The sequence below is a fragment of the Eleutherodactylus coqui genome, chromosome 2, assembly GCF_035609145.1.
Source record: "Eleutherodactylus coqui strain aEleCoq1 chromosome 2, aEleCoq1.hap1, whole genome shotgun sequence".
Lineage (NCBI taxonomy): Eukaryota > Metazoa > Chordata > Amphibia > Anura > Eleutherodactylidae > Eleutherodactylus > Eleutherodactylus coqui.
The window spans coordinates 264,111,273-264,233,168 of NC_089838.1; the positions used below are offsets into that span (position 1 = coordinate 264,111,273).

The 121,896-nt window shown below is 44.1% G+C and overlaps 1 protein-coding gene across 2 annotated transcripts; it reads left to right on the top strand.

Annotated features, from left to right (window-relative positions):
* Positions 1–15,150: 15,150 nt before the first annotated feature.
* Positions 15,151–121,629, top strand: SMAD3 (SMAD family member 3). Of its 2 annotated transcripts, none has more exons than XM_066592927.1 (9): positions 15,151–15,546; positions 97,832–98,025; positions 100,235–100,369; positions 102,227–102,298; positions 102,496–102,546; positions 113,109–113,321; positions 116,715–116,852; positions 117,364–117,508; positions 119,770–121,629. In XM_066592927.1, the coding sequence occupies exons 1-9, from the start codon at positions 15,341–15,343 to the stop codon at positions 119,891–119,893; spliced, it is 1,278 nt and encodes a 425-aa protein (XP_066449024.1). In that variant the 5' UTR covers positions 15,151–15,340; the 3' UTR covers positions 119,894–121,629. The 2 variants fall into 2 exon arrangements, with proteins under 2 accessions (XP_066449024.1, XP_066449026.1); XM_066592929.1 differs by lacking the exon at positions 15,151–15,546 and adding an exon at positions 37,575–37,657.
* The last annotated feature ends 267 nt before the right edge of the window (positions 121,630–121,896 follow it).

Below are 121,896 nucleotides of genomic sequence, written 5' to 3' on the forward strand. Positions count from 1 at the left end.
CCCATTATTTAAGTTTGTACTTCCTAGTACAACCTGTATGATGGGAGTTGTCAGATCACAAACAAGAATGCTACTATCCATTATCAGTTGTAGCAACCCGGGGATTAATTCGCTCACATCAAGGTAGATGCCAATGGGTTAAACTCCAAATTCTGATTTATTTTCACAATTCTCAGCAATATCAGCTTGTTTCAGCACAGCTCTTCAGCAAATAAACTTAAATGTCCTTTTGTTTCATATAGTTCAATATATAGTCCATCTGTGTTTCTCACCCACTCTCCAGGGCAGCTTCACACAGTTGTCTTCAGGACTCACTCTGCTTTCCCTCAGGACCAGAGGCGTAACTATAGAGGGTGCAGGGATGCGGTTGCACCCAGGCCCAGGAGCCTTAGGGGGCCCATAACGCCTCTCTTCTCCATATAGGGAGCCCAGTACTATGAATAAAGCATTATAGTTGGGGGCCCTGTTACAGGTTTTGCATTGGGGCCCAGAAGCTTCAAGTTATGTCTCTGTGCAGCATGGTTTAGGTATGGGTACGGGTACAGATACAGATACGGGGGGGGGGGCAGCTCACGTTTTGCATCAGGGCCCCTAAGCCTTTAGTTACGCCCCTTCTCAGGACGGTTTCACTCCATCCTTCCTGAGGCACACGAACAGTTTCTCCAGCGTCCAGGTCTCTCTCCAGACCTCTTGCGTACATGTCTCCCCCTGGATCTGTCTTGGGCTCTCACAGCCCAGGTCCCTCTTACTGGACCTGTCTCTGGCTTGCAGCCCACTTCACCCCTGACTGCAACAGGAACAAACACCTTTATCCTCCTTACTGACCACATCTGTGGGTGTTTTCCCCTTGTCTCAGGCACCAGACTGCCTGTCTGTTGCCCCCTACAGGCCACTCTCTGCAGTGCACCCCTACACAGTCTATAGACCATACAGTGTTTACAATACTGATCAGAGACAGAATTAACAATGACATTGTGTCTCAAACATGACATTATCTCTAATTAGCATTGTGGGTTTCTTCTCCCTCCAGTCCAAACTGACATGACAGCTTCTCTCGGACACAATTTGTCTATTCAGAGGTTATCACATAGTAACCATAATGCCCCCCCATAGTAAAATAATAAATGTATTCACCTCCCTCACAGTTCCACAGCACTTTCTGGCCTCTTCTGGCAAACATCTTACGAAACTACGCAGGCGAAGATGACAGCATTGTACCACTTGCGTCACAATGAAGGCGTCAGGTGACAGAGCTATGAGCCAAGCATGATGAAGGGATCATGCTGGACACTAGAAGAAGGAGCAGCCAAGACACATGGGAGACCGTCCAAGACGGCAGGACCCTGGTTCAAAAAAAGAGAAATGTCCCACCAGATCCAGGACGATTGGCAGGCCTAATATATATTTTGTTGAATATATGTTCCCAACAATAGACCACATGTTATATAGTTCAAAACGCCGCGGTAATCACGGAAAAAAAGTCTGTGTGAGAGTGGCCTAAAGCTCATCGAGGTTTAAAGGGCTTGCCCGGCTTTAAAAGGAACCTGTCACGTCCTCCATGCTATTCTCACAGGGGGCAGCATAGAGTAGTGACAGACATGCTGATTTCAGCAGCCTGTCACTTATAGGATAATGTGTAGTGCTTTTTAAAAAAAAAAAAAAAAATTCTAGAACGCTACAGAATGTCCAGTTATTGAATACAGCAGAATAAAACCATTTTCATAACAGAAATTGCTTACACATTACAACAGGTAGTTTTAATCATAGCTAAGATGTCCATTTTTAGCACATTCATATTACAAAGTCTCAGCACTTTTGCTGCCGACTTAAATAAACCTAATTTACAGAAGCCAGGGGATGTGTGAAATAGGACCAGGATTGGGTGCCCCATTTTCATTTTATTTTGGGGATCTTCCCTGGATGAAACCATAGACTTCTATAGCTGAAACATGGTCTACCTAAAAATTCTTTCCAGCTAAAAATGCCAAAAGCAGATAGAAAGTTGCTGAAATGGAGTCAGACCTATGGTTGTATCGGATCTGAATGGGTCCTAAGAAGTTTAGTATTCAGAGATCAAAAATAATCAAAGATTCTGCATGCAAGAACAGGGGTCATTGGATTCAAAGACACAGAGAACAATATTGCATCAGGAAGTACTTATACTGCATCCAATATGATGGAAACAATTTGTCGGGAAATATAATTGTCCTGTGATATAAAGTGGAAAGGGTTTATTTTGAATCTGTAGAGCATGGGATTCACTTTTAAGATGTAACAGTGAAGATGATTCCTCTTCAGTACTACCAGACGAATACTGACAAAGCAAACAAGTTACAAAGCATTCTCTGTGACTCATGTATTCTAGTACTGACTCATAGGCTCCCAGGCAGAAGCTGCAAGGACATCATTTATTAGACAGGTTTAACAATAATAACTAGTGAAAAATAACAGAAGAGCTCGTCAGACAGTTACAGATTTGTAGCTGGAACCACTACAGAAAAAATAAAAGTTTGTATCAAGGATACCTTATCTTTTCTGTGAGCTTTATCACTAAGAGGGGCTCTACTTAGGGAATGGGGATTCAGTGATTTGACCACATTTTTACTTATCGCTCCTAGTTATGACCACATTTTTGCATGTGGCAATTATTTGTTATTACAGTTGAAACCAAATTCTATAGCTAACGGGGTGTGGAGAAAAGTCAACATGGTGCATGTAAAAAGGGAAGGTGCAACCCTGTGCTCCCCCTTAGGCTGGTCTCCTAGGACCGGGTTTGAATTGGGGAATCCGCGATCGTCACCCGTGCGGACTATCCGCGGTATTCTGTATTCATTCGAAAAATAGAACATTCCCATGTCTACTCACATGAGTGGACAGCGATTATGATTTCCGCTCGCAGAAATAAAATCGCAGCATGTTCCATTTTCGTGTGGATTCCGCACGGACAGCTTCCATTGGACTGGTAGGAAGCTCTTGCAACAGACTGATGCTCAGCCTTCTGGCTCTTAAAGGTTACTGGGCTCACCGGTCACACTTATCGGACCTGGAGGCATGACAGTCTCTTTAGAGGTTTCTGCTATTGGCTCCATGGTGACCAGGAACTGGAGGACAAAATTGTGCCCACAAGGCTTTCCAAAGCCTCGCCCCTGCTGCTGTGGGTTTAAAGAAGGGATGCATGACATTGCAAAAAGATAGGAAAGTTTCAATCAAAAAGAATATTGGCGCTCTCCTACATTAAGCTGATTAATTAAATGGTGCTGCCAATGACCGGGCACCAAAGTCCTTTTTTTTCTGCAGGATTGGTATAGTGCTGGTATCATATCAACTTCTAACCTTGTCTCTACCTGAATACGGATGGAACCCACTTCTCTTCTGCGCCACACTGTAAACTGCTTCCTTTATCTCAGGATAGACTCATAGATTGGTAGAGTTGGAAGGGACCTCCAGTGTCATCAGATCCAACCCCCTGCTCAATGCAGGATCTAAGGATGTCATGGTTTGGCAACACGAGAACAGCCCTCCCGCCTAAAGCACTATCTGACTACCCCAGCCCCTCCCAATCTAAGAGGAAACATTGTCCTATTAAAACAGTTTACAGTGAAAACTGACCAAGACTACCATCAAAATAAATAACATCTATTCACCATCATGTAGAGTCACTTTTATTAAAATTAGGAGTAATGTGTTGGCATCATGAACAGGATAAGCCTAGAAATGTCAGAAACGTCCAGCAGCATGGCTACCTTACCACCAGTACTCATCCCAATGGGAGTCGCATTAATGAGCGTTCAAAACTTTGATGGAACAACAATGTCTATGAGGGACTAGGTAGAGTGTTTAAGGACGGCTGCCAAATTATATCAGATTCCTCCTAGCCATCAAGCTGGTCTATCTGTGAATCTATTGGAGGCAGACATGAGAAAAGCTGTATTGGTCTCCCCACATGAACAACAGAGGACTATAGAAGAAATCATCAACGGCATGGAAACCTTGTACAGCAACACGACACCTACTATGGATTTAAGAAAGAAACGTTATAGTCGTGGTCAAAAAGAAAGCAACACTGTAGGGATGCAGGATTTATGGGGTTGACTCAAGAAGAAAGACAGAAAAAGTTGCACTGCAGTTCCCAATACAGATAGATTATAGTAGGATCAGTTCATTTTTGGCACACGCAATCATATATTAAAAAGGACATTAAAGGATATGACAAGAGAAAATGACCATATTACCCATGACATGATGATGTAATTAAAGAGATCATCGAATTTCAACGAAATAACGAGGGAAATGCCAACATATCTACCCAAATATTAAACAGAGAAACAAACACCTTAGCATACTCAGGAAACTTCAATAATTAAATGCTTGACTTCACTAGAGTTCTCCAAGAGTTGCTCGGAGAATCACTCCAAGAAATATAGGACAAAATAGGACATCTGCAAACCGTAAGACCAGTTTTTGGCAATAGACGGCAAAGGGCTTACTCCAAGAGTCCTATGAACAGGTGTTGGAGATGCGATCGACCAGGACATTTTGCTAGAGCGGGCAAAGCAGTTCAGCCAGACCAGAAAAACAAGCTTCTGCAGTCTGTTGATTACTACACAAGATTGGAGGTCATATTTGTACAGAGAAAACTACAGCTCAAACTCGAGATTACTTTGACTCTCCACATCTCAACAACTATGTGATGCTAATATATTAAACCTGTTCTAATTGTGTTCTACATAAAATCACTGAACAAATTCAACCCCCACATGTAATTCAAATTGGAGAATCTTTTGAGCTAATGACTATTGACTTTTTTACTGTACACAGAATTGACTCTGGCCATAAACATGCCATGGTCTGTGTGGATCACTCAAAATTTGTTATAGTAGTTCCTACCATTAAGCAAACAGCAAAAACTACAGCACAGCATCTCTGGGTTAGAGTCACCAGGCCCTATGGATTTCCTTGATGGATACTTTCCTATCAAGGTCCAAACTTTGACTCACAATTGGTACAAGAACTATGTATATATCACAGAATTCTAAAATCACACACCCCTCCCTATCAACTCCAGGGAAACGGACTTTGTGAAAAATTTAATTGAACCATGTTGAATCTTATCAGTACATTGGGTGAAGAGAATCATGATAGTAGGCCTGACCATGTACAAAATGTAGTGTAGGCCTATACTTCCTAAAAATAGGGGAAGAATTATAAGGGGTGGTTATATTTATTAACCCCGTGTTCAATACATAATGTCACAGTTGTTTCATTAATTGTTATTGCACTGTTCTTACTAAGTCATGTTACTTAATAGCAGAGGAAGAAGAAGAGAAAGACGGGAGAAAGATAAAAAGACCTAGCACCAGTGACTGTCCCGGCAGACCATAAGACTATTAACATTTATTCTGCTCCCCTTTGAGGAGAAAACTGAATTGTTTATGTGAAAAAGATTTCACCCCGTTGTATGTACCTATACTGAACTATATATATATATACCAGTGGTGGTGGACCTATGGCACGCGTCGTCGTCGGCCACTTACCACGTTAGTGAATACTGGCAGGGGCCGTGGCTCCCATGCCGGCATTCACTTAGCAGCACTGCTATCTGCGCTGATCCAGGCGCACACTGTGACGTCAGCGTGCTAGCCGGGATCCTCCTCCCCCGACGTCTCCTACTTGGTTGCGTGAGAGTAGGGAGGGAAGGCATCCGGCAGCACACTGACGTCAGTGTGCACCTGCGATCAGCGCTGCTGGAGGGTGCGCCAGGCAGAGGAGGAGTGGAGCTTCCACAAGGAGGAGGGGGTAAGTATGTGGGTCTCGGGGAGGAATGGGGGGCCGCTGTGGGATGTCACTACTACACTGGGGCAGCTGTGGGATGTCACTATTACACTGAGGGGCTGCTGTGGGGTGTCACTATTACTACTTGGGGGCCGCTGTGGGGTGTCACTGTTACTACTAGGGGCTGCTGTGGGGTGTCACTGTTACTACTGGGAGCCGCTGTGGGGTGTTACTCTTAATACTGGGAGCTGCTGTGAGGTGTCACTATTATTACTAGGGGCTGCTGTGAGGTGTCACTATTATTACTGGGGACCGCTGTGGGGTGTCACTATTATTACTGGTGGCCACTGTGGTCTGTCACTATTATTACTGGGCCCACTGTGGGGTGTCAATGTGATACTGGAGGCTGCTGTGGAGTGTCATTGTGATGTTGGGGGCCATTGTGGGGGGGGTCACTGTGATACTGGGGGCAGCAGTCAGGGGTCACTGTGATACTGGGGGTCACTGTGGGGGGTTGCTGTAATAATGGGGGCCGCTGTGGTGGGGTCACTATGATACTGAGGACCTCTGTGGAGTGTCTCTCTGATACTAGGGGCCGCTGTGGGATGTCACTATTATCGGTGGGGCCACTGTGGGGAGGGGTCACTGTTATCGCTGTGGCCACTGGCGGTCACTAATATTGCTGGGGCTGCTGGGGGGGGGTCACTATTATTACTTCCCCCCCCCCCCCCCCCCCCGGAGATTCGGCTGCGGCTCCTGCTCCAGGGCGGCGGCTCCCGCTGCGCAGATCTGCCGCGGGACTTTGCATGTGAAAGCAGCCTAACAAAACATAATAATACAAAAGCAAAACATTGTGAAATATTAAACTCCTGGTATATACTGGCTTCACCCACTTGTATGTGTAATACTCCAGAAAGTGTAGCACAGTTTACTAAATGTTTCAAGTAACTTCTTAATTAGGGCTCCTGCACACTTGCGTTTTTCTTGCGCATTTTTTTCACGCAATATTGCTGCTTTTTAAAATGCGATTGCCATGCTCTAATGTTAAAAAAGCATCGCAAGTTGGTGCTTTGCAATTTTTGTGCGATGCGTTTTTAACTATAGAAAGTCCCATTGACAATCACGTGAAAAAAACGCAGCGATATCGCATGATAGAAAACGGGCAACAAAAATGCAAGTGGGTATTCACCCTAAGAAGAACTTGCACCAATTACATCCCAACACTTCAGTCAATCCCAATTTTGAGCAAAATGGCTGCATGACATCCCATTACACTACGGCTACTACGGCCATGCAGAGCCCATTAATGCTTACAAATAATTTTCAGTTAATGTGGCCAGATTCAACAGGGATCAATTTATGCTTACATATAATACTCAATACCCCTATGCATTCCTCAATAAACACATACAGTCCCCAAATGGTGCCCCCATAAAAGTAATCCCAACCATTAACACATAGCATCAGATGCGTCTGACAGCCATTCATCTGTTATAGTGCAATGCAGTCAACACGCATGTCTGAGAATGAACATGTATGTCCAGGGAATGGTCCATATTGCTGGCTGAGCAGCATCAGTGCCGTATCTGCAATTCCATACAGTCTACTGTTCATGTAAGCAGCCATTTTAGTCTGGATAAGGGCTGACTGTAGCGTCCTGCAGTATGATTAATGAAAAAAGTTTGGTACGGTGTTAGCCAGTAGAGCAAAATCTGATTGCTCTCAGTGAGAGAAACCAAGTAATCTTGTAGACATGATACCTTAATGGCTAACAAAAATACATGATGTTAATGTAAGCTTTCAGACTTTTACTCTCAGTCCCCCAACACTAATTCAGGGACCATAAAACCTTCACTCCCTTACCAGTGACTATTTTTTTAATTGCAAATTATTTACATCCATGTCTGTGCCTTGTCATAAGTATGTATATATATGCATGCCTCTTCGAATCCATTTCATTATGCCTTGATGAAGCATTGAAAGCTCGCTATAACATCATGTATTTTTGTTAGCCATTAAAAGGTATCATATCTACAAGATTACGTGGTTTCTCTTACAGACAGATTCAGAATACAAATCTGCCACAATAGTCAGTGCTTTATCTCACAGACCGCAGAAACATTTCTATATCTATCTGGGAATAATATTGGCTGATTTTTGCCCGTAAACTTTAGTTTCACAAGTTTTGTACTTTGAAAAGACCTGCAAATATTTCTCATAGCCAGTCACACTTTCTAAGAATTTAATGACACTATATTGGTGATTCACTATTGTGCTTGGATTTGGATCAGTGCACCATGACTAAGAGTACTAGTGGTATAAGCAGATCTTTTATAAGGAAGGGGAGGGAGGGAACACCTATGTAATGCAAATAACTGTAGAGCCTCCAGATCCCGTGTGCATATGCCAACTGTGCAGAATCACATATAGCAGGCAGAAGCTGTGTTTAAGGGGTTGCAAACTGGACAATAGGCCATGGGTCCCTTTCCTAAGCATCTCCCAAGGAATAGACCCCCAAGATCATCTTCTTGGTAGGTGATAAATGTTCAATCAGTGGTAGTCTGATCACTGAGATTATGTATGTTTTAGGCCAAAATGTCCCTTTAACACTTTAATTATTCAAGTATTGTATAGCATTACATTTTAGAAGCTAAATGGTAGTTCTATTAGCTACTGAATGGCAATATTATGTGGGAAGAATATAACAGTGGTATGTGGTCGCCATATGCAAGCATTCAAATACTGCATAAGGGCTTATTCAGATGACCGTATATCGGCTGGGTTTTCACGCCCAGCCGATATACGGTGTCCCTCTGTACAGGGGGAGGACGCTGGAAGAGTCGGGAGCAGTGCACTGAGCTCCTGCCCCCTCTCCGCCCCTCGCCCCTATTTGCAATGGGAGAGGGCGGGATGGGGAACTTAGCTCCGCCCCCTCCCATTGCAAATAGTGGCGAGGGGCAGAGAGGGGTCGGGAGCTCAGAGCACTGCTCCCGGCTCTTCCAGCCTCCTTGCCCTGCAGAGAGGACACCGTATATCGGCCAGGCATGAAAGCCCGGCCGATATATGGTCGTCTGAAGCCGCCCTAAAGGAATTATTTTAGCACTGTATACTGGTATTATTGGGCCACGGAATGGCAGTATTGTGTGAATATTGGATGGAAGCATTATTATTATTGTTATTATTACATGTTGGCTATTTTCAGTAAAACTGACCCTGTCTGAACCCAATTTATATATATAACTCGTATGTAGTAAAGTTTCAAAAACAGATGATCAATCGCAAGTAGTCTCTCACAGACCAAACACAAGCTTTCTTTGCATATGGTCGTGCCCATCTGAGGACCCGCTGCTTCCCGGCATGTCTATTTTAGTAAATACTTGTATTCCCAATAAAATAATAATTCTGCATAATTTTTCCCTAGACCTCTGCATTGTGCCATTCCTCTGCTAGGCCTCCTAGAAAAATCTAAATAAATTGATATGTAATTGTTATTACATGCAGAATGCAAGCATTCACTACAATAGACATGTCAGGAGCGGTGACAGGTCCTCTTTAAGATGGTGATAAACTTTTTAAATGAATTATATATGCCATTAGTCTGAATGGTGGTGTTTCAAATACCGAGAACACTACTGATGCCTAACTGTGTTCCCCAGGTGCTGACAAGGGGTATTCCAGTGATTCAAAGCGAAAGTTACATGCTTCATAAAGTGATAACATATAATTGTGCAATATAGTGTTAGAACTTGTTTTACAAAGCAGCAGAGCTCTTCCTTTACTTGTGGTCCCTCCAGCTTAGCTCTCTATTGGTATCCAATGGCCACGTTCTGTACGCTCCGCTGTCTTACTGGTCAGGCACGCTCAGTGCCTTCATGTTCTGTAAGGGCGACACAGTTTGTACAATTATGATTGCTCACTTGTCGTACCGGCTGTGGGGCATTCTGGGAGATGTAGTTGTTGTACTTCCTAGCGATCGTTTTAAATAATGATGTGGAAGCCTAAAGCTGGTTGGAAAGCAGTTGTAGCATAGATTGGCAAAAAGGTACTGAAGTTCAGTTTGATGATTTAGATAGACGTTTGGAAAAGTTAGGGAAATTTTGAAACACAGTTTCACTAGCATTTGGTAAGAAATGGTGCTGTTTTGGAAAAACAATAATAAATGTTCTTGTAAACTTGAACATCCCAGTCATTATCTATATTGTAGGAAAACTTTACAGGCTATGGACACCTTTGAGTTATTTGTTTATTACATTGCCTGCATTATGGACTTAAAAAAAATGTTTGTAATTGTAATTTCTCAAGTGTATTCACACAGGAAAAGAAATGTCACACAAGATACAGGACGATAAAACAACCCCCCCCCCCCCCCCCCCCCCCCCCCGCCTAACTCCGGAGGAAGGGCAGAGACAGTGTGGTGCAGAGTGTAAGCTCTCGCCTACGACCTGGAGGTTGCAAGTTCGATTCCCACATGAATCAGGTAGCCGGCTCAAGGTTGACTCAGCCTTCCATCCTTCCGAGGTAGGTAAAATAAGAACCCAGCTTGGTGGGGGGTAATAAGTAATAATTACCTGAAAGCGCTGCGGAATAAGTTGGCGCTATACAAATACCAAGATTTGATTTTTTTTGACAGTTAAAAAAGAATAAAATCAACAAATCGCCAGACCCAGATGAAATAAACCCGAGGGTCCTAACGGAACTAAGTGACATGCTAGACAGACCGCTATTTCTTATATTTAGGGACAATATTGAGACCGGGGTTGTACCATTGGATTGGCATATTGCCAATGTGGTTCCAATATAGAAGAGAAGAGAACCTGGTAACTACAGGCTGGTAAGTCTTACTTCAATAATTGGAAAAATATTCAAGGGGTTTCGGAGAGATGCCATCCTAGAATACCTCAAGGAGAACAATGGCATAACTCCTCATCAGCATGGGTTCATGAGGGGTTGATAATGTCAGACCAATTACATCAGCTTCTACAATGAAGTAAGTTCTAGGCTGGACCTGGGAGATTCTATTGATCTCGTATATCTGGATTTTTCTAAAGCATTTGACACCATGCTGCATAATAGGTGAAACCCAGAGAGGCTATCAAAATTGGGATTATTCACTCTGGAAAAAAGACGGTTAAGGGGCGACCAAATAACTCTGTATAAATACATGAGGGGACAATACAAGGATCTCTGCCTTGATCTGTTTATACTCAGGACTGCAACTGTAACAAGAGGGCATCCTCTACGGTTAGAGGAAAGAAGGTCCCATCACCAACACAGAAGGGGGTTCTTTACTGTAAGAGCAGTGAGACTGTGGAACTCTCTGCCTGAGGACGTGGTGATGGCAAAATCAAGAGGGAAGTAAATGTCTTTCTAGAATGCTCTGATATTACAGTATATAGACATTAAATAACCAGCAGGGTTGTTGATCCGGGTCTTGGTTCAGGTAGGAACTTTCCAAACTTTGATCCAGGGATTATTCTAACTGCCATTATAGAGCGGGCAAATTGGCTTCTGCCTCATTGTAATTTTTTTCCATCTTCTGGATAAACAAGGGGGGTGGGGTGGAAACAGGCTGAACTATATGGACTTTGTCTCCTTTCGGCCTAACATACTATGTCACTATGTTTTCTATTTTAAAAATGTACACAGGCGCAGCGCTCTACATTGTATAGTGACACTGTTCATTATCTTTCCCCTTGACTATAAAGGAGTTGAAGAATGCAACAAGCAAGTGAGTCATATCATCAAATACCTCAGTATGTGTCCTGTGATTGTTTCCACTATGCAAGACAAGATGCCAGTCACATAGGGATTGGGGCCATCCGGAGACTGATGTGTGTAGTAATATCACTCACCAATCACTAATTTCCTTACTGTGGAAACAGCAAAAACTCTTATTGTCGCCCTTAGGGCTCATATCCATGGGCAGAGGGTGCTGATGCCTCCATTCTGTGCCAGTCACTACACTGATGGCTCCACCCTGTGCCAGTCACTACACTGATGCCTCCACCCTGTGCCAGGCACTACACTGATGGCTCCACCCTGTGCCAGTCACTACGCTAGTTGCCCATCAAATATAGAATACAACTTGAAGGGAATCACCTATTTTTAGTCCTATGAGCTAAGTTTATGAACTGCAAGTAGGTGACCTGCTGTGTCTGGGGATGTGTGATACTTACCTTCCCCATCGTTTCCCCGGTGTCAGCCCTGGAAGCCGCTGCACAATGCCTTCAACTGTGGCTTCCAGCACTGACACCTGGGGAATGATGGGGAGGTAAGTATAACACTTACATCTCTGGACACAGCAGGTCACCTACTTTTAGCCCATAAGCTTTAAAGTCACCACTCTCATCCATAAAGCCCTCCACAATGCTGCACCCCTCTATATCTCCGCCCTCATCTCTGTCTACCGCCTTACCTGGGGTTCTCAACTCTGCTAATGAGTTTAGATTAAACTAGCTGATATACCTGACTTCGCCCGAGTTAATTTGGTACTGGTGTTTATCTGGTGTTCACACGGAAAATCTCATGAAGTCGTGGTTATTTTAGAGATACCGAGGAAAAAAATATGTTCACCATTTTGCATGGTTCTTTGCGCTACCCAGGAAACACCACATGGAGGTAACCATGCGACATTTCCTTTATATAAAATGACATCGGGACGTGAGAGAATTAGATTACATACATAAAATTTAGACGCTAATTCTTTTGCGCTTAGAATTGAATAATCAAATTGGGACCCATTAGCTTTCCATAATCAATGCTTGTACCAAATTTAAAGTTTCTATGACATCGGGAAGTGAGAGAATTAGATTCTGTATGTAAAATTTGGACGCTAATTATTTTGCGCTTAGAATTGAATAATCGAGTTGGGACCCATTAGCTTTTCCTATTTATGACATAATCAATGCTCGTGCCAAATTTCAAATTTCTATGACATCGGGAAGTGAGAGAATTAAGATTACGTACGTAAACTTTGGACGCTAGTTCTTTTGCCCTAGAATTGAATAATCAAGTTGGGACCCCTTTACTTTTCCTATTTATGACATATTCAATGCTCGTACCAAATTTCAAGTTTCTATGACATCGGGAAGTGAGAGAATTAGATTCTGTACGTAATATTTGGCCGCTAATTCTTTTGCACTAGATTTGAATAATCAAGTTGGGACCCATTACCTTTTCCTATTTATGACATAATCAATGCCCGTGCCAAATTTTAAATTTCTATGACATCGGGAAGTGAGAAAATTAGATTCTGTACGTAAAATTTGGATGCTAGTTCTTTTTCCCTAGAATTGAATAATCGAGTTGGGACCCCTTTACTTTTCCTATTTTGGACATAATCTATGTTTGTGCCAAATTTCATGTTTCTATGACATCGGGAAGTTGGAGAATTAGTGGTGAGTCAGTCAGTGAAGGCTTTCGTCTTTATATATATAGATTTCTCTCTAATCCAGACCTCCCACTCCTGAGATTTTTCCCGAGCTGCACCAGTTCTCTGGAACGTGCTATCCCAGACAATCAGCTTAATTCTTAACATCCGCATCCACAGCTTTAAGCAAGCCCTAGAAACACATCTTTTTAGGGAGGCCTACTGTATTCCCTAGCATAAACTCTTCTCCATCTAACCCGCTTCAACACTCCACCTTGCAAACATGAGCCCCTTCTTCCTACTGTGTCCCCCACATACCGCACTGCACCTCTTATGTGTTTATTCACAAACATGGCTGGTGATCGACTCACACAGCTGTATGTATATATGTATAGTATCCTATGTGGGTATTATTGTATCTGGACGCCACCAGGAAGTACTGGTGGAGACAAGAGTAACGGCTGGATGATGCCCTTCAACTTAATTGGCTGCAGATAAGGCTCCCCTGCAGGTCCTGGCAGGCCATTATAATTGTCATGTCCTGCCTGCCATCACAGATAGAAGCTCCTCGCTGCTGCAATCAGTGTCCCAGGCTTACCACGTGATGACTTTCGTGATGGATGCTGCTTTTTCTTGGCCAGCCCTTGCTGCTGCTCGTGATCCCTGCTGCAGTCCTGCCTTCCGGACCCTCTCCAGGGCTCCCCGACATACCTGCTGCTGCTCCTATTTCTTACCCGGTGGCTCTACTTTACCGCCTTCACTCCTTCTAGCTGCCCCACTGTCGGCAGTCCGGATCCTGATGACAGACAGCAGAGATAGCCAGCGGTCGGCACATCTGACTTCTCGTAGCGTCTGTGCGGCTGGTGGCGCAATGTGAGAAGAGAGCCAAGAGAGCCGCTGCTCCCCACATGTCAGCGCAGCTGAGCGCCAGTGGGGCATGCACACTACTGAGACCAGCTGCATTGGGGAAGGACAGTATTGGGAGCTGCAGCAGGGTGTATGCCTAGTATTTCGGCCGCACACACTGCTGTGACCCGCTCCATGGGGGAAGACAGTATTGCAAGCGCCGCTATTATTGTATCTTGAGCCGCTACTTCCAGGACCTTGCGGCATTCACCCAGTCCGGACCTAGGCGTGTGACAGGGGCCTTCCTGCATGGAGGCCCTGTCAAACCCCCAGCTTCTGGTGGCATCAAGATGCAATAATACCTCCTATGTGTACACCCCCTTATAGTCTATAGGCTCTTGCAAGCAGGACCCTCACCTCCATTGTTCAAGATGAGCACTGGTTTATTACTGGGCATTATGACCTATTTTCTGTATGTTTTCCCCAATTTGTAAAGCGCTGCAGAATATGTTGGTGCTATATAAACAAAGATTATTATTATATAATATACCCCACAAGAGGTGCCCCTGGGTCTGCAGCGACGGAAACACCCCACAACTATTCCGGACCGGGAGACCTTCACCGTCACTTTCGGGGGCTTACGGCAGGGTCATAGATGTGTGACATGGCTCGACTTTTATAACCTGCGGCTCCAATGCAAAACTTCTAACATAATCTATAAGGTGCCCCTTTGAGGAGCAGCGCCCAAGGGTGACTACCATAGTGTCACCCCTTGTAACCATAGCTACAGAGATTATGTCATTACAAGCTTATTTACAGTGTGATACGCTTAATCCTCACATTTATTATTACACTTGGTGTACAGTGAGCAGGGCACCATATAGGAACCACCACATAAAGCTGCTGGGAGAAGAGGAAAGCAATGAAGCAAATGAGCCCCGCAACAAGCAGCTTCTCCCACGCAAGAGAAAGTGACCAGCCGCGTCACCAGGCGCATTAATCTGGCCGGCCTTGTCAATCATGCGGTGCCCCGCCCCTCCCCTAGTCCGTAGCCTCTGGCCTATATGCACTGCACAGAACGTGACTCCGATGAGGGGCGGAGCTACAGGGGTGTTTGCGGGACAAGGTGGGCGTAACCGGTGCCAGGGGCGGAGGAATACCCTGAGAAAGGAGGGGTGGTGACGCGGCTCAGACGGAGGGGGATGAAAAGTTGGACTAGAAGAGAATTGTAGGCAGAGAGAGGGGAGAAGTAAGGGATGAGCGGCAGGTAGAGGAGGGACAGGACACCAGTGGCACACCAGCTCCCTGCGCTGCCCACTTTTCCTACATCTCTTCCTCTACAGGGGGGCTGCCATGTCCTCCATCCTGCCCTTCACTCCCCCAATTGTTAAGAGGCTGCTGGGCTGGAAGAAGGGAGAGCAGAATGGCCAGGAGGAGAAGTGGTGCGAGAAGGCGGTGAAGAGCCTGGTGAAGAAGCTGAAGAAGACGGGGCAGCTGGACGAGCTGGAGAAAGCCCTGGCAACCCAGAGCATCAGCACCAAGTGCATCACCATCCCCAGGTGAGGTGCCAACTCCTCTCTGCTGGACAGAATGCCAACATTGTGTGCCCTAGAGTGGGCATGATTATGTAATGCCAGTGCAGAGAGCGGGCCCTGACTACAAACTGCACCCCAAGTCAGATGGCTAAGCGGGCATAGATATAGGGGGCACCTGTCATTACTTATTGGGGCATTTCTTCACTGGTTGCTTCTTGTATTCATCACTAGGCGGGCACCATATAACGGGGCGGATTTACTAATCCTGCCTACTATTTAGATGAGCCACTCAGAAAATGTGTCAAGTTGATCACAATGGTGCATGCTGTGATAAGAGTGCATCTTGGTAGACACTTTTCAAAAAAACGTATTATTTTGCGTCAAGAAAAGTGATGCACCCAATTAAAGGAATATTCTGAGCTTTTACTACTGCTGGCCTACCTTCAGGATAGGTCATCAGTAGTGGATTGGTGGGGGTCCGACCCTCCGGATCCCCACCTGTCAGCTGTCATTGGTGCGCAGAAGTGTAATGGCCGGCTTCACCCCATTAAAATTTAATGGGGGCGATTGTTCCTATTACTCTGTGATGGGAGGCATAGCTCCCATTGATTTCAATGGGGATGACGCAGGCTGTTATACTTCGGATCCCAACCACCGTCGCTGACGTCCGTCCCCTGTGGCCCTGACAGTAGGCTGGAGCGTCAGCGTTGATCCTGAGCTCACCAACCCACTATTGATGACGGATCATGAGGATAGGTCATCAATAGTAAATGTTCGGAATACTCCATGAAATACATTTGGCACATTGTAAGACTCTGAAAAATCACGCCGCGTTTTTTTAGACACTTTTGGAAAGAGTCCAAAAAGTTGCGCATTTTGAATGTGGCCTAGTGTGTCTGGAGAACACAAGACTCTGATACGCGTGTTGTATAGTAGCCCCATATTGGTAAAAGGCGGCCATGCTCTAAAACCTTCTTCATCTCTTTTCCCCAGAAATAAAGAAGTAGATAGACGTCCTGGAGTTGTCCTCTTGTCTTAGAGGGTTTTTCACAGCTGTGGCAGGGATTCCGTTTTTTCCTGCGTTGTTCAACGAGTAGGAAAGGGGAATCCCTGCGGCTGAACGGTTCCGTCTCTGAATGGAATTGAACAGTGCTGGACGCACCCCATTGACTATAATAGGGTCTGCCCGCTTTCCGCTCAGCTGTCCGGCTTTTGGACGGAAGAAAAAGTGCTCCATGCAAGGGGGGGTATAAAAATCACACCCCCGGACTCTGCAGCCCCTCTCTGATGAGCCCATAACTTTAGTTATGGGCTCATAGGACGTGATGGGTTACCTTTAAAGGGCCACACTTGGAAAACACACCCAGTACTAAGCAGGGGAGGAGTAGGAAGTGCTGTAGCAGTGCGTCGCTCCCATTAATTTCAATGGGCGTAAAACCGTCCGTCCGCACTTCCTCTCCTGTCCACATATGACCATAGCTGGCCGAATGATCAGCTGATGGAGCCGATCACCATCCATCAACTACTGATGACCTATGAGAATAGGTCATCAGTCAAAAAATGGGCAGACAACCCCTTTAATTTCTACTATATCAGTGCTGAGCTAAGCCTAGAGACTAGGAAAGCTGGGTGACTACCGCCAGTTTGTAATTGCGTCACGGTGCATTTTATAAGAGAGTACTGGGCGGCATGGCACTGACTGCCGCCTATAATACAGTGACTAGGCCTCCAAAATGCAGAGTGTTAGAAAGTCCCTGGTTGCTTTATGGAAATGTATACACATAGATAATATTGTAACATTTTATTTTGTTTGTCTACAATGTATATATCTGATTACAAATATTTGCATCTTCTGTCATAATTGTATCGAAGCGCCTTTTAGATAATAGAATGCAAGTAAATAAGACTCCTTCTCTCGTCTCTAATGTTCTAACGTAGTGAAAGCATCCATCACTATGATAACATGTCATGAAGGTAGCACATGGCATTTAATTATACTGTATGCCACTTATCAACCTATAAGAAGCTTCAAAGGGGGCAGTTCCCTTCCTACAAAACCGAACATGCTTAATGAAGTTGCCTTAGATTGTATACTTCGCATAGAGTAAACAGGCAGGCGTTAATAGATGAAGTACTGCCTGTCTACATGGGCCAACAGTTGCTTGGTTTTTAGTTGAGCTCCAACAAGTGAGCAATTCTCGGTCACTCTCCCTGTCGACTCCCATGTTTACATGGGAGAACAGTTTCCCGTAATTGCTCTTTTGACTGATTATTCAATTGGTCTTTCCGAGTGACCGGTTCCCTTCAAAGCCAGCGGGGCCGGCTGCGTAGGTTTTGCACCCATGACTCCGCTATCACCGCTTTCCCTTTCTTCATACTCGCCCACATTTCCCCATAAGACTCTTCTCACCTCGTCTCTCAGCGCTGTGTATCTGTGAAGTGGGCAGTCCCCATCACTTACTCTCAATGGGTGACATCAAACGGTCAATCAAGACCGGGAGCAGTGGCAAACGCCCATTTGACAGGTTCACAGCGCCAGGTTTTCGGATCTAAGAAGACCCCGTCCAGGAGAACAGCGGGCAAGTAAAAAAGTGGCCATAGTCAGGGAGCCGTGGCTGAAAGCTATGTACCAACCCTACTGAGATCAGGATAAAGGGTGCCGCACAGAAATTTGGAAGTTGTCAGATGTTTCCCCAACTCTTGGCATTCCTCGCCCCCCCCCCCATATATATATATATATATATATATATATATATATATATATATATATATATATATATATATATATATATCTATAATATATATATTCCTGTTTTGTGGGTACAGGAAAGCAGTGGTATTTATGTAATAGTGCAAAACGTTTGAGCTCATTTGGAGCTTCTGCAGATCTGAATCAGTATTAGTATACATCATTGTTACTGCCATCATACACCATGTTAATTCATTATTGATTGCAGTTTTCAGCGCTATTTGTGTGAGATGGCATGTCATCTGCATGTTACAGACATGTCCCAGGCAAACAGGGCATGTGAGTACATGCATGGGGACGGGCAGGGGGGCAGGCCGGGCGCACTGCTGAGAATAGTACAGCGGTAAAGCTGGATTTTAGCCATTCTTCACTGAAGGTATAATCCAATTGAAGGAATTTCTTGTCTCTAAATACACAAACCCCCAGCAGTTATGTCATCTGTTTTACATAGCATTCATTTATCTAGGGCACAAATCATCTAATACGTATGCCATCTGAACAGTAATGGGCAGGAAACGGGCACAAATCCTAAATAAAATGCCACACTTTATCTATTTTTCAAGATGTTTCCTGAGCGTGTTAGTGAATACTCAGATTGGGTAAATATGACCGTATTGCAGATTTGCATTTTCAGCATTTCCTGAGCCTAGAAAGATAGAACCCAACATTATAGTATTATTAAAGGGCTTGTATGAGAGTTAAAGAAATAAACTGGCAGCAGGAAATGTTGTAAAACTACCATTATTCTTCTGTCATATGGATTATGCCAAGATTGAAAGTTATCACTTTTTCGAGTATGATATCCATGTTCAGCGCTCCGCTATCTCCAGCAGTGCCACTGCCATAAACGGAGCAGTTATTACTTGACATACCGGACCCTGTTCTCGGGATCCATGGGGGTCCCAGCGGTCAGATGGGAAGTAAGTTGCAGCCAGGGAACTCTGGTAGTGGCTTATCACCCGGGGAACAGGACTGGGCTTTACAATTATTCTTTCTGTCGACATCATCTGTTGCACATCAGAAAGTTATCTGGCCCTGCCGCGATTGACTAGTTCGGATGTCTAGGGGACCCTTAGTCTGTATGGACTCCTTAAAGGAGTTGTGGGCCAAGTTATACACTTATACACTCTATCTACGGGATACGGAATAACGGTTTGGTGTCCAACTGCTGGGAACCCCACTAGCCCAAGAATTTCCCGCATGAAGGAAGTGGCGGATACCTGTGTGTCGCAGCTCCATTAATTAGAATTAGAATGCCAGACATTGCCAAGCGCTAGTACTTGGCAATTTCTGGCTCTCCCATTGAAATGAATGAAGCGCCGGCACTCATGTGCGATCATCACTCCATGGATGCGGGAACCTTTGGAATCACTATTCTCGGGATTGGGGAGATTCTAGGGGTAGGACCACAATCCATCACAAAGCAAACCCTGTCCTGTGGATAGAGGATAGCTATAAGTTAACATTAGCCCTTTACGTTAGACTTCATCAACCATACTGTTATCCATCAGTGCATCAGCTTTAGAGGTGTTTTGTTGCACTACTTTTGAAATTTGTGACAGTATTAGTTGACTGCAACTTTGGTGCAACTAAAATGCTCATAAACCGTCAACGATTGTTCGTCCAACAGTGTTTTCCGCCGGTCTCCCTGTACACAGTTAAGGATCATCCATTGAAAATCAGTGTCCCCATTCCTGCTTTTCCTCGACAACCTGATGGGAAGGTTGAACCATCCCCGTACATATTAGAGTCGTTCGGCTCAGCTGTTATTGGCGAGTTCAGACTACTAAACTCTAAAGTGTATGGGAGCCATAAGACTTTGATCATATCTGTGTCAGAGGCTCATTTGGGAGCCTTTATCTCAGATGTCTCATACTTCCACGCACCCCAAAGCAACCCCATTATAAGTCAGTGGGGTCTGTCATGTGTGGCTTATGTCTGTTTTTAACCAAAACCACGATGGAGATAAGGACAGAGCATAACAGTAAATTAGCTATAATTGTTAAGTTTCCAGGTCACAGGTTGGCCATTACCTCAGTTTACTCATTAGATGTTACAGGCCCCTCAGAGCTTTTTATTGGCCCTGCTAAGACTAGGTCCACATCTGCATTAATGAATTATTGTTTTTTTTTCTTGTTCCTAAACTAATACATGGAATGACGGGACTGGAATACCCAGAGAGGCTATCCAAATTGGGACTATTTACTCTAGAAAAAAGAAGGTTAAGAGGCGACCAAATAACTATGTATAAATACATGAGGGGACAACACAAGGATCTCTCCCACGATCTGTTTATACCCAGGACTACAATGGTAACAAGAGGGCATCCGCTACGATTAGAGGAAAGTAGGTTTCATCACCAACATAGAAAGGGGTTCTTTACTGTAAGAGCAGTTAGACTGTGGAACTCTCTGCCTGAGGACGTAGTGATGGCAAAATCCTTAGAGGAGTTTAAAAGGGGACTTGATGTCTTTCTGGAGAGGAAGGATATTATAGGTTATAAATCTAAGGTTATTTGTTAATCCGGGTATACAGGCAGGTAGGAACTATTAGGGGTTGATCCAGGGAATAGTCTGACTGCCATTAGGGAGTCGGGAAGGAATTTTTTCCCAAATGGGCTAATTGGCTTCTGCTCTTGGGGTTTTTTGCCTTCCTCTGGATCAACAAAACAGGAGGCTAGACAGGCTGAACTAGATGGACATTGTCTTCATTCAGCCTTACGAACTATGTTACTATGTTTTATAGGAACAGTAAACCAGAAATGACTTCAAACTGGATCCATCATATGATGGGCACTGACTCCCTACAGACCCCATTGACTTACATTGGGGTCCATTGGATTCCATCATGGTGACCGTTATTTTACTGGAAAAATAGTACTCATGATGGAATCTATGATTGAGCCTCCAACACAGATGTGAACCTAGCCTGGCAGCCGTTTCATGTCTGAACCCTAGTAGGGGTAGAGGTGCTCCTAGACAGTTGTGTGAAATATTCAATTTGCTTCTCCTAAAGAGTAACAGAAGATCAGAAGTGTTGCGTGACTCGGATCGCCCAAGTCACGTCGGGCTGTGACGTTGTGCTTCTAACCTATACTTAAACCGGATTCACACAATTAAATGGAATTGAGTCTGTTGACTGTCCAAAGCCATCTTCAATCATTGGGCATCACAGTGTCCTGACTTGACCCGACATGTCCTCTAATGCATGCAATCAACCAGTCTGTAGAGTGTTGATGTAGATGCCCAACTGCCAGGCTTTTTATCTATCTTCTTGTCTGTACTTCTGGCATCAATACGTACAGATCTGTCATAATGAAGGTAACTTCTGCTATTGATAAAGTGCTACCCAATCTACACGTGTTTACACCTAGAAGTTGGCACTGCCCTTCCACACGCTGTATCTTTGGCACCGGCTGTGTAATTATCTATTTACTCTCTGCACATTCACCGGATATTGTATTTCACGGTATCTGTCACTGTCTCATTCAGAGTACATTCCTATGTTTGTTTATACACACTAGTCGTGTGGAGTTAGCGGTGTGTAGCAGGGAGCGACCGTGGTGATAGACACAGGGGTGAGCTGTGCCGGATGTGGTAAGTCATACCTATGTAGGCGGCAAATTATGACACAGTTACTGGATAAGCCTCCTCTGCTAAAATGTATTGGTAAACATCCGCTTTTCCCTCATTCCTGGTGCAGCGATTGACTGCCATGTTCATCTGATCTACTGGATCCCTTCAGATTATCATGAAATGGGAGTGATCAGTTGGGAACTATAAAGATTTTATAATGTGACATGTGGACTGAGATATACTTGAACATTGCTAAGTAAAATGCAGTATTTAATCACTTACCTTTCTAACACAGTAGTCTTAATTTCTTAAGGGTGGGTTCACATCGGCATCGGAACCTCCAGCTGGGGGTTCCGTCGCAAATGTGGCTGCAAATGCTGGAAGAAAAAGCTTTGCATTCCAAAACCAGATGGAAAGTTGGTGGACTCCCATTATAGGCACTGGGGTCCACCTGGCGCTGTTTGGTTCTGCCCAGAGTCGGAGCCGTGTGGCCGCGTGGATTCCCTTTTCCAGCTCCCCAAATGGAGCAGGAAAGCGCAATCCCCAGCGCAAGTGTGAAACCACCCTAGCACTGTAGAATATATGCTCTGACCAGCCAAGACATTGAAACCACTGAAGTGACTAATATTCATTGTCTTGTGACAATGGTGCCTATCAAGGTTTGGGATATGTTAGGCAGCAAGTCAGCAGTCAGTTCTTGAATTTGGTATGCTATAAGCAAGAAAAGTGGGCAAGTGTAAGGACTGGTGTTGAGCGAACCGAGCAAGTCGAACCTTGCTAAGAGTTTGGTTCACGGATAATCTGAATGTGGTGGCTTCTTCTGTGGCTCAGTGGTTAGCAGTCCTAGGATCAAATCTGACAATATTGGCATGGAGCTTGTATGCTCTCCTTGTGTTTTCATAATGATCACCATTATTTATGTAGCACATGCATATTACACAGCACTTGATAGTTTGGGTCCCCATTGGGGGCTCACATTCTCTATTCACCTATTCTTTTGTTTTCTGGAGTGTGGGAGGAGACCTACACAAACTCCAGGTAGATGTTGCTCTTGCTCAGATTTAAACCTAGGACCCAGTGTTGCTAGCCAAAAGTACTAACCACTGAGCCAGCACTCCTCTTCCTCCTTCTTCTTTTTGGCCTGATTCAAACTGAACCAAAGTTTTTTCCAAACTAACTGAACTTTTCAAAAGTTCGCTTATTTCTAGTAAGGTTCTGAGCGGCTTTGATAAGAGCCAAATTGTGATTGCTAAATAACTGGGTTGGAGCATTTAAAATGGTAGGTCTTGTGGGGGGTTCCTGGTATAAGTGGTCACTACCTACCAAAAGTGGTCCAAGTAAGGGCAACAAGTAAACAGACAACCGGGTCATAGATGCCAAAAACTCATTGATGCACATGGAGAGCAAAGACTAACGTGTCTTGTGCAATCCTGCTTAAGAGCTAATGTAGCACAATTTGCTGGAACAGTTAGAGGTTTTCCAGTATCAGAACTTCTAGCTTGATGTGTTTGGGTTTGTGTAGCCACAGACCAGTCAGTGCCAATGCTGACCCATCCACTACTGAAGGTGCCTACAGTGGGTACATGAGCATCAGAACTGGGTCATGGAGCAATGGAAGAAGGTGTCTGTTGAATCCCACTTTCTTCTACATCATGTGGACTACCTGGATGTGTGTGTTGCTCACCTGGGGAAGAGATGACAACAGGATGCACTATAGGAAGAAGACAAGCCGTTTGAGGCAGTGTGATGCTCTGGGCAATGTTCTGCTGGGAAACTTTTTTGGTTGTTTGATACGTACCATTTATCTAAATGTTGTTGTAGACTAAGTAGGCATGGAATTGTTGTGTATACATTAAGGTGGAAAGCTTTAGTGGCACATAAGCAAGGGCCCTGTATGTGCATGAACCGTGTGGGAGTGTCACTTGGACTCACTTGTGTATTTTAAAGGGGCTCATCCAGCTTTAATAAAGGATGCAATTATTTTGTTCCCAGCCCTTGGAGTTGAAAGTTTTTATTCTAGAACAAGTACACCGCTTCATCGATATGGATCAATGTAGATAAATGCTTGAGGTCTTAAAGGGATTTTCTGGACACTTTAATTGTGAACTATGGTCTGTTAGCTGGTTTGGATGTTTTTATGCTATGCTAATAAACTCCATGACCTGGAACTGTTTCTCCTTTGATATTTGGTTCTATGCCTAAGCTGGCAGCAACCCATGAAGGAGTTGATTTACAATGGTTGAGGAAATACAGCATTATGTATTTTTGTGTTTTTTGGGCATTTACTATTGAAGACCAATCCTCCAAGGATTGGCCATCAGTAGTTGATCGGTGGGGGTCCATTGCTCGGGAACTTCACTGATTATCTGATACTCCTGCCATCTGTCAGTGCAGCCAAGTTGGCCATCCGCATTGGGGTCAAAGTAAAAGGTGTAATAGAAGGCATCGCTTCTATTCATTCCAATGGGAGCGATTCCTTGTATTTCACTTCCATCTCCAACTGCAATGAGGAATCAGAAGTCTAATAAGAGGCATCACTGACATTAATTTTGATGGGAGCAAAGCCTTCTATTTCACTTTCGACTCTGACCCCAATGTGCCTGCACTGACAGCAAGCCGGAGGATCCTAGGCGGTGACCCAACCTGAGGATAGGTCTTCAACAGTAAATGCCCAGAAAATCCCTTTAAGGGCCAGTTATTGGTCCTGAACGTTCCTCATTCACACGACAATCATGGTTGCCTAAAGGGACCAACGATCAGCTGATGAAAATGCTCCCTGATCGGACTGTGGGAACAGGCAGATGTACAGCCAACCTATGGGGACAAACAGTAGTAGCGATCATTCTTTCCCATAAGCCAATTCTTGGCTCATGTATAGGCAAATGAAACTGGCACCAATGTCCATTCCTATCAATAGGCTCGTTGTATCGGGTGAGAACTCTGCTCGCCTAAAAGGACCTTCACCCGAGTCAGTGCCACTTTCTAGGACCTTCACCCGAGTCAGCACTTTCTAGGTACAGTAATATAGGTCCTGTCACATTACCTTCTGGTCCTGCGGGCATATTGTTAATTTCTACAGTTATCAGCCTACCTGTAACATGTATGTCAACACATTCACGAGTACTAAAGATTCTGTAATAACATATTTGTGGTCATCCTGTGGCCAGACTCCCCGGCTTCTAACTATAGGAACTTTCTCTAGCAATAAGTGTAATAAAGCTTTACTTAATGTTACCCACATATCGCTCAACACAATAGCTGGGTATGCTTGCGTCTGTTCCCCCCAGCGAGCGAGCAGCGGCTGCATAGATTTCTCTGCCTCCTGAGGATTTGGCATAAGAAGTTGGAGGGCTGTACTTTTCAATGTTTAAATTCAGTGTAATTGCAGTCTTGTTAAACCCCCCATCCTGTTGTATCAGGTTGCAATATAAGAGCCCCGTTTCAATTAATGATAACCATCTGTACATGTGGATTTCTGTATATGCAGATGTTATTCTCACTACGAAACCTTCCCAGTGCAGAGGGGGCGAGGAGCCGCCGTGTATATGTGTTCCCTTTTATTGCCTCCCGCAGCTGCACTTCTACGCTCCGAAAACAAATTTTCAACTCTTAAATGTAGAATAGAGAGAGCAAATGCGGATGCTTTTTGCAAATGAAAACATAAGAGTTTTCATTTAATGATCATCAGTCCCTGTGCAAAGGGTTAATGGGGCAGCGTTTAGATGTAAATGTACAGATTGGTTTGGTTTAGTTCCAGAATTGCAAATAAAAACAGTTTTCCTCTGCTAGAAAGGAAGTTACTTGCTTACTAAATTCGCTTAGGGTTAACGCTTGGTTCGCTCTCTGGGCCTGTGACCTTCAGAAAATTAGTTTCTCATTGAAATTAGATTGTAAGCTCTGTGAGAAAATAACCCAGTGAAATATCCGTCAGTCCTTGTGTGTATAGCACTTTCATGGCTCTATACAATTCTGACTCGTACAGAAACATCATGCAGAGCTTCCAGACATCTTTGGGGCGCTACTGTACCTCTGTATGCCTGAGTTCATATGTCCAATAGGGTTCCATACTATATCTCATGTGTTCAGGGGGTAGTAAACGTTCATTAAGGGGGTTCTCCTGTTGTATACTAGTGATGGTGTAGCCTTAGGGTAGGCCGTCAATATTTGATTGGCTAGGGTCTGCCGCCCAGGATCCTCGCTGGCCAGCTGTTCATCTGGTCGATAGTGTGTAACCTTGTGTAATAGTAGATTGGCTAAGGTCTCACTGGTCACTTGTTCACCTTGCCGGTCAGCTGTTCATCTGGCCAATAGTGTAGCCTTAGGGTAGGCCATTAATAGTAGATTGGCTAGGGTTTCACTGGTCAACTGTTCACCTTGCCGGTCAGCTGTTCATCTGGCCAATGGTGTATCCTTAGGGTAGGCCATTAATAGTAGATTGCCTAGGGTCTGCCGCCCAGAATCCTCGACGGTCAGCTGTTCATCTGGCCGATGGTGTAGCCTTGGGGTAGGCCATTAATAGTAGATTGGCTAGGGTTTCACTGGTCAGCTGTTCACCTTGCCGGTCAGCTGTTCATCTGGCCAATGGTGTATCCTTAGGGTAGGCCATTAATAGTAGATTAGCTAGGGTCTGTCACCCAGGATCCTCGCCAGTCAACTGTTCATCTGGTCGATGGCGTATCCTCAGGGTAGGCCATTAATAGTAGATTGGCTAGGGTCTCACCGGTCACCTGTTCACCTCACTGGTCAGCTGTTCATGTGGTCGATGCGTGCTTATACTGAACCAATATCTGCAAGAAGCAGATGGCTATGTTCCCATTGCAGTGATCAGGCTTAGTATTTGCCATGCAGTTGCCTTGGAAATGAGCAGGATCTTTGTGTGTAATACCAAGCGTGGCCACTGCAGTGGGAATGGAGCTGTCTGCTGTTAGCTTCCTACAGAAATCGTTTCAGTGCATGGACCCAGAGAATAGCTGATCAGTGGGGATCCCGGGTGGCAGACTCCTCGACTTATTGATGGCTTTCCTCTAAAAGATAGGTCATCCGTAGTTTATAAGTGGGCAACACCTTTTAATTAACTTTTGCTTTTTACAGTATAACTGAATCTTGATACCACTGCTAACATAATTGTCAAAATGAACTGAGCAATAAAACCTTGGAGGGTGACCATAGAAATTGGTTAGCTAGGCTATATAGACATTGGTAGGTCCTGTTGAAATCTGAACGATTCGCTGCAATGTGCTGCTGATGCGTTGGAGGCGGTTGTACCTTTTTAATGGAGTCCTACAACTATATGGGGAGATTTTCTTTGTGGTCCTGGTTTGTTGTAGGTGATTGGGAAATTTGATAATACATTCCCCTGGGCCAGGGACTGGCATGTTTTTGGGTCTACATATGGGCAGCCAAGTATGCTTGTGTGTAGTAAGTAACGACTACCTGCAGTAAAAGGAGAGAGCGTGCATGCATCCATTGTCGTTACAGAGGCTGTCAGCTACTTTTAGCTCTGTAAGCTAAGCTTATGGGCTGAAGGTATTGACTCGCTGAGTCTGGGGATGTAAGTTTCATACTCCCCTTCCCGTCGTTCTCCTGGTGTCTGCGTTGAAAGCTGCTCAATATATTCAGTGGCGACTTTCAGCGCTCACACGGGGGCAATGACGGGGAAGGGGACTATAAAACTTTAAAGGGATTTCCCAGTAGTGAAACTTATACTCTATCAATAGGGGGGACAATGGTCTGACCTGAAGGGGGAGGGGCTGACCACTGAGAATACCACTAGTCAGGAAAATAGAGGTTCCTTCTACCTTCAAATGAATATAGTGGAGGTTGAGTATATGCTCTGCCGCTCCATTTATCCGCCGGAGTTAGCTTAGTGCTTGGATTCTGCTTTCTCTGGCCATCCCATTGAAGTAAATGAAGCGACAGTATGTGTGCTTGGCCACCGCTAGAGATGAGCGAGCAGGCTCGTTTAAGGCTGATGCTAGATCGAGCATCGGTCTTGTCAAGTAACTGATTACTAGACCGAGCACCATGCGGGGGTGCAGAGAGGGAGAGACAGAAGTCTCTCTCACTCCCCCCCCCCCCCCCCCACATGGTGCTTGGTTGAGTAATCAGTCACTCGACAACACCGATGCTCTCTCGATCATCAGCCTTACTTAAACGAGCGTTCTGGCTCATCTCTAGCCACCTCCACCCTGTTCTTTTAGGGGTCCATGTGACCAAATTCTCGAAACTGCTGTGTGTTCCAGTGGTCAAACACCCTGTTCCATGGATTAGGGATATCATGCAATAATGGGAAACTCCCGTGAGTATGCTGCAGATTTCAAACCTTCAATTAAAGGGGTGAAGCCTACCGCAGATCCGTGTTAAAGTCCTCCACCATTTGGTGTGGATTTTGACTCAAATTTTGTGCATATTTTTCTACTGTAGAAAATCTGCCCCAAACCTGCTACATTGGAACGTACACTTTAAGGGAATATTCACATGCAAAAGATTTGTTTTAACTCTCATTCATCTCTATTCAGATAAATGGATGGATTTTTCATTTGCAAACATTTTAGCAACAAATCTGCCAAGTTGTGAACTGATTTTGTTGAGGGAACTTGTCACATTGAACGTGCAATCTGAACTGCAGGCATGATGTTATAGGGCAGGAGGAGCCGAGCAGATTGATATATAGTTTTATGGGGAAAGATTCAGTATAACTTGTAATTTATTCATGTATATCTCTGCTCATTCTGAACTGAACAGTCCAATGGGCGGAGCTATCAGTGATTGACAGCAGCTGGCAACCACTGATAGGACCACCCATTGGACTCTTCAGCTCAGAATGAGCAGAGTTATAAATGAATCTTTCCCCATAAAACTATATATCAATCTGCTCATCTCCTCCTGCCCTATAACATCATGCCTGCAGCTTGGACAGCATGTTGGAGCCGACAGATTGGACCCACCGCACCTGAAGAAACAAAGATGGCTGCACCCCTTCTCTGACTACCTGATGCACATTGTACATTAGTATGCATTGGTAGTCTAGGACACTACATGCTGCTCTGACTGGCCAGCATTGCTCATGTGGTCAGCACTGGTTAATCAAAGCAGGTGTAGTGTCTTAGACTAATGATGCATATTACTGCACAGTGTGCATCAGGTAGTCAGAGAAGCTGGTGCGGCCATCTTTGTTTCTCCAGGCATCGAGGATTGCTGTAAAGAGCGCCTTCATTGGCAACTGCCTTCTGCCAGAGTGAAGCTTTGTAGGAGATGCAATCTGGGAGAATAGGCTCCATGGGTTTTCGTTGTCGTTCGATAGATTGGCAACCTGAAAACTCACATTCCTACCTGCGCCTCGCAGCATTACATAACAGGCTATGTTCACACGTGGTATAAATGCTGTGGATTTTCTGCAGCGTACGAGTAAGGCTGAATGCACAAGGGTGGATTTGCATTGCAGAATCCAGAGTGAGCGTCCGTATTCTGCAGCAAATGCCTGCAATAAGCATGTAATGTAAAAATGGGTATTCATGCCCATGAGTGGAAATCAATTGCGATTTTTCTTTTCGCTGGGGAAATTTGCAGCATGCTCTATTTTGAGCCGGATTGAAGTCAATGGAAGCCAACCGACCCACGGCCCTTCCGCAATCATCATTGCGGGAAGGCTGCGGGATTTGTGTTATTGCCTAGTGACGGCGCGGCATTATCTGTACTGTGCATATGCATCAACTGGCACATCTGTAGCACAGATAACAAGAATCGGAACAGATACGTGATGTCACTGTCGGGCACTAGGTCAGATCCCGCATGCAGTATCCGATCCGCTCATGTGCATTCGGCCTTAGGGGGATGAGATTTCAGGAAACTAGAGCTACACTATAAGTTGGGGTCTGGAAAAAGCAGAGCAGACTTTAGGACTTTGAGCACACCAGAATTCTGAGACTTTTTAGAGCCCAGACAATAAAAACGGCATATGTATCAATAAACAATAATCCAAAAAGTTAGGTGCTAGTGATGGATTTTCAGGCACGTTGGATTTATCCAGCCCTGTTTTTTTCCCCCATAAGTGTAATATTTCCAAATGCACTTTCTTGGGGGAACGACAGGGGGCTTTAAATGCTTATTCCATATAGTGATGCACCCCAAATAAAAGAGCTGGCTTGTGGTTGGTTTGAGTTTCCCCAACAGAAGCTTCTTTCCATTGCTCAGGCAATAAATAGTTTTCCTCTTTAACCGCAAACCATGTGACTTTGGAATCCGTGCTCAGGGAGTGGTGCATACACAGCTACTTCTGTGTACACTCAGCCCATTCCTCTCCCATCGAAATACTCACCGGAGACTCTCTGTAGGAAGCGCTGGTCTATTTAGAGCCATTTATGTCCAGGCAACTTGGGGCGCTGCGACTCGCAGCTTTTAAATCTCACAAGTCAGAGACCGGGCAAAACTTTTTATGCTGAATGATATCCGGAAAATAAAGTGTAACTTGAGCCACACATGCATCCATGTGTCACCCTCCGTGATGGGGGCGAAAATGGGGCACCGTAGAAATGAATGTAAGAGGCATTTCCTGGGACGCCAACTGTCAGCTCCTACGTTTATTTGTAGATGCGGGTGGTTAGAAGTAGTTGCAGTGATACATCACACATATTAAGGCGGCGTACAGTATTTCGAGGAAGTCACCGCGGAGATAAACAATTAAAGCAACAGTTGTCTGCAGCGTGCCAACTTATGTTGATGCAGGTTCCCCGCTCCGCTGCTGCTTTGGATATGACGTGTTAGCTGAATGCGTGCCAGCTACAACATTTATAGTAGTGAATGAATATTGTATACTCTCAGGTGCATTCATACAGTGTCGGGGCTGCAGAACAGTTTGCATTCATCACCAACCAAAACCATCGTGGTTAGAATGTGATGATTGCCAAGTTTAACAACTTTCCAATACTGCACCAAATTGATCACAGCCTTGGAAAACCCTTTTTGATCTTTTTTTTTTTTTTTAAAGCACCCAAATCTGCTCTAAGAGTCACAATAAATAACCAGTTTCACTAAAAATAAGACCTACCCCAAAAAATAAGCCCTAGCATGATTTTTTTTTCTCAAGATTTTTCAGGAATTTTGAAGAATAAGCCCTACTCCAAAATTGAGCCCTAGTCAGAGTTAATTTAAAAAAAAGACAATATAAATAGTGTCCAGGCAGCTATACATGTAAAAAACTAAAATCGTTTGGAGCAAAAATTTATATAAGACACTGTCTTATTTTCGGGGAAACCTGTTACCATAAATTTAAGTGCCTTTTTTAAAATCTCTTGCCTTCTCTCGCTGTTTTTGCCTTAAGCTGTTTTTGTTCACAGGCGTCACTTTTGCTTGCGTGCGCTACGCTTCTGCTATTCCCTGCTTTCCTACTAGTACCATCATCCGTAATACTGGCGTCACAGGCAGCACTAGTTCCATGCACCGCACAGTATCCAGTGTTTTGTCCGTGTCCAATGAAGGCTTTGCATACGTGCTTTCACTGCAAGCTGATTGGGCCAAGGCCACGGGCGGGAGCAGAAGTTGGAGGCATCAGTGCTAAGAATGTGACTTCAGTGGAAGTTGGAAAATGCCAATGTTGGCGCACCGCATGGAGGTTTTATATCTCACAAGTAATAGGCTGGACAAAACTTCTTCATGCTTAAATGATATCCGGAAAATGAACTGTAACTTGAGCCGCTCATGCATCAAAATGTCACACTCCCTAAAGGGGACAAAAATGGTATACCATAGAAATGAATGTAAAAGGAGATAAGTGAAAAAGGCCCCAGAAAAACCCCTTTTAACCCTTTGCAATCCAATTTTGGATTCAGGGTTTCCTAGGGGTTTTTCGCTTTCTGCCATTATACAATGGCGCCATCTGCTGGCTAGAGCCAGTACTGCGGTATGGGACATGCTGGAGAGGCCCCCCGACAACAGAGCGGCCAGTAATATAATATACAGTAAGAATACCCTGCTGGACGTCTTCCGACATCGGAGCTGTACAGCCTTCAATCAGAATGTCTGAAGACGTCAGACAGTGGATTGGAAAGGGTTAAAGGTTTGTTCAGGATTAGAAATACACTGCTAATTTCTTGCAGTAACAGCGCCACATTTATCTCCAGGTTGTGTGTGGTATTGCCGCACAGTTTCTTTCTGTGGACCAGAACTGCAATACCTGACACAACCCGTTGACACGAGTGGTGCTGTTTTAGAAGAAAGTAGTCATGTTTGTATAATCGGTAACTTTTATTGAGGATGAATATGACACGACACTGCAGGATCGGGGGAACGGGCGAGTATGAAAAGAGGCTCTCCTGACTTTACCTCCTCGAAACCATAGGCACCATAACTTAGTTTATAGTGTTTATAGTCAATGACAGGTTCCCTTTAACCGAAGTGAAATGCTGATGTAGATGGAGTGAGTCAACGTGATGCTCTCTGGTGTTTACAGCCACTTGTAGATTTCCTCATGCTACTACAGGGCGAAACCTTCTTTGCTATAATTCTCACTTGTTTTTATGCTGACACTTTATAACTCTGATGTCATTTCGACCAGCTCTCCTAAAAAGCATGAAATGGAAAAGTATAGTAGAAAGTCATGTGACCATTAAACGTTATAAGAACACACTGTGTTGCAAAATTAGTGGCACTAAGTCACATCAACACTCTTTCTACCAATTGTTGCATGACAATCGCACCCCACTATAGAGTGGTATCCCTTTAACGGATGAACGCTGTTAAAAAGCTCACAATGCATCTTTTAAATGAATGCCAGTAGCAGATTCCATACAAATACGGGAAATGGTACAATACCTCTGCAATGCCGCCTATTGGATGGCAGCATTCCTTCAAATCAATGCTTGACCCTTTATACAGGTCCGTAGAGCAATGATTGGGAATTGAGAACCAAGCCAGAATCCATACCCCTTGCCCCTCATTAGGAGGATCCTGGCTTGGCTAGTGAGAGGCCTATGACGTGGGTCAGGAGGGGTAGCATCACTCCTTAAGGCTTGCTTCTTAATTCCCAATCCTTGCTCTACAGACCTGTATAAAGAGTTAAGCATTGATTTGAAGGAATGCTGCCATCCAATAGGCGGTGCTGCAGAGCTATTGTTCCATCTTCCTTATTTGCATATTTCCTAGAGGAGCATGAATGGCCTTATAAGTCCCCTCACTCGCCTTCTTGGTGCTCTCCGTAAGGAGTGATGATACCACTCCCGATCCAGATTCCATACAGTGATATCCATCTCACTATAATACATTTACGGGCCTGGTCACGTCTTGTTGTTGGCTCTGTCCGGTGATCCTGCCAGGTTCCGTTCTGCGGTTCCGTTTTTGGCATCTTAAACTTATACCCTTTCTGTCATTCCGGCACAAATGAACAGAAACCTGCCGAAACGGAGATCTACTGATGCCGATTCAGCATTTTTCTATAATGCCCTAGATACGTTTCATCCAGGGGTTCCTTTTTCAGGATTTTAAACCTGCACTATGACGGAACCCCCTGGATGTAGCTAATAATGAGATGTGAACAGGCTTTAATGGATCTATTTATTCATTTTTTTAAATTCTGCATTTGGATGGAATGGCACCATTTGCTGTTGTAATCCATAAAACGGAAAAAATGTATTTCTGACAGATATCTGCCAAAGAGAAGCGTTTGGGGGCCCATGAATCCGTTTGATGTACGCGTTGGAAGCCTTGAATAGGACAGAGCTCGCTCTACCATTCCAGGACCCTGCACGATGTACAAAGCTGTGCTAGTCCCGAACAGAGCGGCTCTGTTGGGCTATAGTTGATCTGACACCGATGAGCTCTCCTGATGATAGGTCATTAGAATCGTTCCGGTAAACCCCTGATATCCATGTGACGATGCACACACAGGGCTAGTATTGATGGAAGGCCTCTGAAAACCAAAGTAGCGTCCTGCCTGCAGCAAGAATGATGGTTTCTCTTCATTCTTGTGGCTGTGGAAGAACAGTGGTGGTTAAACATTTTTTCCTTTCTTTCCTCTCTTGTTTTTTTCTTTCCTTCTCTTCTTTCCTCTAAAATAGAAAAGAAACCACATAGTAATTAATAGTTTCCTAAGGTTTTGTGTCTACAGGATCTATGTAGATTAACCCATCTCCATGGTAACAGACTGCAGACAAACACTGTAGTCTGATGCTGCAGTCATACTCTCTTCTCCCTGACCCCCACTTCTTAGTAATACATAGGTGAGCAAGAAGTGACTATGGCTACAGGATTAGACTGCACAGACAATAGGAAATCTTTAATTGAGACTATTTGCAAATTTGTTTCATTTTTTTTAATGTACTGGAGCAATAAAAAAAAATAGTTCTTAAAAACAATATGGGCTTTAAGGGAAATGCATTACCTGTTTTGTTAATGTAATTTATTTATTTTTTACAAATTAAAACCAAATAGTGAAACATTATTCCATTTTTCTATTGTTTTTATTTTCTGACTGTGCAATTTTTTAAAAATTCTACTGCCAGTACATGACTAAGGGGGCGGCCATCTTGCCTGATTTGCAGTTAGCAGCATTTAGAGAGATGGGCCGTAGACGCAATATATAAGAGTGGGGCCATTGACTGTTATGGGAGACTGTTGTAGGCATGTTCTGTAACATGTGCAGACGTCATTGTGCAGGGAGGGGGAGGAGGTGAGTTGTGATGATCACCTATTGTGAATGGTGGATCCTGTGTTGTTTATAAAGAGGTGTCGCCTTTGATTATAGTCCTGCCTGTGATGATAATGAGATGACTGCTGAAAAGTTTTCTCTACAGAATAGGAAATATCAGACCGTTATTAGGCTTAGTGGCCAGTGTGAAAAGTGCAGGATTTTTTGAAATCTAGATTAAAAATTAAGAAAAGAAAGCACACAAAATTCTTTAAATCTGTTTAGCATACAAACTTGATTTATACAATTAGTACTTTTGATTTAGACCTGATTTTGCCTAAATAAAAATGCATACAAAATAGAGCATTGTGAACTATGCTGCATGTGATATTGGTGATAAAAAGTATTTGTTAGATAAGTAAATGCTACTAAATCTTTTTTTCTTTACTGCTGTCATGGCAATCACTTGATTGCTATGGGTCCTGCCTCTGAAGATAAAGATATAGCGCTGCGGAATAAGTTGGCGCTATACAAATAAAGATTATTATTATTATTATTATTATATAGCATACAGCCATGCATTTCCCCTGTAGCAGCCCCTGTAGGAGAAATGTAGTATTGCAATGGGCCCATTCCGAAGGTCAAATGATTGTGTAATCTATGCCGGTCTGTGTAATCTAGGCCCCGTCTGCTTGAGTTCCTTCTTAACAGACCCTTATGCAAGAGGGTCTGGCCTTAAAGGCAAACCCGTGAGCGCTATTGAAGGGATGTTGTCTGTTAACCAGAACCCCTTTAAACGGATGTTCTGGTTGCTGCTTAGAAATGTTATCTTTTTGTATGAAGAAAAGTTGTACAAGTTTGCAATATAGCTTCTGTATTCATTTTTCATGACTATCAAGATCTTTCATTCAGTAGGAACTCTCATTCTTTACTTGCAGGGTTTAAAAAGCTGCCTTGGCCATGTGATGGACACAGCGGTGCATGGCTTCCTGCAGTTACTGTACAGATATCGGGAGCCATGTGCTATGTGTCTATCACATGACCAGGACAGATCTCTATTCCCTGGAAGCGAACAATGAAAGTTCATACTTAATGACAACTAGTTGAGATCTTGAAAACCTTAAAGAAAATAATGCAAAAAATATATTAGAAAATTCTATAACTTTTTGACTATACAAAAAAAAAGCGTGTGTTTGCAGAAACCCGAATACTCTTTTAACCTAAGCATGTTTTTGGGTGAAGCTGGAATACGTAGAGGAAGTCAAGGTCAACAACGAGCAAATCGAAGTGGTTAATGGTTTTGTATTCCTTGGGTCCTTCATCTATCATAGTGGCAGCTCGACAGATGAGATAAAGCACGGGGGCGTACGGCCATTGTGAGCATGGACCCAATATGGAAGTTCAAGGATGTCTCATTTACCATCAAATTAAGGTTAATCACAGCCATTCCTGATTGCGCCATATGGCTGTGAGATGTAGACATTGAGGATCGCAGACAGAAGAATTGACACTTTTGAGCTATGGTGTTGGTGAAAACACAGCTGGACAGCTAGGGTCACCAACAAAGCTCTCCTGGACCGTATCAAGCCAGACATGTCCCTGGAAGGCAAGATCACGGGACGGAGACTGACTTACTTTGGACCAGTGATAAGGGAGAATTCACTGGAAAAAGAGATACTACAGTCAAACCTCTAATTTAGTTGGTAATCCGTCTGAAAGCAATCGGCTAAACTTGAAACCATTGAAACTTGAGGCAATTATTTCCATAGGAATCAATGTAAATCCAATTAATTCGTTTTTGTACAGCGTTTAACTATGCTTTTTCAGCGCAGCGCTAAACGCTGTACAACGCTCCCATTCATTTAAATGGGGTTGCTCACACAAGCGTTTTCGGCCCTGCGTCGCCCATTGAAATGAATGGGCACGGTTTCAGTGCTACCTAAAATGCGGCACAACTTGGTACTGTGTGTTTGGCAGCACTAAACGCCCTAGCTACACTGCCTGAGAGGGGGAAAAAAATCAATATACTCACATAGCAGATGCCATTGGTGTCCCGGGGGTACGGGCTTGTCATTTATTGTCAAAAATCAATATACTCGCCTAGCAGGTGCTGTTGGTGTCCCGGAGGCTTGTTAAGTTGGCAGAGCATCTTGCTAGTGACGGGGATTGAAATCCCCTGTATCCAGCAAGAGATAACTCTGATTGGCTGAGTCGGCTGAGTGACAGCCCACTCAGCCAATCACAGCCAGTGCTGGATGCTCCAATCACAGCCATTTATCTATGAATGACTGTGATTGGAGCAATCCATGAATGTCTGTGAAGCCACACGGGCCGGTGGCGAAACTGGAAGCAAGCGACAAAAGAAGAGGCAAGATCCTGCACTGAAGAATCGTCGAAACTGGAAACCGGAGAAAGACAAGGGCAACGACTGTAGAGGTATTACTGTACTTGGAATAGTCAGTGGTAAAAAGAAACAGGCAAGACTAAGGGCATGTTGGCAGGACACCATCAAGAAGGACACGGGAATGGACATCAGGCAACTGAAAGCAGCCATAGAGAAGCACGAAGAAAACTGTCCTTCAGAGTATCCAAGAGCCTGACATAGCTGAACGGATAAACTTATGGAATTGAATAGTTAATACATATAAACTCCATGTAGATGATACTGTGGGTGAACCCAAACCCAGGACCCTCGTGCAGCCACCGAGTCACCCAGCTGAAATATCACATATTTGACAAGCCGGGCATCTAGAATTGACATTTTTGACAAAAGAAGACAACTGGAGGATATACTTTTACCGGACGTTCTCTTATTTTATACTCTCTAGTGGAATATTTGTTCTTTTTAAAGGGTTACTGCTCCTAATTCCAGAAAAGCACAATCAATACATTTGTTCCTTGCAATCCATCCCAATCCTTCTGGGTTGAGTAAGATTAGGTGGCGAGCAGACAGCAGCAGGGTGAGAGCTCCAGGCATTAATACAATTAGTCTGAGGAGGCGGCTGCTTACAGTAATAGGCGGCACTTGCAGGTATCACATTGCTGCAGACCGTTTATTCAATCTCCACTCAAGAACAGCGGGGATCTCACTGTTCCAGCTTAACCCTTTGCGTCCTTCAAAAAGTTTCCATGCACAAAAGAAGGGCTTCTCCTTTATTGGATATGTGGCAGCTCTTTCTGGCAGTATTCCAGGTGTTGTATAACCGGTTTCTGATACGCTTCAGCCTTTCTTTATGAAATATAGGCTGTGGAAATTGTGGAGGATATGTTGTACTCTCTCATTAGACTTGCTTTTGTTTGTAAATATAGGTAGAATTTTTTAATATTTTTTTTTTTTTCATTTTTAGTTAATGGGAAGGATACTAGACGAGAACAATATTATCTGCTGGATGTAATGATATACAATTCTTTATTGTGATGTTGTACATTGTATTATGGGGTGTTTAGTGCATCTATTGCTTATTATTCACATGGTGCTGGGAAAGCATTGCAAGAACACAAGTAAAGTTTTAGTATTAGTATTTTGGGAATTTTCTGGCTGGGTTCACACAGAACGTTTTTTTTTTTTTTTACTTCTCTTGGCTCTTGTCGCCAGTGGTGTATTATATCACATGCCACAGCAGCCAGGTGTGTAGTGTTAGGGCCAATTCAGAAGGCCAATTTTTCTGACCACGTGCTGTTTGCGTATTTCACGGACAGCACTCGAACCCATTAGAGCCAATTAGGCAATTCATGTGAGTTTTTTTTTTCACATCTGCGTGAAAAAACTCTCAGCTTGCCCGATTCACGGACCAAAATCGTACACGCAATGTCCACTACCTGCAGTATCGGATAGCCGCAGACTGATGTGTGTTCTGTCCGACACAAGTTGCACCCAAGAATCTTGCGCAGTCAGCCTAAGGGCTCATGCAAACGACTGTGTTTTTTTTACCGGGTGCGTTGCACGGACACGTTATATACGGTGAATGGAGTTAACGAAAGTCAACAGACCTTCATTGATCCATGCACATTGGCGTGTGGCAACTGCGTATCCAAAGAAGTAAATCGCAGCATGCTGTATTTCTCTGCTTACCACGCAGCGTGAGCCCTATACACTTGTATGGGCTGCATATGATACGCTGTCCATACTCAATACATTGTACATGGGCAGCGTTTCCATAGCAACCCTGCTATAAACAAAGAATAAAAAAAAATTACACCGTGCATGTCCGTGTGTGTGTGATTCGCAAGCATGGGCAATGTAATTTCATTTCATTTCATTTTTTTTAATGTGCAAGTGATTCGCGGGCATGCGCAGTGCCATATGCAACCCTATGCTGTCTCTGCCGACTCTCTGGCAACAGACATATGGCTGCTGAATGTGTAAAACGCTGCAGGAAGACCCACAGTGTTTTACGCATACAGCTGTGGGCGAAAGCCCTTAGGCCTCATGTCCACGGGTAAAAGAAGAATTAAAATCCGCAGCGGATCACCCGCATGCGGATCCGCGCCCCATTGGAATGCATTGACCACCCGCGGGTAGATAAATACCCGCGGATGGTCAATAAAAGTGAATTTAAAAAATTCTGGAGCATGAAAAAAAAATCGCATGCTCCATTTAGGTGCGGATCTCCCGAGGGGACGGCTCCCGCAGGCTTCTATTGAAGCCTATGGAAGCCGTCCGGATCTGCAGGAGACCCGCGCCTGAATTAAATTCACCTGCTTCGGTCGATGCAGATCTTCCTTCCTTCGCGGCAGGATCTTCTTTCTTCGGCCCGGCGGATGTGCCCGGCGCATGCGCGCGGCACGCAGCCGGCGTGCCGCGCACATCCGCCGGGCCGAAGAAAGAAGATCCGGACACGAAGAAGGGAAGACCTGCACGGCCCGCAGCAGGTGAGTTTATTCTTATTTTCAGCCCTCATGTCCGCGGGGCTGGAGGGACCCGCTGCGGATTCTCCATGGAGAATCCGCAGTGGGCCTGATTTTCCCCGTGGACATGAGGCCTTAATCAATGGAAAGTTACGGAATTCCTGTTTACATAGTAGAGTTTTTTTTCCCCCCTGTGCAGTTTATTAGAGCATGCCTTATTTAATGTAGCTTGCTAGTTGTGTTTTGTGGGCCATCTTTAGAACTGCGGTGTAAATGGCATAGGGGGCTCAAGTGTATACAAAAAAAAAAGTTGGAAAACCCCCTTTAAGGCCTGTGAAATCATGGTGCGTCCTTGGATATATAGTAGTGAAGAGGAGCGCCGAGCTGCACAAGCGGAGAGAATGAGACAACGGAGCCTCCACATTGGTTTGCCTTGGGTATTCTGTGCATTCAAAATAGCTGATGCCTTTGCATTATAACTATTATTTCCACCGAATTACTTTCCTGAGCATGAATATAATATAAATATTGTAGTCGTCGTCCTGGGACAGGCTTTCTAGTAACCTTCTCATAGGTATCTGCATTGTGCTGTTCCTTTGTTATTTCGCCTGAATGGTTCTGAATAGATTAGTAACACCCAGTTGCCATTCTCCTTGTGAGGGTGTGTGCCTGGACAATGTCACACTGTGGGAATTCCCTGCAACTGGTAACACCCAGATGTCAATTTATTCATAACTTTCTAGGAGGAATAATGGAAGGATGGCACCACAGAGCGAGTTCTAAGAAAAGATTCCTTGCACCACATTTACGACCTCTTTTAGACACTTTTTAGCCACTTTTGGGGCAGCATTTGAAAGTGGGCATGGCTAAACTAGAAAAAGACTGTGGCCTAAAAACAACATCATGCGCCCAAATTTCAGGGTTAAAACTGGTGTAAAGTAAGCCAACTAATTGGTGGTATAGAAGGTAGACCAAAATGGTTAAAGGTACACAGGATGACTATGGGCCAAGGAATTCAAGCAATAGTTGTTTAGTGTTAACACGGCCATCAACAGCGTGATGAGCAGTAAGTCGTTTTATTACACTTTGCCCCCCCCCCCCCCCCAAATAGTTGGTGGTTGATTAAAAGGCGATTGGTTTAAAATAGATCTTCTCTTTGAATGATCTCTTGGTGAACAGTCCTCCCCCTGTGTGAAAGCAGATGAACAATTTGTTCGTACCCTTCCACAACTTTTCTAAGCAACTGTTTGAAGGATAGTTGCTCCATGCAGAGGTGCCTCAAGGATACATACATTAGATTTATTATTTAGTGTGAGTCACTGATTAAATTTGGCATACTTTAAGGCTGTCTAAGTTTACACTGTCTGACTGGTAGATGACAGGATTAGTAAATCTGCCCCATTGTTTCTGTAGTACTAGAAAATGATTGGCTATGATGACCGATTTAAATTAAGGCTATTGATCAAAACAGTTTGTTCATTCTTCTCAACTTCGCAAAGCATTGGCCTCCTTTATCAAAACTGTCTACCAGGAAAACTGTCTTTGTTGCAAATGGCAACCAATCAGAGCTTGGCCTTTATTTTTCTAGAGCAGTTTGGTTGCAACAAAGACAGTTTTACTATAAGATAGTTTTAATAAATGAGGCCCAAAGCTTCAAGTCAGAAAAAAAAAGTTGCCTGTATTATAGGAAATATTTTTGTTCTTTCCTGTTCAAGCAAAAACTATACTCAAAACATAAACTTTATGGCTCAGTGATTGGGTATTATTGTTGGGTATTATTGTATCTTCCATACTTCCGGTGGTGACAAGATACAATAATACCAGTGATTGTTTTTGTCATGAAGTATATGTGCATCTCATTCAGGAAAAGTATTTATTTAAAGGTGTTTTTAAGCTTTCTTCACACCTCCGTTCAGAGGTTTCATCTGAGCTACCTTTCATAAATGCCAAAAAAAACTCAGCCACCATGATGGATGGAATCCATTATAGCCAGTGGACAGACTAGGGTAGATAAAAGAAAGGAGTGGAGCTATCCCAGTGGAAGGTGAACATTGTAAAAAGATCTGTGATGGAGGGATATTCCTTAGACATGGGATCAAAGGCCAAGTCTATATGTGAAGTGCAGCCAACCCAGCTACGTCTAACCCAATACGGGTGAATGTGTCCATAATAGAACCAACAACGTAGATGAAAAACTGGGATTAAAGCACAAACCGGTAATAAATATGCGGATATGGAGAGGTTATCTAAACTTCTCTAATCTTTTTTAGTATAACCAGCTTATAAACCGCGTTTTGAGGCAATAAAATACCCCTTCCTCAGTTACGTTGGGAACACACGACAGATATGGCTTACCAAATCTGGATGTATATTGTAGAAGAAACCACAATACATGTCCAGACTCTGCAAGCCATATCTGTTGTGTGTTCCCAGCGTAAAATAAGGAAGCTGTATTTTATTGCCTCGAAAAGCATTTTAGAAGCTGGTTATACTGAAAAAAAAACAGAAGTTGAGCTGATAACCCCTCCATATCCGCATGTTTCTTGCGTTGCTCCTTAATCCCATTATTTTTATCCACATTGTCAGTTCTTTTATAGCCAGTGGATTCTGTTGAGCGCCGTTGGGGTATGCCATTTGACCCATCCAGTGTGTCATGAACTGATCCATCATTCCTTTTACTGTGTGCAGGTGACCTGAGAGCCTTTACCCAGATGACATCCCAGTTTGTCTGAATATTTACCTTTTGTGGGCAGCATGCATACAAGCATCATCCATTGTTTCGATCCTTGACTCATCAGAGAAGCACGCTGTTTCTCAATCTTCAGAGCTCCAATTCTTAAAGACCTTTCACATAGGACATAGATATCCTCACCAAAATCAGCAGGTCTAAATGCGGATTTTGATGCAGATTTGAGCCATTTTCAATTCCACATCACAATTCACATGTTCGACATGCTAATTTTGGTGCAGAATTTTCCTCCCAATGGTAAATTCCACTGCCTATTCCGTCCCATGTGAAAGGTCCTTTAAAATGCTTGGCAGAACTAAGGTGTTTAGCCTTCATTTGTGAAGTCAAAAACTGCTTCTCCCTTGATCAGTGAAGCTTGGCAACCAGCATTGTACGGCCTCCTCCTCCTCTCAGTCCTACGGCTTAACTTGACACCACTTTGTTCCATTTGCAGCTTCAAAGATTTGGAGTGTGCCTTCTGATTTTTTTTTTTCACTTTCTTTTTTGCGGCACAGTTATAAAAGTAATCGGTCATCCCTAGGGCTGGTAATTAATTTCCTTCCACAACACCCCCTTTCTTTTCACCGCCAAGTCCTGACCCAAATGTCGTTGCTTTTTGTTAACTGATTTACAAACATCTTCCTACCTATTTCAGACTGGGTCATTGTACTATTTTGAAGCATCACTTAAATTTTTCCCATGTTTTCGTCCATTTTTGTAAAAGCTCCAACAACTCATCAACAATATTGTACAGTAGATTACTAGACCAGCACAACACGAAGGGGCAGATCCTGTGCATGCACAGTAGTGTTTCACTGCCTAGATTCAATGCACAGACTATACTGTAGCGACTGTGCTTGCCGTAGCGCCCATAATATTTTCAACCAATTACATGCTTTTACAACAACCTACAAATAAAACATAATGTATAGCAATACAAAATTTAGGATTATGCTATTAATTTGGCCAGTACTGTAAGGCCGGACTCACACAACCGGATGAGATTCCGCATGCGGGAGGCCCACAGTGGTGCAGGCTGTAAGCTTGGCTGGTGATCCTGCGTATGGCACTAAACAGTCATGCACAGTACAGGTTTTTTTTGGCTGATGTGCTGTGATGACCCCTCTGAAGTCATGCATATATTGCCCCAAGAGGTTGTAGGCTGGTGCATGCGCAAATCATCTGACCCTTTTGTGGGTATATTCATTGCACTTATCTGCGCGTGCATAAATAATCCACTTCCGGGAGGTGACTGCAATGATCAGTGGACTCCAACCTCATCCACATCACAACACGAGGAGGGATGTACTTACAAAGCAGAATCTGGTCAGCAGAGATGGTCAGACTTGCCTACTGGACCAGTCTTCTTCCTCGTGTGGCGCAGAGTGCTAAGACAGCAGAAATGCAGTCTTAGCTCTCGGTCACGACCTAAAGGTTGTGAGCTCAATCCCAGCATGGTTCAGGTAGCCAGCTCAAAGTTGACTCAGCCTTCCATCCCTCCGAGGTCGGTAAAATGAGTACCCAGCTTGGTGGGGGGGGGGTGTAATAAATAAAGTACCTGAAAGCACTGCGGGATAAGCTGGTGCTATACAAATAACAAGATTTATTTATTTTGTTTCCTTGTGGCATGGCAACATTTCCTTCAGATGTATCTTCATCAGCCATTGCAAAATACATTTTGGAAACGGTGTTACTTCACTATTCTTTCACTGTAGGTAATTTACATAGTAACATGCTATGTAAGGACGCCTACCCACTTGCGTTGCCGATTTTCGCGTGTGAAAAACGCGGCGTTTTCGCGCCTTTTCCGTGTGTTTTTCGCAGCGTTTTTTGCAGCCCTCCATTGACAATCATGGGTGCATTAAGAGAAAAATAAGGAGACATATGCAACTGACAGTTCCTATGTGAAAAAACCCCACGAAACGGAAAAAAAAACCCAGATGGACAAGAACACATTCTATACTAATTGCTCTTGAGAAAAAACGCAAAACATCACAGGAAAAAAAATCGCCAGTGGGTAGGCGCCCTAACCTACCCACTGGCGTTGCCGATTTTTGTGCGTGAAAAACGCAGCGTTTTCCGCGGTGTTTTTTGCATGTTTTTCGCGGCTTTTTTGCGTGTTTTCCGTTAATTTCCATTGACATTCATGGGTGCATTAAGAGAAAAATAAGGACACATATGCAACTGACAGTTCCTATGTGAAAAATTGCAACGGACCGAAAAAAAAACCGCAAATGGACAAGAACACATTCTATACTAATTGCTCTTCAGAAAAAACGCAAAACGCAAAGGAAAAAAAATCGCCAGTGGGTAGGCGCCCTAAGGCTGACAAAAGACATGTCTATCCAGTTTAGCCTATTACCCTCAATGATGATCCAGAGGAAGGCAAAAAAACCCCAAGAGGTTTAATATGTTTTAAATTGCGGACCAGTTCCCTTTTAATTTCCCTGCGACTAATAGCTGAACAGATCCATCTGCTTTTGCCTTATGATGTCTTGTTGCAGATAGGTAGGTACATTTGGAAGTCTTGGTTTCCCAAAAAGCACTCATCGCATTTTATCCCATCTGCTGAATTCTCCTCCACAGCAATCGCAATCTGAAGGGAATTTGCAGTGAAGCGTTAAGATGTACACCTGAGCGGATTCTACTCCGTATCCATTCTTATTTCCATTTAACAAAACCTTAACATTAATTGTGTTTTTATTTTTTTTTTTATTTCTTTCCTTTTGATTGTAAGCAATTTAAGTCTGGGACGTTGTACTTAATAACTCTAATGACTAATGTTTGTCTAAATAAAAAATAAAAAAAATCAAGAAAAGAAATTAAGGAATCCATAACACGCGGGATTGTCACATCAGGGATCCAATTAAAATTATCATTTAAAAAAAATATATTGTTTTTATAATGTAAACTTGTGGGTTATAGGAGAAACAAAATTAGCTAGATTTAATGGACTGAACGACCATTAATTTTAATTTATTAATTTATTAGCAGTAGTTATTTGTACGTAACAGGAGAGAAATGTTATTATTCTGCTTGAACTACTCACTGATAGAAACAGCATCATGGAGCGCTTGATTTAAATTGAAATCAGATCTTTTTCGCCTTGGTTTCTTTACTGATATCGGCTTCTATTAAACAGTCTGAGCGGCGCTGTAAGTACCCACTCTGACGCCAGTGGGTTTTACCCATCATATTGATGGCAGGGCTGAGAAATATTACTTTATGCAACACTCGCTTAAAGGGGTTGTCCCGCGCCGAAACGTTTTTTGTTTTTTTTTCCATAGGCCCCCCCGTTCAGCGTGAGACAATCCCAATGCATGTGTTAAAAAAAAACAACGTTTAGTACTTACCCGAATCCCCGCGCTGCGGCGACTTCTTCCTTACCTTACTAAGATGGCCGCCGGGATCTTCACCCACGATGCACCGCAGGTCTTCTCCCATGGTGCACCGTGGGCTCTGTGCGGTCCATTGCTGATTCCAGCCTCCTGATTGGCTGGAATCGGCACACGTGACGGGGCGGAGCTACGAGGACCAGCTCTCCGGCACGAGCAGCCCCATTCACCAGGGAGAAGACCGGACTGCGCAAGCGCGTCTAATCGGGCGATTAGACGCTGAAATTAGACAGCACCATGCCGACGGGGACGCTAGCAACGGAACAGGTAAGTGAATAACTTCGGTATGGCTCATAATTAATGCACGATGTACATTACAAAGTGCATTAATATGGCCATACAGAAGTGCTGAACCCCACTTGCTTTCGCGGGACAACCCCTTTAATTATGTTAAAACATGTAGTTAATTAAAAATGCACCTAAGCTATTTTGATGAGACCGTCTGCAGCCTGTTTGGCTACAGGGATAAATGGATAGAGTGGTTTCCATGACCGAGCCCCAAGGGAGGTACCTAAGAAGAGTGATGAAAATATACATGCAATGTATTTACTCGCTAGTGTTAAAAAATATCACCAGTTGATATAAATCTTTAAAGGGAGTCTTATCAGGTAAAATGTACCTACTAAATGGCTCACGGCGCTTGGTAGGGCACTTAAAGGGGTTTTGCCAAAATCACAAGTTATTCCCTATCAACAGGATAGGAGATAACTTGTTGATCGTTGAGGGACTCACCGCTTAAACCCCCACTGAACCAGAGAATAGGGGTTCCATTTCCCCTGTCATCCTTAATGCAGACTTACTGCACCTCCTGCAGTGATAAGCTTCATTCATTTTCAATGGGACCGCTGAGATAGTCAATCGGTAAACACTTGGGTATTCACATCAGCCCCACTAAAGTGAATGGAGCACTAACTGCACATGCGGCACAACCCCCCATAGTGAGAGGCAGAAGGGGACACGGGACCCTTATTCTTGAGAATGGCGGGGGTCTCATTGGTGAGAATCTTGTCAATCAACAGGTTATCCACTATCCTGTGGAAAGGGAATAACTTGTTGTCTTGTTGGACCCCTTTAAGGACCTTTTTCATGGGGCACAAATGTTCCTCCGAATGTTCGTTTGCCCAACAGTCTGCTCTTGTAAAATGGCCAACAATCAGCCGACAAAGAAGCAAACGCCTGTTCGTTAGTTAATCGTCGGTTTTCAGCAAGCACAAAAATGCTATCTGATCAGCTGTGTATCTCCTTGTGGGAATAGGGAGATGTACAGCCAGTCTGTGAGGACAAGCGATCATGCTAGCAATTATTCGTTCCCATTAGTTGATTCTTGGCCTGTGTGAAAAATTTAAGCGGGCACCAATTGTCATGTGTCGATTGGTGTTTATTACATCAGGCCAAGAATTCGGGTAGTATAAAAAGACCATTAGAGATGTGTAAGCACGCAACTTTTTTGAAGTTCATAGCTTATTAGTTGAGGTGGAAAATAAGTTTAATGTAATATGCAAATTGTCGCAAGTACCCTTTGGGTCTTACTGGTAAACTGCGGCCAATTGCTCCTTCTTAGCCTTCACTAGCTTAAAGGGGTTGTCCCGTGGCAGCAAATGGGGTTATACACTTCTGTATGGCCATATTAATGCACTTTGTAATATACATCGTGCATTAAATATGAGCCATACAGAAGTTATTCACTTACCTGTTCCGTTGCTAGCGTCCCCGTCGCCATGGTGCCGTCTAATTTCAGCGTCTAATCGCCCGATTAGACGCGCTTGCGCAGATGGGTCTTTTCCCTTTGGCTCGGCTCGGCAGCAGCGGCGTTCTGGCTCCGCCCCCTTGTACGCGTCATCGCGTAGCTCAGCCCCATCACATGTGCCGATTCCAGCCAATCAGGAGGCTGGAATCGGCACACATCATGGGGCGGAGCTACGCGATGACGCGTACAAGGGGGCGGAGCCAGAACGCGGCTGCTGCCGAGCCGAAGGGAAAAGACCCATCTGCGCAAGCGCGTCTAATCGGGCGATTAGACGTGCAAAATCACTATAATAACATTTATTTCCGTGAATGCACTGGAAATACTATTACTTCATGAACAATGTTTTCTAAGTTACCCCACAAGTTCTCTTGGATTGAGGTCAAGGGATTGGGTGTTTGTTTGTAACCCAAGATGATATTAACTTACTAGTGTGTTTTGGGTCATCGTCGTGTTGAAACGCCCATTTCAAGGGCATTTCTTCTTTGGCATAGGACAGCGTGATGATCTCAAGTATTTTGATATATTCAAACTGATCCATGATCCATTACTGGAGTCTGCCATTCAGACATTCACCCAGCCTGCCGTCAATGTGGACATAGCCAGAAGGAAATAGCTCTGTCCATACTGTAGTGGGTCAAATTGGTATTGCAGGCACAGCTCCCACTGAATTACCAACCGAGGGTGCTGCACTAAAGCTGTCTGTTTCAGCCTCTGACAGCGGTCCCCATGAATAGCTTATTGTTGGACCCCTGCCAATCAACTATTGATGCTCTGTACTGAGGACAGGGTATCAGTAGTAAAGACCTGGACAACCCCTTTAACTAATGGTAGGTTCACATGACTAAGTAGCAAATTTCTGCCATGTATTTTGCAACAAATTCATGTGCAGGTTTAGTTCTTGAGTGGGAAAAATCTGTGTGCGGAATCTTCCACGCAGATCCACATTAAGAAGTAACTGCTGTGGATTTCTGCTGTGATTTTAGAGGCATAATCTGGGTGGAAAATTTTGCACTGTATTCCGTCATGTGCATATACTTTTTAAGAGTTTTAGCTTGTTGAACTTGGTACTGTGGTATCTTGTCTCCACCACAACTCGGGGGTGGAAACATGGATTGGTCTGGACCACTGACAGGGAGTGAGGACGTAACGCCCCCAGATGTGGATTGACTGCTGCTCCGACACCCCGTCTAACAAGCTGGTTGGCCCAAAATAGTGCTGGACAGATCGTGCGGCAGTACCAAAAGGTGCTCCTTCGGCCACTACGCTCAGGTAGGGAGCGCCAGGCGCCTTGTAACGCTGTGCTGCTCCTGAGTCCTCCTGCCCTGAAAATAAGCCCTAGCTGCAGAAAAAAAATTACATCACCTAAAAAGCGCTGTCCAGCTTCGCTGCCTTTTTCCCCGCTCCCTGGCACTGGTCTTCAGCATCTTTTCTGGCTGGGTTGGAAAATCCCCACCTCCAGGAAGTGCTGCCTCTGATTGGCTGGGTGCTGTGATGCTCAGCCAATCAGAGCCAGCGCTTAATGAAACAATTACAGCCATTTGCTGGCTCTGGACGGCTTAGTGGCGGCCCTCAGCCAGTCAGAGGCAGCGCTTCCTGGAAGCGGGGATATTCCAATTCCTGGCCAGAAGAGACACTGAAGACAACTGCCAGGGACCGGGGAGAAGATGGGCCAGAGCTGACATCGCTTCTTAGGTGATATATGATTTTTTTTCTACAGCTAGGGCTCAGTTTAGGGCTTTGACAGAAGGATTTCCTACTGTCAAAGTTGCTTCGCACCACACGAAAACCACGCAGGATGCGTGCATATTGCGAAACCCGCAAGGTTATTGACTCGCAATGTCGCAGGCTACAAAGCATCGCTAATGTGAAGGAACCCCTAGGAAAGCATGGGCTTCACATACATGCGATTTGTAACGCTGTCTCATCGCACGACTTTGTCACCCGTGTGAACGAGCCCTTCGAGTGACGCTTCAAAATAGTATTGATAGGAATTTGTGACCTAATCGCTCTACAGTCACCAACACAAAGGGGGCTGAAGACCTTTACTGAGCGCTGTACCCCGTTGGCTTTACTCCAGCCTTTCCATATCACAGGAGCTCCATTTATTCATTATGTGTATCTTGATGAGGTTCCTCCATAACCTAATTGACTTTCAAAGCGTTTTAAAGAACTGTAGATGGTACTGTGAGACTTTAATAAAAGTTCTGCATTTTAAATATATTTGAGTTGATAAATTACTTTTTTTTGTATTATACGGTGTGTTCATCTCCGAGCCGGTAGTTCTAGCTTGCATCCAGAAATTAATTTTCTCCATAGTTCTGCTCACATAGTTTCTGTTATTGTCATTGTTACGACCAAGCACAGTTCTGCAAGAGCTGCTTCTTTCAGACAACTTAAATAAGCGACATCTCTAGAGTAATTTTATGCTCCAAACCTCGCACACGTATATAAAGGTACGACAAGAGCTGTAGTGTTCCTCATCTTAACTACTGCAGTTTCAGTCTGAAGTAGATATCTGCTCAGCCAGCCATGCTATCGCATTACTGTGGCAGCATGTCAACAGGTCCGGCCGCCGAGAAGATGTTCATGTGGGACCAATAGATTGAAATTGTTTATGAAAAGAAGATTGAATTTTTTTTCCGGCAACCCTACTGTATGCTGCTAAGACGAATGGAGAGAGGCTCTCGTTGTGTTCTTTAAACAGAACTTCCTGTTTTAAGTATAGCGAGAGGATGGATGAACCTGAAAATAAATGATGTATATCATAATGTATTCAGTACTGTAACTCATGAGATTAGACATCACAGCAGAGTTCAGTAAGTGCATGAATGTGTTGGGCTATAAGTAGTGGGCTTTTATACAGATTACAGAATTTGGAGAGGACTTGTAATAAGTTTAATAATTTATGATCTACACTATCTTACCAAAAGTAATTGGACATCTGAGCTAGAATCATAAGTAGTATTTCTTTAAATGTATTAATACTCAGTGAAGACTCCTTTGGACCTAATGACATTGGATTCTCTCAGTGGCATACGTTCTACTAACGTCTGATACACTTCAACTGGTATTTCCCTCAACTCATCCTGCAAACATCTGGTGAGTTCTCTTGAAGAAGATGGACACTGTTTATATTTCCTGACCCGACTTTCCACTTCATCCCAAAGATGTTCAGGTTAGGACTCGGAGCATCCATAACTTCAAACCAACATAAAATAACCATTCCCAGAGTGTTGCCACATTTTCAGCAGCACATTGTCATAGTACACCTCCGTGAAGTCATGGTTCTTGCCACTACAAGCAGCGGATAGAAAGCATGCCACGTAAAATATCCCCATACCATAACAGGACCTCCACCGTACTTAACTGTTGGCACAGTGCACTCAGGCAAAAGGCGTTCCCTAAACATCCTCCACACCCGGGTACCTCCACCTCATTTGAAGATGGAGTAGTGTGATTTGTCACTCCATACAATGTATTTTCAATGCTCAGCTGTCCAATGACTATGCTCTTTGCACCTTTGTAGATGGGCAAATTCGCTTCATAATAGATGATGTATGTGTAGCGGCATAACTCGTGTATCAAATAGCGTGCAGATCCCATCACAAACTATGGCTGACACCTCCAAGGGTCTGCTTCTTATGTAGCATGGTTTAGGACAAGTGATGTGTATTTTGTATATTATTACTTCTAATATTCACTTCAGCTACTCTGTTTTTTTGAAGAGTTTGGAGCTTTAAGTCAGTCATAGATTGAACTTGAATCACTGTCTTCCTCTTAAAAATAGATTTGGGGGGTAGGGGGGTAAGGACTAAGGATTGTATTTTTTGCTAACTATAGGACCTCCTTGTTAAGGCCCTCAAACGGTGCCAGTCACAATACCCTCTCCAAATAGTGCCAGTCACAGTGTCCACCTAAATAGTACCAGTCACAAATACACACTTCCAACAGCAATGTTCTCCTGAAACCGTCAAGGTTATGAAGATGGACATAAAATCATTTATGTGATTACGCCTAAAATTCTTGTTTAGGAAAATTTGTGATTTTTCTTCTTTTTTTTCAATCTTAAAGTCAATCTCCATGTAGAAACCCAAATTCGTCTTTGCACGAAGGCAGGCCATTCACTTGCCCCTTAGCATGTTGTTTACCTGGGGTCCTGACACACCGAAAGATTCCATCTGCCATGTTGAGATGGTATATGAACCGGGTTATTTAACATAGCTCTATAAAGGCATTGATGGTTTCATGAACTGCCCAGCGCAGTGGTACCCAACCAGCGGTCCGAAGCCACATACGTTTGGCAGTCTTTTGCTGGGTTTGACTCCTTCGTTATGACCATGTGTACTGGCAATTGACATTATTGCAGACATATCCTAACCACCAAACCGTGCCAGATTGGATAGCATGATAGTAGTGTTTCACTGAAATATTTACCAGCAAATGGCTGCAATTTCACATTTTTTGTTTTGTTTCTCCACATTTAAGCTAGGGCTATATGGCACAACATAAATTGCACTGCCAAAGATTGCAATATGGCCCTGCTACATCGTATCCTAATATAAGTGAATGTGCTCGCACTGTGACTGATAATCACAAGAAATCCATAAGGCTTGGATTTTTTGCAATTGCCAAGTCCTGGCAACTTGTGAGTTGCAGAACAACTATATTCACTTGCACTGTTTGGCCTCATGTGTGCCATGCCCAAAGTTGCCATGTAGCCCTAGCCTAAGAAGTTCTTCCATTTTTTTAAAATTTAATGTAGCTCCTGACCCTCACTTAAAGTTGAATTTGGCTTACAAGGTACACAAAGTTGCAAACGTCTGACCTAGAGCATACAAAGAGAACTCTTATCATATGTCCCCTAGTAGATTGGCTGGTAGTCCATGTTTATGGATATTGCGTTAATGCGAATAGTTAATAGACATTTAACCTGCTGAATCGTTCATGATACAATCTCATGGAAAGTATCCTAGATTACATTTTGCCAACAATTTTACTGTTGCTTCAGGCTTGAAATTCTTGTGTCCAATTTGTGAGGAATCACAGCATATACATAATAGGGTATATAATGCTGAGTTGTATTCGGGAAGAGCACAAGCGTTCATTGTTAAGAGAGAACTGGTGGTAAAAGCGAAGGCCCGTCAGATAGTTACATAAATGTTAGGACATAGCCCAGTATTGTTCACGGAGGATATTGGTAATATTCATTAAAAAACAATTTATCATATGATTTATGACTTTGTATATTGCTAGGTTATTGCATTAACCCTATATATTGTCTCTACCATTCATCCTTCCAATAGAAGACTTCCATAACTTTGTATAAGTGCTAGGGAAGCATGGTTAAAAAGAAAAACCAGTGGACCCCAAGAGGAAGTTGAATTCAATAGGAACAGTGCCTGCAATACCAACCCGAACTGCAGCATCCGGCTGTGTACACACTGGCAGCAGCCCGGTGAGCAGCTTCATCAGGGGTCCTGAGTGTAGATCCCCACCTATCAATCATTCATGACCTATCCTGACGATGGGTCATCAACCGTTCAGACTCGAACAACCCCTTTCAAACCAAATAGTCATATATATAATCCATTTATCTAATCTGTTTTTATATTTTCTGACTGTAGATTTTTGTATTCTATTGTCTGTACAGGACTATCGGGCGCCATTTTATTTGAACTGCAGTTAAATGGGTTTTCCAAGTCTCAGATACTGATGGCCTATTCTCAAGAAAGATCCTCGCTATTAGAATGGCGGGGGTCTGCAGCTTGGGACCCGCACCTATAGGCTGTTTGAAGAGAATGTAGCACTCATGTGAGCACTGCAGCTTCTTCTCAGCCATGTGGCATCATGTTTATTGGTCACATGGCCTGAGAGCAGCTAAGTCCTATAAAAGTCAATAGGATTGAGCTGGTATACCATGCATATCCAAAATATACGGCGCCGTGCCTGGTATGCACTAAAGAGACTGCGGCACTCACCTATGTGCTGCAGCCACTTTAAACAGCATATTCGCAGGGGTCATGAGTGGCGTACCCCAACTGATCTGATATTGACGACCTATCTTGAGGCGAGCATTGACAGCCATGTATTTTCAAAGTTTCCATCACACCTGCTGGTAAGAATTGCGTATTCCGCAAGCGCAAGGAAAATTGCAGCATGCTCTATTTTACCGCAGAATCTGCAACCATAGAGCCCATTGTGCTCTATGGTCGCGGATATACCCGCAAGCCCATACGCAATTGACGCAGGGTCACCAGCTGGGCTCACAGACGGAATCCACTGCAGGCCTAAGTTTGCACCGTATAACTTAGTTTGTGTTGTCCTGGGGTACATCATGAATCACTTACTTTGCCATTTGTCAACCATAGCATCTATGTACAGAGGCTTTGCAGTCACCTAAATTAAACATCTAGCCAAGAAAATCTATGACTTTGTGGAAGTGAAAACCTAAGCCAGCTGGTTTGTGAATCAGGCAGGTATAATAAGACTGATATCTGCTGGGAGCTGGTGGATACAGTTACAGACATGAGCTGTATGTTTAGCTTTTCACATTTACTTAGCTTAATATTCCTTGTTAACATCCCTTTCCCGTAAGGATTGCCGTCACCGCTGATGTGGAGTGAAAACCATACGTTCGATGAGAATCGGCAAAACGGGCGTCCAGCGTCACTGGGAGGTTAACGCTTTCCATGTATCCTTATAAGACTTTCATCACACCATTTATTATCACTACTTTTCTTTTTCTTAGTGGTATAGTTTACTATACAGATACAACTACTAGGGGGTCGAGGGGGAGGGGTGGGGGCGAATGTATTCCAAATGCCACAGTGATCGGCAAATTTGGCATTTACTGATGTGATTCAGCTGGATTGCAATAACCACACTGCTAATGGACAAGGATTAGAGATGAGCGAGCACCCAAATGCTCGGGTCCGCGTTATTTGAGTCGAGCTTTTCTTAAAATTCGAGAGCTCTACTCGAGTAACGAACCCCGTTGACTACAATGGGAGACTCAAGCATTTTTGGGGATCTATGCTTCAGTCATATTGACCACCAGGTTACGAATGGCACAGAGGCAATGCAGAATTTATAGCATGCTTATTGATATTTCGCTGTGTTCTCTGCAATATTGCTGCATTTTCTTGCTGCGATATGGCGAGCCCTGGCTGCATTAAAAAAAAAAAGCAAACAAAAAAACCCCCTACAATACATCACCTAATGGGCGCTGTCCGCTCAGCCACACTTCTCCTCGCAGGTCCCCTACCACTTGCTTGTAGCTTTCCCTGCCTCCTGGAAGCACTGGCTCTGATTCAATGCAATGGCTGCGATTGGTTCATCGAGTGCTGCAGTGATTGGCAGAGCCGAGGCACTTGAGAACCAATCAGAGCCAGCGCTTCCTGGAGGCGGGGTTTTTGAACCTACAAACCAGGAAACACTCGCTGAAGATTGCAGACAAGTACCGGAGCTGAAGAGAAGTGTGGCGGAGTGGACTACCTACCGTAAAAGTTGCACCGCATGAAAATCGCGTTTTCATGCGATGCAACAGAAAGAAAGGCTCCATTGGGAAACATGGGCTACAAAACATCACAAATCGCGGCTGAATAGAACATGCTGCAATTTTGTATTCTCGCAATGTAGCAGTCTACAAAACATCACTAATGTGAAAGAAATCAATGGAAAGCATGGGCTTCACATACAAACATGCAATTTGTAGCGCTGTCGCATTGCGAGAAATATGTGCAATTTTCGCCGCCCACGTGAAACTGGCCTCAAACCTAACTCCGACACCAGTATTAACACTGCAGGAAGTTGTCATACACAGTGAAATAAAGGGGTTTGGCATTAACATTTATTCCCTATCCACAGAACTACTGGTGGTCTGACCGTTGGGACCCCTAGTGATTCAGAGGCCAGCGCACCTGATTGTCCCATGTGAATGAAGTAGTAGTGTGCACATGCTCGACCACAGCTTCATTCACTCCTATGGGACAGGCCAAGGTCGATGTGTTCCACAGTTTCTCTCCATCCCCATAGAATAGAATAGTGTGGTTGTTGAACTTGTGCATGGCCACTCCATTCACTTGGGCATTTGAGGCGCTGGTTTTGGGAACACCTGTGCATAGAGGATAATTGTATTTAATGAGAAAACTCTGTTAAGACTGATTGAATCATTGGTATAGAACACTACGGCCTCACATTGGTATATAACACACTAAGGCCTCATGCACATGACCTGATTATGGTCATGTCCCAGGTTATACAGCGCTGTAACAGGACATCCATAAACTTCACTATTTCACTGTATGTCTCTGGTTCCTTGCAAAGGTGAAAAGATTCCAACTGCAAAAAAATAGTTCCATCAGCTCCTGTACTGTGGAAGTATTCACCCATAGCGTATCACTGCACGTGGCACCATATGGCGGCACAGCCTCCTGCACACGGCTCTGTCTTATTTCTGGGCTTTTTTTACATTTTTTATTAGGCGTAATGCAATGTGCAGGAGAAGAGGCAACGGCACCAGCTTCATCCTAGATAGCAGCACTCTGTAGGAATGTCAGGAATTACTATTCCGGGTGTACGGACTTTAATAGTACTGTATATGATTACTAGAGGGGAAAGTCCTGCTCAGGCATGTAATCTGTATTTAGAAAGAATTTACAAAGGAATCTTTAACTACGCAGCGTGGTAAGCAAGTAATTATTGGGTTTGTACATCTAGATCAGCTATATTGCTACTTATAACCAACGCACTGATAGTCTGCAGGAGAATTACATGAAACTTGTCGGCTGACAGAGTCTACGACTACAAGCAATGGAGTTTAAAATGAGCTGCATACAGTAATCTATGGGGCAGCCTGAGCCACAACCATCCGAGACAGGTGCTAAAGTTGGTAGGATTCTCCAAAATATAACCTGTATGGGCGCCATCAAACTGCCCCACGGTAGATAGGGCAGGGTCTAGAGATGAGCGAGTATACTCGCTGAGGCACATTACTGGAGCGGGTAGTGCCTTAGCCGAGTATCTCCCCGCTCGTCTCTAAAGATTCGGGGGCCGGCGGGGGACGGGGAGCGGTGGGGGAGAGTGGGGAGGAACGGAGGGGAGATCTCTCTCTCTCTCCCTCTCTCCCCACCCCCACTCCCCGCCACAACTCACCTGTCACCCGTGCCGGCCCCCGAATCTTTAGAGACGAGCGGGGAGATACTCGGCTAAGGCACTACTCGCTTGAGTAATGTGCCTTAGCGAGTATACTCGCTCATCTCTAGCAGGGTCAGATTGACTTTTAGGGTGGGATCAATCAGGTTTTGGGGTTCTAGTATTTTTAATGGCAAGAGAGGTACTGCAGTTAAGAATAACTCAAAGTATCGGCAATAATGCCATTGTGAATGGTGCCCAATAGTCTTACAGCCTCTGGAGTAGCAGGAATCTTGTACAAGGATTGGAGTCGGCATTTAGGAAGCATGTATAGGACCCCAGCCCCATTCCCCATCCTTAGGCCTCATGTCCACGGGCAAAAGATGAATTTAAATCCGCAGCGGATCACCCGCATGCGGTTCCGCATCCCATAGGGATGCATTGACCACCCGCGGGTAGATTAATACCCGCGGATGGTCAATAAAAGTGAATTTAAAAAAAATGGAGCATGAAAAAATCCGGACATGCTCCATTTTCATGCGGGTCTCCCGCGGGAACGGCTCCCGCAGGCTTCTATTGAAGCCTATGGAAGCCGTCCGGATCCGTGGGAGACCTAAAATAAGAATAACGTACCTGCAGCGGACCGGGCAGCTCTTCTCTTCTTCACGGCCGGATCTTCTTTCTTCAGCCCGGCGGATGTGCCCGGCGCATGTGCGCGGCACGCTGCCGGCGTGCCGAGCACATCCGCTGGCCGAAGAAAGAAGATCCGGCCGTGAAGAAGAGAAGACCTTCCCGGCCCGCTGCGGGTAAGTTAATTCTTATTTATTCTTCTTTTCAGTGCTCATGTCCGTGGGGCAGGAGGGACCTGCTACAGATTCTCCATGGAGAATCCGTAGCGGGCCTGATTTTCCCCGTGGACATGACGTCTTAAATTCATCAGGTTCATGCTATCTAGTGCATGGACAGCATGAACCCGGGACAGGTATGTACACTGTACCCAAGTAGGTCTTAGGCCACTCTCACACAAGTTGTTTTGTACCGCGTATTATGTGCATTTTTCGCATATAAAGCTCCATATATTTCAGTGGGGCCTCATACTGGAGTTTTTCCACCGCATATTTTACACGCAGAAAATTGCATGCAGCATCGGTGTTTCAGCGCGTATTTTGCACACTAAATTGCCCATTGAAATGAATGGGGTGTGTTTAAAAATGAGTGCTGGGACACTTGCCCCTAGTGTGGGTTCAAAAACATGATCCCAGAATATACACATCCGAAAGTGGCCTAAGTATTTGCGGGTCTTGGTTCTAATTAGAGGACAGGTCTCAATCACAGCAGGGCTGAAGATACACGGAGTAACAGCCTGTCTGAAGCTGACCTCTTCCTGCTTATTTTTCTTATTTAGTAGTATCTCACAAATGACTATAGTACTAGTGATACAGTGATGTGTATATAACCACACAAATGTATCATCCCGCAGAATTTTTTTCATTGCAGCAGTGGTTTGAAGTGGGGGAGGTGGGGTGGTGGTGGGGGTTCAGCAAGGGGCTTAATGTCTCCATGACGGAGCTTCTCTTTAATCATTATGAAAAGATTTTTTTTCCCCTCCGATTTCCAAGAATGTTTCACAAATTCCTTAATGGCAACATGCGCTCTTTGTGTTTAGAAAGAAAAGTAGCATCATTTCCTGCTGCGTCTAAAACCAAATATTAGAACCGGACACTAATTGGATTAAAGCCCGCCTTTTCCAGTCCAGGGACTAGAGTATAGTGTTCGCCGCTTACGGTATTATGTTATTTATATTCATGTTTTACTTGTACTACAGATTCAGAGAGAATTATGTTTGGAAATTGTGTATCTTAGTGATGCAACATTTGTGAATGGAGCATTGCAGTTACAGAAAATTAAAAGTGGGTGCGGTTTTAATATGAAGGAACACATAAGTATTGCAATTTTCAACGAACTCTTGATTATTGACGGGAATGTATCAGAAAATGATACATTAAATTGGGTTCATCATCGCGGTTATACAAGAGATGCTTGTACATCTCCTAACAATCTATATATATGATGGATGCAAAGACTTTATTCTGTGAGTTATGCTTGTTTGAATTAGATAAATTGTACACTTTTTTTTTAATATTATCAGACAAACTTATAATTCTTAAAATTGACTTTCAGCCAAAAAAATCTTTTCTAGAGAATCAGTGTTTCTACAAAGGTGTTGCTAACAATACTTACAACAAGACAATACACCACTAAAATGCATTAGATGGTCACTAACTTTTCAAACAACTTGTGGTCATGTGATAGCTGCAAAAGTACAAATCAGCTTATTCACCTAAAATTACTTTAAGTGGGTTTTTTTCAGGGTCTCCATCTTGATTTTTTTTTTGTCCACTGCCTGTTGTCAAGTGATGTCTGTTTCGAGCAACAGAGAAAACTAGGGATAACAGGAAGTGGAGGAGAGTGATAATTCTTGATGCCCATAGAAGTCTATGGAGAGGAGAGGGAGCTGCTGAAGGGAAAGACTTGGCCACTCTCACACAGTCTGCCTTTCACTGCAATAAGCACAGCGATTCAAACGTCGCGCTAATCGTGTTATAACGCTCCCATTGATTTCAATAGTACCTTGCAGACTAGCATTCGAACAAGGGGTTGCTAACGTCAGGATTTTCGTGCGCTGTCTGTTGTATTTTCGTGTGTTTTAGCGCTTGTTAACGCACCTCATCACCCATCACAATGATGGGGTGTGTTAAAAAACCGCTGTCAAATGCCACACGAAATCGATGTAAAACGTTTTGGTTCTGGACACGGCGTTTTGTGAACGCATGTTTGAGAGCGGCCTTGCACCGACATTCTCGCAGCTAATAGTAAGTGAATGTTTACGGTGTCCTATCTACTGAAATCTGCTCAATAGTTCTCTAGTGTCCTTTCTAATAATAGTATATCCCTGTGCGTTAAAAACAGGGAGCAGATTCTGTAGCTTTAGCTATATGAACTGTATAGAAAACGGCACAGCAGCCAGGCCCCTCTCACCAACTCAAAGAGAACTGAAAAGTAGATCCATGTCCTGCAAAGGGGAAAATGTGATAAATGCAGGATACACGTCCTATAATGGTCAGATAGTGTTATTCCTCATGTACACATGGCAGCTCATTCTAAAAAGTTAGGTAGACTTTTTAAAGAGTGTTTGACTCTGTCAATGAAACACTTTGATTCTTTGGAGGCTATGAAGTTTGCATCCAATGCATATATGAGACTGGGGTTTTGCAACAGCATTTGCATGAATGGGGAAAATATCCACAGAGATTTTTGCTTATGCAGTGGGAAAAAAAATCTGCAATAAATGGGGCTAATCCTTGTGTGGATAACGGGGCACATAAAACCGCACATGTGAGTGTTAGCCTTAGACTACTACTATAAAAACGGGGCTGTAAATACAAATATATCATATTATTAAAAGCGTATAACTCAAGTATTGTTCCAGCACAAAAAAATCTATTATTTTGTGCTGCTGATCCATCATCCTTGTCATACGCCGGTAAGAAGTACATGGCAGGTATTGTAGTAAAAAGATGGATTGTACTTGCAGAGTGCTGAGGAGCTGCAGAAAAAGAGGAAACGGAGAAGTTTAAATCATTTGAGAAGTTAAAACCATTCGAGAAAACACAATTCTCCTCCATAAATGTGTTTGTTATAGCTAATCTCTTTCAAAGTTAGAGCAAACATTGTGATATCACACATTTGACTGGCATTGTTTTTAGTCAAACCTGACGGGGGAAATTGTTGGGCAGCGTCTTTCGTTGATTACAAGCAAGCATTGACAAGTCGGCGGGCCAGGTGCATTTTCCATCTACATGGATGGCCAAATAAGACATTACGTATCCCGGACCTGTTTATTCAGCAAGCTAAGAGTTTTCAGATGTCTTGTACTGTACAAGATAAAGGGACTGTTGTGTTTGGCTACGAGATTAGTAGCAGAGAAGGACCCCTCCGCCACCATGACACACTTTGGAGTTGAAGTTTTGTAAATCACGTTTAGCGCTTGTCTCCAGTGTAGGGTTATTGAGAGATTCCAAAAATATGGGAAAAAAAGAATTACATCCAAAGATACAAACTTTCCAACCATTAGCAGTTAATGTTAACCCATTCCAATCCACTGTCTGACGTCTGAAGACATTATGATTTAAGGATGTACAGCTCTGATGTTGGTAGACATCCGTTGGGGTTCTCTTACTGTATATTGCCAGCCTCTCTGCTGTCGGAGCCTATCCAACATGTCAACTTATGCAGTACTGGCTTTAGCGAGCATATAGCGTCGTCGTATAGTGGCAGAAAAAGACTAAGCCCCCTAGGAAAACTAGGAAGCAAATTGGATTAGAAAAGGTTAACATTTTGCTTGGTGTCTACTTCATGTGATAAAAGCAAAAAGGCAACTGCAGACCAGTTAGTTTAATATCGGTAATACTTAAATGAATAGAAACCTGTGGGACACTAAGCAGCATGACGTTACTGAGGGCGGATCATGACAAACTAATCCCATTGATTTCTTTGACGATGCCACAAAAGTGTTGGATGAAGTTAGTGTCGTGGATATCACCTATCTGGGTTTCAGTAAAGCGTTTGATACTGTTCTACATAAAGAGCTCATAGATAAGTTATTGAAAAGTGGACTTAAAGGGGTTGTCCCGCGAAAGCAAGTGGGGTTATACACTTCTGTATGGCTATATTAATGCACTTTGTAATGTACATCGTGCATTAATTACGAGCCATACAGAAGTTATTCACTTACCTGCTCCGTTGCTAGCGTCCTCGTCTCCATGGTGCCGTCTAATTTCAGTGTCTAATCGCCCGATTAGACGCGCTTGCGCTGTGCGGTCTTCTCCCTGGTGAATGGGGCTGCTCGTGCTGGAGAGCTGGTCCTCGTAGCTCCGCCCCGTCACGTGTGCCGATTCCAGCCAATCAGGAGGCTGGAATCGGCAATGGACCACACAGAGCCCACGGTGCACCATGGGAGAAGACCCGCGGTGCATCGTGGGTGAAGATCCCGGCGGCCATCTTGCTAAGGTAAGGAAGAAGTCGCCGCAGCGCGGGGATTCGGGTAAGTACTAAACTTTTTTTTTTTTAACACATGCATTGGGTTTGTCTCGCGCCGAACGGGGGGCCTATTGAATAAAAAAAAAAAAACGTTTCGGCGCGGGACAACCCCTTTAATTCTTTGATACTTCGGTGGGTTCGCGATTGGTTAAAAGATAGATATCAGAGTGTTGTTATTAATGAGTGTGTTCTGGACAGGAACAAGTTACAAGCGGTGACCAAAGGGTCTGTACTGGGTCCTATTCTTTTTAATATGTGACAAAGGAGAAGGTTTAACAGGTAAGGCTCGTCTGCTTACTGATGACACAAAACTGTGCCATAGGGTTGATACTCCTGGTGGGTTCTTGAACACGGAGAAAGATTTACCCTTATTGGATAAATGGCCAAAACAATGGAAACTGCAGTTCAGTGTTTCCAAATATAAAATAATGCACTTGGGGAGAAGAAATCCTTGGACTGTGAATCGTATTGGCTGTTCTGTGTTATCCAGGACTGTAGAAGAGAAGGATTTAGGGGTTCTGATTTCTGACAGCCTCAAAATGAAGAGCTAGCAAGTAGGATGCTCGGCTGAAAGAGGGAGATTGGGATCTTACTGTATAGAGCCCCGGGTGAGACCACCTCTGGAATACTGTGTTCAGTTCTGGAGACCTTCCACCATTTTTGTAACCCATCTTTGGACTTATGAGGAATGAGTTAAAGAACTTAATCTGTAAAGCCCGGAGGAAAGAGAGGGGACATGATGGGAACCTTTTATATATGTTGCAGTAGGAAAGGGAGGACATGATGGAAACCTTTATATATGTTACAGGAGGAGAGAAGGGAGAGGGGGACATGGTGTAAATCTTTTATATATGTTACAGTAGATAAGAAGGGAGAGGGGGACATGATGGAAAACTTTTATATATGTTACAGGAAAAGAGAAGAGAGATGGAGGACATGATGGAAACCTTTTCATATGTTACAGGAGGAGAGAAGGGAGAGGAGAGACATGATGGAAACCCTTATATATGTTACAGTAGGAAAGGGAGAGGGAGGACATGATGGAAACCTTTATATATGTTACAGGAGGAGAGAAGGGAGAGGGGGACATGATGGAAACCTTTATATAGGATGCAGGAGGAGAGAAGGGAGAGGAGGGACATGATGGAGACCTTTATGTATGTTACAGGAGGAGAGAAGGGAGAGGGAGGACATGATGGAAACCATTATATATGTTACAGGAGGAGAGAAGGGAGAGGGGAACATGATGGGAACCTTTATATATGATGCAGGAGGAGAGAAGGGAGAGGAGGGACATGATGGAAACCTTTATATATGTTACAAGAGGAGAGAAGGGAAAGGAGGACACGATAGAAACCTTTATATATGTTACAGGAGGAGAGAAGGGAGAGGGGGACATGATGGGAACCTTTATATATGATGCAGGAGGAGAGAAGGGAGAGGAGGGACATGATGGAAACCTTTATATATGATGCAGGAGGAGAGAAGGGAGAGGAGGGACATGATGGGAACCTTTATATATGATGCAGAAGGAGAGAAGGGAGAGGAGGGACATGATGGAAACCTTTATATATGTTACAAGAGGAGAGAAGGGAAAGGAGGACACGATAGAAACCTTTATATATGTTACAGGAGGAGAGAAGGGAGAGGGGGACATGATGGGAACCTTTATATATGATGCAGGAGGAAAGAAGGGAGAGGAGGACATGATGGAAACCTTTATATATGTTACAAGAGGAGAGAAGGGAAAGGAGGACACGATAGAAACCTTTATATATGTTACAAGAGGAGAGAAGGGAAAGGAGGACACGATGGAAACCTTTATATATGTTACAGGAGGAAAGAAGGGAGAAGGGGGGACAAGATGGGTACCTTTGAATATACTAAGGACTTGTTCACACAGGCATGTGAGTATTTCAGTCGTGTAGTATGCAGCATATTTATGCGACTGAAGATTGCGAATGCTCTGCATATTTTGGCCCTTCTGCAGATTTTTGTTGTGCAAGTAAAATCCGCAGCATATTTACACGTGCAGAAAAACCCATTGTTTAGATGCACAACTACACTGTGAATATGTAGGTTTCCTGGGTATTCACTGCGTATTTATGCAGGTCCATTGACTTTAATGGCCTATTTTGGCGTATAATACGTACCACAATAGGACATGCTGTGTATTTTATCATACGACCGAAAGCCGCATGAAAAATACGCTCGTCTGAATACCCCAATATAAATCAGCAGGAATTCGGTTCAGCGTATTATGTGTGTAAAGAAATATGCGGTTCAAATATGCCTATGTGACTGAGATGTAAAGGCATAAATAAGGTTTAGGAGGGAAGTTTATGTATTAGGAAACTAAACACTAGAACAAGGAGGCACAACCTCAGGGGAAAATCAAAACGTCAGAAAATATTTTTTTTACTGAAAGAGTAGTAGATGTGGTTGGAAAATCCACAATGAATACATGTAAGCATGCCTGGGATAAAGATAGATATGTACTAAGAGTAACATAAAAAGGAGATAATATAAGGGCCGACTAGATAGACCACGTGGGCTTTTTCTGCTGTCACTTTTCTATGTTTCATTCCCCTCTTACGTTTCGGTTTTAATAACACATAAAACAGATTAGTAAAGGAGGAGAACAGTTGCAAACTTGAATATCATAACTCCACCACGTTGTACACCACAGGACCAAGCGTTTCTGAATAATCCTTTTATTTAGTGGTTTTTGCTAAGTCGGTTTGTCATATTTCTGCCCGGCAACAGCTGTCCTGGTCAAGGGTTGTTTTTTTAGAAGCAGTAATCGCTTAGTTGTGGATACGTAGGCCTCACGAGTTCAATGAACAGAACCGCAAAATACTGAAGCGAATAGCAATTAAAAACGTAGTTGTCATGGAACTGTCAAATACTGGTCACCCCTATAATAGCCAGAGTGTGTTTTCTGCATGGTGCCAGCTTGAGAGCCTGTATAAATAGTGCCAACTTGAATGCCTGATTAAAGAGTACTGCCATAAACCGTGCCAGTGCTACCATTAATAGTGCCAACTACAGTGCAATTCCCACTATGTTCCAATTTGAAGAACAAAGTCCTCTCTTATTCTAGCTTTGCACACATCCAGGAAATGATGTAAGTGGTGAGAAGTCAACAAGGCCAAAAGGTCCAAAGTGACAACATGAATCTCCGCCCCAAGTACAGTAGGTAAAATTGGAGCCGCGAGTGTAAGTCAATTCTTATCAATTGATCTCCATTTTTAGTCTTACTATTCTTGTGACTGGATGCTAATCCCCATGGCCAGGCTCCAAAATCTAGTAGGTGGTCTTCTTAAGGTGGCCATACATATTCGATACAAGTAGGTTGATTGTTGAACAACTGTTAATTGAACAATCGTCTGGTCAACGTTAATTTAGCAGATACAGCCATACACATTTTAGTCCATAATGGCCGTAACAGCTGTATAAACTGGCCATATGTGTTCAATGACAGTGGGAGGCGGATGAACGATCTTAATGGGAACATTCTTTCGAAGAGGAATCCTCCATCCGACAGTGCAATGAAAATTCAAAATGGGGCGGACTTCTTTCCAGACTATGACTGTCTGTTATCGGTTTGCCAAAACAATTTGTTCATTGCCTTTTCACCCAGCGAACAATTGTTTTGGTTGACATTGTCCATTTTCATAAACTTTATTCCATTGTGTGCCGGCACAAGAAATTGAACAGTTCTACGTAAAAGGGCCCCATATCCAAAATCGCACATATGGGTGTGATATTTGGGGGTTCACATTACTTTTCTTTCTCAAATAATACTCATCGAAGTCCAAGAAACTGACATAGCTGATATCTGAGCTACAAAGTTTTCACAGTGGGAAGTTGCTTTAGTTCCTCCGTGTGCCTCTCGGATTGGCATAAGGGGGCTCAGGGCTTCGAGCAGACACAAGAAGCTTGCATACAGCAACTCCTAGCAGCTTCCTGGCCCCGTGTGAGTGTGATCTGGTGGTTAACGCCACTGAAACCTGAACGTTTTGAGTGGTGATATGCTGGGAAGTTGACCTTATCTGACAGACTCCAGTGTATATAACACCTCCTTTTACATATAAACCGTGTGTATGCCGGAACGATTGTAAGTAAATATCAGCGTTCAATGGGGTTGTTCATTTCTGGGCGAACTTGAGGTGCTGTGGTGCGGAGGGAGAGGATTTGCCTGAACTTCCTCATTCCAGGCAGTTGACTTATGATAATTAGTGCAGAAAGAAGCTGTAGTGATACTCCTTTGGCACCCGGCACAGCAGTGATGAAGTGTCTGCTTTTTCTGGAAGGATTTTCGCATACGTAAACTGTCACATTTTTCCTCTTGCCCACTGAATTCATGGTTTTCTGATTATTTTCAATGAGGAAGCAAAAGTAAATTTGTTTTTCCTTTCCATTGTAACATGATCGTTTTCACTAGTACTCGGCACTGGTCTTGAGTCTTTCGAGCCTCTTACCTATATGGAAGGAATGATTTTAGGCAGGTATTTTTTCATTACTTTTTATTTACTTTTATTTCTTAGATATAGTGAAGTAAAATAACTCATTCAGTCCAGTCCTAGGGTTGAGTGGTTTTAGGTGGATTGGGATAGAGGGGGGAAAAAAACATGTAATTGAGCGGACTTATCAATTTCCTTCTGTCTTTTACATATTTGTGTACATATATCTGATATATTTTTAATAAAGCATTTATTGCCAAAAACTTTTTTTTTCATCTCTTCATCCTGCCGTTGGGTTAAAAGGAGAATCTCTGGCGAGGGAAATCCCCCCCCCCCCCCACATCGGGGCATGGTATCCATATCTGCAGCTCTGTCACTATGCTAGGTCTCTCAGTAATATGCAACGCCTAGGACACTCTCTAACCCCTTTTGAGAGGTTATGCCTGTCGACCCCTGATAATCTAATGAAAGTCTCTGCCTTATTCCAAATACTTTTGGAGGTGGATACACAGGAGGGGGGTAGGACTCTTGAGCAGGGCTGGGAGTGGAACCCAGGCAGCAGTCCTTCAGGGGAGTCTTGGAGAAAGGCATACATCCTGACTCATAAAATGAATGTCTCTAGCAGGATGCAAGAGCTTAACTACAAAATCTTGACGAGATGGTTTAAGATCCCCACTGGCTTGGCTAGCATATGCCCCCAGTATCCGGATGTGTTCTGTAGGTGCCTTCAGGATCAGGGGACATTTATTCATCTGTGGTGGTAATGCCCGTTAATTCGCCCCCTCTGGCAGGAGGTTGGCGCTTTATACGCCGAGATCTGTAAAAGCTCAATCAACTTTACACCCAAAATTGCCCTGTTGTCTATGATTCCGGGCTCATTGGCCTGAATAAAAGGGTCCCTACTGAGATTCTTTCCACTTGCCATGAGACAAATAATCCCTAGGAAGTGGAAGTCTACTACTCCTCCCTGAAGGCTAATGTGGCTGGAATCATTGGATAACCTAAGATATATGGAGGAGTTGTGTGCTAAGGATGAACTGCGATACGCTAAATTTACTCAACGTCGGCAGTTTGGATCCAATTCCGCTCCTCACCAGGATTAAGTACCTCGCTCATTAACTGTAATACCACGCCTTAACTTGGCCTAAATTGCCATCCACATTTTTAGAATCCTTGTTCCCAACAAAACATCGTGCTTATAGCAGATCCCTGACCACGCCGGATAAGATATTCCCATTACCCCCCTCTTTTCTTGTTATCCTTTTCCCCCTCCTTTCCTCTCATTGGTTCTAATCTTCCCATTCCTCCTTCTATTTTCTCCAGTCCAATAGATCTCTGGTAGAGACATACGCTGGAGACCCTCCTAAAATTGCTGCATAAGTTAATGAACTTTACTTTAAATTTAGACAGATATGGGTTTGCATTAATGTTACCTTTTTATTGCAATTTTTTGACCAATCATTCACACCCCATATAGTTTAATCACTCTATGCAGCACATTCCCCATTTACGGGGGAGATGTGCTCCCAACAACTATCCTCGGTTTTGGCTGCACAAAGGGTGCAGCCAGCCAATGAGCGAGCATTAGCTAGTTTATCAGGTGTAGCTTCATACTGCTGCATTGGGCCAACTGATGTTCCTGAGAACATTCTTACCTCATTATTGGACCATGTATAAGGCCCTTTAAGTTAGCTCTTATAGATTCCGCCATTATGAGATCGATGCGCTTTTTTCATAAATAGAGGGATATAAACCCAATCAGAGTTGTCTGGCAGTGGTTTTTGTCCTGGAAAAACAAATTAAAGGGAACCTGTCATGTCCAATAAACATGATAAACTTAGATATGGCGCTCATAGGACAAGGAAAGTAGAGTCCGGGGATGTACTTCCCTCATTGTCACCCCTGTAAGTTGGCGCTCATCTAAGATTGTGACTCTTCAGTCAGTGCATACATCTCTATGGGAGGGCACGCACAGTGACTTAAGAGAGAAGTCACAATAACAGACCAAACTCTGATTTACACAGGTGACAGTGAAGAAATGAGGAACCCAGTAAGTATAAGAAGTGTACCCACTGGCTCCACACTCCCTGTCCTATGAGCACTATAACTTAATTTGTGGTGTTTGTCAGAAGTGACTGGTTCCCTTTAAAGTGTTTTTTTTTTTTACATATTTAAACATTGGTGGCGATAGAGGAGGGGACACAGGCTCCTCTGTCGCTACTTGGTGCATAGAGGTCTTCTGTTTACTTGCTCTGTTTTCCCTATATAGCCACTTCAGCCAAAAGGAAGGTGTATAGGGATGTTGTCCGTGGCTTCTACAGTAGCAGCCCATGTGACCAGTTTACAGAATGTCACCGGGTCTTCTCACCTGGTGACAGCGGTCAGATGCCGTAGTGCCGAAGCTGTGGTCCGGTGCCACGGCAAGTAAATTTATTTTATGTAGTCTTGGGCACTGGATGAAATACTTTGTGATCAAGGGCCTGCAGTCTGAAATGTTTGACTATGTTGGTTATTATAGCATTAACTAGTTATTTGTAGCTTCTAGATCAAATTTAGAAAGGTCTCTGAGTCGCCAGCAACGCAATTTAGGGCACAGTATATATTTCCTTATGAAGGAGCAATTGGCTTGCACATTTCAAAAAATGAAAAGAACGAAGAAAAATGCCTACCAACATAGCTAAAGCTTCAGTATAGCTAGGAGGTTTTTTTTTCATTTAAATCCCTGCTCTTTCTATGCTTAGGAGTCCAGTGGGCGGTCTTATCAGTGACTGACAGCCTTCCATGTAGCAGTGTGCATATAGACCTAGCGGTCAGTCACTGATAAGACCGCCCACTGGACTTCTAAAGGGATACTAGTAAGAGCCTCGTGTGGCACAGAGTGTTAAAGCAACAAAAATGCACTCCTAAGCTCTCGCTCATGACCTGAAGGTTGCTGGTTCAATCCCCGCTTGGTTCAGGTAGACAGCTCAAGGTTGACTCAGCTTTCTACGCTTCCAAGGTCGGTAAAATGAGTATCCAGCTTGCTGGGGGGTAAAAAAGATGACTGGGGAAGGCAATTGCAAACCACCCTGCAAAAACAGACTGCCAAGAAACACCTGAGGAGTCAGTCATAACTCGGTGCTTGCACCAGGGGACTTTACCTTTACTTACTAGTTATACAGAATCTTTACACATAATTATATATCGATCTGCTCTCCTGCTCTATACCGTGCTGCCCGCAGATAGGACTGCGTGTACAGTGTGACAGGTTCCCTTTAAAGCTAAAAAGCATTCACAGACGAGCAGTGTAGAAGACATAAAATATGCCCGTCATTAGTGGCTTTTTGCAAGCAGCAATGTTATGAAGGATTTTCACTGTCTGAATAGAAACGTTGTTATCCCAATCACTGGAATGCCGGGGTATGCCTGCGCTGGGTGTAGGTGAATGTTTGGTTTGTGGTCCGCTCTCGGAGGTGGCAGTGCCCTCACAATTTGCATTTCTTTGAACAACAACAGCTTTCATACACTACTGATGGATGGTCGTCCGCGGAGCCGGAAACAGCTTGTGCTTTTCAAGAGTTTCAAAAAGATCCCTTTTGCTGTTTACACACAGCCTATGTGAGTTAAGGGAACAACCCCAACAAAAACCGGAGCTCTAGTGAGCCATATAGCTCCTCACTACAGTAACAAGTTTGTCAGGTATGGCTGTTCTATCTGTACTCACTGGCTGGGAGTTGTAGTCCATGTTTCTTACGCTACTAGTGCACCACCAGCCCTGTTTTGTGGCACATACATGATATGGACCGCCACTAGAAGGAGTTGTCATTTTGTTGCAAAACTCGGCATGCAGTTACATCTCGGCCTTAGAGGGGTTGTACCAAAATCTAAAGTTATCCGTTTTCCACAGGATAGGGGATATCTTTATGATCGGTGGAGGTCTGACCGTTGGAAGCCTAACCTATCCACAGAACGGGAGTCCCAATGGTTCTGGCATGAATGAAGCAGCATACATGCATATGTGCGCTGCCAGTTCATTCATTCCAGTGACAGCGCTGCAGATTGCCGAGCCCTCCTACTTGGCAATTTCTGCCGCTGCCATTGAAATGAACGTTGTAATGTTGTAACATAAGTTTTGCCAAGTTTCCCTTCATCGTTTTTGTACTACATAGAAGGTGTGTGGTGTCTGTAGGGCCGGCTGGATTTACCCTATGTGGGCAAACATTTTGATGGCAGCGCAGAAACCTGGGGGTGATTAGCTGCTTGTGGGCTAATTTAATGGATGGTATACTTTAGTGATTCCCTGCTACACTTATAGTACTCCTCTCTTTTGATTAACCATGTATGTGGAGTAATATCACCTATCACTAATGACAACCTGATTGGAAAGCCTCTGATCACTGGCAATTTATACAGTAAATTTCAAGAAATTTACTGTATAAATTTGGATAAGTTTGGGTCTTGGATAAGTTTCCTTAGGTTTTCTGGAATTAATTTGGACATCCGCCCGTAACATTCGATGAAAAAGGTGGCGGCAATTATTAATTTTTTTGGTCAATCAAAGCATGGATAATTCTGGCCTTGGGGAGGAAAACCAGTAGTAAATGGAGACTCATTCAATCCATGCAGGGAGTGAGCGCTGGCCTCACTAATGTTGAAGTCTGGTTTTGTCAGCGCTGAGTGAGTTTACTTCTGGCATCCGTATACTGTAAGAATGCCATGTCGAGTGAATATTTGACATTCTGTACCATTACTTTGTCAGAGCTTGCGTTGTAAGATGAGGTGCTGAGAAGTCAATGTGTTAGGTTCCCTTTAAATGCATGCTATACATCTATCAGCAGTTCTGATCAGGTTAAACCGCTTACAGCTTAACCATTTACAGACCGATAAAGGTATTTCAAAGGAAGCATATGTTGAAAACCAGACCTTTATAATTTCATGCATGCAGATAGATGCCCGAACAGTCCAGTTGGCGAGCTTGGATTGCCTTTGCTGCCTCACTCCAGTCCATAACCTGGTCTGTCTCTGGCTCTTCTTCGTCATCCATGGGGTAATAGGAATCTTGCTCACAAGCACATCATTTGGCCCTGGGCAAGATTCACCTCTTCTCCGACACAGCTGTGGATCTTGCTTCCTGGAGGACGACATTGCCGGGAGATAGGAAAACTCAACTACCTGTCGGAAAAAGTTGAGCGCTAATTCCGTAGCGCTCATTGTAGTGAACGGGAGCTACGGAAACAGCGTAGCACAGCGGTAACTGGGCGGTGTAGAAACGGCGTAACGCACTGTTCTACACTGTTTCCTTAGCTCCCATTCACTTCAAGGAGTGCTGCAGAAACAGTGTAGCGCAAAACTCTCCAACCTTTCAATAGGCTTTTGGGTGGCTGTTTGCCATGGCAGTGGTTTCCCATCGCTGCTATCAAAAGCTAAGATGGGAATATCCCGTTAATGGTGGAATTGTATACTTTGTATGTGTTCTGCTTTCAAAACCTAAAAATTACAGTTTATACTGTAGCTTCCAGGTTATCTTGCATTATAGAATACTATATGGGTTCATGCACACGTCAACGTTTCATGCACGGACTCCTTTATTATACGGAGTCCCTACGGGTGTGTATTACTCAACCATAGGCAATTGATTCCCAACTGGGGTGTCGCGAGAGCCTGCCAGGGGTGCGGCGATAACATGGGTGGATTGACCATTCAATCCACTAGGAACAATTCCAGTGGGCCAATTGCATCCTGGGGTCGCCCGCAACTACCGCTACAGTAGTGGCTTTACAGCCATTCCCCTAAGCCTCTAGTTTACGATGTGGCGGGATGAGGCTATAAAGTAAAAAAAAAAAGTAAACTCTCCTCCTTCGCTTTTCCCACAGTACAGTCCTGTCTAAATTTCGATTGCGTAGTCATGTGGTATGTGACTGCTGCAGCCAATTGGACACAGTGGTCATGTGTGACCTGGAAGTGAGGAAGGACTGAAGTGGAAGGCAGCTCCTGCTGTTTCTCGGAGCTATCAGCTTAGCGGGGCATATAGAAAACAGCAGCTGTTCTCGTAGTTATCAGCGGTGTTCCGCTCCGCCTGCATTTAACTCTTTAAGTAGCTAATTGGCTACTTAAGAGTTATGCAAAGATGATCGCTTAAAACTGTCACTCAAACTGTCGTTGGAGCGATCATCTTTCAGTCTAAATCCACCCTAAGAGGGACCACATGGGGGAGTGTTTTTACTGATGGAGAACTTCAAGGGGCAGCATTATTACTTACGGGGTAACGAGGGGGATCATTATTACTGATGGGGGCAATTAGGGGGATCATTATTACTAATAGGAAGAACAAAGGACATTATTAATGATGGGGCAACAAGGAACAGCATTTTTAATGGACAACAAAGGAAGCATTTTTAATGAGGGGGACAATATAACAGAGCATTTTTAATTGGGCAATAAGAGGGAGCGTTATTTCTGATGAGAGCATAAAAGGGGAGCATTATTACCACTGCGCCCCCTGACCACACACCCTTTTTGGTAGGGGTACCGCACAATAAAAACTCTCTTCCAGGGGTGCTGCAAGGCTGAAAGGATTAGGAAACGCTGACATAAGCATTCAGTGTGCTGCTGTTTGATGTCTGTGAGAGAGAAAAACCTCCATAATGGGTTGAAAAAAATCCACATTTATTATTTTCTCACAAATTATGCATATACTTTGTATAAATCAGAGGTCTATGGAAGTAGAGTATCGCCCCATAGGCATGTATTACGGATCTGTACAATGCAGATGTGTAATAAGACTGTCTGCATGTGCCCTACAAGTATATGGATATAATGTGTAGATAGATGAGCATATCAAACTATATTGATACATACATAGGAAGAAACAGAAGACTATTCCAGTAGGATGTATCCCCTGCACTTCACAAAGCCTATAGGATGCCCATTCTGTGCTGACCTGCTCCAAACCCAACATGCCAGTTCCTAGATGGCAGTTTTTGGGTAGTTAATACCCAGGGCTTCCTCGGGAAACTGTGTGAGCTCTTTAAATTTAGTATTCATCGGTATGGAGAAGAGCCATTGCTTCATATCTCGCGAAGGAGAATTTGTGTTCCGGCGAAGCCAAAAATAGTATAAAATACAAATAAGTGATATTATGAAACCCGTTCCACTGCAACTATTCTGCAAAAAGTGAATATTGGAATGTAAATGATTGTGAAACAACTGGTGTCGGTGATATTACACGGCCGGCCGGCGTATTGTCTGACAGAATGGACATGGCATCGCTTCAGCTTGGGTTTGCCTGCTTTTACCTCTATATCCACCTTTTTGCAGTTGTTCCAATACATCTAAAATGAAAAATAAAGCAACTTTGTTATAGGTCTTACCTAAAAACCTATCACTTTGTGTCTATAGATCCTTTGCAGACTAAGCCTTGAAAATCTATGTAATGTAATCCTGCTGTTTTATAGTGATCTTTCACGTGGGACGGAATTACGCCGCAGCTGCGGAATTCCACATGAGAATCTGTAGTCTAATGGTGGACTTCGATGTGGACTTTTGGGCAGGTTTTAAGCCATTTTCAAATCCGCTTCAAAATCTGTAGGTAGCCTGTGGATTTTGGCACAGATTTTGCCACCGCTTGCGGTGCATCCTATGGTGTAATTCTGTCCCGTGTGAACGGTGCCTTAAAAAGACTCTGTCACCATCATTTTGCGCACCTCGCCAAGGGCAGCATATGGTAGTGCCCGTCGCAGCAATTACACTGATATGTTTGCTATATGGATCTGTGCAGTGTTTTTTAAGAAACTTGAATTTTATCAGTAGCAGCAGATGCATTGAGGACTACTTAAAGTAGTCCTGGATTTTCTTCTATTTGCACACGTTGTATCTTGTCTCCACTGGAAGCAAGGGGTGGAGAGATGGGTGAGCTGTGTTGAGATGCAGGGGACGCCCACAGCTGCTGATTGGCTGGCTGTACCCGCTGTCCTGCCAGCCATCATGACTGGCAGTACCTTAGGGCTCCTACACTCTTGTGATCACGATATCGCCGCTTTTTCTTACTGTGAATGTCAACAGGACTTTCTAATGTTGAAACGCATTGCACAAAATTCGCAAAGCACAAACTTGCGTTTTTTTTAGGGGGGGGGTTTGTTCAATGCGTTTTTAACATTAATAAGTCCTATTGACATTCGCGTTAAAAAAAGACGCAGCGATATCGCGAGTGTATAGGAGCCCTTATGGTGTTTTCAATGAGTTACCATGCAAATAATTGCTAAATCAAGTTGTTTGCATGATAACTGATAGGTGTAAATGCATGCAGCAAAGGAATGATCAGCGATAAATCATTAGATTATCGCTGATCGTATCTTTCATGCAGACCTGAAAATAATCGTTTGGCGTAAACAGGTATTGTACGATTTCCCAAAATAAAACTTGGTTCATTCCGCCATGGGATTCCTCTTTCCTGCTACCAGAGTGGAGCAGGAAAATGGAATATCCTAACACACAAGTGAACATAGTACAAAGTAGCCTTACAGTTATCCACTAACGTACCCACAAGTTGACAGGAGGGAGTTGATGGCAGGATCAGACTACATTGAGTTTGTTTGTTGTCTGTTACCATGGAGATGCATAGTCTGCATAGCAGCTATAGACACAAAACAGTAGAAAATATTTCATGAAGAACTATTGCAAAGTTGCTCCATTTGTTATTTTACATGCATCGAAAGAATTTTATTAAATAGTTTTGGGAAAGTGCCGTAGCCTGATGTAATGATGTGTAACACTTTTTGCTCTCCTGTCCCAGTGTAAACCTTTCTGTCCAGCCTTGCTCATGATCAGCTTACAAACCATCTTTTAGACAGAGACCCTGGATCGTTCCCTGTATACAAACGGTTTTGCATTTGTCCTCAGTTGGCAGTCACTAAAGCCTTGTGATAAACTGCTGGAAGCCTCGACCACCAATCCCTGAGGGACAGGACTCGATGGTCATGGTGACCTTTAGTTTAGTTTCGGGAAGATATGTTATGTGAATGTTGAAGAACCGTAAAAAATAAAAATGTTCAGTAGTAGCTTAGACTTGGTTACCAAGTACAGTGATCCCTCGCTACATCGCGGTTCAATGATTGCGGCTTCAGCGCATTGCGGATTTTAGATAGACCATATATAATTCAGTTTTTTGCTATATCACAGAATTTTGAGGTACATACAGGAAATACAGTACGCCACTAGCGCTTGCCAACGCGAGATTATACACGGCACACTATTGGCTGATGGAATGTGTTCTGTATCCTGGGCGCTGATTGGCTCACTGATCGTAGCATCGGTCTGTATGTTCATTTTTGCGATTGTTTAGCAGTTTACCCAACAGATTCATTTGTGTAAATATAACGCAGCTACTTTGCGGATTTTCACGTATCGCGGGGGTCCTGGAACATAACCCCCACGATAGACAAGGGATCACTGTACACAGTTTGGTATGCACATAGGTGGTGCTGCCTGGGGTCTTCTATCATCTCCTATTAGAACGTAGCTTTCCTACAAGTCAATGTCTGACTTTTTAACAGGGCTTTTGCATTTCGTCAGTGTATAGTAAGTTTCTAGCTGGCCTGTTAAAAGATCAGACATTGAGGGGTCCACAGGGCTGCAGCACTGGATCACAAGGGCTGAGTACTAGTAGGTAAGGTAAAGGTAAAGTCCCTGGTGCAAGCACAGAGTCATGACTGACTTCTAGGGTGACGTCACATCGTGATTAGAGATGAGCGAGTATACTCGCTAAGGCACATTACTCGAGCGAGTAGTGCCTTAGCCGAGTATCTCCCCGCTCGTCTCTAAAGATTCGGGGAGCGGCGGGGGAAAGCGGGGAGGAACGGAGGGGAGATCTCTCTCCCCCTCTCTCTCCCCCACTCCCCCCCACAACTCACCTCTCACCCGCGCCGACCCCCGAATCTTTAGAGACGAGCGGAGAGATACTCGGCTAAGGCACTACTCGCTCATCTCTAATCGTGATGTTTTCTTGGCAGACTGTTTTTTCAGGGACTGTTTGCCATTGCCTTCACCAGTCATCTTTTACCCCCCCTTCCCCCAACAAGCTGGGTACTCATCAGCATGGAAGGTTGAGTCAACCTTGAGCCGGCTACCTGAACCAAGCGGGGATTGAACCCACAACCTTCATGTCCTGAGCGAGAGCTTAGGACTGCATTTCTGCTGCCATAACTCACGATGCTCTTCTTGAGTACTGGTAAGTATCGCTAATTTTATTGTTTTAACACATTTGGATCCATGTTTAAAAACGGTATAGCACCAGACACCTATACGCTTTACTATTTATTTACTAACTTTCCCTAGTGTGTTTTTAGCCCTTCTATTTGTATTTACCACCATGTGAAGCAGCTGGCACACAAATGAAGTACACTCCAGTAAGAAGTACCCCACAGGGGCCAGATTACCAGAATAATGGTAAAACATGTTTATGACTGTAGCAAGCAATAGAATATGAGCCGCACATCTCACTTACTATGAATAATGCTGGCAGGGTAGGCCTTTTTTTTGTCAGGGGAAAATGGAAAATCCCTTTTTTAACAAAAAAAAAACTTTTTGCTTCCTCCGTAAATTTGTCTGGGCACATACTCTTTATTGAGGGTCCATTTTCTGACCAGTATTACAGGAAATTGTTATTTTGGCCATAGAAGAAAATGTTATGGGCTTGGTAGAAAAGCTGCAGTTACTGGAAAGGCCCGGTAGCGACACTGACTAACTACTTTAAATTGAAACTTTAGGGAGATGGAAAATCTTCAAGTCATACATTCCATAACTTTACAACTCGGCGCTCGGATATTTAACAGAGGAAATTAAAAGCATTCTATTGTATTGTTGTTTCTTTGGGGAATAAAGGTGAAGGTAACATTTTCTTCCATTATGAGGGAAACAGCTGCTATGTAATAAAGTACCTATCCGCAAAAGTGCTGTAGCGTAGAAAAGATGGTGACGAGCCCAGAGCAAAATAGAAGCCCGATATTACAGGCCTTCTTGCGTATGCTTCACTACTGTAGGTTAACTGAAGCCTCACAAGTAATACAGGGATCTAGGAAGCTAAGATCTGTCTTGCTGTTTCCAGGTTTCTTACATTGAAGGTCCCCATTGCCGTTTTATAGATTCTGTTTTTTGTTTCATCATGGGAGCAGGAAGACAGAATCCCTGGCCGAAACAGATTCAGATGAATTTAATAGAGCCTGATTCCCGAAAGAAATAATATAGTAACATAGTATTTTAGCCAAAAAAGTTAAGGCCATCCAGTTCAGCCTGTCACTGCCCCAGCAATGTTGATTCAGAGGAAGGCAAAAAAAACCAAAACAATTAGGTAGAAGCCAATTTTCCTCATTTAAGGGAAAAAAATTCCTTCCTGACTCCAATCTGGCAATCAGAATAATTCCCAGTTCACTGACCTTTTTGTAGTACTTAGTGCAGTGATGGGCAACCTTTTGAGCTCGGTGTGCCAAAATACCGAGCATAACTCGGGTGATGTGTCACTTTGAGAAAAAAACTCCATAAATTCGCAATATTTAGAGTTTAAATAACAAAAATGTATAATTGTAATATAGAACTGTATTTAGTAAACCCAAAACACCCATAGCACAGGCCCTCACCTCTCCCAGCCTCCCCCTCACTTATCTTAGTAATGATGAGCCCCCAGCAGTGACAGTGCCCCCCGAGACCCACGTACTCACCCTATCCATGTCCTGGAAGCTCTGCTCCTCCGCGCCACTAGCAGAGATGATCTCCGGCGCACACTGACGTCAGTGTGCTGCGGGACTCCTCCTCCCCCGGACGCTCTCGCGGAACCAAGTGGTAAGAGACATCGGGGGATGGGGGAGGAGGATCCCGGCTGCACACTGACATCACAGTGTGCGCCGGGATCAGCGCTGCTACCGGTAGTAGCGCTGGTTAGTCAATACTAGCAGGGGAGCCGCGGCCCCTGCTAGTATTCACTAACTGGGTGAATGGCCAACAGCGGCCGCGTGTCAGTGCTGACACGCATGTCATAGGTTCGCCATCACGGACTTAGTGACTATAACATGTGATATTGTTACATTCAAGAAAGACGTCCAGGCCTCTCAAACTCTTATCGAATTTTCCATCCCTGCATCCCCAGGCAGGGAGTTTCATAGTCTCACTGCTCTTACGGTAAAGAACCCCCTTCTATGTCGGTGTAGAAACCTTCCTTCCTCTAGACGTAGAGGATGCCCCCTTGTTACAGTCACAGTCCTAGTATAAATAGGTCGTAGGAGAGATCTCTGTATTGTCTCCTGACATAATGTAGCATGCTACGCTGTTTTGTTCTGGATTTCAATGGAACTCTGCAACGGAAGCTCTGAACGTAACTCCCGAAGCAGATGTGAGCGAGCCCTTGGCTGTCCCCATAGTTTGCAGCGTTTTTATAGAAGGCAAATGGGAAATGTACAATGTCGAAGGCATTGTAGTACCTCCCATTTGTTTACCAAATTTGCCAGAGGAGCATTGCATGACCTTTTAAGACTTCTCCTGCCTACTTGGGTGTCTTTTCACAGGAGAAACTATACCTTTCCGAACACACAACATTTTCCTGGGGTACATATTGTAGCAACCATTGTCCACTCGCTCTCCCTAAGTCTTTCAGTTCAAGAAAATTGTTAATCATTGCACTTTTTATAAACTTTTGACATGTCAGAGTGGTTTTGATCAGTGTCGGCCCTGCTGAGATCCTGTCTGATCGCTGAAACAAGGGGGCTGTGGCCCTTCGCTGTCTTCGTTGCTCGGCGGCTCCTCTCAGTAGCTGAACATGGATGCATAGAGGTCTATAGACATCTTATATAGACCTCTATGTGTCTGCTTTCAGCTGCCGGGAAGAGTTGACAGGCAGGGAAGGCAGTTGAAGGGGCACAGCACTTGGGTGAGTGCTGCAAGCCCCTTGTTATAGCAGCCAGCGGGAGTCTCAGCAGCAGGACCATCACTGATCGAAACTTTTGGCCTGTCACTCTGACAAGTCAAAAGTTAATAAAAAGTGCAATTACTCTATTAGAAGCTCTGATCTCCTTAAAGGGGTTGTCCCGCGCCGAAACGGGTTTGTTTTTTTTTCAACCCCCCCCCCCCGTTCGGCGCGAGACAACCCCGATGCAGGGACCTAAAGAAAGTTTACCGGAGCGCTTACCTGAATCCCCGCGCTCCGGTGACTTCTATACTTACCGGTGAAGATGGCCGCCGGGAACCTCTTCCTCCGTGGACCGCAGCTCTTCTGTGCGGTCCATTGCCGATTCCAGCCTCCTGATTGGCTGGAATCGGCACGTGACGGGGCGGAGCTACACGGAGCCCCATAGAGAACAGGAGAAGACCTGGACTGCGCAAGCGCGGCTAATTTGGCCATCGGAGGGCGAAAATTAGTCGGCTCCATGGGAACGAGGACGCTAGCAACGGAGCAGGTAAGTATAAAACTTTTTATAACTTCTGTATGGCTCATATTTAATGCACAATGTACATTACAAAGTCCGTATTGGGGTCAGAGCCGGAAGTGTAATAGAAGGCATTGGCAGAACTCCGCTGATCAACTATTGCTTACCAATCCTGAGAGTAGAGATAAAAGGCATATGCCGGCAGCACAACCTGGATTTCTGTTCCTAGGGGGCAGTTAAAAAATGTACAGTCACAAGCAGAAACCCAAATCAAGAATCCACTAATGCAGCAAATGAAAATACTAATGTGACAGCATAAATGGTGCAAAAAATGTAAAAAAAAGATACTCTATTCCTCCATACGAATAAGCGACGTTTCGACTTGGTAGTCTTTATCAAGACTAACTTATAAAGACTACTAAGTTGAAATGTCGCTTATTCGTATGGAGGAATAGAGTATCCTTTTTACTTTTTTGCACCATTTATGCTGTCACATTACTTGAATCCTGAGGGTAGGTCAATAGTAAATTATCCAAAAAATCTTTTAAGAAACTGAACTGCTTCCAATGTAATAATATCTAGCTTATTAGTGTATTTGTACCACAGTTATGCAGGGATAGCATTAAAGCACGTTGGGCAGCATAAAACATTAGTGGCACGTAGGCACACAGAAGTGGAGATGTTCTTTAAATGATTGCACAGAATGCCAGAAATAGGTGACTTTTGGACTACTCCATAGTATATTAAGCACTCCCCTATTTGCTTAGCCTATATATGGGGTTGCTCCTCTTAGGGAACTTTCACATGGAACATTGCAATTCTGGGACTGCATATCCCGCAATGTTGTAGCAGAATATTCCATCCCATGTGAATATTATAGGTACATCATTACCCCATTAGCTGTTCCGCCATTCTTGTAGGCTTAGCCAAAGTTTGTGTCGTGTTTTTTCTTTTTTCTTTTTTAGGATTTTCTTTTGCAATTGACCATTGTTTAAATAGTGGAGCCATGCTGTAAAGCATTTCAAGAAGAAGCTTAAGAACTGATGACGACAAGTATATTTCCATTAATGTGGACATGGGAAGGAGTTGTCTGAAAATAATAGGCTTCCATAACTGATTTCTTTATATAGTCAAAAGTAATAGAGTAAAAACTGGATCCTTTTTCGATGCTGTCATCAAACAGAATTTAAAATGCTTCTTTTACTTCTTGTCAATTAAAACACGTTTCGGACACAAACCGGGCCCTTCCTCAGACCAAAACCCAAACAGACTCTCCAGCAGGGTACGCTGACTTATACATTATTGATTTTCTTCTAGTTAAGAACGTAGTTCACGTCTATGGAGATATGACTTTGTGTCAGGGGCTACGTCCCAAAATTACATCCTGGTTTTTGACTTTGGTGGATGTCTCAGCGACCAGACCTCCACGAATGTGAGTTTTAAAACTCTTGTTTCCCTGACCTATTGTGGGAGTTATTTGTCAGAAAACCCCTTTTAAGTCAAAGGTTTGTTAATAAGTCTACAAAAAGTTAAATATGTGCTCTCAAGTCTGAGGGAAAGAACCGGGACTTCAGCTCTTTACATGTAGATGTAGAACACATGTGTTCCACAATGATCGCATGATTTTATGCCAAGTTTGTGTTCCCCTCACCGAAAGCGCTGTCTATGGGAGCAGACGACTGCCCGGGGCCTCCAGTCCTCCTCTATCTCTCATAAAGGGAGGTGTGATTGCTCATTTCCTGTGTTTAGAGAATGAGGTTGTTTTCTGCGGCTGTTACTTGGGCTTGTGTGGGTGTTGAGAACCAAAAGCTTACTCAGGGGAACTCTCCATAACCTCCTCACCTACACAGGATGAAGGTCCAATGCTTTCTCATTCACACATGGGTTGTGCAAAGCTTTTGTCTAAGAGTGCACTTACTCACTGGCTTGTAAAATCCTGCAAGGGACTGACCACTTGTGTTCTATGCAGTCTGCATGGGCTTTCACTACAGCTTCCTCTGATTATACAGGCTAAACAACAATCAGAGCCCTAAACCGGGAGAAATGGATCAAAATAAGAGGATGAGACGGAGACGTCATTCATTTGCATACTTGGCAATATAGTTTAGTATCTTAGGCAGGAGGTCCCAGTTTGTGCCGTTTGTTACCGATTCCCTTTCTAGGCTTCAAAATGAACTGTAAGGTTGATTATGAAAGTCGTTCGTTGTGATCCTTGTCAATGGTTCACCTGAAAGGGACTTTGAAAAGCCATCTGATACTAAGAAAAAAACACTTTAGTTGGAAGAGATCTCACTCCTTTAAGTTGCAGCTAAATCGCTGGTTTTGTAGTAATGATGTGAACACACAATTGAGGTTTTGCAATAAATGTATGTCCACATCAGGAGGGAATGGTGCTGGTCCTGTTACATCGTTCTTCAATTGCATTGGTTACATCATTCTTAGTAATATCCAATCCTATATTCAATGCAAAGTTTATGGAAAATTGTACTGTGTGGGCTCTCCATACAATCCCAAAGACATTGGGGCACTCAAATAAGCACCTCTGCCCCAAGCTCAGGTCACCAATGTGATCTCATTTCATGACCGGTATTGTATCTTGACGTGACCGGAAGCTAGGGGTTTGACGGGGCTTGGATGCAGGAATGCCCCTGTCACACCCGATTGGCTGTATAGCAGAAGGTCCTAGCAGTGTCTGTATTGACTTGTGGCTGCCCTGCAGGGTTAGGATTTGGGTAATTTTTCTTGTTAGGCTTACATTATTAGCTGTACAGGCTTCCATGGACACGTAATCCTAACCCTGGAAGGTAGTCTAAAATCAATACAGGCGCTACTGTGACAGGGGAGTACTGATGTAGCAGAGCTCAGCTACTCCCCTTAACAGAAGCCTCCCTGCGCTCCCTCCTCAGGCCCCACCTGTGTATATGCCAGCGGCAGCAGCCGGGGACACTGACAGAGGGGCTGCTAAGGGGATCACTGGTGCGAGAGGATAGTCGGCAGCAGCGGGGCCAATACAGGGGAGACAGCAAGAGTGACAGCGGGGACCGAAGGTGCGACAGGACAGCCATCAGTAGCGGTCCCACTACAGGGGAGAGTTCCAGCGGGGACCCACTACAGGGGAGACGGACACATTTACAGCGGGGAGAGCAGGTGGGACACAACAGCTGGCGGCAGTACACCCAGTACAGGGGAGAGTGACACTGGGGAGCGGAGGTAGGAGAGGACAGCCGCTGGGAGCGAGGCCTGTGTCTGCAACTGCTCCCCTGCCTCCTAAGTCCAAATTTTCTCTTTTTCACTCACTGCCAGGACCTGCGAGCCTGAGGAAGAGTACGCAGCCGCTGGCCACTCAGGAACAGGGGGCGTCAAACCCCTGTCAATCTTGCCTCCAACAGTACTTCCTGGTGGTGACAAGATACAATAATACCTTCATGACCAACATCCAATGTACAAGGTGATTCAAAAGAATAGTGCAAAAGTAAAGCGGATTTCTTCATATATGACTTGACATCCAACCGCCAGAATGACCTGAAAGCTAGAAGAACTCTTCATGTTTTTAATGCACCTTACATATGTTCAATGTGGCGCCGTTGGTGACACTAGATGACCTAAAACACCACATCTGGAAAACACCATAGTGGAAGCCATAACAGACGATATACTGGGACAGAACTGGACTACTGATCTGACATCTGCCGTGTCATCAATGGTACCCACGTTGAACATTTATAAGGTGCATTAAAAACTTAAAGAGTTCTGCTATCTTTTCATTTCATTCTGACTGTTGAATGTCAATTTGCATATGAAGAATTCAGCTTTAATTTTGCACAATTTTTTTTTAATCGCCTGTATAATTCCCATCATAGAATGTTATCCCCTCTTTTGCCCTGGCCTGTCCTGAAGTGAGTGCAGCCTCCGCTGCCCATATCTGCTTCATTCCATTAAAATAGTAGAATTTAAGTACATGGCCTCCACTGCCCATAATTCAAGGACACGCCGGGGTTGATATCTCAGAATTGGTGGAGGTCCCAGCAGTTTGACCACCACTGATCAGCAAATTATCCCTACTATATGGATAGGAGATAATTTGCTGTGATGTGAATATCCCCTTTGAAAGGGTTTTCAACTTTTAGGCTACATACACACGGCAAGTGCAGCATGCGTTTTCATGGCAATGAGAGGCGTTTTTATGGCAAAAACTCCTCCCATCTGGGAAATGGCGATCCTCCAGTGTGGCTTCCAGCCGCATTAGTCTATCAGCGGGTGTTTCACATTGTTTTTAATGGGAAACCTTGCATTGCACCCGAGCAATGTTTTACTGTCCCAATGAAAGCAATGGGCAATGCGTTCCGAGGAATACAAAGAGATAGGACATGCAGCAATTTTCTTCCCGCACCGAGATGCAGTGTGGGAAAACATCGTTCTTATATATGACTCTATTTAAAATAATGGGGTTCATATTTGTACGTCTCACAATGCACTAACATCGCTCGAGTTTCTCTGCCGTGTGAAAGCTGCCTTATGTAAATGAAGCAAAATCATAGCGTACTGTAAAGTTATGTAACTTTATAATATCTTTTGGGTTTTATTCCCTTACCATTTTCAAGATCTGTTTGCTGCCAATGAATGAAATGGAGTGAAACCAGACTGAGTTTGTATGGTTTTCACTCCATGTTTTTTTGGAAAAATGCCACTGTACTTTTTGATGCACTTTTTTGAGCGAAAACCAGAAGTGGATCAAGCAGGCAGAGAAGTAAAAGTCCTTCCATTACATTCTTTTTTTGGTTCACTTCTGGTTTTGGATCAAAAGACAGCATGAAAAACATTCCAAAAATGCTGTATGTGAAACCACTCTAAGTTCTGCTTACAGTAAAGTTTTCTATAATTGTTTCCAGTTAAAGGGATTGTCCAGATCTAGAAAAAATGGTTTGCTGTTTTACCAGAAACTGCACCACGTCTGTCCATGGGCTGTGCCTGGTTTGGTGGTTCAGCTGGGGATGAGCTGCAATACTAGGTACAGCCAAATGACAGACTTTGCACTGTTTTTGCAAATACAGCACATCCTTTTTGCTAGTCCTGGACAATCCTTTTGAAATATTTCTCTTGGGACTAAATACAACAGCAGCAGAACTTTATTCCCTGTCCTGCTAGTTTGCTATAATGTATCAGTCCAATCTGATACATTGTTATATAATATCTGCATATAATATTTTTTTATATGTAATATGAGCTAGCATTAGTTATTCCATTCTTTCTGAAACTCTTGGCCTCTTTTTCTTCAGATGGTTATTTGATCTCCGTTTTGACTAGTTCTGATTTACTTGGGGTTATGTGTTCAGTTTCTAGTCACTTTCTCAGTCTGTGTGATATTACATGGACTTTAACCCTACTACAGAAACTGCCTAGAGGGGGACACAGACAATCCTGTTACTGATGATGATCACACAGCTCCTGTCATATAGTTATAATAGAGGAGATCACAGCTCATCCTCCTGACTGTATACTTATGGTCTGTAGCTTATTCAGGTGAATACAGAAGGTAATGATAATTAAACTGTACACCCAGCAGGCAAAAAAAGGTACAATCTGTAGCTAATGCTAGGCTGATGTATAATGGGGTTGACGTGAAAGTGAAAGCAAAATTTTGGTGCTTGCTAAGTATCAAACGGGGGGGGGCTGTACTGCTTAGAAGTGATTGCAATATATAGAGGAGACCTCCAGAGTATGACAGGCAGTCAGGTGAGGAAGGGGCAGGGATGAAAAAATGTGTTTTCACCGGAGTAGCCCTTTAAATCAGATCACACAACTATAACAAATGGATATGAGCTATATTAGGTCCGTGGAGGTCTCTGGATATAAGAAAAACAATGTTCACTGACAGCAAAGATCTTGAAATTGGCGAGGAATGAAAATACAAAGGAATTAGAAAAAAAAATAATTTAACTAATGGCAGATATCTTAACATCGGGAATCATTAGCATTTATTTTCTTGAAAAACAACTTGAATTTTGGCTTGGGTTGGCCTCTTATAGTTGGCTTTGTAAGCCTTGAGCCAGACGTAGTCATGCAGAACCTCTTCACCACAGAGTCCAGTTCACCAAGCAGCGGCCACAAGTTGGTGCAGAAAAACAAGCGCCCCCCCCCCCCCCCCCCCCCCCCTCCTTCAGAAGCTGAAGTACCATTATGAAATCTTCTCATCAGGGGATGAGAATTTCTTTAAATGGTATTCTTATTCTTCTTGGGTAAACAGGAGCCTTCCTCTATCTAAGCTTAATTTAATGGTTGTCTAACACAATCTCTCCCAGGGCTTTTCCAGCTCTCCAGTCATCGTACCCAAAGAACGTTAACACCAGACATAATACTGTAAACATTTAGACTATACGCAGCGAAGACATGAGACTCAAGATTTCTTTCCCATAACCTTGATATGCTACAATCCTTTCCTTGTGAGTGACCAGCCGTAAGTGGAGTCTCACTGACGATGAACTGTCAAGACAGTAGGCTTTTGTTCTTCCTTACCATTCTTTGAGGTAAGTGTTCACGTTTTACGGCAAAGTTAAAGAAAAAAATTGAGACCTCAGTACTTGATGGCTCTTTTTCATGACTAGAGCCACATTTACATCACTGTTAGCATTTCCATTGTTCTACTCTGTTATAGGAGCATAGCAATGAAAGTGATTGCGGTGCTAGATTTGTCGTATGTTGTACTGGACCAACGATGGACGCCATTGACTATTATGGGTCCATCTGGTTTCTATTATGGTGTCTAGGAGTTTAATGCTGCACTATTATTTTCCAATAATTTAGTAGTCTCTGTGACAGAGAATTGATTTCCGCTCATCGGCAGGGAAAAGCTAGCATGCTACGGAAGGTATTAGTTGTGGAACCCACGGGCAGACACCCGCCCCGTATTCCGCAATGCAAATACAGCCGTGTGCAGGGGGGGCCTTATTTCCACCTTCAATGTGAGCCGTTACCTGCACAATTCCATTGAAAAACAAGCTGAAATCATTTAGGATGGCTACGTTACCACTCTCTTAGATTTGGGGATATGGTTGTGTTCATAATCACATTTAACCTTGTGTTAAATTGTATTCAATACTCTGCTGCCATTCTTTACAGTGATATTACAGTGTAGGCTGTACCTAACATATGAAGAGACGCACGCATATCCGATCTGACTTAAATTTCTGGTATAACGTATGCCAGTTTCTGGTGTAAATTGTACACAAATGTGCCAGTCCGGGCGGCGATGCCCCTTTTTCGGGAAGGTGGCAGACAGCACCACACACAGCTAAAAGTTAAAACATTTGAATGCAGTCAAGCCTTATGCAAAACTTTGCAACTCTTGTATGCGAGAAACTGGTGTAAAACTCTTTAGGAATTTCCCCCCGTACTGCGCAGATTTTTAATTTTGTCCTTCTGCATAGAAAAACAGAATAGACTATGCTTTCCCATACAGTGGGGTGGGGGACTGTCAGTGCAGTGTATGCCAAAAAGGACACACTTTTGGCATACTCTGGGTACATAGGGGCCTACGGACACGTTGAAGGTATACATCCGGTAATGCTTTCGACACCGCAAAAAAATGAGATGTGAAGAGACCATTACAACTACCGCTGTGTGATTGTGGCCGTATGCAGCTTCCTGCTTGGGAAAGTTGTAGATGATTCACTGATACACAGTGACACATTGATACTGCAAGTGACACACTGCTGCTATAAAGCCATCTATGTAGGGTGCTCAGATATGGTGTATTGTTTGTTATTAGGCTCATTCACAGAAAGTGAGGTAAGCCCTTCTCTGTGGAGGAAATGAGTCATCCTACAATTCCTTGCGCTGCAGTGGGGGGTATGAAGAGGAAGTGATTGGGACCAGTAGTAATCTGCAGCAACTAGTATGTTCTCAAGTCTCCTGCAGGCCAGCCGAGAGTTGTGGATTGTCACTTGCTGCTATTATATCATTTACTCCTAGGGGATTCAACACAGATGGAATGCATTGCGAACACTGCTGGGCATAGATCTGCCCTAAATTGGCCAGAAACTGATATAATCATCACATTTCCTTAATTGCTTTGCAATTATTTCTTCTTATACTATTATTTAGCAACATTGTAATAACATTGTTTCATATGAGCTGTAAGTACACGGTGTACTCTGAATGTCAAGTTTGGTAAGTGAAATGCTAATTTTGAGGATTGACTACAAAGGAGAAGGGTGGAGACATACTGTAGGTGGGGAGTTTATGCCAGATTTCTGGTTTAAAAAGTCGCATTTTATGGCGCATACCACATTTGTGCGACTTTTTGGCTGATTTGTGCTTTGCTACTGTAAAGTGTGTGTGTGCGGGGGGGGGGGGGGTTAGCAGGATGGCAGAGGATCCCGTGGACCGACTTATATTAAGCTCTCTGAAAGCACTTTAGCGTTGGGGACTAGTGATGAGCGAGCATACTCGCTAAGGGCAAATGCTCGAGAGAGAGCATTGCCCTTAGTGAGTACCTGCCCGCTCGAGAGAAAAGGTTCGGCTGCCAGCAGCGGGCAGGGAGCGGCGGGAGAGAGCGGGAAGGAACGGAGGGGAGATCTCTCCCTCTCTCCCCCCCCCCCCCCCCCCCCCCGGTCCCCCTGCTCACTGCCACAACTCACCTGTTACCTGCATCGGCAGCCGAACCTTATCTCTCGAGCGGGCAGGTACTCGCTAAGGGTAATGCTCGCTCAAACAATTTCCCTTAGCGAGTATGCTCGCTCATCACTAGTAGCCATTTTATATTGGCTGGCGTCTTCACGGATGGCTGATATATGCTACCGTCTGACACATTATATTCCAATGAATAAAATCACACAGACATATTTAGCGTGACTGCTAAACTTCCTCCCCTTCTCTCCAACTCTCCCCTCTGGCTGTTTGCAATGGGCGGGGCTAAGCTCTGCTCCTCCCATTCCTGGCTGTGGGGAGGGGCGGCTGTTTGGCTCCACCCCGCCCCGTCCACTCCCATTGCAAACAGCCAGAGGGAAGAAAAGAGGAGGTAAGCCAGCGAGAGGGAGGGAAGGGGAGGCAATGGCTTTGCGGCCTCGGCATATATGCCCTGGGCTCGTCCCGTCTGAATGGGTGCACAAACGTTAGATTTGTGCGCCTGTTCACACGTTTTTACGGCACCGGCGGCGTTTTTACGGCACCTATCTGATTGGTGGGGGTCCTAATGTGATCACAAAAATCAGAATCACGCATGTGTACTACTGCTTCATTCATTAAAAGGGGCAAAAAACATTCCTGACCTATCCACAGGTTAGGTCATCAATAGCTAATCACCAAGGACCCGCTACTTGGTGCAGTGGGCTGGATATGAGTCATAGGGGACGGAGCGGACGTGTCATAGCTGGCTTCAATGCCATTGGAATCAAAACTGTCTTAAAGAGAAACTGTCTTTTTTGTCCCTAGCAACCAATCAAAACACAGCTTTCATTTTACCTTAATAGTTTAAAAAATGAAAGCTGAGCTGTGATTGGCTGCTATGGGCAACTAATACAGTTTTTATTTTACACGGTTTTGATAACTTTGGCCTTTTAGTGTGTTTTCTGCCAAAAGAAATATCTGTTTCCTCTATTTTGCGCAATTTTGAAACTGTCCCAATAAATCCTTCCCCCAATGCTATACAGGGAGAGAGAATGGTTAAATCATACAAGCAGGGAGACAGTGTGGAGTCTTCGTTCCGACTCATAAAATAAAGTTGGGGCTAATAATCACTGGCGGCTTGGAATGTTTATGATGTAAAATATTCCAGAAGTAAATAAGAATGGCGCTTCTGATTTGAGTCGCACAGCGTTTGTCTAGTTTAGGACCACCAAGTGTGCTCCCACAGCCTTGACTACGTTCCATGTCACAGGGATTGGGAGTGAGATTATCTGATTCACAGTTATTGGATCCATGTGAACACACACATTGCTCATACGACATCCTGGTGCCTCGTATGACTGATTAGAGCTTTGTTTAGTTGTATGTCAGACACGTGGGCTCACAGCCCTGACATTATCCAACTCTGTAGCAATCAGTTCTAGGTTTCTGCATGATAGTTGTTTGTAGATTTTATGAAACCGAGATCTTGCAATGTTTCCGCATTGAGTTTAAATTTGGTATCACTGAAGGGAAGACATGAAGAAGATGCCACAATAAATGTAAATCATGGCCGGATTAGTCTTATCATCCAGATACATTATAAAACGCAGCACTACGCCAATTAAAGGGGTTGTCCCGCGAAAGCAAGTGGGGGTATGCACTTCTGTATGGCCATATTAATGCACTTTGTAATGTACATCGTGCATTAATTATGAGCCATACAGAAGTTATTCACTTACCTGCTCCGTTGCTAGCGTCCCCGTCTCCATGGAGCCGTCTAATTTCAGCGTCTAATCTCCCGATTAGACGCGCTTGCGCAGCCCTCTCTTCTCCCTTCTAAATGCGGCCGCTCGTGCTGGAGAGCTGCTCCTCGTAGCTCCGCCCCGTCACGTGTGCCGATTCCAGCCAATCAGGAGGCTGGAATCGGCAATGGAACGCACAGAGCCCACTGTGCACCATGGGAGAAGACCTGCGGTCCACCGTGGGTGAAGATCCCGGCGGCCATCTTCGCAAGGCAAGTAAGAAGTCACCGGAGTGCGGGGATTCGGGTAAGTACTATGCGTTTTTTTTTTTTAACCCCTGCATCGGGTTTGTCTCGCGCCGAACGGGGGGGCTATTGAAAAAAAAAAAAAAAAACGTTTCGGCGCGGGACAACCCCTTTAATATCAGAGTTCATACGGTCATGAACCCCAGAAGTGACCAAAATTAAAAAAATAGGATTGTACACAGTTCTTGAATTTGCAAAAGTTTGTGAATACTTTTAGTACAGATGTATCAGGTGTTCACAGCACATCCAAGCAATGTGTTTGGACTCTATAGCCCTTTATCAAAGCAAGAGGGAAAACATCAGAGTCCGATTTAGAATAATAAAAGTGCAATTTCGGAGGGACTGGTGGTTTAAGGGTAAAAGGGGACCTAAGGTCGACGATTGGCATGATATAGGGCTATAGAAACGTTCCTTGGATATACTGTGAACATCTGTACTAAAGCATTCACTTCATTTTGCAAATTCAAGAAGTGTGTGCAATCCTATTTTATGAACTTTGGTGACCTAAATGCACTAAGTAAACGGTAACATGTTGGTCATTAGAAGTAAAATGTGACCATAATAGCTTTGAGGTTGTCGGGGAACCCTACTAGGACTGAAGGAAGAAGAAACCGATCTTATGAGAAAGGAAGAAAGTGAACTTTAACCAGCAGAGAACAAAAAAAGAAACCAGAGGAAAAAAGTTGGAACAAAATCAGTAATTTGATGCCCGTAACCTTCCATGGGACCATACTGTGCTTCCCGTTGTATATGTGAGCACAGATTTAGACCAGAAGTACATTGTGTCTTTCGAGCCCTCATATTCTCATTGAAATCAGTGGGGTTGTGTGACTCGCAAGTGGCTGAAGATCAGAAAAAAAACAACCTTGGTGGATCTTTTGAGATCTGCAGGTAGAAGTTGCAGCAACTTGTGACTTGTACAGTTACCCCATTGACTGCAGTGAGTTCAAGGTTGCAGGGACACACCTCTGACATTATCTACCCGCGGGTGGTCAATGCATCCCTATGGGGTGCGGATCCGCGGGCTGGAGAAGAGTTAAAATCCGCTGCGGATTTTAATTCTTCTTTTGCCCGTGGACATGAGGCCTTAGGGTACGTTCACACGTGGTGGAAATTCTGCAGATTTTCCGCGGGGCAGCAAATCCACAGCATTTTCGCATTAAAAACCACATCACAATCCACACCACACGTGCAGATTTTAACTCTGATTCAACTGTGTATCCGCCGATAATTTCAACCTGCACATAAGCGCTCGTCCTACCTCCGAATACTGCGGGCTGCCAGCCTCAGGAGCGCAGCGCACATAATCACCCAGCAAGCGCTACTGAACGTCACTGCTGCTCAGGTGATGCCACTCCGCAACAATTGACCAGCGGTGGGGCTCAGAGTAGTGAGTTCCTGGTGATGGTGTGCATTGCTTTTGGGGATGATGGTTTTCGGAGGTGAGAAGAGCGCTTATGTACAGGCTGAAATCGGTTACGGATACGCCACTGAATCTGAGTCAAAAATCCGCACGAACGGATTTTAATGTGGAAGGGCTGCGGATTTTTCAGTGGAAAATCCGCACTATTTCTGCCATGTATGAGGACACTATGTTCCCATATAGAGGCGGCACCATATAGTGACACGCAGAGGGTGAGACCCTGTGGGATTGCTGTTCTACAGGGTAGAGGGTTAACTTGCAGATCCTGGACCCAATGCAAAATGTATTACAGCACCCCACCACGTACCATGTGCCATTTATAATACTGGTGTCATCTTATGTGGCAGAGAAACTTTTTGGCACCTTAAGGGCTCCTTTCCACTGGCGAGATAATCGTGCGTTTTCAGTGCGGTGCGAGAGTGCGAGCCCCACACATGTTGTTCTATGACAACCTTTCCATTAGCGATGTTTAAGCTGCAATGCGAGGATTAAAAATCGCAGCAGGAGAATTGTTTCAGCGTTTTGCGTTTTTCTCTCGCACATACAGTGTAATGGCAAAACAGATTCTCACATCGCAACGCAAAACTTGCGATTTTTGCAGCGATGCGATTTTAACATTGCGATTTTCTCGCAGCGATTATCGCTATCGCCAGTGGAAAGGAGCCCATAAGGGTGACAACCCACTACAGTTTGTTTTTTTCACCGCGAAATTCGCAGCGTTTTTTTTCCTGCAGGAGTCAATGGGACTTGTAATGTTAAAATCGCGATTTCGCGGTAAATTGCAATTTTGCGCGATCGCGATTTTAACATTGCAAGTCCCATAGACCTGTGCAGAAAAAAAAACGCTGCGAATTTCGCAGTGAAAAAAAGACTGTAGTGGGTAGTCACCCTAAGATTGGTCTAACACGACTAGATAGAAAGTGCGGATTCCACAAGCGCCTGATCCGCGGTAATCCGCAAATCAATTAAATGCATTGGATTACACAATCCTGCTCACATTACTGTGTCAGAATTGTGTAATCTGCTGGCAGAAAATAGAATGCAGCATGTTCTATCTTACTGCGGATATCTGTGACATAGAGCCCATTACTCGCTAAGCGGGGTGTGCGGGAAATATAGACAAACAAGAAAAAAAAGTGTACAGAGCATGACCGCCTGTTTGAGTAATCGGTCATGCACAGCACATTACGTGGCTACAAGTATACGCACAGTTACGGCCAGGCTAACAGCTGGAATCCGTTTTTTTCCTCCTAGTTGCAGGCCATGCAAGTCTCATAAGAATTAGCCTACTTACATTTTTTGCACTGGCAATTAAGCAAAGAGCTCTTTGCTTTATGTAATGAATCTAAAGTCCGCTCTGCAGATATCACTAGAGGAATGACATGACCCCCTGCTTGTGCCTTAGCAAAAACAACATTTGCAGGGGGCCACTTAGTACTTGACAATACAATGTATGTGTCCTACCATGGACGCTGCTAGTTACAATGTTGCTAAGTGTATATGACAGATCCACAGGTTTACAGGGCTCAACAGGTAGAATATAAGCAGGTCATATTTTCAATGACATTCTCGGACAGATACATGTCGGTGCGTGCTACTGGACGCATCTTCTTTGCATGCAGATTACGCAGATGTCGCCTACGAATGTGTTGCAGCGCAGTCTTTTGCAGTTCAGAAGTGGCTGACTTGGCAACAATAGGAGTACAAATGGCAAGGCTCCGCTCCGATGGAGTGAGGCCAAGACTGGCAGTCGCTCGCAGGCTTTCGACGTGTTTTCTGGCAGAGGGCAAGTCCCAGCTAGAGCTCTATCCCCTTAAAATAACTTTCTCAAATATCTGAGTATTGTGACCTGGAGCTCAGCGCGTTTCAGAAGGGTTTGCATCAGAATGTCAGAATGTTGCTCATCTTGTATATTAACAGAAATGCAAACTATTTCTCACTGTTGCAGTTTTTGATCGCATTTACTTTTGTGTCACACATTAGTGGGATAAGATTGTGCTCTGAGTTCGAAAACCGGATTCAAGCAGGTAAATGCTTCTGTTTCTGTAAAGCTATACTTCCATAAGCCTGGGAATGTTGGCATATTCTTTATTTTTTTCCCCACCTCCTTATCCTAGGTTTCCTCAGAGAATGCATTCACATTTCAACACCAATTAACAGTTTATGTAATAATGGTAAAAGAAGTTCGATAACTTTATGTAAGCACATTGCATTTCTTCTGTATTGATCTCGAGCTTATGTTGTAATCCACAGTAAAATGTTGTTGGTTACTTTTGGAAACAGTCAACAAAGTTGTAGACAGATGTACCCCGATGATCTAAGGGGGAACAACTATCCGAATAGTCACTCAATAGAGCGAATATAAGCAACATGTAAAACGGCCACCAACCGACTGACCAGAGAGAATCTTGTCGCTCGTCGCGTTAGTTCGCTTACCTAAAAATAGCTGCTGGTTGATTAATCGTTGTCTTTTACCGACTGGCCAATAACTTTGCCTGCAGCTGTGCGCTTCAAGTGGCCATCAGATTGAACAAGTGAGCAAAACCGTTCTCTGTAAAAGCGCACAAACAGTTGTTTGTATACTTTAGCGGCTCCGATAGTTGTCCGTGTTCACATGGCTGAATCCAAGGTGGATTTTTCCGCTTAGCCATGGTTTTCTGCTGCGGATTGTAGAAGCAGAATCTACACTGAAAAATCCACTTCAGATTTGCTATGAGGACATACCCCAAGTGGGACCTTTGTTCTGGATTATGGTTTCTCCAGCAGGCTTCGGGGTATTCTGCAGCTTCCTAATTGTGTAGAAGCAGTATGCGCACACTGACCAAGTCAAACACGAGGTATCAGTCTCATGCTCAAAATGGCTCTTCTGGGAGGAACATCCAGACAGGGCCTTTTATTAAAAAGTATAACACCTGCCCTTTATGGGCGTTTAACAGATTACATCAGTAACATATATATATTCTTATTTGCTGGGATATATAGAATTCCCCGCCTCCCCCTCTCCCCACCTCTCTCAAGTAGGAGCCTTTGTCTCAATAACATGTGTCCAAATCTGAAACTGAAAGTAGATATCTCTTTGTTGTAGAAGGTCCGGTGTGGGGGATGGGGAGGGACTGGGAAAAACACTCAATATTGAATACAGGTATATATATATATAACACTATGACCTTTAACTCTTAGAGGCTGCTTGTGCAACTTATATATATATTCAGCTAACATTATACCACATATCTTTCACCATGTCATTGTCCGGCAAATTCCATGATGAGATTGTGTGGCCATCAACCCCCCACCGAGCTAAAAGTCATTACAACAGCATAATACATTTGGTTTATCCAAATCAATAGACATTTTATACTAACTAATTATCATGTCTACTACACCTTGAGTTTGTTTTACGGATTACTGTATAGCGAATGGGGTAAACTAGACACTTTGCAGAATGCAAATTACAATCCTGTGCGGAGATTGTAAAATATTGTTTTATCTTCTATTAGGTTGTTCATTCCTTACTACTTCAAAATCGATTCTTTCTATATGGAAATCATGTGCACAGTTGTCATTATACACTTCATAAGAATTTGTAACCAATAGGAATATAAAAATACTCTGAGCGAGCGGGATCTCTGGTTTGCTGACCAGTGTGGTTATGATGAGCAGTTCCAGGATTCTATGAGAATTAGTGTTAAAGGGAATCCGTTGGCTCGAACATGTTGTCTAAGCTGCAGGCATGATGTTATAGCGCAGGAGGAGACGAGCAGATTGATGTGTTGTTTTATGGGGAAAGATGCAGTATAACTCGTATTTTTTTCATTTCTATCTCTGCTCATTCTGAGCTGAACAGTCCAATGGGCGGTCCTATCAGTGATTGACAGCTACAGTATATGAATGTACATGATACAGGCAGATGTCAATCACTGATAGCTCCGCCCATTGGACTGTTCAGCTCAGAATGAGCAGAGATATAAATGAAAAAAAATATGATTCTACTGAATCTTTTCCCATAAAACTATACATTCATCTGCTCAGCTCCTCCTGCTCTATAACATCATGCCTGCAGCTTGGACAACATGTTGAAGCTGACAAATTCCCTTTAAGAATGGAAGTCTGCTCCATCTGTGAATTTTGTGTACAATGACCCATGGTATTTCCGTTACATTTACTTATGATAAAATATTTAGTTTTATACCCTTTGGTCAGCGCTTGGTGTTATTGAGTTACGGCATCTACACAAACACAGCAGAGTAGTGGTGTGCAACCTGGCAGATTTAGGCCTGGCTCACATGAGCACGCATGGATTCGGCTGCTGAATCCCGTAGCCGAATCCGTGTGTGCCTGCAGAAATAGACATTAAAAGGCAGCTTCTTACCTCTCTGGATCCAGCGCGGGTCTCCTCCGTTGCGGCTGGATCTTCTTTTTTCAGCACAACGTATACGCTTGGGCACGCTGGCTGACATGCCCGGCGCATGCGCAGTGTCATTTTTCCCTAATTTCCCGCGGATCCACAGTATATCTGCTTTGACAGCAGTGGGTGTGCTGCGGATGGGACGACTTGCATTGACTTCAATGGAAGCCGTCCCTGCGGGATCTGCAGGAAGATAGAGCATGCTGCGTTTTTTTCCTCCGTGTGCGATCCGCACACCAAGCAAAGATCACATCCGCATGCTAAAGAGCTGCTATGCAGGTGCCCATGTATCCCTATGGGCGGCTTGATTTGCGGATCTCGCGCGCGGGTGCTCTGAACGGGTTCCGCAAATCAAATCCGTTCACACAGCTTTTAAAGTCATTGTTTTATGATAAGAAGTCATTCTCTATCCACGGAATAGGTGATAAGTATCTAATTAACAGAGATCTAACTATTAGGATCCCCACCAGTCACAAGAGTGGGGGTCCCAAACATCTGCAAATGAACGGAGCCCCATGAATTTGGATTTGAATGTTGATAAGTTACCGGCCTTATAAATTCCATGTATGTATTTAAGATGGGGTTTTATTTAAGTCACTGGTAACCAATTTTAGGACTTCCTACACACTAATGTGCATTTCTACAAATCTTAGTCCAACGATCGGAATAAGCATTCATTCCGTGTGAAAGTTGTGTCCATGACAACAAAGAAAGGAAGCAGAACAATTTCAAATGGGGATCGTATTGGGTTGTTTATCTTATCAAAGGGTCACTAATGACATTTTACACAGTTTGAGAACTCTCTAGCACGAAGGGTTAAGCGCTGACAGATGGCATTGCCAGGGCTCTGGTTCCCCCTGCTTCTTATCTATATTTTATCTTATCCGGCCAGACCTCCTTCTTCAGCTTTGTGACCTGTCACACATCCTGTATGTGCTAAATCCTGCTGACTTATATATATATAGATTCCTCGCGGCTGAGCCCTCCATGTGTGTATACGCTTGAAACCAGTTTTTGGCCATCAAAGCAATGACTCCTACTTTTATGTGAGACCTCGTTTCTGTTCAGAGAACTGTACCATTTAGTTTATTTACATATTCATTAGAGATGAGTGAGCATGCTCGGTTAGTGCAATTACTCGAACGAGCATTGCTTTTTTCGAGTAACTGCCTACTCGTCTGAAAAGATTCGGGGGGCGGCGAGGGGGAGCTCCACCTGCCGCCCCCGAATCTTTTCAGACGAGTAGGCAATTACTCGAAAAAAGCTTGTTCGAGTAATTGCCCTAACCGAGCATGCTCACTCATCTCTAATATTCATATAGCACATACGTATTCCGCAGCGAGGAACATCACTTGCTGTCCCCATTGGGAGGTACAGTCTATGGGCCATCTTATACAGAACGAAATTTGTTTAAAAACTAGTTGGATCATATGAATTTGAACGATAATTGTTCCATGTGAACACGACCAACGATTGAACAGTATTTGGTTTATTTCTCATTCATCATTCAATTTATGCTGGCATAAAAGCTCATTTGATTTGCAACTCGTCTGCAAAAAGCGATCATTCAGCTGTTAACATTTACTGAACGATCCAGTGAGCAAAATTTTGAACAATTTTTTCTGCCTGTATAAACTGGTTGAAGGAGTGAACTCCGTTATCATTCGCTCATCAAATGATTTCTTCCTCCATGCAAAAGGACTGTAAGTTCACCTAATAGTATGTTTTTGGAGTGTAGGAGGAAACCCATACAAACACCATGCAGATGTTGTCAGTGGGATTTGAACCCAGGACCCCTCTGAGGCAACACCCCTAACCACTGAGCCATTTTATATATATATTTTTTTTTTTTCCATCGTGTTTTTATTGGGATTTGATTTGACGAATTTAGTAGCACTCTGGTGGCATCGGTTGTATATTCGCTTGGGTGAATTTTCACCCAGGGTAGTATTTCAAATATCCACCATTAATTTAGCAGCCAGTCTGTGTGCGGTACCGACACGTGTTCTACAGATGGCACTAGGATTATGGACACATTTGGTGCCAAGCAATGATGATTACAGCTTCCTCATTCTCTTTGCAGATCTCTGGATGGTAGGCTGCAAGTATCCCATCGGAAAGGACTGCCTCACGTCATCTACTGCCGCCTCTGGAGGTGGCCAGACCTGCACAGTCACCACGAGCTCCGGGCGATGGAAATGTGTGAATACGCTTTCAACATGAAGAAGGATGAAGTGTGTGTAAATCCATATCATTATCAAAGAGTGGAGACTCCAGGTATCTTGAAGTCAATGTAACTAAATGGTTAAATTTAATTATAGTAAAGAGATTTTTTTTTATAAATTAGAATATCAATATTTTTTGTACAAAATAACAGTGTTTGCCCATCAGGTAGCAGGGCTTCTCTATGATTTTGTGATGGCTTGTAATGCTGATAGGCCAGGTGACAGGGAATCGAGTGCTGTAGATATATATATTTTTTAAATTCAACCACCTCGGGGTTCTTTCGGTGCCCACTACTGAACTCCATGCACCAGACGAAAATCTGGCTCTTTTCCTGTCCATGCACTTTCCCATAGACTTCTATGGGTGAGCAGCAGGAACCAAGAAGCTAATGAGTATGAAAAAAAAATTCAGCACCCCTCCCCCTATCCCGTCGCGTAACAGCACCATAAGTTAGTTTATGGTGTGTTAGACAGGTTCCCTTTAAGGCTGGGTTCACACGGGGCGGATTTGCCGCGGAAACTCCATGCGGAATGCCGCCGCGGCAAATCCGCATGCGGCCGCTAATCCCGGGATTAGCCAGCCATGTGGACGAGATTTCTCAGAAATCTCGTCCACACGGGGCGGCAAATCCGCTGCGGCTAAGCCGGCAGAAGCCACCACTGCGGCGCGGATTTGCTGACCGCAGCATGTTTATATTTTTTTTTCCCGCTGCGGTCGCGCTCTCCTCTATGGGAGCGCCGGCCACAGCGGAAGAGCGAGCGGCCGGGCCGCTTCAAAACTGCCGCGGGTTTCGAAGCAGCGGTTCTCCCGGCGGAATCTCATGGTTTTTCGCTGCGGCCAAACCGCAAGATTTCTGTCGGGAATCCGCCCTGTGTGGACCCAGTCTTAAGGAGCTTTTACATAGACCAATGTTTGCCAAGAATGTTCGTAGGACGGATCATCAAGTAATGTGAAACTGGACCCAATCGGCCTATGAAGGCGCAAACGCTTGTTTGGCTGACTGCATATTTTGTGCTCCTGAAAAAAATAGTTGTCAGCAGCACATCTTGTATGAATGAGGGATGTGCTGCCGACAGTGATGAATGATCAGAAGTATGTTTGTTCATCCCCATAGATTCTGAATCAGCCCGTGTGAAGGCCAGGTAAACGAATGCCAATCTGATTGATTGGCACTGCTTATCTCTCTCTAATCCAGCAGTGTAGAGAGATCTTTAGGTTCTGGTCAAGTTGCTTTGGGGGTTCCGATGACCATCTTGATATTTTTGAAAGCAAGAACAGTGCATTCTGCAGGCCATGAAAAATACAATGGGGTTCACCAGTCTAGATCGGTCATAGACAATTCATCGCATCCGGCAGTATACAGGAAATCCTGTCTATCAAGAGAAAGGGGGCATGGTTTGCTTGGCGTCTCATGAAGCGACGGGACGTTCCTCAACCAGATGACTCTTTTCTGCCAATTTACATATGGCGTGAGATAACTTTGGAACCTGATTGTTAAATGGGCTCATTAGGAAAAGACGTTAGAAGTGATTGATTATTTTCATCCCCTGCCAGCCATTGAAGTCAGTTTGAAGGGAGGGATGGTGGAGATGGGTTTCCTTGAAATGGCGCAGTATGGTTTGCCAATGCTTGGGAAAAGTGCAGCTGCAAGTTGAGGTGAATACAGCCAGATACTGGATAGAGAAGGCAGAAGAGGTCTATTTTATAGAAAATATAAAGTTACAATGCCACCCAAAAAACGAGGGACACCTATTGTAAGAAACATAAAAACAAGATAAAAGTTAATAAAATGTAAAACCAAGAACGTTACCGCCAGTCAAATTTCCTATCCTAGTCTTGTCCCAGAACCCAAATCTATACATACTATTCAACCCCTTCAGTAATAGGTTTATTATTACCATGTCAGCGCAGCAACCCCCGGAGATTTTCCTGAGGTAATTTGAAGGGGCAAACATGAACAGTGGCACAATAACTGTGTGCCCTGGCCAGCATTTCAGCACTAGAGCTGTCCACGGAAATCTTCCGGGGTTTAACTGCATGGTCAGTGCAGCAAGTCCCAGAGATTTTCCGGGCGTGCCACTAAGGGGGTTAAAGGTACAGCAGGTCAGTTGGAGTTGGCATGGTGTCACTTCGAATATCCAAAAATGGATAGTATTGCAGCCATGTTAATCATTACATAAAGTTACTGACATTGTCTCTGGTTGTAATATCTAAGTAAAGGAAAACTTTTATTACACCCTCTTTATGTATTTTCTCGCAGTTCTGCCTCCTGTGCTTGTCCCAAGAAACACAGAGATTCCTACAGAATTCCCTCCTCTCGATGACTATAGTCATTCCATCCCAGAGAATACCAACTTCCCAGCAGGCATTGAGCCCATAAGCAGCTACATTCCAGGTAAGGGTGTAGAATAAATTCTGGTTTCTACCACATTTGGTTTCATAATGTAGTTGTCATCTAATTGTATGTATTATGAGCCATATGGATTTAAATTGAATGTCGAGTCTCTAATTTATATCACAAATTCACTATGCGGGCTCTCTCACACGACTGTATTGTAATTGCGTATTATCCTTGCGTGTAATATGCTGTAGAAAACTGGCAGACTTACATTGCGCCGCTCACACGTATTGCACAAAATACGCCTGCAAGATAAATCGCATCTTAACGCGTATTACACGGGTATACATGCTGAGAGAGCGCATGGTATTGACGGCCCACAGCAAGCATGCAGTGTTTATTGTGTACTTGCTGCGTGGCGTGCGTGTGTAGCTCACTGGCGGCGCGCAGCAAATTACGTCCGTCTGAGCCTGGCCTGAGGTGGAGCAGATTTAAGATAGGATTATTGGAGATGGAGTGTCCTCTTGAGGATTTAATACATGCTTGATAGCTATTGATTCAAACAAGTGGCATCATTTACTACCCTGCGAGCACAAACCTCTTCCATTGTAAATTATTATTTTTTACGGGGAGAAACCTAAGAAAATTTAAGTTTTGTGTTTTTTTTCTGCTTTTTAAAAATAAGGTTGACATCTGCAACTTCTAAAGAGGATAGAACATGTCCCAGAGTAACATCACCCAAAACTAGTTAAAGGGTTTATCTCACCAAACCAATCCCCTATCCAAAAAGTTTGATTGCTGGAGAGTCTGACAGCTAGGACCCTTGGGCTGGGTTTACACGGGACGCGGCTCCTAATCCCGGGATTAGCGAGCCATGTAGATGAGATTTTGCAAAAATCTCATCCACACAGGGTGGGCCAATCCGTTGCGGCAAAGACAGGCAGAAGCGGCAATGTGGTGCGGAATTGACAGCCGCAGCATGTCAATCTTTAATTTTTTTTTCTGTTGCGGCCTCACTCCTCTCTATGGGGAGAGAAAGCCGCAACGAAATGCAGCAGGTTTTGAAGCTGTAGCTCTCCCGTGGAAATCCTGCGGATTTCCGTCCCGTGGGAACCCAGCCTCAGTGAACCCTGAGTCTCCCCTGAAGAATTGAGTAACGGTGCGTATAGGTGTCCACCGCTTCATTCACTTATATCGGACTGGGGGGAGATATGCAAGCATATCACTTAGCTGTATCCCAAATAAGTGAATGGAGATGGCTTAGTGCATCACTTGGCTGGATCCCATAGAAGTGAACGGCTATTCGTTGATCCCAAAGAATGAATGAGGGTAACTTAAAAAGCATACATTGGGCCTGCGCTGCACCAATGTAGGCTTTTTAAATTACTCTCATTCATTCTTTGGGATTAATGAATAGTGATTTCAGTATCCTGGGCACCATCTAGTGCCCAGTGTTTTTTGTTTGGGCTTTTGCAGCTCTCCACTATTCAGTGGATAACACCGAGGGTGCAATATTGTTTCATTTATTGCATATAATATAATATCAAAAGGATGGATAATTTTAGCCTGAGCGCTCTCCTATTGATTTTGTTTAGAAGTGAACAGAGTGGCAGTCACACATATGCACCGCTGCTCTGCTTTCTTGGGGGTAGCGTTGTTCTCATGATCCCTGGGGGTCCCAGCAGCAGACCCACAGTGATCTCCCATGCAATGGACTCCGCAGTAAGGTTGCATGCACACAAACTTCTGCAGGGTTTTCTTTTTCCTTAATCTGGTAGTTTTTGGTAAATCCGGTTGAATGAGGGAGCATATCCTCTGCATGCAGCCTACCTACAGTTTGCACTGACATACTTTACATGTGCTTGTACATATACACAGCGTATGAATGTAAAATTGGTTGTTATTTCTCTGCAGAAACTCCTCCTCCTGGTTACCTGAGTGAAGATGGGGAAACTAGTGATCAGATGAACCACAGCATAGACTCAGGTAAGACATACCTAGGAAAATAGAAGGCGTGGGCTGACTGGTGACTCCGAGCTTTCCTCTAAGAATTGCTCTAGTGCAACATTCATGTGTTTGGGCTACTAAGAATCCTCCTGTCCCAGTTCTGTGCTGCCCATGACATAAGCATGATAAAGGTGACATCACTGAGAAGATAGTATTAACTGCTGTTATTATTTTAGGGTCACCAAGCCTGTCTCCAAATTCCATGTCCCCTGCACACAGTAACATGGGTAAGTTATTGGTTTTCTCCTTTATTTTCCCCAAAAGTGTTTTAATTTGTGTAAAAAAATCCTTATTTGATGTTATTTAGGATGTGCAAAAATGGGCAAGGGACTCCTGAAGACATTAAAAGAGCGAGTTTAGATATAGTGTCCAATCTTGTTTAGATAAAGCTTAGTCATTATATAATATAAGGGTTCACTTACTTTTTATTCCTGCACTGTGGAAGTTTACTCAATGTGCTCAATAAGACATGAATGGTAAATATAAATTTTTTTGGGGGGGGGGGATTTTCATTACTTTTCTTATTTAACAAAAACATAAATACAAAACAAAAAGCATTGCAACCCCCTTCCCTTGAGGCCTCATGTCCACGGGCAAGTGTGTTTCCACCCGTGCCCGCAGTCATGAGGCCTAAAATGGCATGTCTTACCTGTTGGGCTGCTGTGCGGGTCTTCTCCGTCGTGGCTGGATCTTCTTTCTTCTGCATGGCGGATGTGCTCGGCACGCCAGCCGGCGTGCCACATGCATGCGCCATGCTTTTTTAAAAATAAATGTGCTTTCCCGCAGATCCGCGGCGCAGACGCAGTGTCAGCCCCACCTGAGTTGCGGCACGGACGGTTTCTATTGACTTCAATGGAAGCCGTCCATGCGGGAAACCGCAGAAAATGGAGCATGCTGCTGGTGTTTTCCTGCGCGTGCGATCCAAACAGCAGGAAATAATGACATCCGCAAATATTTAATTACCTGCGGATGCCCAATGAATGGTTATGGGCATATTGAACTGCAGATCATCCGCGCAGATTCCACTGTTCCATTTTGCCCATGGACATGAGCAAAATTGTCTCTCTCATGTGTTTTTGTATTTTTAGTATAGATTTTTTTTTCTACAATCGTGATTTAAATAACAATTAGACCACATTTTAGTAGCAATTAATGCAGAAATTCAGGGGATTCCAAAGGGTTCACTTAATGTTTCTTGTAACTGTAAATCTGAAAAGCCCTTGAAATTTAACGCTTTAAACCGATAAAGTGGCTTTTGCTTGGTTTGTGACTTGGCAGCTTGATTATCAGCTGGTAATCCTTATTGGATAAGACGGACATAATTCGGTGTGGCAGAGGAAGCCTGGTGGACATCTATCACGTTTCCAGTCCATTTGTTCTTATGGTTTTTGTTGGCATCTGCTCTTCTAGCTGATCGTCTACTAAGCTTCCCAGCAGGCAACATAAGAGAGTGAAGACATATGGTCACTCGTTTCTTACACCACGCCTCTGACTCTTCCCATAGAGACCATAGACCAGGGGTGCACGAATATTTTTAGGGGCTGGGGTTTCATTTCTAGGACCCACTTATTGGAGATGAGGATCTTTAGCTCTCCGGAGAGGAGGAGGTGGCTGGGTTTAAAGCTAGGCTATTTATATTCAAGTTTAAGGGTGTTTTAGGAAAAACTGAGCATTTCCGCATCAAAAATCTCATTAAAAACTACAGTATTTATGTGAATTTTGACTGATTTTAAGCCTGCGCAATGTTCCTCTCCTCTCCCAATACTGCATGCTGCTCCACCAGAGCGCAGCGCAAACCGGAAACTACTACAGAGTTCCACCGCCGGTCATGTGATGCAGAAGTGGCATCATATGAATGCCAGTGGCGGCATTCAGTTACAGTTGCTGGGGTGTGCTGGACTCTGGTGGGGCATTGCACAGTATTAGATGATGAGAAGAGTGTGGCCCTCTGGCATCAGGACAAAACTCTGCTAGGACTGGAGTGGACGGAAGGTATATTACCTGCATTTGTTCTTCTCTGCCATCCCTCTGATCCACCAGTCATCGGTCATGCAAGATAGTTGTTGTAATTTGTCAACTCCTATGCACTGTTCATGTCTCTGATTGGCCAACTCTGATCATGTGAGTAGCAGTGGCCAATCAGAAATCAGGTTTAGTGCATTGGTAGTCTAACATTACTAACGCACACTGGGGAATTAGGTAGTCTAAAGATTGTGTTGGCTATCTTGGACAGCCGATAACTAGACTAGGAAATATTCCATTGGAGGGATATAGGAGAAGAACAATTGCTGGTAATATACTCCCTGTCCTCACTGGTGCTGGGAGAGAATTTTGTCCAGAAACTGAAGGGTTCTTTTTTTTTTTTTTTGAACATGGCAGCCAATGGGCGACATGTCATTGTGTCTGTACAAAGGTGAACATTGGAGGTTTCCACTGCGAGAGCCTTCTCACATATACCTCTGATGTGCACTGTTAGGTGTGACTTGACCCTAAAGAGTCTTTCAAAGCCATTTTACTGAGCTTCAGTCTGTTAATGAGCACCAACCGTCAAGATACAGGGTGGCCACAGAAAAGTAGGCCGGCACCACAGTCCTATGAAAGCTGTCTAAAATAATTTCTGTCTTTCCGTCTTCTGACGGTAAGTATGCTCTATTTTTTTAAAATTTTAAACTTTGCCTGGCCAGTAAAAAATGGTAATTTGAAACCACACAACCTCTTTAAGTTGGAGCTTGATGATGAAACAGTTTACCCCTTTAGTGACCAGCAATATGCCTTTATATTGACTTTACTAATGGTCTTTAAACCTGTACATACATCTTTTTAAGGCGGTGTCTTGGCTGACTAGTGACAGCTGAGCTCCTTCTTTTACACGTAGCGATTTCTCGTTCGCTCGAGTGAACGATCTCAGAGTTTGCTTGTTCGCTCCTGCAGCCTGTTTATACAGGCAGATAATTCATTCCCTCGCTAAATGATAATTGTTCCATCTAAAACTCACTTTAACTGTCAGGAATGGAGAAACCTCAAATTCTGAGGTTTAACCCCTTATATGCCACAATCAATAGCAATTTCAGCATATAAGTAGAAGACAAGGGGAGGGAGCTTCTGTCACATATAGGTACCGCATAATGCGATCACAAATTACCAATGGTTTCCCATGGCAGCCGGAGCCTGACAAAGAGCTCCATGTCTGCCACATAACTAAGCTTATTAGACTACGCCTCCAGCAGAGCCTAATAGGCTGATAACATAGGCTTAGTAGAATGCACTACATGAGTAATGCAGTGAACCTTCACAGCAATCGAACAGTTACATCTACAAGTCCCCTTGTGGGACAAAAAAATAGTGTCAATAAAGTTTTTAATTAAAAAAATCCATTAAAAAATATCCTTTTTATAATTGATAAAATACAAAAAAAAAAGTTATGCCAGAATTGCTGTTTTACTTCATCAACCCCCCCCCCAAAAAAAAAAAACGCTATAAAAAGCAGTACAAAAGTCACATGTATCCCAAAAAGATACTAAAAACTACTAATCTTTTCAAGATCCCAAATGGCTCCGTTGCCAGAAAAATAAAAATGCTATGGGTCTTTGCAGTGCGAATAAAAAAAAAACTAGTTTTTGTTGTGCTAAAGAAGTAAAAAATAAAAACCTCTTTATAAACTTGGTATTGCAGTAATCGTGCTGATCCAGATTAGAAAATAATCATGTTACTTTTACCAAATGGTGAACGCTGTGAAAACAAACCCCAAAAAACAATGATGGAATTTCTGTGGGGTTTTCCATCTCCCCCTCCAAAAATGTAATAAAAGTTATACAACACATTATATGTTCCCCTAGAGTGGTGCCATTAAAATATACAACTCATCCCACAAAAAACAAGCCCTCATAAGGCTACGTCAGCAAGTTATGGCTAATGTAATGCAACCATAAAAAAAACTCGGTCCTTAAGGCACAAAATAAGCGGGTCAGTAAGGGGTTAAAGCAAATGTGCTGATTGCAGCATTTTACATAGAAACTCACCTTAAAGTGCCCTTTGTGCTGACAAGCCACAACAGTCAGCCTCGGGCCTGCCTTAGCAGAAACACAGGCCTGAGCTAAAGTAATGTTTATGTCAGCAGCTGGAGCGCTCATTACCTGATTTATATACGGTATTAGTCTATCATTTCTACCTGCACTTCACCAGCCGTGTAAGGGGAGTCAGTCATGTGGAATTAACCCTACTAATTATTGGCGCTATCGGATGTGGAGGGGCACCATACCTCAATATCTCCTGGCAGAGCCTCAGTCATGGAGAAGTCTTTATTACTCTGCCCCGCACGCTGTAAACAAACGAGACCGAGTGACGAGTGGGCCGCTCTGCTCAGACTCGTCCCATGCTTCTGCTCTCGGCCTTGCTCAGCCCTTTCCCTTGTCTAAAGATAGCAGAAGGGACTGAGAGTCGAAGCATTGGACGAGTTTGAGTTGGGCGGCCCACCCATTGGACGAGTCCCGTGCTTCTTAGCCTTGCTCAGCCCCATCCCTTGCCTAATGATTGCAGAAGGGGCTGAGAGCAGAAGCATTGGACGAGTCCGAGTCGGGCGGCCCACCCATCGAACGAGTCCCGTGCTTCTTGGCCTTGCTCACCCTCTGCCCTTGCCTAATGATTGCAGAAGAGGTTGAGAGCAGAAGCATTGGACGAGTCCGAGTCGGGCGGCCCACCCATCGAACGAGTCCCATGCTTCTTGGCCTTGCTCACCCTCTTCCCTTGCCTAATGATTGCAGAAGGGGCTGAGACCAGAAGCATTGGACGAGTCCAAGTCGGGCGACCCACCCATCGGACTCATCCCGTGCTTCTTGGCCTTACTCACCCTCTTCCCTTGCCTAATGATTGCAGAAGGGTCTGAGAGCAGAAGCATTGGACAAGTCGGAGTCGGGTGGCCCACCCATCGGATGAGTCCCGTGCTTCTTGGCCTTGCTCTCCCTCTTCCCTTGCCTAATAATTGCAGAAGGGGCTGAGAGCAGAAGCATTGGACGAGTCCGAGTCGGGCGGCCCACCCATCGAACGAGTCCCGTGCTTCTTGGCCTTGCTCACCCTCTGCCCTTGCCTAATGATTGCAGAAGAGGTTGAGAGCAGAAGCATTGGACGAGTCCGAGTCGGGCGGCCCACCCATCGAACGAGTCCCATGCTTCTTGGCCTTGCTCACCCTCTTCCCTTGCCTAATGATTGCAGAAGGGGCTGAGACCAGAAGCATTGGACGAGTCCAAGTCGGGCGACCCACCCATCGGACTCATCCCGTGCTTCTTGGCCTTACTCACCCTCTTCCCTTGCCTAATGATTGCAGAAGGGTCTGAGAGCAGAAGCATTGGACAAGTCGGAGTCGGGTGGCCCACCCATCGGATGAGTCCCGTGCTTCTTGGCCTTGCTCTCCCTCTTCCCTTGCCTAATAATTGCAGAAGGGGCTGAGACCAGAAGCATTGGACGAGTCCAAGTCGGGCGACCCACCCATCGGACTCATCCCGTGCTTCTTGGCCTTACTCACCCTCTTCCCTTGCCTAATGATTGCAGAAGGGTCTGAGAGCAGAAGCATTGGACAAGTCGGAGTCGGGTGGCCCACCCATCGGATGAGTCCCGTGCTTCTTGGCCTTGCTCTCCCTCTTCCCTTGCCTAATAATTGCAGAAGGGTCTGAGAGCAGAAGCATTGGACAAGTCACCCATGGATGGTCATGGGCTTGTTTGCTTACAGCACGCGGGGCAGAGGAATAAAGATTGCTCAGTGACAGAAGATATCCACGTCAGCCACGTATGATGCCCCTCCACATCTGATTGCTGATGTGACAGCACTAAGGGCTGCTGCACACTGGCGATCACGATATCGCCGCAAGAAAATCCTCGGCAAATTTGCATTTTTGTTCACACGATTTTTGAGCAATTTTCTCGCGCGATAGACAATAGGAGTTCCTAATGTTAAATCCGTATCGTGTTGCACATTTGTGCATTGCGATGTGATAAATCTGATTCACCATAAGGAAACCTGTGCAAGAAAAAAATCTCAAAACGCAGAAAGATAGGGCAGGCCACAATTTTTCACATCTCGCAACGTCACACAACCGAAAACCTCGCAAATGGGAATGAAGCCAGGGACAGACATGGGTTTCATGATTCTGAGTTTTCTTGCACAATTGCATCGCTCAAAAATCACGCGATTTTTCTGGCAAGCGTGAAAGCACCCTAAGAGTTGGGTTAATTTCACATGACAGACTTCCTTTAACTGTTAAACTAATGGAGATTTACTGCATCGTGTGCCAAAGATACTACAGGGTTGGCCATGGAAAAGTAGGCCGGAACCACAGCACTATGAAAGCAGTGTATAAGAAAATCAGCCTTTGTTGCCCATAGCAACCAATCACAGCGCAGCTTTCATTTTACCTCAGCAGTATAGGACATGAAAGCCTCACTGGGATTGGTTGCTAGGGGCAACTAAGACTATCGCAGTGCAGCTTTCATGTCTTATACTGCTGAGGTAAAATGAAAGCTGCACTGTTATTGGTTGCTATGGGCAACAAAGACAGATTTTCTTTCAGAGAGCGTGGGGCCGGCCTACTTCTCTGCGGGCCGCCATGTAAAACTGCTAGAGATAAAGGGATCTTGCTCTCCTTAGCACACCTGCACTCTGTATATAAGGACGTGACATTGTAGGGTATTGGGAAATGTTTGACAGGCTGCTCACTCTAATAAAACATAAACTCCACAATGCGTGGGACTAGCTGTGGTAAATGTGAGGCAGACATATTGCGGACCGTCACTGTTCAGTGAATGAGTTTAGTCAGCGGTCATGAGGCTTAAACATCCGCATGCAATGCCTCTCTGCTGGCCAGCTAATCCCAGATACTGCCCGGGATTCATTTCTATCCTTGTCCTGATTACTCAGAGATTTCCTTGTGTGGCTGGCACTCATTACTAAGGGACAGCGAGTGTGCTGGAGGATGGGGGCCGCAGTCACCGCTGGGTCTCCTTATCACTTCTTGGCCACAGAATCTCCTCTTTCCAGCGTGGTGACTCAGTCCTTCCCATCTGCTGTAAGCTCTGGCTGAGCAGGAGCCCAGCGGCCGTCGCTTTGTTAGAAATGCCCATATTCTGAATGAATCACAAAGCAGAGGACAGCCAGCGGACTATGTCAGGCCATGTGTCTCCTAGAGGACAGCAGATACCCCACACACAACTCCGCTGCGTCCGTAATATTACCCTGTTAGGGTATTCGCACCTGGAGATTAAAGGGTGGTAATCTCCACATACATGACATTAGCGTGTGGCGAAAGATATTTGCTCATGCTAGTTGAAGATGCATTAAAAGACCCTTTCCTCGCAGTCTCCTTTTATAAGGGACGATTATTGGGCCTAAGCACTCCTATGAGCACTCGTTCACCGGACAGTTTGGTTAACGAACAATGTCATGTCATTTATTTTCACATCTGCATTCGAAGCTCCAGTCGGAGGTTCTGTCGCCGATCTGGCGCACAAAATACCATAAGAAAAAACGCTGCGTGCAGCTGGATGGAAAAGAGGACTTAGCACATTGTGGTCAATGGGGTCTGTTTGGCGCTGTTCGGGTCCATCCAAAGCCTGAAAGCACATGGATGGATTTGCATTGCCGAATCCGAAGCGGGCGTCCTTCTATAGATTCCGCAGCAAATTCCGCCCACAGCATACTAAGAAAAAAAAAACATTTTCCTGCCCATGAGCGGAAATCAATTGCGATTTTTTTATTTATTTTTTTTCCCCCGCTCGTGGGGGGAAAATTGCAGCATGCTGCGATTCTGTGCGGCTTCCGCGCAGATAGCTTCCATTGAAGTCAATGTAAACTGTCCGACCTGCGGCCCTTCTGCAATCACCATTGCGGAAAGATCGTGGGATCCGAGTCATCGTCTAGCAACGGCGCAGCATTATCTGTACTGCGCATGTGCGCCGGCTGGGACATCTGCAGCACAGAGAAGAAGCATCCGGACAGCTATGCAGGGGTCACCGGCCAAGCACAGGGTCGAATTCCGCTTCGGGATCCGACCTGGCCGTGTGCATTCAGCCTAAGACGGAACCTATCGGCACAGGAATTCCCCTTTTATGCTGCTCCCCGAATGGAGCAGGGAAATGGAACCCCTAAGGTCTCCTGCACACTGGCGATCGCGATATCGCTGCAGTTTTTTTTACACGAATGTCAATAGGACTGTCTAATGTTAAAAACACATTGTACAAAAATCGCAAGTTTGTGCTTTGCGATTTTTGTGCGATGTGTTTTCAGCATTAGAAAGTCCAATTGAAATTCGCATTTAAAAAAAACACAGCGATATCGCGATCGCCAATGTAAAGGCCCCCTTACACAGGTGTGAAACCACCCTTAGCTGTGTGTAAAAATGCTGACAAGTCAGCTGCACATCTTCTTGTGTAAACGGGGACATGTGCAGCCAATCAGTGACAGCGGTATGGGGACGAAAAATTGGGTTAACCATCAGTCGTGCCCATAGAGCAGATAATCTGCCTGTGCACACGGCGGGAATGAGCATTGACTGGCATGTTCATCATCTGTTGGCATTTGCATGGGCAGATATCTGTCTGTGAAGGACCAGGTTCACATCTGCATCCAGAGGTTCCATCATGGATCCGGTACAGAATACCAGAAGGAATGGCGCTGCATGCAGTGCTCCTTCTTCCGGTAAAATGCCAGACAGCTGAGCAGAAACCGAACGGACGCCATTGTAGTCCACGGGGTCCGTTTGGCGCTGTTCAATTCCATCATAAGACGTTCTCGCTCGGCTAGCGGATTCCCCTTTCCTGCTTCCCGAACGGAACAGGAAAACGGAACCCCCACTTTAGATGTGAAAGCATCCAAAAGGACCTTTGCGTTTAGCTGTGCAGCTAAATATAATCTATTCTTCTCTGTTATCAACCAATTCAACCTGGGAAGAGGCCATGTGTAATTATGGATTTAGTGACAAAACATCCAAAAAATCCCTACGATGAATGCTCACGTCACATAGAAATCTACGCCTATGTGTGAGCAGTGTTAGCTCTGCTTCATATAAGCCGCACCGTCGTGCACTGCGGACTTTAGGTTTCGCATCCCCTTAAAGTGGGAATCCTATGTATTTAGGAGATAGAATTGACGTGGTGTGATGTGACGGTCTGACAGATACCACTGTGGCACAGGGAGGCAAAGCGATCCCATCTCCGTCACCAAACCACATCTGTTCCTGATGAGTGTTGCATATCTCTGTATATTTTTACAGTAAAGTGGATTGTCAGCGATTCTGTAAGAATAATATATTACCATAGCGCTGTATATTAATATTAATATAAACATGCCCCTGAGTGCTCTCCTCCCGATCCCGGGGAAGTTGGCCGGATGTAGAGTTTAGGTCAGGCGGTTTTGCTTGGCACGGAGCCAGGACTGAGTATACGAGGGGCCTGTCCTTATCAGAGAGGTTGCAGCTTTGTGGGAGTGAGATCAGCTTTACTTAACTCACTCTGCTCTTCCTCCTCTTGAAGAAAGCTGCGGTTTCTTAGGTGCAATAACTTTTACATTGCTTCAGCATGAGACAAAAAAGTTTTAACATTGCATAGAAGACGACTTGTCGGCTGCTTCTTGCTCTACTATTTTGACATGGTTATAGAGCCGTTCCCCCTGAAATTACAACTAATATGTCCGCCGTTAGGTGTCATTTCCATTTGCCTTTCCAGACTTCTGAGGTCATCTCGCCTGGTTATGCAGTGATAACTACCCAGCTTGATAGATTGCTGCAGAATTTACATGCAGGACTCTAGGAAAGCTGAGTAACTAGTTGCAATGGTGGTCATGTAGGTTGTCACTCAGCTTCCACATAAACAGGTAGACGTAAGGCTGGAGTTTTCAAGGCATTTACTATTGATGACCTATCCTCGGGATATTGTTGATCGGCGAGGGTCTGCCGCTTGGGATCCGCTATTGTGGACATCCAACTCAGCTGCACCATCGGTGGTCGGAGTTGGAAGTGTAATAGAAAGGCTTCGCTCCCATTGAAATAAATGGGAGCGCCTCCTTCCATTGCACTTCCACTCCTCATTGCAGTCAGAGTTGGAAGTGTAATGGAAAGTTTTTCTCCCATTGATTTTAGTGGGAGTGAAGTCCTGCCTCTACACTTCCAGCTCTGACCACCAATGTGGAGATCCAGCCATGCTGCACTTATAGCGGCTGGAGGATCAGCTAATCAGCAGTGATCCTGGGCGCCGGACCTCCACCAATCAACTAATTCCCGGAAAATCCCTTTTAACACTTGTTTCCATTCAGAGCCGTCATCTGCAGTCCTATTAAATTTTATGGGAAGACTAGAAGACTAGCACTTACCAGCAGAAACCATATTGGAGCCCTTACAAATTCGAATGGATTTTAATAAATTGAGTACCGTAACTTCTGACTTAAAGTGAAAACCACCAACGTGAACAGAGCCTAAGGCTAGCTCCGTACTGTCATTGGGGGCTTCCAGTCTGGAGCCTCCATCGGCACTTCCTTCGGATTTGGTGAGATTAATATCGCACCATGCTGTGGTTTTCTTGCCCCAATGGAGTCTGCCATTGGAATCTGTCATACAACAAGTCTGGAACAGTGTCATGGCTTCTTTTGTAAATGGAACCCATTCGGCATACGTGAATTAAGCCCTTTTTATAAACCGAAAATAGATATTGGAAGTTTTTAACTTTAGGGAAAATGCCCTTTGTTTCCAAAACGTACAGCATCCAATGTACGCCCAATAATGACCATGTATTTTCTGCTTTGTGTTCACAGATCTCCAGCCCGTCACATATTGTGAGCCTGCCTTCTGGTGCTCCATCTCCTACTACGAGCTCAACCAGCGAGTCGGGGAGACTTTTCATGCATCCCAACCCTCCATGACGGTGGATGGATTTACAGACCCATCAAACTCTGAGCGTTTCTGCCTGGGGCTGCTCTCAAACGTTAATCGCAACGCTGCTGTGGAACTGACCCGGCGACATATTGGTAAATACAATACGTGAGGAAGGTGTAGGGCTTGTGTTCTCATAATGTTAGTGTTTTTGCATAGCCTGTTGGAAGATATGTGGAGTGAACTCTAGTTTGAGAGAAGTTGGATGATTCATTTACTAAGCGTGTCAAAAGTTCACTGAAAAGTACAAAAAAGTCTAATTCACAATTCAAGCATGGATATATTCTATGTGTAAGTTTTTGAATACCAGGGGGGAATTTTATCAAAGAAAAAACAGTGTAAAGAGGTCACACATTTTGGCGCAAGCTCTTTTTTTGAGCAAAAACGTAGCTTTTTAAGACTTACGCCACTCTTGTCAGTTTTTTAAAAAAAGCGGGCTGTCCTGATCTGACAGAATTGACTATTATTTACACAAAATATACCAGGACTCTGCTCCAACTCATGGCTGACGTAAACTGTCCTTTCCAACACATAGAGCGACCAAGATGCGTCAGATATATTAAGAGTTGGGCGCCTCTTACTGCATCAAATGCATCTTATTCCAGCAGTGTTCATATTAAGACCGTTATATGAAACAATGGTCTTAATAAATATAGTGTTTATTTATTCTGCATCAGTTCTGAGTTACGTTGGGGTTCCTTCACACATACCGAAATTTGCCGCCATGTGGAAAAATCCTTGTGTCTAACGTGCAGATTTTGCTGCAGAATTGAAAATGGTTTCATTTTGCCTCCTTTAAATTAAAGGGGTTGTCTCGCGGCAGCAAGTGGGGTTATACACTTCCGTATGGCCATATTAATGCACTTTGTAATATACATCGTGCATTAAATATGAGCCATACAGAAGTTATTCACTTACCTGCTCCGTTGCTAGCGTCCCCGTCGCCATGGTGCCGTCTAACTTCGGTGTCTTCTTGCTTTTTTAGACGCGCTTGCGCAGATGGATCTTCTCCCTTCGGCTGGTCTCGGAAGCATCGGCGTTTTGGCTCTGCCCCCTTGTACGCGTCATCGCGTAGCTCCGCCCCCGTCACGTGCCGATTCCAGCCAATCAGGAGGCTGGAACCGGCACACGTCATGGGGCGGAGCTACGCGATGACGCGTACAAGGGGGCAGAGCCAAAACGCAGATGCTTCCGAGACCAGCCGAAGGGAAAAGATCCATCTGCGCAAGCGCGTCTAAAAAAGCAAGAAGACACCGAAGTTAGACGGCACCATGGCGACGGGGACGCCAGCAACGGAGCAGGTAAGTGAATAACTTCTGTATGGCTCATATTTAATGCACGATGTATATTACAAAGTGCATTAATATGGCCATACAGAAGTGTATAACCCCACTTGATTTCGCGAGACAACCCCTTTAAGCCATTTGCAGTTCTGCATCAAAATCTGCATGTTGGATGTGTGGATTTCTGCTGCGGCAAATTCTGCTGTGTGTTGCAGCCAATTCTGATACGTGTGAAAGCGCTTTTTACTAGTCCAGAGCTGCATACACCGTTTTGCTGGTTGCCTTGGAAAGCAGTAAGACTTCGCTGAGTTCCTGCAGTGGAAGTAGCTGCTCCCTTTGCAGAATGCAAATCACCATAGCAAGCTTGATGCAGACATGGAATGCAAATGCTCTATGATTTCAGCTCTGAAGCTGGCAAAATTGTAATTGCAGATCTAACTATAAGATAGCTATATTGGGAATGCAAGTATTTACTAAGAAGAGAGGCATGTTGAGATAGCTTGCAGATCTACTCTTAAGTAATGTAGCCTCTATAGCAAGGGAAATGATTCCTGGAAAGAGTTAATCCATCTAGGAAACATGATTACCCCTCCACCTCTCACACCTCCTATTACTTCTCTCTACGTCCATTGCTCTGTACACCAAACTGGATTCCCTCCTGTCTTTTGCACTAACTATTAGAAAGCAGCCAGTAAATTACTATAGAAGCTTTGGGTATTCTCGCTGCTCACAATGCAGTTTGCAGGTCTTTACATGGGGCTGCTAGGAGGAGCCGATGCTCCAAGCTCCATTTGTGCCTGAGACAAAATAACTGGAACAATTCCCTCTTCTTGTTAATTCAGTGGTTACTAAAAATTTTCCATTCTGGACCTTTGCGTGTGAGAATAGAGGACCTCCCATAATATGAACCACGTCCAACGAGCATTACAGAAACCCAGTGTGTAACCTCAACACACAAGAGTTCCCCCTTTTCCCCACACTCCCACAAGGCAGACCCAAGTTACATTACTCTGCGGTACACCGAGAAGCGTCTAGTCATGTGTTACTTGTATTCCTAGGTTGCTGGATTTTTTTTCCCCTCTTTCTATTAATACTTCCATTTTTTCAATGCAGAGATGTTTTGCATTAGTTGCACTTATTTAAAGGGCCGGTAACGCAGAAAAACATGCCGTTTAGGAAATAGTTATAAGGTTAAAAAAATATATCAGTGGTTTTAGAAGGAAAATTATCTGCAGATGTATAGCAACTGCGCACTGGAAAAGAAATCTCCTTTTTCTTTGTATCTTGCATTGCGAAGACCATGCTGTATGTACATTGTGTATAATATATTGTTATATAGTTCTAGATGCTTTATTAGCAATTTAATTATGTATACTGGTTACCTGAATTGCATGCTTTAACAAACTAGAGTGATTAGAGCAATCAGTTAATACAGGCTGCCAATAAATGGGGTTTGTATTCTGATGAGGGCACTAAGAGGGCAGTGATGGGCTATTGGTTTTTGCAGCCCATGCCCTGCTTGTGAAGGCTGTGGTTTGAGTAGTAATCATACATCATTACAGTATTACTTATGCTGCAGGTCTCTATTACATTAATAAGGTTTGTGGCATCCCATTTAGCTGTTATATCATAAGAACAGGAAAAGAGAATGCCAGCTGGGAACAGATTTGTCCTAGGATGGAAACTAATGATGCCCATTGGCTATAATGCTTCCATTATGCCCGCTGGCATTTTTCCCGAAGAAATTGCCCAGTATTTTGTGCCGAATCTGAACAGGAAGTTCCAAATGGAACCTATGACACCGATGTGAAGAGTCTAACAGGGCTTAAAGGGCTTGTACCAAAAGTGGTCGTAGGGGTCCCACCACTGAGATGCCCACTGATCCTGTGAACGGGGGTCCTGTGTTGCCCTCTTATCCTCACTGCAGGCTCCCTACATCGAACTGCAGTTATGTGGAGATTAAATGGAGGGCAGTCGCACATGCACAGCACCACTCCATTCATTTCAATGGGGCTAACAGGAAAAGCCAAGTGCAAGCACTCCGCTCTCCATTCAGAATGAATGGAGCTGCACAGTGCGTATGTGATCACTGCTTCATACAATCTCCTCCTCACTGCGGGGCTGATAAAAGTTGATTTTACTACAACCCGTTTAAAGTCATCTTCAATGGACTGTGGTTACATTTTCCCTTGTCATGTATTTTAGGTAGAGGAGTTCGTCTGTACTACATCGGAGGTGAAGTGTTTGCTGAATGCCTCAGTGACAGCGCAATATTTGTACAATCCCCAAATTGTAACCAACGCTATGGCTGGCACCCTGCTACTGTATGCAAGATACCTCCAGGTAATGGGATACTTCTTCCTACAGGAAAAGTCTTTCTGGTCCAGCAGATGATGTAATGCTGAGAACATTGGCATGTAAAAGGTTAAAGGACTCTTTGCACTTTAGGAAAAAATGTGATTTCATGCATTTCCTATTTTCTTTCTATCAACTGGGCTGCATTCACACTACCTTTTGGAATTCCATCTGTTGGCACTGTTTGAAGTGCCCCACCAAAGACATCGCCCAACCTATGCAGCTGTGTGCCTCTATAGTTGGATATGCCCAGCACTGACTCTCATTGACCGTTGATGCAAAGCTATACCAGCCGAGTGTTTGACACTCTTTCGGCATGTTTGGCTAGTGAAAGTTTATGGTCACATTAGATGATCTCTAGATGTCTATGGTGTATACGCCCCAACGTTCACCGCCAAGTATAGCGTGAATCCAGTCTTGGCAAGACCCACGGTTGTATGCATTCAGAAACCGACATTGGTAAATGTGAATACAACTAAAATCTCCTTCTTTCTCCCAGGGTGCAACCTGAAGATTTTTAATAACCAGGAGTTTGCTGGTTTACTAGCCCAGTCAGTGAACCAAGGATTCGAGGCTGTGTATCAGCTGACCAGGATGTGTACTATACGAATGAGCTTCGTCAAGGGCTGGGGAGCCGAGTACAGGTTGGTAAAAGAGACTGTGATGGTAGCAGGCTGCTATTTCTTTACAGATCCTATGCATGCAGTATATATACACTATCTATGTGTGTGTATGTATGTATGTATGTATGTGTGTGTGTGTATATATATATATATATATATATATATATATATATATATAGTTTAATAACTTGGGACGGGTGTTGTACTTATTTTTTTTTTTGTAACCTCCAGTCTTGTTTCTGTGACTGATTAGAGGGGTGACATTCTATTTCTGGGATCTCCTAAATGGATTTAGTTGTGGCCATACTGAGTTCAACCTCAATGTCCGGGGAGGTGACAACAGTGTGACAAATGTCATTATGTGGAGGGTGTAACGCACACTGGCTGCCAGAGTGTAATGTTCTGCTATTGTGGGAGCAGCAGACACTCCGAGCAGATCTTAGCTTCGCCTGCTGGTTTCCAGATGTTCAGTGACCATTTATGTAGTTAACTCTTTCCTGCCGGAAGGGCATATGATATGCAATGGTAAAACCAGTACAGTGATTTTAAAGGGGCTTGGGGTTGGATGGGTTAAGTCTCATCTTCCACACTTGACAGCCAGTTTCAGTCCTGGCCCACAGCCAGAGGAACTAATGGAACCCAGATGTGCCTCTGTTTGGCAGCCTCATTACAGATCCTGAGGTTTCTTGCTCACATTTCACTTAACGTCTTCCTTTATTAACCCATGCATTACCCAAGGCTCTGTGCAGATGACTTGTCTAACCTCAAAACTAGCAGCTAAATGCAACATTTAGTATAATTGTATGAAATGGCCTTTGTGTGTCACAAGCTGTGCGTCGTGGATGGGTTAAGGGGCTAAACGTTTTGGGTTTCTTCACATATGCTTGTTGTTTCCAAACACTTTGCATTTTAGAACAATGTTGAGGGTACTTTCACACGGGTCGAATTATCCTGGTAGGATGCATCGCAGAATTCTGCACCAACATCCGCCGGTTTAACTGCTGATTTTCATGCAGAATTGCAGACAAACTTAAAGGGGTTTTCAATTAACAAAGATACCCCTAATAAATCACCAATAAAGAAACTGAACAACTTCTTAATTTACACATTTTACAAATACTGCAGCGTTCTTGAGATATACCGTTACCTTTTATACCATGTGTCCTAACCAGGAAGTAACATGTCCTCCCAAGTTTTCGTCTTGTTGTGGCTCCTGCCTTCCTGGTGGAGAAAGCGCACTGGAACCCTCAACCCCCCCTCCCTCCCTCAAAAAAACCTCTGTGCTAGTGTATTCTTTGTTTGGGGGAGGGGGACAACAGTGTATATGTCTATCTTGGGGATTAAAAAAAAAAAAAAAAAGCCAAAAAATATACTGTGAGATACTGCCGCTGAAGAAGCATCAAAATGCGCGATGTGAAACCAAAAATTCAGATGTTTTGTGTACTAGCTATATGGATTTCACTTTATGCTATTGCTTATTATTGAGTTAGTAATCTGGATATTTTATTGTTAAAGGGAAGTGTAGCTATCACAAAATCACCCGTCCTTATCCCCCACACCTCGTTCTTTTGCAGTCTTCTCCAAAGTTCCTGATAGACTTGTAAGTCTCAGAACTGATGGAAAGGAAATCTCCTGCAGTTGTCCGTACCAACCAGTCAGATTCTGACAACTGTGAGAAGGGAGCAACTAATTGCTCTCAAGTCCATACATCAGCGCACCCCATGTATATTCACATTGTAGTCTTGAATGAAGTGGCTCATCTTGGTTCACCTTAGCAACCATTTTTTTATTGCCCTAATGCAACCAAAAATAGAAAATGACGCAACTTTGCAGATCCAGTAGATTGTGTGTTCCGATAGGGACACGGTGGTCACTGCAGGACTGTAAACACGAAGTTGTAGGATATTTTGAATCAAGATGATTTGCACTATTGCTTCATTTTTCATCATAACCTTGATGGAAAAAGGGTAATTAAAAGGGTTTTCCAGGCTTTTTTTGGCCTCAAGATAGGTCATCCATATCAGATCGGCAGAAAACCAACCAATCAGTTAATTCCTGAAGCTGCTGTACGCTGGAAGTACCGTAGCTTAGTACACTGTGCAGCATCCCAGTATGGTATTGCAGGCTCAGTCTCATTCCCTTGAAACGAGCCTCAAAGTCTGTTGGTTGCAGCCTGCTTGACAGCACATCATGATATGTCTAAGCAAATGGACTCTCTTACTTTTTCGCTCAGATGCCATTACTTCTAGAATTACTCCTCACATGTATTTCTGTCTTTGCAGGCGCCAGACTGTAACCAGCACACCCTGTTGGATCGAGCTACACCTGAACGGCCCCTTACAGTGGTTGGATAAGGTTCTCACTCAGATGGGTTCTCCAAGCATTCGATGCTCTAGTGTCTCATAGAGCAGTGTGTCCAGGTCACAAAACTCAAAGACCTGGAAAATAACAGTACCTACACAGTCCACATCGAGCAGGAGCTCAGCAGCACAAAGGCAAACCAATGTGGAACTATTTCTTGACTTCTTGGAACCCTTACCCCTTGCCTGCTTCCCAGTACCCAACATTACATTGGAAAATGAAACGTTTTACCCTGCCTTTGCTGCAGGGATCACAGGGACGTTAAATATATTGAGAAGATTGCAATACGAAACTCTTACAGACTTGACATGTAGTTCTAATTGGGAAAGTCACTGAAACTCAGTGCAAAGACTAAACATATTTTGTGATACAGGGTACAGTTTTTACTTCAGATATCTAACAGAACTTATCAAGGATTAGGTCTTCTCCCCCACCTCTTCCAATAGGTGCCTTTTAAAAGTACCATCTCTCCCATGGATCTCTGCTGCAGGGACTGGCCTGTCACTTTTATCACTTTGGTCCGTTTTATTGCATTATAGGGTAAGGTGATTCTGTTCAGTCTGTTGAAACAGATGTGTATCCTAAACGTGGGGCAGGTTTTGGACCATTGCATCACACAGCAGCAATTACTTGCATTGATGCTCGTAGTCATGTCCTAAGTTGGAAAGCTGGTCTTAAACGTCCCAAGAACTATAAATGACAACTGGAGGAGTACATTTCTGTCTGAAGTGCTCACATGTATTACTTTGCGTCACCGCCTGAGTGTGAAGCCTGCTGTTCTACAAGTACATCTCACTAATAAGCCCAGCTTGTGGTGCCGTGGCTTTACTCTTGCCACACAGGCCACAACTGGGTGGAAACCATTCCAGCTTATCTGGAAAGCACTTTGCTTCATGTTCAATCCCTCCTTTTCTGTCAGGCTGGGATCTGCTTTATTTTCTGAGGCCGCATGTTTTTTCCTACATTTGCAGGCCCCAGCGTGTCGTAGCGGCTTGTATTTTTTACAAAAGCAGTAAGCTGCTCATTTTTGGTAAGTCCTTGATGCAGGTTGGTTCTTCTTACTCAACGATCTTGAAATCTGAGATCAACTTCTAATTTTTATTATTCTTGATTTGTATGAGATAAAATGCGTTTCTTGCACCCTGCAACTACGTACGGAGGAAATCGGCAAAGCGCACACATCCCCCATAGAGCTGCAGAGGTAAAAGTCTTCTCGCGTACCTTTCTCCAGAGCAATGCTTCCAGATCCCGTTAGGACCGACGCGCTGTTAGTTCCACATACTCCTACTATGTGTAGTTGAGGTCGGCTGGCATCCCGTGTATTTGTAGCATGTTTGCGGGATTTGATTCCCCCACCCTCCCCCCATCTATTTGTAGCATTAAAGAACAGGGTTGCTTACAACCTGCAACAAATTATTTGTGTTTTGTATAAGAAGCTCCTACAATTTCTCATTTTGTTTGTATGAATAATTTTGCCTCTTTTTTTTTTTTTTGAGTTTATTCTGCCTGACTTTTGGTTAGTTTCTGAGTTCTGCTTTCGTGCTGCTTATATACTTCTGATTTATATTGTAGCTGTACCCATCATATATGTCATCAAATTACATTTCTGGTTTTGATTAGCTAAGGCTTATTGCCTCAACCAATCACGGCAGCAAATAAGGGAAATTATCAATATATTAGTGCTATTATTCAGAACGAGTCCATTACTTTTAACCTCTCCCCCCACTATCAATGCTTGTGTAAAGTTCTGATTGTGAATGTAAATAAACCCTTTACATATATCTAATGGTGATATTCATACAATGAGGACACAGTACCGAGGGAAATATAGGTAAAGAATATATATTAATGACCTGGTAGAAGGATGTGCAGTAAAATAGCTATATTTGCAGATGATGGAAAACGATGTCAAGTCATTAACACGAGAGGACTAGAGATGAGCGAACCTACTCGTTTCGAGTAATTACTCGATCGAGCACCGCGATTTTCGAGTACTTCCGTACTCGGGTGAAAAGATTCGGGGGGCGGCGTGGCGGAGCGAGGGGTAG

Bases quoted from the DNA above. Each gene is read 5' to 3' on its own strand.
- SMAD3 (XM_066592927.1), top strand. From the start codon at position 15,341: ATGTCCTCCATCCTGCCCTTCACTCCCCCAATTGTTAAGAGGCTGCTG. The intron at 100,370-102,226 runs GTAAGGGTGTAG...ATTTCTCTGCAG, and splicing joins CATAAGCAGCTACATTCCAG to AAACTCCTCCTCCTGGTTAC. The intron at 116,853-117,363 runs GTAATGGGATAC...TCTTTCTCCCAG, and splicing joins TGTATGCAAGATACCTCCAG to GGTGCAACCTGAAGATTTTT.